Source organism: Melopsittacus undulatus, chromosome 3 (genome assembly GCF_012275295.1).
Source record: "Melopsittacus undulatus isolate bMelUnd1 chromosome 3, bMelUnd1.mat.Z, whole genome shotgun sequence".
Lineage (NCBI taxonomy): Eukaryota > Metazoa > Chordata > Aves > Psittaciformes > Psittaculidae > Melopsittacus > Melopsittacus undulatus.
Window position 1 is genome coordinate 91,202,114 of NC_047529.1, and position 125,178 is coordinate 91,327,291.

At 40.0% G+C, this 125,178-nt stretch overlaps 4 protein-coding genes across 8 annotated transcripts in view; 3 read left to right on the top strand and 1 right to left on the bottom strand.

The window, feature by feature from the left end:
- Positions 1 to 15,144: 15,144 nt before the first annotated feature.
- GPR137B (G protein-coupled receptor 137B) lies at positions 15,145 to 47,865 on the top strand. Of its 2 annotated transcripts, XM_005145995.3 has the most exons (9): positions 15,145 to 15,404; positions 20,286 to 20,378; positions 21,886 to 22,332; positions 32,153 to 32,202; positions 37,123 to 37,345; positions 40,644 to 40,793; positions 43,202 to 43,330; positions 46,090 to 46,214; positions 47,253 to 47,865. In XM_005145995.3, exons 3-9 carry the CDS (start codon positions 21,964 to 21,966, stop codon positions 47,362 to 47,364), a joined length of 1,158 nt encoding a protein of 385 aa, XP_005146052.1. In that variant the 5' UTR covers positions 15,145 to 15,404; positions 20,286 to 20,378; positions 21,886 to 21,963; the 3' UTR covers positions 47,365 to 47,865. The 2 variants fall into 2 exon arrangements, with proteins under 2 accessions (XP_005146052.1, XP_033916734.1); XM_034060843.1 differs by lacking the exons at positions 15,145 to 15,404; positions 20,286 to 20,378 and having other exon boundaries at positions 21,821 to 22,332.
- A 2,040-nt stretch (positions 47,866 to 49,905) lies between these two features.
- On the bottom strand, positions 49,906 to 81,844 carry ERO1B (endoplasmic reticulum oxidoreductase 1 beta). The gene is made up of 16 exons (XM_034060874.1): positions 81,506 to 81,844; positions 76,804 to 76,923; positions 72,939 to 73,022; positions 72,493 to 72,534; positions 68,117 to 68,199; positions 66,119 to 66,192; positions 62,489 to 62,609; positions 62,352 to 62,398; positions 61,207 to 61,218; positions 60,340 to 60,366; positions 58,844 to 58,936; positions 58,427 to 58,673; positions 57,568 to 57,637; positions 55,946 to 56,032; positions 54,370 to 54,503; positions 49,906 to 53,498 (listed from the first exon to the last, which is right to left on the bottom strand). Exons 1-16 carry the CDS (start codon positions 81,602 to 81,604, stop codon positions 53,438 to 53,440), a joined length of 1,401 nt encoding a protein of 466 aa, XP_033916765.1. The 5' UTR covers positions 81,605 to 81,844; the 3' UTR covers positions 49,906 to 53,437.
- A 6,149-nt stretch (positions 81,845 to 87,993) lies between these two features.
- EDARADD (EDAR associated via death domain) lies at positions 87,994 to 104,649 on the top strand. 2 transcript variants are annotated; one of them, XM_005145997.3, is made up of 6 exons: positions 87,994 to 88,095; positions 92,295 to 92,353; positions 93,064 to 93,103; positions 95,798 to 95,886; positions 98,623 to 98,668; positions 101,139 to 104,649. In XM_005145997.3, the coding sequence occupies exons 1-6, from the start codon at positions 88,065 to 88,067 to the stop codon at positions 101,513 to 101,515; spliced, it is 642 nt and encodes a 213-aa protein (XP_005146054.1). In that variant the 5' UTR covers positions 87,994 to 88,064; the 3' UTR covers positions 101,516 to 104,649. The 2 variants fall into 2 exon arrangements, with proteins under 2 accessions (XP_005146054.1, XP_030902112.1); XM_031046252.2 differs by having other exon boundaries at positions 88,002 to 88,095; positions 92,292 to 92,353.
- A 6,160-nt stretch (positions 104,650 to 110,809) lies between these two features.
- LGALS8 (galectin 8) overlaps positions 110,810 to 125,178 on the top strand; it is a 15,701-nt gene continuing 1,332 nt past the window's right edge. Inside the window, exons 1-8 of one of the 3 annotated variants that reach the window (XM_031046245.2) lie at positions 110,810 to 110,910; positions 112,919 to 113,039; positions 116,524 to 116,612; positions 118,218 to 118,428; positions 119,067 to 119,183; positions 120,841 to 120,867; positions 122,670 to 122,758; positions 124,605 to 124,770. In XM_031046245.2, coding sequence (XP_030902105.1) covers positions 113,004 to 113,039; positions 116,524 to 116,612; positions 118,218 to 118,428; positions 119,067 to 119,183; positions 120,841 to 120,867; positions 122,670 to 122,758; positions 124,605 to 124,770 — 735 coding nt within the window. In that variant the 5' untranslated portion in view covers positions 110,810 to 110,910; positions 112,919 to 113,003. Of the gene's footprint in view, positions 110,911 to 110,969; positions 111,108 to 112,902; positions 113,040 to 116,523; positions 116,613 to 118,217; positions 118,429 to 119,066; positions 119,184 to 120,840; positions 120,868 to 122,669; positions 122,759 to 124,604; positions 124,771 to 125,178 lie in introns of those variants that run through there. The other 2 variants (XM_031046246.2, XM_031046247.2) reach the window with 2 other exon arrangements.

Sequence of the window (125,178 nt, forward strand, 5' to 3'; positions counted from 1 at the left end):
CGGGGACGCTGGGTGGTGAGGCTCAGCCGCTATCGGGATCAGAGCGTGCCTCTTGAGGGGTGAGGAACTCAGGAAGCTAAGTGAGTGCGGGGACATAGGAGTTCGAGAGTTGCTTTCAAGGCTGTGGCTCTTCTCCCAGGACCGCTGCGGTTTCCAAGTTAGGGAAATACAGACTCCAAGTTAGTCCAGCAGCTGCAGGACCTTCCACCAATATGGCAACAGCTAACGCACAGAAACAAAGTACCAAAATCGATGTAGAACAAACGTATGAGCCCCTCTGTTGTATTCTGAAATCATTTTGATGCCAGCTGCTTATTACAGTGGGGGGAAATGAAGAAATATACTGAAATGTATTTCATAAATTAATATAATAAATGACAGACACACAGTTGTAAACAAAAAAACCCAATATCTGTAAATGAAAACTCACTGTTGATATGAGATACACAGAAAAGAAATATGAAATATATTCTTTCTGACTATGTCTTTTAGTTTATAGCTTAGTAAAACTCTGAAGCAACTGAAGAACTGGGTACATCTCATGTATCTTTTCTAAAGCTTCCAAGTGAAGACAGCAGTATTTAAGCCTTGACCAGCAAACTGTAAGCCCCAATATTTCCACAGAATGTTTTATAGCAGAAAATCACCGGAGGGAAAGCAGCTGAAATGCCACCCACATGCTTTGTACATGGCTTTTTTACAGTTATTTACAATTGACTTCCATATTTTGGTGTAACAGAAGCAAGCAGCATGGTGCTCTAGGAAGAAGGCAAGTCTCCCCTCCACACAATTTGGTTCTTGCTGTATTTGCACCTGAAACTTCCCTCCATAGTGTCAGAGCCTCTAAAACAGTAACTGGTGGATTCAGGGATAGCTGGCTAATCACTGCTACAAAAGCAAGTCTCTTGGCTGGATCACCACTCTATCTGAGTACAGTCACATTCACAAAGACATCTCAAGATACCCAGCTGAGGTATCTTTCTCCTCATTTGACAAATGGATATCTAAACTACAAGCAGTTAAACGAAATGTAACTTCTTACCCACATTAAATATATACAGTGGAATACTACTGCCTTCACCATTCATCCTCCCATTACAACCTTGCCTCTCCAGCATAAGCCCATTCCCAAACCTGCAGAACCTAAAGGCAAGGTGTGCTTGTAGCACACTGTGCAGTGTAGTGAAGAGGAAGCCTAAAACAAACCCCTTAACAGCTTCAGGATCCCGTATACACATTCGCACATTCACAACATAAAAATGTCATTCCTATTAGGCTTGAAGTTTTCCACAGCCATATTTCCCTTCAATACAAAAGTCAATGTGAACAAAAGGAAGATAAAAGCACAAGAAGAAAACTGAGAAGGTAACATTTTCCTGTCAGATCCACATGATTTCCTGTTATTATGTCCAGAATTCAGAGGATAAGGACAACTGGGAAGCCAGAAATTACTGTAATAAATTTTAAATTGATTTGAAAGCCAAAGAGTTAAATATCTTCATCTGCATGTTTAAAACAGAGTAACAGCAATGTCATGGTAAATCCTTTGTCCATTAGTCAGTATACTGGATTGTTTATTCTGTTTTTAAGAGGATTGCAGTGTTTCTGTTGTAGCCGAATAATTTGAGCTTGCAGCTGCCAGTGTTAGGAGTAATGAGAGTTCTAAAATGAAAAAAATATTTTCAGTTGTCCTTTCTAGCATCTTCAGTAATGACCTGAAAAAGGATGGAAAAGCATGTTTATATAATACGTTATTAACTGGGAGATACTAACTCCTAACACCAACCAGAATGGAGAATGTGAAAGACTTTAGCAAGATTTGAGAAGGAAGAATATATTCAAGTGCAAACTGCAATATCATCAGCTAACACACCACCAAGAAAAATCTTCCAAAGCATAGCTAGTGAATGCCAAGATGACCATCACATTTTCAATAGATCATAAATCAGATATGACAGCAGTTTACAAAGTAACAGCATTCCCAGAGCAGCTACTGAGCTCCTGTAGAACAAATGAGCAGGTTTTATTGTGTTACAAGTGACATTTTCTAAAGGGACAGAATGATGCTGTTTTTCCAGAGATTGCTTGTGAGATCAGTGGTGGCACAGAAAATTTACCACTAGAGAGACTTCAGAGTGGAACACTAAAAAAGATCAGAGGACCAGAGGGAGTGATGTAAAAAGAACCAAATTTATGTACTTGGCTAAATGATAATGGGGAGGACACTTGGTTAACATCTTCAACCAAAGCTACAGAGTGTCTTCAAATATCTGAAGAGTGCTACCAAACAGACAAATTACATGAGTAAGTTTGAGAAGTACAGATAACCAGGAGATCACAGTAACTAAAAGAAGCCATGGAAGTGTCAGAAAATGCTTCCTTACAATGGTCTGTTTTCAGAAAATTATAGATTATGCACAATAGAAGCAGAATGACAGAAAGCTCCAAGTGTCCAATGGTAGGTTTGGATGGGTTACTAAAGAATAAAACTTAAGAGAGAATTCTGTGTTTGAACATGAGAGAAGACAACTCAACTGATTGTGACCTGAGTTTCTATGTTCATACAGTACTAAAATAGCTCACAGGCATACACAAACACACATACACATATTTGAAAACTTCCACTGCCACATGTGAGGAGATTTGGAAAAGCAGATTGCAGATACTGTGACTCCCCTGACCCCCTCAAGACCCACCCACAGGTTCTATTAACAGAGAGAGGAGAGTTAGTGACCCCTTTGCTGGCATGACTGGAGGAAGGAAATGATGGCCCCTCATGATGATCTTCTGCTGTCCAAAGATGACAAAGCATTCTAGAGGATAGATCATCAAAGGAGAGAGTAACCATGTGGTAATAAATTGGAGAGAACTGAGCATCTGGGGTAATGACAGGAAAGAATAGGACTGAGGTCTGCTGAGAAGGAGCATTTTTTAGAGGGACAAGGTCATGGGAATCAGGGTCAAAGACAAGGCTTGCAGGAAGATCATGGAGTGAGCATCATAAATTTAAATCACTCTGTCTTGGAACTTAATGTTCATTAGAGTGGAAAACAATGAGATTCCATCTGTAACTCTACATGAACCATGTCACATCTCAAGATCAACTACAAAAAGAGTGTATTTTGCAGCAGAACTCCCTACAGAAAGAGACTGATTTTGAAACACTGTTAAATGCTCTTGAGAGGAGATGTACATGAAAGGCAATATTGCATCTCATCCTCTGCATTAATGTAGGGTACAGAAGATTGTAGAATCCCTTCTTTTTCTTGCATGCAGAGATCTTGCAGGGCAACAAAAGGACAAGCTCCTTGTGAGCTCATATCCAGTTCTAAAGAGCAGCTGGGCAAGAATAGGGAAGTATTAACACTTGGCCAATGACTTGGTCACTACAGAAGACATACCCTGCTGCAGTGTAATGGTCCATGGCAGTAATGGGTTAGTAACTGCCTGGAGCAGGGCAAGAAGCATGGGAGAAACAGTATCTTTCAGGCTCTTCCTAGGTCTGGTGCTAGGAGAGGCTGTTTACATTTCTAGGGTTACCTCCACCTCTTTCCATGTAACATTATTAGAACAGATAACTATATTAATAAGAGAATGAAAAAAAAATATCATGAAAGAATTTATGCAGTGAAGTTATGTTTATAAAGAATCATGAACACTGTTCTTCATCCCAGTTTGTAACTGAGGGAAAAGGAGATGGAAAACAGAACAGAAAAATATCAACATCACAGAAACTGGCTTACAATCCTCCCATCTGTCATGTAGCCACACAAAAAATATGATGCTTTTTATCTTTTTTATGTGTTTTATCAAAATATCCTTCTTATATCCTAATGCTTGTTGTCCTTCAAGAATGGAGTCTCTAATCCAGTAAGAATACTAGACCTCTCTAAGAGAGAACTGTAATTGTGCAAGAAGTTATTTAATCAGTCTTCTATTTCAATATTCAGCACAACACTAACTAGTACACCTACACCAAGTCAACTACTACTTCTACTACTAGTCCTACTGTTTTGTTATTATCTAAGATTTCTAGCTTTGTGCAACAGAAGACTCCAAAGAGACAATAACTACTGACTTTCAAAAAACACACAGAAGACAGGAAGACAAAATGTATGACCAGTTTCTCATATATGCAAAAAACAATCAGGAACATTGTTTTTTAAACAATGGGAATGACATGTGGAAAAGCAGTTAAATAGGACAGGAAGACAGACATGGAAAAGGGATCCTTTACCTCTTATCTACTCCGAGACTAGAAAAATAACTACTCTGATCCACTGGTATTTTATTGTGTCAGATTTCAGGACAGAGGTAATATATACAGGGAATATACATCTCCTTATATTCTGGTGATGAGATGATATTTAATGTATCTGAAGTTAAACCATCACTATGTTCACCTAGATCAAAAGCATTGCTAAATTTTGTATTCTGTTTTACTTGGAACCCAGACTTTGACTGCAATGACTGTGAATTTCAGTTGTACATGGAACACACAAAAACCATACTGTGTTAAGTCCCAGCTGCAAATCTTCTACAAGACAATCAGGAAGAAAAGAGACGTGAAGCACTGGTCTGATGCTAGTGGCAGCTAGAAATTCAGTAACAAATGATTACGAGAGAAGTTCAACCCCAACTTTTCTACATTTATAAGGGCAAATAAAGTTTGAAACATTGGCACAGTCTGTGACAGACAAGCTACTACCTCATGTCTGCTCCCTGTGCCTACAGAGCACCCAACCTCACAGCGCCTGGCCCTGCCTAGATTCTCTGCCTTCCCAAATACTACAACATGCAACAACTGTCATTTAGAAAAAGAATACATGATTTCTCAGGTGAGTCTGAAAAACCATGATCATATAGAGAAGACACTTAATTTTTCCCCCCCATCATGATCGGATGATCCTTTTTACAAGGAAAAAGACTATTTCTGAAACTAATTTTCTGAAGTGGAATCTGTTGCCTAAGCCTATGAAATTTACCCAGGAGAATATATCATCACCTTGAGCAGCTGCAAGCAAGACAGAGAAAATTAATTTGGTTCAGTGATGCTGTGGTACAGCAAAGGCCAATAATTTTAATTACTCTCTTTTTTTACAACAGGACTGTATAAAGGAAGAAATATTTAATAAATATAACATCTATTCCCATTAATTATATGGTCTCAAACTTAAGCTTTTGTTCATCTTTACCTGTAGATGTGTGAAAGCCCTCCACAGAGCGAGAACAAAGTTCCCTGTATCAGTCTATGCTTGGCCAGATTGAATGCCAGGTTCTAATATTTCCTTTAAGGAGGCTGCTTGAAAATATTTTCTTTTTGAACAAGGTTTAGTAAGAAAAAAAAATCCTCTACCCCAAAAAAAGATGTAAGTGCTTCCTGACCTCTCCTACCTTTGTGAATTCACTCAGCACACACCAAAGTTTCCTACAAGTTACTGAAATATATCCGTGAGCTTAAGACAATTTGCAGAGTGAGACTGATATAAGTGTGTGCTCAAAGACTAAAATGTTTCTTTGCAAAACCTTGCCTGAGGATGGCTGAATCATAACCTTAAGACCCCAAGAAAGTTGTGAAGAGGCAAAATTTTGGAGTGACAATTCTGCTGATCATTACACACAAACTACTAGTAAAAACTGCTGCATAGAAACTCAGTATGGGCACTGGGGCTCTTTAATTTCTTTTTCTTTTCTTCATGGCATTTCTACTACCTTGAGTTGAAATTTCAGCTGTGAGGTCCTGTTAATTTAATCATTAATTCTTAGCTTAGACATGTGTAAGTTCAAAAACCTACAGTACATTTTTAATCTGAAGGCTTAACTTGTGTGCTTAGAGATATGTTTAAAATGCTGGACATAACACATGTAGCTGGCTCTAACACACTAGACATCTACAGTGCTGAAAGATTTTCTCTCCTTTGTTTTTAAAAGCTGTGTAAAGACTGTGAACTTTCCCCTTGCCTGAAACAGTCCAGATCCAAAAAAACAGAAGTAACTCAGTGAATTACAGCTATTTATTCTTCCTGACTCAAGGGCTTATACTGCTGTCCACTTCACTTGGAATCTGCAGACTAACATAAACAGTGGCCCACTCATTTCTTCCCAAACACAGTTTAGTGTTTTAGCCTAGGATGTAAAACAGTAGTTTTGTCATGGAGCAACAATAAAACATGAGGATTTGCACTAAAGCAACTCTGTACAGAAACAATCACATTGCCCATTGGAAAAAAAGAGGCATTATTTGCAAATAGTAGGATTGATGCAATAACTTATTCATTGGAGAAGCGACGGGATTGGAGCAAGAAAAGCAGGAACTCTTTTTTCTCAAAAAGAGGCTGCTGAGAACAACCTCTGTGTGTAGTCTACATTCCCAATTAAGAGCAGGACAGGGAGTGATCCCTGAGGCCAAGTAGCAAGGACTGGATTGCATCCAAATTGCTAACCCCTAGATCTTACTGGCTGTCCCCACACCACATAGCATACAGCCCCTGATCTCTGCTGGATTACTGCAGCCCTAGAACACATTTTCTTTATTTTATTCCCTCCAGTTCACAGTGTCTGAAATAAAGTGAACTGTTAAAGAGTCCAGAAGTGGTTTAGTTACAGCACAAAATTAAGGGCATACATCACAGCCTGTGACATGAGGGTATGTGCAGGTATCTGAAGCTGCAAAGCCTTTGGACTAGCTTTGGATAATTAGATGGGGCCATGAATGAATTCTGGTCCTGGCTTGGGACTGCCTTTTGAGCACAGTCCTTAGAGCAAACTGTCCCCAGACCATGTCCTTGATTAGCCTTGGAAAAAGCCATTTGGAGCAGGCAGGAAATCATCTAATACTTAAGCAGTTTGTACATTCAGTCAGGGATCCAGCACACGAGAGAGATCCCTGCCCCTCTCATTTAGCAATACAGATGTATCTTTGTATCTGCAGTCAGAGACACATTTTTAAGATTTTCAAGGGGGAAAGACAAGAAGATTGTTGCAAATGAAAAATTTACACTTGCAAATGAAAAGTTACGTAAACCCTTTTCAGGTAATGCTTTATTCTTCCTCTGTAGTCACTATTGGACTTCCACCTACACACATGATTTTTCCTGTCATACCTTGAGCTCTCTGAATTCACCTTTAACATCCTCCTCCTTTACCTTTTCCCCGATAGGGCTTTTAACCCTGTACCGTTTATATTCACCCTGGTTTGCTCTCTTGTTTTTTTCCAGAGAGGCTTTTTATTAACCTTTTGGGATCTGACCCGCTTCATGGCTCATTGACCAGTTCTCATTCCTTGAGTTCTTTCTCAGAGAAACTCACGTCTGTTTTCCTTTAATTGCAAATCTTTTATGATTCTCTCGCACTTCCTGCATGAAAAATATTTGAATGTTTTCCAGCAGCACAGATCTTTCAAAGCACAATGCTGCCAGCATGGGCTATTCTTATTTACAAGTAAGGCCACTAAACTTTAGGAAATTACTTAAGAAAGAAAAAGTATTATCCAAAATAAGACTATCTAAATCTGATCCCTAGTTCTCTATTTGTTTTTTTTCCCTTGAAATATACTAATTCTTACTTATGCATTTTATTTAATGCATTTGTTCCTTAAAACAATTATCTGTTCCAGCAATCCCACCCATCTTTACAGCCCTTTAAATAGAATGTGAATTTGCCATTTAGAGGCCCCCTGTTCGCTGTGTGTACACAGCTTATGTAGTCTGAAAATAATTGTAGGTGCAATTATTGAAAACAAACAATGAAGGAAAATGTGCATTGAATTGGACCTAAGTTTTAACAACATGAATATTTTCTGTAGATGTACTGATATTTATATTTTTATCATCTAAAGAGGGAATCTCACTTCTGAAGATTGAGCCACAACAACTGAAAGAAGGCATTGTGTTCTTGCTGAGGGAAATTTACTGCCCTCTGCTTCTTCCATATTAGTCAACACAATTCTGTTATTTAAGCACTCAGAACAGGACTTTGCCCCATCCAAAATGTAATTATTTTCTACAGCATATTCCCTGCAGCAGTGCTAAAGTATAAAGCAGATTTTCATAGAGCAATCATGATAGTAATAGTCTCAACAGCGCTTTCCATTACTACTCTGTCAACTCTCAAAACCTTTCCTGGTGATTTAAGAAGCATTTATTGTTTTTCCACTTCACAAATAGAAAAACTAAGGCGCTGAAGAAATGCAGCTTGTCCACCTGGCAAACCAGAAAACACACAGGAAACTCAGTGGAGATTTCCTGACAATGAGAAGCAGCTTTCTGAAGTGGAGCAGATCATGTTTCTTCCTGAAACAAATGCCAGTTACAACTAATAACTCTCTCTGGGTACCCAGAGCATGGAGCTGTGTAGTTTTCCCTAATGCTCACAGGCCTCAGGAAAGCTCACAAACTTGAGATATTCAGGGGGCTACCACATGGCAGAAATTAATTTAAAAAAAATCACAAAGAAAAATTAAGAGTAATTTTTTTAAGGTGGATATGTGACAAATACTTATGTCGCTAGCTGCCAAATTCAGCCCAAAAGGGGGGCATATGACTGACAAATTATCATCCAGTAAGTAGAGAAAGATACAAAACTTCTGCAACAATTTCCATTCTGTGTGGCAGAGGAATTAAAAGGCTGGCTTTCAGTATCTGCAAGCTGTTTCTGATCTCCATAAATTGTGCTGTCACTTTGAAAACAGGATGCATGCTTGAGAGTAAAGTAAAACAAACAGATTGATTTAACACAACAGCAGCAGAAAATCACCTCTGACAGTGCAGTATTTTTCAAATAACCCCCTATCCAAAGACAGCAAAGTACAAAGAAATAGGGAGCAACTTATTTGGAATGATTCTTGCTTAACACTTTACCATTAAAGTTTCCATAACATTATGTGCATTTTATGTGGCAAACTATGATCAAAACTAGCTTAATTTTCTTGTTTGCTGATGCTCATCTGCACATATTCGTCAGCATACATCCATATATTTCATGTATTTAAGTGTTCTCCAAAATTGGCAACATTTCTGCCTGAGTATTTGCAACCTTAAGGCTTTTATGTAGTATCATATATATTATACATACAGAAGAATTTGTAAGTGCATTACCCTTACTATTTCACTGCCAATAACTCTAATAATTTTTCTAGTTTCTATGATTTCTGAACACTACCTACAGTGTACTATAGAATTCACACACTTTTTGGACTGACTTACAACAGAAATCCCCCCCCAGACTGCTCAGCCTTGCCAAAGGACAAGACCTCTGTCTTCTCCAGAGTCCGTATTCACCAAACATGCTTTATCTCTCTTGGTACCAAACATAAACATTTGCTGTATGTGTTGCTTCAGCAGAGTAACAATTCCGTTACTGTTCCATCTTCCAAACCAGCTGTTTTCAGCTGCTCCTAGCTGTAGCCTGACCCAGTACTGAGAAGAGGAAACCTGCTGGACTTCTAGTGGTCTCAGTAATCTCACTCTTATTTTGAGGATGTCTTTGTTTCAATTGAGGAGGAATAAACAGGGAGGGGAAAAACTGGATTTCAAAAAAAAGTCAGATGAGATAAAGATGGTGGGAGAGAGAAAGAGAAGCTGTGTCTTTTAAGACAGAAGATACAAATAAAGATGTTGGGAGAGACAAAGAGAAGCTGTGTCTTTTAAGACAAGATACAAATAAAGATGTTGGGAGAGACAAAGAGAAGCTGTGTCTTTTAAGCCAGAAGATACAAATACAACCTTTGACATTACCAGCATTTGTGCACGTGAGTTGTCTTGTTCACTTTAAGGGGGCTGATCACAAAGTAACAGCAACCAGAAGAGAACAATATGGACTATCCAGTCCTGCAGGCAAAGAACAAAGGGGTGGGCTACTACCTAACCATGAGCACACTCCCAGCCCTACCAAATGAAACCCTAGGTCTGCTGATTCTGCTGGTCTTGGCACTCCGCATGAAAGATCTCTTACCTTCAGTTCCTACTGTGTTTGAATAAAGGAGAAATGCTGCTACTTAATTAATAAGGAAGAATGCTTAGAGAAAGGAAAGAAATAGGCATTCCTGACTTGCTAGGCACAAGAAAAGAATGAGTAGTGGTCCAAAGAGCAAAAACTCGGTGAACTTATTGACAACCAAAAAGACAAGGAAGTACAAAGGAGGCACTGAGAAGCTTAAATTGTATATTTAGAAGTTATTTCTTGTTGAGTTTTACTTTTGCTTCTTGTGTCTAATAGTTCATTTCTGTCTTCAGACCCCATTCAATATTCTATTCTTGGCATTGCAGGCCTTTTCTTTAGGATATCTGTGAAACTGCCAATGTAAGGAAGCAGAAGCTGATGGCTCCAGTAAGTTTTTCCTTGTCTGAGGTCCCATACCTGTGAAGTCAACCAGCAAAGATCCAAGCATATGCTGTTCAACATGCATGGGCTACAGTAAATGATACTTTTAATACTGTGCAACCTCTAAAAGGTGACTCTTCAAAGTTGGTATCAGGATTGCTTTAAAACAGCCACGAAGCTACAGCATCAAAAGGGAAGCAAAAGCTCACCACAAAGGATATACCCATGTAGCCAAAGCTTATGCTAAAAGAGGTGAATATCTGTTGTGCAGCTCCACAGAGATACTTTGAAATAGAAACAGCTCAAATACCTAGTGTGACAGACAGGGTCCAGTAACTGTTAAGAACCTCTTGCCTTGCCAAGGTGTCAAGTCTTACACATTGAAAGTGAGACAAACAACCGACACCAACCACACAGTTTTTCACAGCACTCTGCTGCAGATTTCTTCACAAAGGGAAGCTGCTCCCTTCCTGCTCCCCCACCTCTGCCGGTCACACTGTAGTTAACACAACCTGTGTTTCAAACCGAGATGGTGCTTGTTCTCAACCATTATCAACCACTGCGTAGATCTTCGAGGCTGTGGGAGTTCGCACAGTTCATGCTGGCAGGGGAACAGCAAGACCCCACGCTGGCACACGCCACTTCTCCTAGCTTTCCTCCAGCGTGCCCTGCTACAGAACAGTAACAACAGTACCCTCCGCTGGCCACGGCCATGAACACACCTGCAGTAAAGGGACTGATAGGAGCCGCTGCTAGAGCTGTTATGCTAATATACCTTTTTACTAAACATACGAATAGGTCATGCTCTCTAGTAGTGCTCTCTAGCTGCCTCCAGTCACTACACCATGCATACCTGAAAAGCAGAGGCGGAGACTATAAAGCTTATGCACAGAAAGAACATTTAATGTTAATAACAAGATTCATAACCTGTGCTATACCATATACAAAAAGATGTATTTCCCAAGCACACTGATCCTAATTAGCACTTTAGTTACAGTACCAACCTCATCTGGGAGCTTGCAATGAAAAGTTAAATCAGCTATTATCATCATTGTATTTTTCCTCCAAGATTCCCAGCAATTGGGTATGTGCAAAATTCAACAACAAAAAAAAAATAGAAAAAAGAAAAAGGAAAATCTAAGCCACTACACTACGCATGATGAAGGCAGGGTGTCTGTGTGCATGAGAGTCTGGCAAAAATGTCTTTCATTTGATCCAGAAAAGGTAAATAGAGATTCTCTGTGATTAAACACATTCAGAATATTTGAACTTGTTTTGTTTTTTTTTTTTCCCTTTGAAGATCATTTGCATCCTAATGGCCTAAAAATCTTTATTTTGTATAGGTACAGAAACTCTTTAGCCATATCAAGGTATCCAAAAATAAACCCCTAAAACTGCATTCATAATGACCTACCTAAACGGCTTCATGAACTCATAACATATTTCTTTGGGGGAATATTATCTTTCTTTTTAGAACATGTGCATTCATGCAGGTTAATAGTTTATTCTTAGTTTAGTGGCTGCTCCTGCAGAATAGCAATGACTCCAAGGCCCAACTGATGTGTATATTTGATTCCGATTCCTCTTATTAATTATAAAACCAAAAATACCTAGACTGAAACAGGGAAAGGTCATTTAGAGACATTCTATTTGCTTACTGTAACTACATGTAATTTGAATATTTATGTGGAATTTAAATTGATAGACTGCATTTGAAATATGCTTTCCAAGATCATGTGAGTGGATAGACACAGCTTACATATGCAGTGACTAAATTAATTCTTGCCACAAATTCCTGGACACACCAGTGTAAGAATTCACATTGGATTGAATCTTCAGCCAGTATATTACACAAACTTGAGTGAAGTCAATATGTACAGTGACTTCAACTAAGAAAAAAATCATAATTTCCAAGACAGAAATATAGCCCTGAGTTGTGCAGTAAAACCAACATTAGCTGTCTCTGCCCAAAACCAGAAGTGATGGCACCATTAGTAAATTTACCCATTACAATTCTAGAGATGCTCAAGCTTTTTTCTAATAATCTGGCAGTGTGTAGGTTCTTACATAATTTTTAAATGCTTTTTATTTTTTATCAAAATGAACAAAAGAAATTCCTCATTAAATTGCTTAAATGTAAAAAATAGTGAAAAATGGTTGATGCTAATGAAAAGCAAATATATATAATGAAAGCTAACACAGTCAGACTGTTAAGTCTGTATCACTTGTATCTCTTCCTTATTAATCTCTGTATTTTACAGTGAATTAAAAAAGGCTGAGAGCTTTCCATGGTCTCTGTCAGCATTTACAAGAGAAAGAATCAAAGGAGAGGGAGTTGCTTTATTTTTTAAAGCAAAGACTTTTTTTTTTTTTTTTTCAAAATACACCTGATTTCTTTGTAACCTTAAATTCACTTTTTTAAACCACTATTATTCACTTTTGATACACCACTATAAGACTTTTATAAAGAGGATATACTGTGCAAATAATATCCCAACATATGGCAATCCCAACAAGCACTGGCTATTACTTAAAATCACTTTTGATTTTAGCTTTGTCATTGATGCCACTGACTGCTGTCTCTTTAGTACATCTCCCACATTTAAACTGACAAATTAAGTTATGCATATCTCAAAACATTTCATACTGATTAATCAAACTCAGCTGCTGTTTCTTTCCTTAGGGCAGTTTGAAATTCTGTATATTTTTCCTCCTAATTTACCAGGCAGCTTTACTCTTTGCCTAGCTGAGATTGAGACATTCATTACTCTTTTTAAAAGGTGCAATAAAATGTGAAAATAAAACAAAAGACAGCAGTTTCTGATGAAACGTTCTCTGCAGTTGCATGGTTCAGATGAAGCAAATACAGCTGCACGTAAGAACACACATCTTAAAACATTTTAATAGCAAAAATTATTGAAGTCCTTTTACTACAATGTTGTCTTTTCAATAAGAGGATTGGAAATCTGCCATTGCACTATATCAGATTTTGCTCCCAAATAAATTACAGCCAGCACAGCTGGAGGTGACAGAAGCATGTCCAGGATAAATGCCTACTCCCTGCACTCCATCCCAGCTGTTAAGTCATTCTGTCCCTTTTACTTTCACAGCATGTAGCACTGAACAGCTTCTACCCTCTCCTCTCTCAGATCCTCTCAGATCTCCTCATTGAGTAATTACAAACCCTGATATACACACTTAAGCAAACCCTTAGTTTACTAAACCCCAATTCACATATATTTTACACCCTACAACCAACCATATCACTTCCTAACTACTCTGATTCCTCCTAGAACACTTACTGCACTACCACTCTATCCTCTGAATGAAGCAGGGATCCTGAGGGAAAAACGATCACTAAAGGTAGCACCATAAAGCACTTGCAAAGATTTTAAAACAAAACATGCATTTGCAACCTTAATTCATAATTTTCCTAATCTTTAAATAATATCTTATTGCTTAATAATTACATAATCTATTGTCTAGTTATAACTTGTATTTATATTAATATATAATAATATTGCTACAGAATGTATTTCTTTTTATAACTGTAATTGTGTTGCAAATGTATTGTTAAATATGATTAAGGAATTAGAATTGCAGCTAAGATGGTTATTTAAAATAATAAACTTCCAGACACAGGTTTATGAAAAGAAATGGCAAAGCCAAAGTTGTTGCTAATCACATGATGACGCCAAACTACGTGCTGTGAGAATCTCACAGAACTCCCCACAGGTGAAGAGATCTGTATAGCGCTTACTTTCTCCAAGCAGAGTTTCTCTTCTGAGCAGCCCCTGCAGTAACACCTGCAGCTCTGCTTCGTCGAACTCTCTTCAGTTTGTTCACACTTTCACAGTTCTCTGCTCCACCACTGGGGGAATTTGTTCAGCTGTGCCCCTGAAGCCTAATGCATTTGATGTTGTCACAGTATGAAAAACCATAAATAGCTGGCTTCATTATTAAAATCTTGAAATTATCCTCTTCCATTTTACTGTGTTAGAAGCAAAAGTAGTTCCATATGCAAACATACAGTATATTGTCGGCACTTTTCCCCCAGTAATCCCAATTTCTGTTAAGCCAGCTACTATAATTTTTCACATAAAGGGATTTTAATGATGTTAAGGAGGAGATAAAACTCAGTTGATTTCTGCACTGAGCCACAGTTCATGAACACGTAAAACCCTGCAGAAGCAGTCAGAAGAAAGAGTGGGACAATCCTGGCTGCTGCTTTGCAACAGGGATAAATCCAGGAAAGCTGCTGTTTGGGACAGGAAACCAACCACCTGGCTAAACGCAGCTGGCTGAAGGACATTAACCTATTTAGCAACTTCTGTTTCTTTTCCAGGGGAGTTTTAAGAAGAAAACACCCCCTTTACAGGCAGGCTGTTCAAAAAAGCAGATGCCCTCAGGACACGCAGTCCTGGAGAGAACAGAAAACACGTCCTTCTCAGGATACCAGCAAGACCGGTCAAACACCAGCCTAGCTCCCTGGTTCCTGTAACTCTGAATACCGTACGTGGCAGCCATAACAAATGAGAAAACAGATGACCCACAGCACACAGGATAGACCCCTTGCAGCCTCCGGGGCGGGCGAACAGGAACCCCGACGGGCCTGCGCCGCCTGCGGCCGGTTCCAGCCGGCGTCTGGCAGCGCTGCAGACACTGCTCTGCGCCACTAGGGGGCGCGGTGGTGCTGGAGAGAGCGCAGGGCGGGCCTCCGTGAGAGGAGCGGCGCTGAGCTTCTGCCCGTGTAATTCGAGGGGAAGGGCCGCCATGAGCCTGTCTCACCGCACCCTCACACCCCTTTCCGTGCTTCTCGGGGCCCGCGGCTGCCGTCGAGCCTCTATCTCCCGACCCGTGGGGCGATAGGTGTAGGACCTTGGCCACTCCCACAGCGAGGTAGCTGGGGGAGGCTGTGAGTGCGTCTTCTCTACCCCTTGCTATTGGCAGAGGCGGACTGGTGCCTTGAAGTGAAGGATCCCAGACTGCCTTCATCTCTTTTTTGCTGATGGAGGAGCACCTCGAAGGGGGTGAGGACACAGCTCAGTCCAGGCAGCTGTAGTTACCATCTTCTGCCCCGCCAGGTAAGGTGCCAGCTGTCTCCCATTCTTCTAATTGAACCTGGAGGACCTACCAGAGCCCCTTGCCCTCAAGTATAGGCTAATGACTTGTACAAGTCATACAGCAGCAGGGAAGCAGCAGTGCAGATACACAGGTATGAACATAGTGTACAACATACAAGGGATACACATGTATGGGGCAAGGAAGGGTGCTGCTGGCTGAATACTGTGTGTTAAATTTTGCACACAAATTTGCTGTGAAGGTTTGTTTGCAATTTGATTTTTAGCCCAGGATTTACATTTGGCTCTTGGGTCTTTGCAGAGGTCTTAAGTACAGATTCATTAACAACCAAAGAAACCTCATCCTGTAGGAATTCATCCCTGACCTGTAGATTTGGCACTTAGATCAGGAATTCTTTATTCCTCTGCACAGCTACATCACCTTGCAGACCCACACATCATCCTTTGCTTCCAGCCACAGTGGCTACCACTTTCCACCCTGTGTTTATGTCCAAGAAAGGTCAGCTTGGAGTTCCTCACCAACAAAAATGTCTTAATCACTACTCCAAGTACAGCCCTACAGCTGGCAGGTTTCTACAGTAACCGCTCAGAGGGCAGCCTTGCCAAATGAAGTTTTGGAAAGTGAGGAAACATCAAGCTGCTAAGGCCATCTGTGAGCCCACTTTCTACCATCACACAGTCCTCTGAGCTAGTATGGATGTTAGTACCAACTGGAGTAGATTTAGGATGTTGGAGTTAAAAAGCCTCTCCAGACATTGCCCTTGAGAAGGATGCAGCAAGATTCATGGCTTTTTGCTTCCACAGCTGAATTCTTAGCTGCTTGAACAAGCAGATAATCAGGGCTGAAGCAGGTTATTTCTTATATGTGGGGCTTTATTAGCTGTGAGCCTGATGATACTTATTGTTTGAGTATCAGAAGCCAAGGGAAGAAAATTTTTTAACTCCCTTTGCTGGATGTGGCTAAAATCATCCCTATTTAAGTGGACTTCTATTCTTTACTTGTCAAGGTTGTTCCCTGCCAGGATATACCATAGATGACATGAAACACCAGACACTGGGCCAAGTGATCTTTAGCATTCAAATCCACTTCCTTCTGTTGTCAGTCCACATCTAATCCACCTCTCTTTTCCAGTCAGCTCATACCCAGCTGACTGATATGTCTAAGGGAATCCCCACTGAAGGGAAATACCTAACTGCTTTACTTCCTCTTTTACGGGTTTTTCCAGTGGGGGGTGGGAAGGAGTGAAAAGAAGGGGGTAAAGCACAAGTCAAAGCAGAGAAGGCTACCAAAGGAGATAATATATGCTACTTGGGCTAACATGGATTTAAGAATCCTTCTTGGTTATGGGGGCATCTGGGAAACTGAAGGCCACAAAGAACAACTGAAAGAGTGAAAAGCAACAAATCCTTTTCAGTGCTCTTTAATCTTAGCTCTAAAGATGGCTCAGTCTTGTTTTATACCCCAAGGAACATGTGGCATGGACAGAAATTTAATGGTGTTCAAGACTTTCTTACCGGTCTGGAATGCAGATTGCATCTCTGAGCTTGAGTCTGCTCCTGTTGCATGTTGTGCAATTGGAAAGTCTGCAGGAGATCATGCTATCTATGTATAACCACCCTAATAGAAACAGAACTCCAAAATGAAAAAAAGAAACACTGACGTTCTGATGCTTCTGTTTCACTGAATCTGTCTCTTTCCATCTTCTATTCACTGGATAACATATTTAATTATTCTAGAAAATTTTCTTCTGGTCAAGTATTGACTGAATTATGAAACCACAGTCTTCTTGCTTTAAAGCTACTTGCATTAGTCTGATTAGTTTGTGCGGTGAGTTCCTGCCCTTGATGCGTAGGCATTACTTTATTTGAAGCCAATGGAAGCTTTGGCTGCCTTAAGGATTATGGGTTAAGGCCCTACATTTGTACTGTTGTATGCCAGTGTATGACCTAAATGAGATTAGAATAATAAATCCTGATTTATTATGAGGGCTTTATTTAGACATGTTTTGAGTATGAGGTCTGTGTCAGGATTAATAGTGAAATCCAACATGCCCAGGCACAGAGAAAGCCCAACAATGAAAGGACATTTTTCCCTTGAGAAAACTGGTTCCCAGCCCTCTGTTTGGCTTTTGTCAGGATTGCTAAACGTTGAATGGCATAGAGACACTGGATCCCAAAGGTGGTTACGTAGTCCATGACTTGGAGATGAGCCCACACCAAATGAAGGACAGAAGTATCCCATCAGCAGTATTTTCCAAAGATAATTACTCATGCTGTGCAATGCAGTAGCATTCAAAAAGCTTCAAATGTAAGGTTTTCAGAATCCAAAGACAAAAAAAGGAATTACAGTTTCAGGATTTACTGGCTTAATTCATACATCTTGTAGAGCAGGCAGGCTCTAGTTTAGGTGCTAGCCCTGTAGTTAAATCAGGTTCCTGAGCATCTTCCATTGTTTTCACCATTCTGGCCACCATCTCTAATCAGTAAATATGACAACATGTCATGTAATACACCAAATTGCAATGGCCTAAGAATTAGATACTCAATGTGTGTGCTTACAACAAATAGTTAATTTTCTGTATTCTAGTGGCAGCATTACTAAGGGCTTCAGAGGAATTTGCCTTTCCAAAACCCAAAAATATTTAAATTGGAATGAGTGGACCATGCAGATGTGAACTGATATATCTGCAGGACACAAAATGAAGAAAGAGGAGGTGTATATATTGTGACAAATTTGGGTGAATTAAATCATCATGAATTCCACAGTACCACCGCCTTTTGTCTAATTCAGAGAGTCTTAATACTCCCACTCTCCACCAGCTATCTTGCCACTATCTTGTTCAACATCAGATTTTGTCCCACTTGCTTTTTGAGTAGAAATAGCTTAAATTATGTCCTTCAAAATATTATTGTCTAGTTTTGTAATCATATGCTTCATGGAGTGAGGAGCAAAAGAAAGGCCTGCCTATCTGAAAGCCTCTTCTGATATGTCTCAGTTGGGGTGGAACTGGATGCAACAGTCCCTCACAATTTTTCAGATAACCTGAGGGAAAAGCAGCTTTTGAAGAAGGACAAACTTTAAGGTCCGGCTACAATACTTTACTCAGTACTTGAGGTTTAAACTATAAGAGCCCAGTGTTTGTAAGAAACACAATTCTAGAAATCATGAGACCTCAAAAGAATGAGAAACCTGCCAGTGTAACTGACGAAAAACTCTCTGGACTACCACAGTATAAAATCAAAGATGTAGGTCATTCAGTATCTCACAAAATCTTAAGTTACTTTATTTTCTTTACTTCTTAGAAATGCCCTTTTTTGCAAAACTCTTTCTAAAAGGTTTTTTGAGCCACTGAGAGTCATTAGGTGCAGAGCACTTAAGCAAACAGTGATTTACTAGCAATCTTGCCAGCAAATTTATTAACTGCCAGTGACATCAAAGATGAGCACTCTAGACCTCTCTGCTCAGGACCAGGGCAGCAGTTCAAGTTGCAAAATCCAGATACTTTATGTTATCTACTTTTTTCATTTCAAGTCAAATAGCAGTGGGACAGCATAGCTAAGCAAATTTTTAAACCCTTGAGTTCCCCTCAAGTTTATTCTCTTGGACAATGACCCTTAGAGAGAAAACAGTAACACGAACAGATCACCTGGAATTGCTCAACATCCCTGGACAGCAGCAGGAATGTACTGAAGACCAAGCAGTGGCTGGACTTCTTAAGCACTGGAAAACTTAATGGGAAGTTTGGTCTATCAAGAAGTTTCTTGTAATACTGCAATGCACTATTTCCCAACCAACCTTTGCTCACCTACTGGCAAAGACACATCTGAGATGCAGACCACTGCTGGGTCACTGTGTGACCACTGCTCTTTGCTGTCGCTTGGCAACACCTGACCCAAGAGAGAAGCACCTTTCTTTGGCTGTTTACAACATGCTGCCCATGAAGCATGAGTTGGCAATCACATTCACAAAGGCAGTAAGGTAAACCGGCAGCTTGTTGAGTAGAAATGGATTCCCACTTCTCTTTTTCATATATGTTTTATAGTATGCTTCAGGCATGTGACAGTCTCAAAATCCTGGTGTTTTTGCTGCTGGTATGCTGCGGAAGCCTTTACCCTCATTGAGCAGGTTAAAGTATTACAGCACAAGCTGTGAAGAGTTATTATAGGTCACTGATAAAAAGCAATAGAGTACTTATGGCCACCATGGGTTAATGTTAGCCACAAGCATAATCAGAAAGTTTATGCTGAAAGTAGAGAGGTGGTGTGTAACCCACTGAATTTATTATCACTGTACTCTGGCCTCTAGATAGTGCACATGTGCACTGGGGTTGTGGAGACCAAGGGATGTATAAGGCAGGCCTATTAGTGGAACTGGAAAAGGTTAGGAAGAGGTTTTCCTGGTCTGACAGAAGGAAGTATGTATCAGTCTAGGGGAGATGTTTTCCTGATCTGGGAGACGGAGCCTTCTGTAGTATGTATAGAAATATATATTGTTGTATCTATTCTATTTGTTATATACATATATATATTGTCTAAGGTCCTGTCCAGGCCCTTTATCTTCTCAATTTTTGCACAGTGAACGTGATGGCCTGAAGACAGACAGCTTCTCTGACAAACTGGCTTCAGTAATTGCTTAGTTTTCCATGTTCTATCCTGGTTTTGAATAAATTTGACTTTTTTTTTTCCCCAGGAAATACACAAGGTGTAAGAGCAGGTGCCAATTTTAAATTAAGTCCAAGTTTATTTATGTTGAATTTATAAAATTCTCTTTCTGTGCAAAGCTATAATGTATTTCTGTACATGTACATGGTTTTTAGTGATCAGTGTTTCTTATCCTCTCTCCTCTTTCCCATCATTCATTTTGTGTTTTGTATATTTCTATAGGTAGTCAAATCAACACAGCCACTTGGTGGGTGCTGTGTATCACCCTGCCTTTGTAAGCTGTTTATCCAGGATTTTCAAAGCTGACTGCTCCTGGTAAGGATCTTAAAATCATATCTAGACACCATAATAGAAGTGACCTGATTTACAGAAGCACTTGGAACTCACAGATCCCCTTCTAGTCAATGGGAGCTGTGTTTGCTTAGTACCTTTAAAATCAAACGTTTTTTTTCAGTACCTAAACACGGATTTTGGAACATAGCTTTAAGTGTTCAGTGTGGGTATTTTTAGAGCAGAATGGATTTTACTTAGAGATCTTTTCCAGGGACTATGCAAACTTATATATACTGTGTTTCTATAAATAAGCACAGTTATAAAATTCATCTTTTTCAACAAAACAGTAGTTCTGAACTCCTGGTGGGATGAGGCATTAATAATAAAAATCATAGTTTTAATTAGTACTCAGTATCAGTATCTGTGTTCCCTGGACACTGTGTTAGTTCATTTCATGAACTCTTTCACTAAAAGGATCTTTTTTCACTGCTCACCAGACATGTGGGGTCCTCCCTGGGGATCATTCCAGGTAACAAGGACTTCTTGTAATCATTTTACTGTAAATGACAGAACAAAACATGGCAGTAATCCAGCCAACGCATGTCTGAAAAACCTTGTTGTCTGATGGTATATGGTGCTATACACGACCTAGAGATAATGAAGTGTTTCCACCACACTACAAATGTCTAAACCACTCAGTTTCAGTTCTCACTTCTCACCCCCATGAGTCAAACCCAACAGCCTGCCATAGCACCTATTAATTTATAGATTTAATCCCAAGGGCACATCTGCACTCTTGTGAGAAGGTATGTCTGGTCAGCTGTTGCCACAGTGATGGCACAAATAGGCAACAACCAGGAAGAAAAGAACCTGTAGCTGCATGCATGCTTTGGTGAATTTGAGTATTTAGGGGGGTTTATTTGTTCCTTTATACACTATGTTTGAAAGCCCTCATGTGCCTTTTCTTCCATTCTAATGAAATGTTTTATGTTAGAAGAAAAAAGAAGTTACAAATGTGTTAAATTTGCTGTAAATTGTGTATTTCCTTATAAACACAAAGGTTTCTGCAATGCAGAGCTGAACTGTTACAGCTTATTACAATGGTTTCAATTTTATTAGTACTTTAAGGTGCTTAAAAATATTCCTAACAAAATGCATATAAATAAAGTGCTTGCTAAACAGGAAAAAAGACCAAAAAATCTGACAAAGATACGATGTGGCTGCCACAGGGAAGATGTCAGGTACTTGGTTCTTGTAGAAAATAAAACATTACTTAACTAATTGAAAATCCAGATAATTTTTCTTAGGAAAAAAAATCAGCAGTAAACCGTTCAGGGGCTGGTGGATTTCTTTGTTTCTTGCGGATGGTAAAGATTTGTGCACAGACATCAGCAAAGGGCAGCTTTCTGAGCTGTTCCCTGCCAATTGCTGACAAAGGCAGTCCTAATGAATCATTCTGAATAGTGATCATGTGCTACCAGCCCACAGTGAGCTGCCAAAGAGGAAGTGCAGCTTGTTTTCTTTCATTTTCTTGATTCCTATGCTGTAGGAAGATGAAAGGAGAAGGAGGAGGAGGCAACAGCGGCAGCCAAACTTAATAAATAATTCTGACGATTCCTGATATCAAATGGAGGCCCCTGAGTGGGACCCACTGAAAAATGACACCCTTCCGCCGACCCTGACGCCAGCTGTCCCTCCGTATGTGAAGTTGGGCCTGACCATTGTATATACTGTTTTTTATTCACTGCTTTTTGTGTTCATCTACATCCAGCTCTGGCTGGTCCTTCACTACAGGCACAAGAGGTTCAGTTACCAGACTGTCTTTCTGTTTCTGTGCTTGTTTTGGGCCTCTCTCAGGACTGTGCTCTTTTCATTTTACTTCAAAGACTTTGTGACAGCAAATTCTCTCAGCCCCTTCATCTTCTGGCTTCTCTATTGCTTCCCAGTCTGCCTCCAGTTTTTCACCCTCACCCTGATGAATCTTTACTTCACTCAGGTAAGCAACAGATATTTGGTTGATTAAATCTTGCAGAATGGTAAAGCGTTATTTTATAAGAATCATATGAAAGATGTAAAATGTAATTTACAAATGTACCTTGGTAATGCAAAAAGAAAATTTCAGGTTTTCAGTTGGGAATTTTAACTTTTGATATATATGCAGGAGATCAGTGTTACAATGAAACTGGAACCTGAAGTTATCATAATAGCAAATAATATATATAATACACTGTCTATCTAACGGGTGTCATTTAATTTAAAGGTTAGAGAAAGAATGTACAGGGGAGCTTGAAAGCTGGACATCCACAATGCTGTTCTATTATTATTATGTTATTGTTATTAGACTTCATAAACCTCCTGGTTTAGCATTCCTGATCTCTGTCAGTCAGAATTGCAATATCTAATTTTGCTGTAATATCTAATTTTGTTGAAACTGTTTTTCACACGTTGGCTTATCTGTTTCTGAGTGAGATTTCTGTTCTGTGGGTCACATTCAAAACTGTTGATCAAGTCCTGCTGCAGACCCAAATTCCTATCACCATACATTACAAATAGCAGTGACTCTGGACCCTGGTAAGTGCTAAGTACTGTACAAAGAGACACCCTCTTTTTTCAAGGACACGGTGATCTAGAGGTAAATTAGCTGTATAATGAGTTAAAGGAAATTGTATCTCTATTTCAGAAGCAGGTCTTGAGAGTGTACTTGTGCTGCCGACAGCTAAGCCAGATGAGTTAGTCTGCACAGCTCTCCAGGTTGCTGCTGTTAGACTTGCTTGGAAGTGTTTATGGTGAACGTGGGTATCTTGGCACTGGGCTCAGGATGGGATATTGGCATGCTGAGGCAAAGAAAGTCTGCCAGGCTTACCTAAGATCACACAGGGAGCTTGCAGGATGGCAGGGAGTGGATTCCCTATCTCCTCAATCCCACTAAGGCGCCTGGAGTAAGAAGGCATGCCTGCACTCAGATGACCCTTGTCAAAGTCCCTTTTCCCAGTGTAGGGGTAGTTGGCCAGAAGAGCACCCCCAGAAGTGCTTAGGATGCTTGGGGTGTTGCTGTGTGCCCCATTTGTTTGGTTCTGGGTCTGGGTACTTCTGTAGTACCTAGATTATTTAACAGTGCTCTGTAGTGATTACAGGTATGTCAATCCTGAGCAGCCTGGCTGGAGAGATCAGGCCATTTGTGAGAGCTGCCATCTCAGAACTGAAAAAGCAGCAGTGGTAAGCATGGCAGCTTTAAGAAGATCACTTGAATTGTAGAGGGTATTAAATACTTAGAACCTGATACACAGTTTGTGCTTAGGTTTACTTTTCTGGATTCAGTGTCTGAAACACCTGCTAACTCAACCTGCTTTGCTCCCTGTGACTTGAGATATATTAAGGGATTACAGGAGCCTTTCATCTACATGCTACTCAAATTCAGCTCAGGCGTGTGGTGACATATGCTTTATCCCATAGCTATTGTGAGAATTATTTGATAATGGTGCAGTTCCACAGGGGCAAATGTCCATCATCGCACAGCCCATCCCCATCACTGGAACTAAGTCATAGCCCTAGGTCAAATTCTTCCCTCTGACACACACGTAGGCCTGCCATGGAAGTCTGGAGGCAGAATGCAGAATCCTGGCTCATTCTGACTCTTCACCAAGAGAAGCTGAGCCTGGCATGAGCACAGAGGGGCACAGCAGCCTACACTCCGTGCATTAGAGTGTCAGCAGTCAGGGGCTCATTGTTGACAATAACTGATTCCTTTCACCTAAGGAAGATCTAGAAAGAGAGCATACAGAATGCACACATATGTCCTTTTAAATTATTTTTGGCGTTGCTGTCTGATCTCATTCAGGAAGTACAAGTCAGTGGTGGGAAACAGAAAAAAAATGCTAAGACTATTGGTTCTACCTTTGAGACAATTTCTGCTTTGTCATCATGAGTCCTCAAGATCTTCCTCTGAGCCCCTCTGTAAAGGAGTGTAATAGTTACCTGCCTTGAAGAGGTGTTGTGAGGCTTTTGAAAATATATTTGCAAAGGACTTGCAGAGTTCGTGATGTGCGTCATCATCTTTAGAGATTGTGGGCCACTGTAGACAGGCGTATTATTAGAATTGCTGTTTGCTTTAAAGCTGGTTGCTCCCAGTGAAATCTCATCTCAAATATCTCCCCAGCCAAAACAAAGCCTTAAGAAATACAAGCACAGCCATTGTACAATATATAACATAAGACAGAATAAATGATCATATTTTTAATTCACTGTTATTAATTCTTTACTTCTAACCATGAAAAGGTGGTTTGGCTTGAAATTCAGCATCTTCTTGAGACTGTATATTTAATGTGCATCTAGCTTTCCACAGCAGGCAAGCAAGAACTAGCGCAAAAGGGGTGGGGATAGAGAATTTTGTTTTCAGTAATGGCTTATAACTTCACAGACCTGTTCAGAAGCAACTTTTATCCTTTTTTCTCTAGAAGGCAGACAGGAAGGGTCTGCAGCTGTGTCTCACTGCATGAAAACCATGCTACTTAACTGGTTCTTAGCCAGAGGGAAAGAAGGGATCTATGTATAGTACAGGGACAGAGGGCTGGAAGAGACTTTACAGATCTCTGGAATTTGCAGGTGTTTATCATCTGCTGTACAGCACCCACCATTCCTAAATGTGGCACTGCCAGGAAAACTTCTAGACACAGATGTGAGAAATAAAAATGATTCAAACTATGTTGCAAATCCTTCTGGCCAAACAAGAAACTTCATTTGGCAAGTGCCTGAGGGCATTTTTCAGAATAATAAGCACCTTCAAACTTGACAGAAAGTTAGCCACAACTATTCCCATTTTAATTGGTATCCCAAAGCAATGGGGACACAAATTTCAACTGTATTTTGTGTGTAGCATGACAAATAACCCACAATGACGTCAGCACAGCAGGGGTTGTTCCTAGACTTGAGCATCAGCAGATAAAGCAGGAGCCGTAGTATATTGGGGCAGGTTGCTAAAGAAGGAGACCCATGGATGAAAGGGAAGTTACAATCAAAATAGTTTTGACTCAGAACAAGGGATCTTTGGGTTAAGAACCAAATTCAGGGTCCTTTGCTGTGGTCTTGTTCCCCTACTTAGGGTAGAATAGAAAGGGTGCTGCAGATAAGGCCTATTAATATTAGCTCCTCTCAGAAATCCCCTACAGGAGAAAATATGTGATTTCTAGTGAGAGCACTACATTTATTAACTTATTAGTCCTTTGTGTGTATTCATTCTCTCATAAATAATAAAAAAAAGAAACAATGTGACCTACCCTCTCAGGATAAGCCTCTGTCTGCTTAGAAATCATTGAACTAAATCTCAAGTGAAGATCAGATCCAGTGGCACTTTTGTAAAACAATAGAAAAAGACTGGCAAATAACTGCATTGTACCAAGCCAGAGCAGCTCCCTGATCTTAATCCATCAGATAGGGAGCTGAAGTGTGTGTTTCCACCTACAGAGACCAAAAAGCCCGTAGATATTTTTGGCTCACACCTGCAGCTCCCACAGGTTTATTCTGCTGCTTGATAAAGCAAAGACTGCAAATCAGCAAATAAGGTAGTTTCCACTTTCAGTGACTCCAGGCAGTGAGGATGCCAGGACTTGGGCATTTTTTTCCTGATGTCCTGCTTAGCCAAATCTTTCCTGCCCCTGACAAGGGGAGACTGAGATGAGTCCTCAGGCTTTATAGTCAGTACAGTGCACAAAAGTGTAAAGAGGCTCTGTGAAATCAAATAAGAAGTTGCCTTTTCTGGTGTGTGTTGAGGGGAGGGCAGAGAAGGGCTTGCTTCATTTTGTCCTGTTTGCTCAGACTTTACATTTCCCAGGGGAACAGGATACAAATGGAGCAAGAGGGGAGTTTGGATGCAGGGTTACAGACTCAAGAAACAAGGTCAGGGCCAAAGACCGTGAGCCACAGAGGATGCTGGAAGTCCCAGGCCTCCCGCATGGCAAGGCATAGCAAATCATTTGGTGGTTGGTAGGTTTATCTTCAGGTTGGGAACTTCTCCAGAAACTTAGGAACGTGGTGCTGAGCTAAAGAACTCTGAGGTCGTATGGGTGGAGAGAGGCTGGTAGGCAGATTTACTTCTTCCTCCCCTTTAACCAGTTTCCCTTTCTCCAGATTGAGAAGCTTACCCTGCCTCCCAGGGAGGGCTGATAAAATCAGGGACTTTCAAATGAAGAGAAATTGCACAGAGGAAGACAGTGTAGAGGGGAGCTGCCATGCTGGAGGTGTCTGGCAGGGTGGGGAAAAAACAGCACAAGGCTTTTAGGGAGATTACATGTATTTCAGTGGAACTGGGGTACGTGTTAGCTCTGGGAGGAAAATTCAGAGAACTTCTTATCCTCTAATCACTGGGCATAGCATTTCAAAAATAATACCCAGTGAGAGGACAGACCAGGATTTTTATTCAGGAGAAATATTTATTTTTTAGTAGGAATGAATATACCATATATTACAAAGCCTATTATTAATTTAAAGCATATTTTAGTTGTACATAGAACTACACAGGAGCCTAACTATGGGTAGTAAAGCATCAGCAAATATGTGGAGTGTCAGACATTGCCCTCGGTATTGGATCTATAGGATACAAATCGCAACTGCAGGCTGACAGCATCTGACATGAAGGATGACATTGTTTGACTTAGAAAATAATCTGATAGGAAAGCTACACATGCAAGTTTACTGTGGCTGGCTGCCCATGATGGTCTCTGTGCTTTCAGAGCTTTTGTTACCAACTGACACAAAGCTGAGTAAGGTAGTGAGTCACCTTGCCCATGTCTGTAGGCTTACAATCAATGTAGAGTTTAGAGAATAGAGGGAAGATTGCATGTTTTGGGGAATTTGATCCAAATGAGAGAATGAACAAAGGAGAAAGAAAGGGGAAGATGGGTCTGGGACAGGAAGATACACAGCAAGGTTTGCTAGGAAGTTGTATGTGCTAATGGTGAGGGGCTATGGGCCTGCATGAAGTTGTGGCATATTTTCAGTGTGCAAAGAGAAGCTTGCATGTAGTATGACAGAGGAAGAGAGGGGCCGTGGTGAAAGGAACTGGGAAGGAAAAGTACATGCTATGTTCCTTATGGAGCTTTTGAAATGAGAACTGGTAAATAAAGCTGAACTTCATTCCTGTGCAAAGGGCCAGCTTGAGACATATGTAAGCACTTAACATACCTGAGGCTTTTTGGTAAGCTAAGCTGTGGCTGCTGTAAAAGTGAATTGACCAGGTATCACAAGAGATACAGTGAGATTTGTACCAGCTATCATGTCAGTTTAGCTAAATCAGAGCTGAAACTCTGAAAATCAAGTTTCAGCTGAAACTGAAAATTACTCCAGTGAGATTCTCTTTCTCTTTTGCTCTGGGAATATGTGACTTCGCTTTGACAGCTGTTTCATTGATACTTATAGGACCAGAGTGGCTGTTGATTTAACTTTCATAACAGTACCTGGAACCCCCTTAAGCTACAGCAGCCTGGCCCTGTCTGCCTACTGCGCTGCCCAGCAGTTCTGCAGAGCTGTCTGCAGCTGAGCTGCTGATGGGCTCCCATGCCATCCACACTGCTCCTCTGCTGGGGCCTGGTAAAAAGCCTTTAAGGTCAGCTGTTTACATCAGTTCCTGCAACAGAAATTTTCCCTGGCTCTATGAAGGGCTTCTTGGAGTCTTTTTGTACTGTTGCAATTTTGGATGCCAGACATATACCTCAGGGGAGTGGAGGAGGGAGTGTGAGAATCTAATTTGAGGTTTTCAGTCCTTCGGCAAAAATAAGGAGGCAAAACAGGATATTTCTCCTTTAAAGCACAAGCGAAAGGGGAAATACCTTTAAGAAGAAAAAGTAACCCTGTAGACATTAGAAAATTAGCAAGGACTTTCACTGAGTTTTCTGTGTTGTTCAATTTGGGGCTCTCTGTTTAAAAGTCTGCCTTCTGCTTGCTGTTTAGTCTATTCTTAGGAATAGCCTGGTTTGCTCTGGCTTGCTGGGAGACTTGCTTAGATGACTCAGATATTGACTGGAAGCTTTCTCAACACTGTTGCAGGGAGGGGCCATTGAACAACCAGTCTCTTGAGCTGTGACAAGCAAAAGGCTGCACCCACACATATAAGGTATATTGAGATCAGCTTCTGACATCCTTACTCCCACTGAACAGCTGTTTGTTCTGTGTCAGTCGTGTTGTTTCCAGCAAGGCTACTCCTGAGCTAAGGCCCCATCAGTGTTCAAGCAAAGGTGGCAGAACTTGGCTGCCTGTGTTTCTGTCTAGCAATGATTTAGTGTGTCCATGCTTTATACTGTAGCTTTCATTCTATATAGCATCCACTGGCTGTACCATGTTCATTTTCTTTCTTAACAGTCATTTTGCTCTGATAAAGTTCAGAAGCATTTGTCATCTGGGACAGGTCCGCCACATGTAGAATCACAGTAACAGCTGTTCTAGTGATCTTGCATCCGGAGATCCTGCTGGATCTGCAGCTGGAACACCATGTTTGGTTTTAGCTGTTACACAAAGAGCTTTTGCTGGGTAGGGCAGCTTGGACTGGTTTATGTGATGGTTCTGCTCTATGACATTATAGGGATGAGTGGATCATTTTTGGGAAACCACAGGAGATTGTATTCAGGGTCTTGTGCATTTCTAGGTTTTGTGGACCAGCATAACTCGTTGCCCACTACAAACTGCTTGTCTTGTGCAGTTGTGTGCACAGGCTCTGAACACTCTGCAATTCCTGAAAGATGTCAAAATTAACGGTACAGTATGTGTGAGTGCTACTCAGAACAGGTGGGGATTGTGGAATGGCCCTAGAGACAAGTTTTACTTGTTTAGTTTCACCGAGGTCAGGAATTCATTCCTCCTGCTTACCCACAGTCTTTTCAAGAATAAGCAGGGTAGGCAATAAATCTTGTACAGAAAAGTGTATGGGATGAATTTGGAGCCCCATCTTTTCTCTAAAACATGACACTGCAGAAATGCAGAATATTCACAAGTCTCTTATACCTCTCTTTTCAGTAGCAAGTGAGTGAAACACAAAACTCCTTCCTGAACTCCTGTGAGAACTCATGATCAGGAATTTGGAGAATGAATCACAGAAATATTCTGTAAGGGCTGCGGCCAGAGATATTAACTATTCAAAAGCAGCATCAAGCAGGATATTTTTAGAGACCTTTTTCCCCAACCTTTCAATGTTATTCTCAGTAACATTTTTGGGACCAGCTGAAAAGCTCAGTGCTCTCTGCTGGTTCAGCTGGTCCTGAGCAGACTGGTACATCACAAAAATTATTCCCATGTCAAGGCAGCTGTTTGTGGTGAATAGGAGTTAAATGACAAGTTGTTCCAGGAGCACTGGAACAAGCGGAGCCTGATTTTTTCTCCAGATCTATGTCTCATGCTTGACTCTGAGCTGTTTGCATCACTGGGGCGTTTCTTACGATACATTGCTATCCAGACTCTCACATACTGGGTGATGTGTAGGATCATTATGCAGGGTTCTCCTCATGGAAGTCATATATCAGATGTATTTATAGGGTTTCTCACTTCTTTTGAGTCATTACCTTTTAGAAGAGTGATAAAGGCTCATTTGTTGGTACTTCAAGTGTTTTTCCATCAGTTCTCTGACTGGAGTATTTTAAGATCAGTGGGGTGACAGATTAACAGGTTGACAGGCAGGCACATGCCTACACATACATAGTGATCATGTAAGTCCTGTTTCCTTGGGAAAGCATGATAATGATAGGAAATATTATGCAAGCTATACTAAAGAGCATGCAAAACCAAGTTAAATGGATAAGGCAGAATAACTTGAGGAGAAAATAATTAGGAAAGAACCCAGAATAAGTAATGGGTTTTTTTTTGCAATACGAGCAATCAGTGTGCTTCAGTTCTGGTTTAAATAAACATTTGTAAACTAACTGTGTTTGGAAACCATGTTAGCTTATGAAAAAGCAGTGATGCTTTTCTGTCACTTTTTTTTTAGTAACTAAGATATAAAATATGTTCATATATTTTTGTATAATTTCTGGTGATGGTTAAACACCTGTAACTGATACCTGGTAACTGTAGCTGTGCTGCAGAAAACATCCAGGTTTTGTCTTTTCTCTTACAGCAAGGTAATTACTGGGCCTGAGCTCTCTCTCTGTAAAAATACATATTGTTTGGTGAAAAGACAGAAAGCAGAAACCAAATAATAACTCAGACTAAAATAATGAGTTTGGTTCTTTATGGCATCTTTTTTGGCTATGTAACATGGGTGCAAACATACATAGAATCACAGAATAGTTAGGGTTGGCAAGGACCTTAAGATCATCCAGTTCCAACCCCCCTGCCATAGGCAGGGACACCTCACACTAAACCGTATCACCCAAGGCTTCATCCAACCTGGCCTTGAACACTGCCAGGGATGGAGCATTCACATCCTCCCTGGGCAACCCATTCCTGTACCTCACCACCCTAACAGTAAAGAATTTCTTCCTTATATCCAATCTAAACTGTTCAAGTTTTAACTCTTTACCCCTTGTCCTATCACTTCAGTCCCTAATGAATAGTCCCTCCCCAGCATCCCTGTAGGCCCCCTTCAGATACTGGAAGGCTGCAATGAGGTCTCCACGCAGCCTTCTCTTCTCCAGGCTGAACAGCCCCAACTTTCTCAGCCTGTCTTCATACAGGAGGTGCTCCAGTCCCCTGATCATTCTCGTGGCCTCCTCTGGACTTGTTCCAATAGTTCCATGTCCTTTTTATGTTGAGGACACCAGAACTGCACACAATACTCCAAGTGAGGTCTCACAAGAGCAGAGTAGAGGGGCAGGATCACCTCCTTTGATCCACCTGCTGGTCACGCTCCTTTTGATGCAGCCCAGGATACGGTTGGCTTTCTGGGCTGCAAGCACACACTGAAGCCAGCTCATGCTCAGTTTCTCATCAACCAACACCCCCAAGTCCTTCTCTGCAGGGCTGCACTGAATCTCTTCTTTGCCCAACCTGTAGCTGTGCCTGGGATTGCTCCCACCCAGGTGTAGGACCTTGCACTTGTCATGGTTAAACTTCATGAGGTTGGCATCAGCCCACCTCACAGGTGTGTCAAGGTCCCTCTGGATGGCATTCCTTCCCTCCACACAGCTTGGTGTCATCGGCAAACTTGCTGAGGGCGCACTCAATCCCACTGTCCATGTCACCAACAAAGATGTTGAATGAGACCGGTCCCAACACAGATCCCTGAGGGTCACCACTCGTTACTGATCTCCAGCTGGACTTTGAACCATTGACCACAACTCTTTGCATGCAGCCATCCAGCCAGTTCTTTATTCACTGAGTGGTCCACCTATCAAATTTGAAATATCTCTCCAATTTAGGGACAAGGATATCATGTGGGACAGTGTCAAATGCTTATAGATCCAACTGCATGCCAGGGTACTATGATGGGCTCTTCATGGGAACAGGGCGTCTGATGCAATATGCTGGTATAAGCTCATCTGGATGAGACACATATCCTGCTAGGTCATATAAGAGCCTAAAAATTACTTGCCTCTATGATTATACTGGTACTGGTCTTCTAATGAACCCTGGTATCTAGGATCTTAGTCCCAAGGCAGAGTAAGTAAAAATAATGGAGTAGACAATTTGTGTACAAGCACATCATGATCGCCTGCTGAGTGATTTTAATACTTTGCTTAGAGCTTGCCTGCCATGGATAAGCAATAAATGCAAATCTCATGTAATGAAACCTATCATTGCCTTTCGTGTGACCTGTGAGACAGGATTCCTGCAGATCACAGTGTCTTTCCTTACTTATATGTATCCTGTATTTGATACAATATTTTTCTGGTTTGCAGGTGATTTTCAAAGCTAAGTCAAAATATTCCCCAGAGCTACTGAAATACAGGTAAGAACCATGCAAACATTTAATGTGCTAGAGAAGAGTAGACATGCTTTTTGAGAAACACTGTATCTTTTATAATTTGTGGCACTGATATCTCAGCTATTCATGTTTATGTATCAGTGTTTTATGATGATGGTTCTGAGGCCAGCTTCTTCCTATGGCATTTAGAAGTTTGTGTCATTTCTCAACAGGAGCACCATTTTTAGATACTTATTTCAAAGGTAGATATTTCAAATGCAAGCAGAAGACACAGACCCTGGTGACTAGTTTACTGGTTCTTAACATAAGTATTGCTAGGTGAATTCAGATCCAGTAGCAGAGTGATATATTTATTTTGACAGGAATGAGCAGGACTGGGTCTGTGAGGTCAGTGGTAATAAAAGACTCAAAAGTTTTGGGAAGGTGAGAGAAGACTTTTGAAGGGAAAGAGCGAGAAGGAATGAAGTCAACTTGATGCTGTGTTTGGGAGCTCACAGATAATCTCCCCTGACTCCATCGGATTGAGGTTATCATAACTTTGCATTTAGGTGGAGATATTTATTTGAAATCTTGTTGAGCAGGAGAAATTGTCAGCAACTACTTGACAGATCCCCATAGGGCAGTAATATCCAGAAAGCTGAGGAGGAGCTCAGTGCATTAATGTTTATTGTGGCAATGCCTAAAAGCCTCAGTTGGGCAATGTTGTTTAGACTGGGGAGAAGAGAGAGAGGTTGTCTCCATTCTAAAGAAAGAATTTACTATCTGAATTCAGGATAGGAAAACAGAGTAATTTGAAACTGAAATCTAACCTGTTACTTGCTTACTGTTAGGAGAACATACTACTGTTACCAACAAGTCAAATATCAGCATTGTCCTTGCCCTGGAAAGTTTGTTATCCAGGTGGGTTTTGATACAGCTGGAGAGGTGATCCCCTGGAGCAGGTGCTTCAGAAACCATGTTCAGTAGAAAGGCAGAACAGTGAGAGTAGGCTTGGGGTGGGCTGTGCTTGGTGAGGGTGTGGGACACACAGGGGCTGATAGCTGACTGAGGGATGTGGGCTCCATGCTGAACAGCAGCTGATGCAGAAATTATCAGGATGGGAACAGAGAGGCTTCATCTATTTTGGTGGCCTCAAGAATGCTTTCAAGTTAGTGGGTCTGTGTGTGTACCTTGGCCACATCCCAAACCACAAGGGGCAAGAGATGGATGCTCTCTGGTAAACACCGTGGTATACGAATACATTCACCCCACCCTTTGCACTCTGCTTTCTGTGGGAAGGAAATCCAGGAGTATGGCTGCCGGAAAAGCACAGCATATACCAGCCAGGTCCCCAGCCAGCCTCCAGTGCAAGGGTGCCTGCCCCTGGTGGTACACATAGGCAACGGGAACAAAGAGGATGGCTTTGCACAAATCGTGGGCTGCAGGTCAGGGTGGTATAGGGCAGGTCTGTGAACATGTTCCTGGCTGGCTTTAGAGATGAGAGATAGAAGCTTTGGATCCCATCTGTTACTGATGTTTGTGGCAAGGCTTTATTCCTGAAAAATGCTTGAAAATGTCTTTATTCCAGCAAAGGGAGTTTGTGATATTTAGTCAATGCCTATAAAGTGACTACATTAGCACCCATCATGAAGTTCTTGGAGCATTTCCGTTCCCAGATACTTACGTACTGTGACTGGGATTACTCATACACAGATTCCTCTCCTCACGACACCTCCATGTCCGCCCTAACTCTTGCCTACTGCATTTCTAGCACGGATCACTCTTGTATCTGATCTAGCCTTTTCTTTCTTATTTAGGTCTGTTGGTAAAGGATTTCAGTAGTATTTTGTTTTAATGTCTAGATCTCTCAGCATGAAGGAGTTTAGCCTGTGTGAAAGAGCTGTGTAAATAAAGCTGACCTCGTTTCCTATCTTACACAGAGCCATTGAAGTGGTGTAATACATGCACATCCACAGCTGAAGTCCTGAATCTTAATTATAACAGGCTAGTGAATGATCACAGACTCAGAGTTGTTTGGGTTGGAAGGGACCTTTAAAGATCACCCAGTCCAACTCCCCATCCCATGGGCAGGGACATCTTTCATGTTGCTCAGATCCTGATGGAGAGATGGATGATAGAAAGATAGCATACAGACGGGCTGGAGTGTGCACTTACTGAATCTGATCTTTCTTCGTAGCTGAATATTCACTTTTGTTTTTTTTCCCCATTTCCTTTTAAAAGTGTCAGACCTTGTTGCCTGGTATTGGCATTTCTGCAATAGATAATGGCAACATAACAGGACAACAGAGGGGTAGGACTGCTGTATATATTGGCAGAAATCAGAGTAATTTCAGCCTCCATGATGTTAGTCACTGTGGCAAAAGACCTCAAAGCAAAGCCTGTGACTGTCCAACTTTATATTTAAACAGCCCTTATGCACATCTCGCTGAGCTTGGGGACTTCTCACAGTCACTGGGTCTGGATGGGATTTGCTGTGCTGTGTGTGCGTGCTTTGTTACACACAAGCCTCAGACCCTGTATGGGTTTGAGGAAACCACATATAAAATGCAGTAGTTTCAAACAGATTTTCCTGTTAAACAAGGCAGTGCTCACTGCATTGATCTGAAGTTTGATTTTAAGCTCAGATTAAAATGTAAGGGTGCAACCAGCCCAACGCAGAAAGAATAAAACCCCCTGGCACATGTGTTCCCTGGCCAAGCTGGATTACACACAGCTCCTTTTAAGAGACTAGCCCTGAAGTGGGGTTTAGGCACAATGAGCTTTTGAACAGTCACTGGTGCAATCTGGAAGCAGCTTTCCTGCCCTGCTTTTCTATTTTCTAAAAGTTCCCATATGCTTATTCATGCCTTATAGGTGCCCTTGTAGCTGAGATTCTGCTTTTAAGTTAGGAATACTTTCTGCAGCTGCAGAGACCCTAAAACTGCCCTGAGACACAGCCTGCATCTCTATCAGTGCTTGTTCAGAAGTTCAGCAACAACACTCCTATTGTCAAAACAGGCAGCGATTTCCCCAGCCACATCACATTAATAATGGGGATGGAAGATCATTATGTGAAGAGCTGCACCACTGACTGCCCATGACAGCTCACTCTGGCACGTACGGAGTGTGTGGGCATGAAAGTGTGACAATGACTTTTGTTTCTGCTAAACTCCATGAGGGAGCTTGGCCTGCTGGTTAGGGAAGCCTCTAAGCTTTGCTGATGGCAAGCCAGTATCAAGGACAGACAGGCTGCACTGAAGCAGAAGGTCCTTCTGACTAAGATGGGCAAAAAAAGAGCTTGTACTTATTGTCCAGCAAGTAGGCACAGTGTGAGAGCATACCTTTTCTTGTAAGCCTAAAGCCCACAAGAATGTTTTACCTGCACTATAATAGTGGAGCAGAGATGAGACTATTAAACAGACTTTGGGAGGGGAAGAGAGGGAAGACACATGACCACCACTTTTGAGATATTAATAAAAGCTGTAAAGGTACAGCCACTGCAACTGGGAACTGCATTCTCCAGAGGAAGCTGTGTGAGAGGAGCTTCAGGACTGCAGTGCTTCCAGTATTACACTGTGAGGTTTAAAGGAACTATCTCTAGCTGCTAATCCTAAAGACAGAGCCCTGCACTGGAAGGTTAAGAGTGAGCATAATCTTCTGCCTGAGAGGGAATTTCCATGACTGTCAAGGAAAAGACAGCATCCTCATTCACTGCCAGATACAGCTGGAAAGGGCACCGATTCACAAGCAGGGACTTTTGGGCTTTCAGTTCTCCCTGTTCGTTACACATTTAAAAGGTCTCAAAGATACACCCCTTCCTTTCTGTCCCTCTGGAAAGAAACCAGCTGTGCTTCAGCTTTATGGCTTCATTGGTGCTATCCCAAAAGGATACAAATGTGTGAAAGAAAAAGGCCACAATTAGGTAAAGTATTCTTAAGTAACCAGAGCTGGATTTCTCAGAGACAATCTGGGTGTTTGTTGTCAGCCAAATCCAAAGTTTCCAGCAGGCACTAAAGCTGTGGCCAAAACCTCTTGTTCTGTGTCTGCCAATTATGACTCTTATTAGTAATTGCGATGACAATGAAGTAAGCAAACACTTGAACTGGAGACATGCCCCTTTTTTTAGTGGAAAGCTTCACAGCTGTGTGTAGGAGTACAAAGGAATTAGAAGCAGCTTTCCTTGAGTATGTGGTATGCTTATATTGCAGGTATCAGGGCTGAGTAGGTGAAAAAAAACAGATGGAGAAAACCAGTCCAGCTCTTGGGTGTCTGTCACATTTCTGTTCCAGCTCTGCTCCTGTGGTTGTGCAAATATACCTTCTGCCTGGCACAGATGGCAACATGCCAGCCCAGAATCAATATGCATACTTAACTTCCTTGATGTTTCTTTCAAGAAGTTGCCTATGACCAGGTTATTTAGGAAAAGGGATGAAGATGCTGGGGAACCATTAACTCAGACATTTTCCCTACTGCTAGACACTTCCCTAATTTAATATGAAATCTCATGGCGAACATCAACAGTCAGTGATGATTCTCACAGCAGTGTTGGTGTAGCAAACCCAGGATCAAGCCCAGTCCTTTCCAGGCAGCTCAGCCTTTTGCAAGGTTTCTCCTGTCAGTGAACAGTAGTTAGAGTGTTTTGCTGTGTATGAAGTGCATGCTCTAAGAAAGTACATGTGTATTTTAAGTAGTTTTTAAGAGTGGTGCTGTTGTATTTCTGCTGCAAACAGTCTTACATGTTTTGCTGCTTGATATTAGTTTTTTTACTTACAGCTTGTTGTGTAACTGTAAAAACAGGTTTGACATGAGCTAAGTTAATCTCTCCAGCAATCTGGAGCACTTTGATTTGGATATATGCTGATGGTCACTCTGCCAGCTGTGGCAACCCAACAGGCGCAACTTCCATCTCATTACATACACTTGCTGAACAATGTTGCTAAAACTGTTTTCTCCTCACTCTCCCAGGTTACCCCTCTACCTGGCTTCTCTTTTCATAAGTCTCCTCTTCCTCTTGGTGAATTTAACATGTGCAGTATTGGTGAGGACACAGAATTCAGAGAGAAAAATCATTGTCTCTGTCCGGGTGGCAATTAATGACACGTTGTTTGTGCTGTGCGCTGTTTCACTCTCCATCTGCCTGTATAAGATTTCCAAGATGTCTTTAGCCAACATTTACTTGGAGTCCAAGGTAAGGTACATTTTCAGTTCTTTTCAAGTACCTTCTCAGAGACAAGGGCAGTGCAAGACAAAGCCATGCAGTTCTTCAGATCCCTGAGAGCTGGAGGCCTTAAACTTACAGCTTGCACTTGGCTCACAATGTAGGTCAATATATGAATTAAATACTAAGTGGCAGGAAGGGTGCTTTTGGCCAACACCAGTGGCCCCCAAATAGGCAGCCTTTACAGATCTTACTGGCTGGAGTTTTTCACAACTGCTTTCAAGTGGATACCGCTTTCTCCAGGTCCCTGTTTGGAGACCACTCCATTTCAGTACTGCCACACAGAAGTGGTCTATACTTCAGGATCCTTCAGCTTGTCAAATTATTGACTGATTAAGTTAATTGTTTAAAGTACCAGCATGCTGAAGATAAACCAGACAGAGGAATCTCCCTGTATACATTTGCCTAATGTCCTATAGATAAGGAGAATGTGTTTTAAAAGACCGAATATAGTATAATTTAGCCAAGTGGGGAGAAGGGGGAAAAAATTTATCCTATTATCCTACATAATGTTCTTTAACGAAATTGTGTTAGGTTTACAGCTTTACACACATTCAGTGGTCAAGGTGCTGGGTGGCATCACATAAGCACGCAGTGTTTATTATGAAATCAGTGATTTATATTTATAAATAATGAAACAGGGTTTTTGAAATGCATAATTATAATTATGAATTATTTATATGTGAAATAAATAATGATATTAAAGATATTAATTACATGAAATATATGAAATAATTATACATATGAATAAATTTCATATGGATTATATTCATATGAAAATAAGAATAATTATAAATACTGAAACAGGGGTTTTGAAATGAAAAAGGGCCCTGCATTTGCAGTAGATATTTGAATCTTAAATTATTAGTTTAATCAATAGCACATTACTATTACCACAACAAACCCTTAAAAATCATAAGTTTCAGCTGCTATTTAGAAAATCATATAATAACATTCCTCTCTCTATTTACTTAATCAGATGAAAAGAGTACTTTTCTTGTTTAATAAATCTGGCCATACTGCACAACAACTGAAAGTTCAGGGCTGAATAGAAGATTTAAGAACACAGCTTAGTTTGTTGATTTTGTTTTCAAGCCTCTCATTTGCTGACCAAAGGGCATGCATGGGCAATGGATTATTTTTACTAGTAAGGAAAGTTTTTCTACTTCTGCAAATCACTGGTGTGTAAATCTCTGTAACAAAGCAGTGTTAACCTGAGGGAGGCTTTGGGAGATTGCTTTGTTCCGTTTCCTCCTGCTGCAGGAAACCTGTTCGTCTTCAAGTTATTTCACAAAACCCAAACAAACTCTGACATTGTTGCAGACAGGAAAGGTCAGAATGCTCAGCTGATGAAAGTTTGAATGTGGAAATGAGAATTAAAGAGTGCTTTGCTCCTTCTTGCTGACCTGAAATGAAAGTTTCTCTGGGGACTTCCAGTAGGATTTGACTGCTCATACCTTAGGGACACAGATGGCTGGAGCTGGCAGTGAAAAAAACACATCCTGGTTTACTCTGCTACTGTTGTGCTAAAAAAAAATCCAGCTGAAGAAGAAGAATCCATCCTCTGCAGTGATATAATAGAAGCAGCATTGGAGATAATGTGTGCTCTGCAGTGTATGTAGATAGACATTGATACTGGCAGCCTTTTATTTGCATCTCTGATCTGCTGGCACGTACCTTCTGACCACATGTAGAAACACATTCACCTCCATGACCTGGCATGGAGATCTGGCCTGGATCTCTGCACCACAGCTACAACAGCAATAAGGGAGTGCCCTTTGGTCCCTACTTGGGCCAGTTCTGGGCTGGCTGGAAACATCATGTAGTGGGACATGCTACCAGCTTGGGGCAACCTGTCTTTTCTGTAGGGTTGTGAATTACAAAGGATTCCTCTGGCTTTATTTTTGCTGCTGCACTCTCCCTTCTCCAAGCCACTAAGCTGATTTGACTGGCAGCAAAACCAGGATGCTTCTGACCCTGGTTTTGTATTTGCTGGGGTTGAAGTTTGTTAAATCTCTATCATAATTAACTATTAACTGTTAAAGAATGACAGCTATGTTGGGAAACCTCAATAGGGAAATACCAATCCCATTCTGCTCTTCACTTCTGCGATCACCAGTCTGTGAATGCCACTGAGCTGTGATATGGTATGTGCCAGTCAGCACCTTCTCTCTGCTCCCTCACCTCCAGTTTCCATGACAGCGTCACTGGCTTGCTAATACCAAAGGAGAACAGAGAAGTGCCTAGCAAACAGTTCCTCTTTGTGCCACTTCCTACTTGCTGGTCTTGCCACAGCTTTCTCCACTGCTTACTATGGATCTGGCTCCAATTCCCATATAGCAGCAGGCTCTTGGCTCACTTCCGACATGGCTGCTGGATATAGTCTGGTGAAGAGTGGTAGTTCCAGTGGGTTGTAAGCAGGAATTCAGTCAGGGAAGTTGACTGTACTGGGCATTTTGTAATGCTCCTAAGCCTGTCTGTTCCCTGAACCAACATTATTTTGCCGAGAAAACAGGCAAGCTGCTTTTCTGCAGGCTTTTCTGACTACTCCTGAGCTCCTTCTTACTGACACCAGGAAACGCAGGCTGAGGAACTGGGCTGGCAGAGCTGCAGGGTCCTCTGTCCACTTTTCTCTCAGGACTTAAGAACCCTTGTGGTTTCACACTTTGTAGTCTCATTCTTCTTCTTGTGCGCAACCTCCCACTCACAGGCTGCCCTGCCATGGTCACTCTGCCCATAATCCGTGCTTCCACTTTGTCTCCTCTGTGTTGACATTAGGCAAGGCAGGATGTTCTGTTCCTGCCTGTGTTGTGTTTAACTGCTGACTTTTGCCATCTGCTTGATACTTGGGAAATAGGTGCATAGCAAGCACTTGTAAGAAGATGCAAGGTTGCATCATGCTAACAAGCCAACATGCGATACAGGATGCTCTACAGCTAATGGAGAGCTGAGGGCTGAATTGTCTTGCTCCATCTGATACCAAGTGTATTTCTTATGTGTTTTCATTGCTCTGAAAACATTACATGGACAGAAAGTTGTAGGAATTAATCACACCCCATCTTGGTAAGGGCTGGAACTGCTGCCATTGCCTGGAAAACATTGTACTGATAAAATATAGGAAAATACATAGTGTAGGATGTGCTGATCAAAGAAGGAAAAGTCAGTTGAATTAGATAGACAGTTCCCTGACAATCCCTGAGGTCCATGCAAAATAATGTTCTTCTCAACTTCCTTTCTGAATAATAACCTGTGCTTAAATCTCTTCCAGGGCTCATCTGTCTGTCAGGTGACAAGTATAGGAGTGACTGTTATACTACTTTATACCTCACGAGCTTGTTACAACTTGTTCATCTTATCGTTCTCCCAAACCAAGAAAGTCAATTCTTTTGATTATGATTGGTACAACGTGTCAGATCAGGCAAGTATGAAAATATTTGATAATGAAAAAAATCATTCTGTAAGTGATGAATTTCCTAAATGCTATCAAAAGAGGAATTAATATATATTAGAAACTTTTTTTTCTTTTACTCAATGCACTAAGATTGTTTTGCTCCAGAAATACAAATTGTTGGAAATTCAGCTTAAGGAGGAAAAAACCCCTCACCGTCAGTGCTAAAAGAAAGAAGTGCCCACTAGACAAATAATAATTAAAAAAAACCCAATATTTTATCTATCTTGACTTTATGGTTAAAAAAAAGGTGCCTTTTATTAAACCAGGCAGTTACTTTGTCCATTAGAAAGGTTGTTCTGTACTTGCAGAAGCAGAAAACCAGCACCTGATTCCTCTGAAATGCTCAGTTCTGAAGTCAGCATCAAATCTCCCATTGGTATCCAGGGCTGTGGAGTTACTTACTTTAATTCTGTCATTAGTGTGACAACTTGTGTAGTCTGAGGATAAGACTAAGATTCTTCCCAAAATTTAGTTGCAAATGGCAATTCAACCTGTAACCTAACAGTGATAAAAGCACCAAAGGATATAGCAGGGCAGCCTTACAGTATTTGAAGGGGGCCTACAGGGATGCTGGGGAGGGACTATTCATTAGGGACTGTAGTGATAGCACAAGGGGTAAAGAGTTAAAACTTGAACAGTTTAGATTGGATATAAGGAAGAAGTTCTTTACTGTTAGGGTGGTGAGGTACTGGAATGGGTTGCCCAGGGAGGCTGTAAGTTCTCCATCCCTGTCAGTGTTCAAGGCCAGGTTGGATGAAGCCTTGGGTGCTATGGTTTAGTGTGAGTTGTCCCTGCCTATGGCAGGGGGGTTGGAACTAGATGATCTTAAGGTCCTTTCCAACCCTAACTATTCTATGATTCTATGATTCTTCATTGAATTTTATGAAACTTGGGCATCCAGCTCCGTTCTCTGCTTGGAAGCATGTGGTTAGATCCCAGTAGTTTTCCAGCTATGTCAAAGCTAGGCACAATGGCAGGCCTGGGTCTGGACTATGAATATATTCTTTTTGGCCTCAAGTTCCCAGACTCTTGATGTCTCAGCAAGCCCCTGCATTCCAAAAGCAGTGTTCCCAGCCTTCACAAGGGCATTGTGTTGCCAGGGTGGCAAAGCAAACCTGGAACCATTAACAGTTCCCTGTTGAACAGTAGATAAAACTGTAGATGAGAAGCAATGTAAATGGTGGGGTAGGATTGCCCAGAGGACTTCATTATGAGTTAGTTGAGCAGGGTCTGTCAAGGGGCCAGGAATCAACCCTGCTGTGGTGCAGAGAAGGGAAGTGCACTGAGGTGTTCTCAGGCAGTGTCACTAGAACACACAGGTTTAGGCAGAAGGGCACTAGATTGGGACTTACCTCCTGAACCAAACATTTACTCTCTTGTTGTTGGGGCTTGGAGTGTTGCTGCTGCTCCTGCTGAGCCCCTGTAGGGGCCATTTCTTGTGCTGACCCTATAGTCTGGAATAACAGGGGCTGGTACTTTATGGTCAGAATATTTGGTCACATTTCCCCATGGAAGCAGAGGTTGTTTTTAGGGAGCTCACTGGAGTGCTTTAGGCCTTAGGGCACTGCTACTGATTTTTGAACATCTGGTCTGACTTGTTGCCTGGATTTTGGGGTGAATTATTTGAACCATATGTAAAAGGCCTGAAACAAAGGAGCAGGTATTCAGTTTGGTCCCAGAATAAAAAGTCACTTTTAAAAGTATAGCCCAATGTTTGGTACTGCCTCAGGTCACTATCAGAAACATTACCCTTTTTCCTTCCGTACACAACACAGAAAAAGAAAGGACAGGATTTTCCCTCTGTAACCATAGTGAATGGTGGAGGGGAAACCTAGAGAGAAGTTCAAAGCTAATGCCAGAGTAACAACATGGTTATTCAAGCTAACAGTGTGCACCAATTTGAAGGGATACAAGCCTTCATTTTTTAAAGCAAGATTACCAGCAATGCCTTTGAAGACCTGGGCATGGATTGTTTCTTTATGTATTATTCCCAGCTGGAAAAGACTGGAAAACTAACTTCTGATTACCTGGATTTGATAGCTCGATCAAATGATTGCTTGCCAGGCTCTTAGACTGGGAAGACCCCTGCAGTAAACTTTGATTTTGCTCAAGCAAAGATAGCAGGGGGAGGAGGAGGGACAAAGGAAGGTAGAAGGAAAGGGATGTACCCAATGAGACAGTGTATTGATTTTTTTAATATGCCTTTAATCATTAGCCAAGTTAATCTGGCTTTACCAAATGGAATTTCTGGCCATGTTGTCCAGCATTTCAGCCACTTAAATACAAATCTTCATAAGAAGACAGGTTGCTCCTGCACCTTTAAATAAGCTGCTGTCTTTATTTTTTAAACACTTTTCTCTCTGACTTTTCAACAGGCAGATCTGAAATGTCAGCTGGGAGATGCAGGTTACATAGTGTTTGGAGTGATCCTTTTCATCTGGGAGCTCTTGCCTACTTCTTTGGTTGTGTATTTCTTCCGTGTTCGAAACCCTACAAAAGATCTGGTAGGTGGAATTTGTTAGTGTATTTGGTAGTGTGGTGTCCAGGCAGGGCTGGAGGCTCAGCTGCTGAAGGAGCTTCTGCTTCTGTACATTTTTTACTTCTTTTTTTCAATGTGTCCTTGGCAGAATAAAAGCAACTCAAATGTCCCACTTCCTTATACTAACTCCCCATGAAAGAAACTCATAGTATCTACCCAGAAGGAAGACAAGGTGGTTGGTTCTCAGGCAGTTTACCTTAAAAATCAGAAACCATCTTAAATGTAGGGACATCTTCCCCTTGAATTAATACAGTACTTTACTGGAGTCAGTAGAAAAAGAGTTAGTTTGTTACCCAAACTTGGGATCTTCCACCACATAGCAGTGAAAATGGGTGTGTGCTCACTGCTCAAATGCATGTATGAAATAAAAGATTGAATTCTTTCAGCCCTGCATCTGTTTCCATGTTAAAGACCAACGTAGTAATAAACACTTGGTGTCTGCTATTTCAGCTAAGCAGAGATTAAGGTGTGAATTGGAAGGATAATTCCCTTTTAAGTATCCTTAATATTTAGGTAGTTAATGGATGGACAAGCGTGCTTTTATAGCTGTAGGCAATGTCTCCAGGTTAGCACAGGATATGTTGGTTGAGAGGCACATAGAGAATATCGGCCCTGTGCTAGGATTACCAAGATAGTATCTCTGTTTCCATAGGCCAAACCAAAGATAGTATTCCCCAAGAAGGATGTGAATGGTAAATTCACAAGTAAGAGAAGCAATTAATACAATAACCTTTAGAGAAGGGGATGTTTTTATTTTCACATGCAGATTTCAGAAACAGTAGAGATGTAATACCTGACAGCACAGTTAAAGGAACCCCATGGGCCCCAGTGTCCATCACAGAAAACCATCTCAGCCCCACTCCTGCTGAGGAGTTAGCCAGGACAACTGCAAAGAGATGTTTTAAAGGACAGTCCAGTGTTGCTGCTCTCCTAAAAACTGACCCCAGAGAGATGTCATTTTATTTAAAGTCAGTTTAGTAAGGCTGGACCTGATGGCCAAGTTTGGACACTGTGGGAGAGACTGCCAAGAGGATGAAAATAAGGGAAGCAGCCTAAGCTCTCCCTTCCAAAAGCTGCTCACATAAAGACTTAGAATCTAGTCAGATGAGAGCTGACAGAGTCAAACAGGCCATAATCTCTCACAAGTCAGACAGCACTGCAGTAACAGCTGTAACATTATATTTTTGCACTGTGATTTGCAGAAAGCCTTAAATCTCCAGCTTCACAATGGTACAGTTCAGAAGAACCAATCAGTGATATCACTTCTTTTATGGGTACATTTTTTAGGGTATGACATTGTCTGTCATAGTGGGTAGGTCACAGATGGATTTTTTTCTACACAGTAAAAATATTTCTGTTAAACAGCAACATGGTAAGAGGAAAACTGGGAACAGTGTTAGAAAGAAGCAAAAAATGGACTCCAGCAAGGCAAAAGTGAACTTCAGTGCAAGTGTGCCACAACAGGGAAGCCAAGGCTCACAGGCCCCTCGGTTCAGTAGGCTGCTCCAGCGGGCTGTTACTAAAGTTAAATATCAAATTGGCCCAGTGGCTGAAAACACTTTACCAGAAAACATGGGCTTAGAATTAAAACAAACCTTTTTTAGTTAAAAATCCTAACTCCCACTTAGTGAAAATGGAACAGTCCCAAGAAACAGTTATTCTTTGGTGTTAAATTTCTCTCTTCAGAAACAGAAAGTTTGAGACATCCTGTGTTCAGCCTGGAAGGAGCTGCCTGCTTTGGTGCTGACACAGGGTCACTGCAGTGTGTAGTCCTTTGCCTTGCCATACTTTTAGCCAGCCAAAGTTTGGAGCTGGGGAGATAGCAGAGGTGCACCTATTTTTATTTCATCTTTGTCAGCTCTTTAACATCAGTAACACAGGGGGAGATTAAACTGCTCTGCTGCTTAAGGCCAAGGAGAAGATGTTGTCCTGGCTTATCTGCAGGTGCTGGGAACCCTGCTCCCTGGGGATGGAAGCCGTGAATCAGTGGAAGAGGTTCAGGGGCGTCCTGTGTGTCCCTGTGTACTGTTTCCAGAATCAGACTGACCTTTTGAATTTTTTTTCTTTTTCTTTTTTTTTTTGTTTTGTTTTGATTCATAGGGAAATAAAAGCAAAATTCTTTGTAAATGAAGGAGTTACATGTATATCCTATTCCCTGTTTTATCAAAGGGACTTTCCTTGGGATTTGACCCTCATAGCACTGTAGGGTAAATACTGAAATTGCTCAGAGAGGTCCTAAGGGGCTTTCCAACTGTGGCTTCATAAGGCAGGTGTCAAGGTTCAGCATGAGCAGCTCCTGAGGCAAGGGAGGTAATGCACCAGGAGGGAGGGTTACAAATGCAGGCAGTAAACCCCAGTCTCTTTAGGCATTTCATATCTCGCAGCTCCTCAGCTGTGTCCCTGCTGCTCACTCCCAAGTTGAAAGTGCAAAGTGTCCAGGATGGATAGGAATTCAGCAGCCAAGTGAAATGCAGGGTAGAGGGTGGTGTCAGGAATAGGTTGTATCTGTTGGCCAGAAGGAAAAGGAAAAGCCGTTAGTATCTGTAGACTATGACTGTGCTTGTAGAGAAAAACAGAGAATGCAAAAAGCCTACAGGAAATACAAACCTGCCAGTTTTACTTTGGAAACCAGGAGGTCAGTCTGTAGTGACGTCTTTCAGAAGTCAGGCCCCAAGCCGTTGATCTATCTGTTGCAAATACTGACTGAGGTTTCCCTTCCCCCAGGCCAACGCGGGAATGGTCCCAAGCCATGGCTTCAGTCCCAGATCTTACTTCTTTGACAACCCCCGCAGATACGACAGTGATGACGACCTAGCATGGAATATTGCACCACAGGGGGCGCAGGGCAGGTGAGGTACATGAGGGAACTGCTTGCTTCCCATAACAGAAACTGGAGGAGGAAGAACCCTTACACACTGCAGCCAACTAATGTAAACTGTCTAGCTCCAATTGTGGAATGAATTCCAGGGATGAGTGGAAGCAAAGGGGGAAGCTGAAGTTGAAAGCACTGAGTGACTGTAGGGAGCCAAGAGCTCCACAAAGAATGCAAGGAACAAGAATGAAAACGTACTTTAAGAATTGTAACAGCACTGCCACCTTTTGAAAAACTCAGGTCAGACCTTTGGGCTGCACGCTTCACCCTCTGTTTCTTCCAAAAGGGGCCTAAGAAGTGCCATTCACTATTTTCAGTGTGTGAGCAAGGCAACCTACTAAAAATGCTGTCCCCCTGCTCAGGGTGAGTGGAGAAAAGCTTGACAGCATGGGCAGCAGCTTGTGATGGTGGTGAGAAGCCTCTGAACTTTGGTTGCCCTGTAACATGGCTAAATGTCTTGGGGTTCACCTGAAATGAAGAGGGCATTTGCTTTCCAGCTTGCTGAAAGCTTATTTGAAGCCACCAAACTGCCAAAATCCCACACAACCCAGAACTGGGGTAAAAAGTCAATTTTCTCTGTGTAGCCATGAGCTTTAGGTAAGAATTCCCTTCCAGGAAGGAGCAGTTCCCAGCAAGCATGGTAGCACACAGTCCAGAGAAGAAAAAGCACTGCCAGGACACTCTCCTGCCCAAAAAGGAGATTCAGTCATATTACTCATTCACTGTTCCTGTATCTACACTATGGTAGTAGTAGATTAATCAGTCATAGCTAACATACCTGGATGTAGTTCTTGTCACTCATTTACCTAAGATTGTGTAGTCACTGCCTCTGAGCCCAAACTATGATTCAGTACAGTTGGACACTCACTATTTGCAGTTATTGATCATCCTACCCCCTATTTCTGCACTTCAGTGTGAGAACTACCTCTATGTGGTTGCATGTTCCCCACATTGTCTAACAGGGTATCTACAGAACCAACATGTCAGTCACTAACTCTGCTGTTTTCTTTTCCAGTTTCTCTCCAGACTACTATGACTGGGGCCATCAGAACAATAGCTTCATGGCTTACATCGGATCCCTTCAACATGATCCAGCCCTGGACACAGACCGGCCAAGCCCTATATAACTTCAACCAACTACAGCGTCCCAGGACATTCCAATATTAAAACAAGTGTACTGCAAAACAAAGCTTAGCAATTTTTCTTCACCTTTTGGTTTTTAGAAGTGTTCCTCAGCACAGATAAATGAAGAACTTGTCTTTGCCACAAGCTTTACATAGCTAAAGGAAAAGTATAAGCTAATGATTTAAACTTTGAAGACTGTTCTAATTAATACCTTGTTCTAAGCCACAGTATTTTTGGCTGTGAATAGAGTTGTTAGAGCACATAATTTAATCATTTTATGCTCATTTTAAAAGAGCAGATTTCATGAAGTGAAATGGCATAATTATTTTCTAAGTATTTTTATTTTTACACTGTATATTAGGTTAGAAATACATAATTATGGTAAATATAATGTAAGCAGCTGAATTGGTTGTTCAGACACATGACAGCAGCGATTCTTACATGCACATGAAAGCCTGTACAGGAAAAGTATCAACCCAATTAAAGACTGTCTTTTCAACTTACTGCTACATTCTCAGAGCACAATTTACTCTTTGGATCATCACTGCTCTCCATGTGGCCATCTGGTTGGAGGCTAAACGCTATCTACACTCTAGTTACCATCCCAAAACACATGACATTTGTTTAAGACAACTGTTACCTTCTCAGCAGCTGTAGGGCCAGTTTCAGAGCAAAGGGATGGGCATCTGCTTTGCTGGGGCCTTATGAACTGCAAAGCAGGATGAAAATTCATATGTTTGAAAAGTTAGTTACATGATAATCTCTGTCAATCGGCTCTAGGTATATTATGTAGAAGAGTAAGACAAATACCTAGCCAGAATACATATAACAGCACTTAGTTATGTATGAAAGACCTAGGAAGCACAGTCTGGGAACGGGGCAAGTGCCAGAATACATAAAGCAGAAAAAGCCTCAGGTGGACCTAGAGGATAAATTCTGCATAACTAGCAAAAGGTCAGCCAAGCCCTACTTCAGCCTTGTACATTCAGGGATAAGTGTGGTGGTTTGGGGTGGAAATGGTAGATAAATACCATACTAGTGTGTGACATTTGCACATAGATTTAGTGCATAGCATTAATTATTTTTAGGCTTGCTGAGTGGGAACCCCTACTCCAGGTCTTTTTACTGTGCCCAGCATGGACTGGTACCCTCTACTGTGAAGTGCTCCACGCCCACAGCATCAACTCCTCCTTCCCCATGTGAAACAAATACTGTTAATCAATTCAGATTTCCCTAGGAGAAAATCCAATTTCTTCTAGTAATCTTTACTTCTATAAACATGTAGTTAATTTTGAGGTGAACTACAGCATCCCCAAATGGTGGAACAGGCTGGATGTTTTCCTCATATTCAACTTCAGAAAGTACTAGAAGTAGAGAATTCTGGTACACATTTCACAGAATTAAAAAAAAAAGAGATGGGACTAGATCTGATCAGGCCTGTTTGGAAGCTGGAAGCACAGCAGGGCCACATTAACACAACTCTTCCACAGCGTCTTTGATTTCTGTGGTAAACCCAAAGTACAAGCCTCTGGCAGAAGCAGAGCACATCCAGCAAACCCTCCAAAGCTCCAATTAGTTTCTACACTTCCTACCAAATGTTCACTAAAGGAAACAAGCCAATTAAATGATCAGCCAGAGACTGAAAAAGGTGCCACAGCACTGGGAGAACAATGGTTTTATGAAAGCCTTTGGAGTTCTACGATCATGTTTGTACAAAACTGCCTGACAACTTCATGCAAGACATGTCTGCAGGAACTGCATTTCCTCCATGGCAGATAGAGCTGCACAGCAAAAAAAAAAAAAATCAATTATGAGAAGTCTGTGCTTAAAACAAGTGTGATCTTTGTGGCCCAGTATGCAAAAATGTGGAATGGGAAGAGACTATAACCAAGCACACCAATGAATTAAATACTCTCAAACCACAGGAGATTTAAACAACAATGTGAAAGGTAGGATCTTAAATTAAATCACTATAATTATTACCACCTGTGTAACAGGTACTTACCCACCTAAACTGGGGATGAAATGTGTCTATCACATTTATTAGAGACAATTTGTTACAAATGCGTATGTGGAATGGAACAGAGCACTGCAGAAACCCTGTAAGGGAAATAATTTCACACGAAGAGCACCACTGGGTGAACCAACTGGAACAAATATTAACAAAATTGATGTCATAGGCAATGCTGAGAAAAGGACAGAACAGACCCAGATTCATTTCAACACAAGCCCTTCTGCCTCTTAGAACAGTTGAACTTAAATAGAGCTGAACTGGGTCATGCTCATGCAGAAGCATACTTCTGGGACATGAATTTCTGATGTGCTGACACACAATGCACAGTAAACAGCAACAGACACACAGGTTACATTCACTTTCTGGATGGCATTAAAGTGAGAACAAAAGCCTGCTCATCATCTTAAGCTTAAATAGTTGACATGTAAATAATTCACTTGATTTCTACCACATGTAGTTGAAAGGTAAATGAAAAGGTAAAAAATAAACCCCATTTCAAATGAAAATCAAAAAATTACATTCACAAAAAGAGGATGTAGCAGAAAATACTTTAATTTGCATTTGATCGATTCAAACATAGCAAAGATTGGGAAGTGTTTAGATCTCAGTAAGCAGTTCCAACACTGATTCTGGTTTTAATAAATATTACATTTTCCTAGGCTAGCCATATGCAGGAATTGTCGAGTGATGAATTGCCGATTGCTCCTTTGTAAACAAGCATCTAGGTCATTCACAACATATTACAGCTCATTTCCCAGAAAAGCACAAAGCAAGGTCACATAATGGCAACCCAACTGTCCAAACGCAACTCCAGAAAGTGTGGCACAGTGTATTTCATATACATACAATGACATACAGCACAAGTCTCCAGCTGAAGTAGGGAACCACTCCTCCTAGCCCAGCTTGCACAAGTCTGTTTCACTGGTTTGCATCTCTACTCTCACCTTCCTCCTCAGGCACCGAAGAGGAAGTTGCTCAGCAACAGTGCCCTACATTCTACCTATGCGGTTTCCACCAAGTCTTTTTTATCATTTCACATAAGCCGTCATGACTTGGAAGAAGGAAATGTGCTGTGTCTTTGTCTTCTCACTACCTCCGGGATTACAATCATTGGGTCATTTGTTTAAGGAAATGTACTTTAAAATGAACAACAGACTGTGTTGACAAGTTGATCTCCAATAGGGAGCTGGAATCTGAAATAGTTTACAAGTGATGGGCAGTGTAACTAACCTTGTTCCTTAGTATAAAAACGGGTCTGTAAGTTGCTAAAATTTAACATATAAAGAACTAAGCCATCCAATTTGCATGGCAGAACTTCATAGGCAGCAGAGTCACGGAATATACATCAAATACAGTAAAAAAGATGGTGACAGGAAAACTGTTTCAACTAGATTTGTAACGGGAAAAGTTTTTGTCCTATTCCTACAATGACAGTGAAATGAAATGCCTTCCTTATTTGACCACCAAGCCAGATGTACCTTCAAATGCAAGAGAACTTAACATACACACAGAATTTGCTGGTCAGTTGCACCCTGTGTTTCCATGAGACAAAGGAAAAGAAGAAAAGCTTCCCATCTCTATGTCCTTACCCAAGAGCATTAACTGTTACCATTAACTGCCTGCAGTGTGCCAGTGAGAGCTGCAAGGAGCAGGTATCCAGGACCATTCCCATCCCATGAGCAAGTGCATGATGGTAGTACGTGGTGCTGCTTCAGTGCCTGTAGATTTTAGCCAGGCACAGGTGGAAAAAAAAAAAAAAAAGAGCAAACTGCACCCCCCAAATAAGGTTGGAAGGAATTCACTTTCCCCACAAAGCAAAGGGGAAAAGGAAAGAAACAATTCTGAAACTCATGTCCTTCCTGGGGCAGCACAGACCACACTTGCTTTTCAACCAGAAGATCCCGCCTCAAGCTTTAGGCACTATAATACACAACAACACAGATAAATCCCAACTCTACAGCATTCTTCTCACAAGTGAGCCTACAGGTTCTAACCTTTGCAGGTCAATCCAAAAGGCAAAGAATTAATGGCCATCTGAAAACTACACTATGTCAGTATATACAATTACTCAGAAGAGTTGGACACTTGGGGTGTAACTCCTTTACCAAACACAGCTATTCATATCTGAGCTAGTTACCCAGATTCCTACTTCAATTTAATGGAGAAAAAATGAACTCTAGGGTGCAAATGCAGAGTTCAGAATAAGCCAGATGAAACCACCTAGAAATCACCCACTCTTCTCCACTAACTAGGAAGAGGAAGCCTGTGGTGATGTGCTCAGACACAGATGGGTGCCCAAAGGCAAGAGAAGCTGCTAGGTAAGACTGGCATCAGCTTTCTCTAACACCACATTAACTACTGGCTTAAATAGAAACTTCCCACTGGTTCATTGCCAAATTGTGAAACTACCACCAAAACTTGGGGGGTGTCTGGTGGTTTGTTTTGTTTTTTTTTTTCCTTTATTTTTTTCTTATCCCAGTTTGACTCAGGAGGGTTGACTTCCTTGAAAAACAATATTCTTTCTAGTAGCAAGTGCCAGCAGGATAATCTGTCTTGTTTCCAGTCATGTAGAAATTTGAGGCTAGTCTGGAAACAAAGGACATGGAGCGTATTCCAGCTTTCAGACAACCTCAGCCGTAAAAGACCACATTATTGAAGCCAACACAGTTACAATCAATTATATGAACAGGGCACTAAGTATCTGGTAGGGTGAAAAATGTTTAAGAGCACTTTATTTTGTGAAGACTTGTTTTAAAAACAAAAGATGTATCTACACTGTACCAGCACTTCCCACATTCGTAACTTTGAAACATGCTGGTTTAAAACCATTTATTACTTCATTTCAAATTAGATCAACATTTGGTTGCTACTAATCAGTTTCTGGATTCTGGTTTGAACAATGGTAAGTTACCACTGACATCTGTGGACAATGATACATGAGTAATTTCTTATTTTATGAATGTTATGTTATTAACATACCCGTTTTTTTACACTGAATATCCTTTTAAAGAAGACAGTTAGGGATTGCATAGATAGAGTATGCAGTGGTAAATGTCAGTGTGAATGAATTTTAAAAAGGATCTTTTTTTAAAAGTGACTACAAAAACACAAGTTGTTACTTTTTGCACTGACCTTATAAGCACAGCACTAAAATATAACCCATAAAGAACAGATCTATTTCCACAGCTCAAAGATTGAGATGTGCTATTTTAACATTTCAGACTTCAAAAAGACCATTTCTGGAAATTGAACCTGTGATTACAAACTAGAAAATAAAATATGGTGGATGTGAATTTGATTGACTGAGGCTTTCCAGCCAGCAGTGCTCCACTAACCACCTCCGCTCCCGACCACTGTGCCCCCAAGCAAATGCAGGTAGCCAGGGGGCTGCACAAATGTCACTTTGAGCTGTGCTGAACCAGAGACAAGGCAGGTGTTTTAAAGGAAAAAGGAAATTGTCAAAAGCAGCATGAAAGGAAAAAAAACGTTGCTATCAGCACAATGTAATAGAGCTCAGTATGAAATGCAATCTCTGCTTAGTCAATTTCCATTAAATAACTTTCCTCTTACAGTGAGAAGGCAGAACTCAACAGGAGCCCCACTTATTTTAGTTTTATTTTTTCTCCTCTCTTTTCTTCTTTCAGACAGCCAGAATCAGCATAACCACATCCTCAGAATATACTGAAGCTCAGTACTGGGGAGAGGCGAACACCCTCTCTCAGAACCGGCCAAATCAGGGGAGAGGTACATATGTTTTCATATAAAACAACTGTCTCAGAAAGGCAAGGAAATAAGAACATTGATGAAGTTTCAGTATAACAGACTGTGAGCAGAGAACTTAAAAATAAACAGATCAGCATAATTTACACATTTAAAAACTATAATATTTCATTCATAAATATCTTCTCTAATTAATAACCATTCGTAGCTTAAACATAAATATTCAAGTTGGTATTTGATTTTACTTTTTTCAGTTCATGTGAGTCCTGTAAGGATCAGTTCCTTCTGCTCAATGCAGTCATGTAAATGGTCTTCACTAATGAGTTGTGCAAAGGCCTTCATTACCTCGTTTGTTGTAATAAAACTTTAAAATTCTGCAGCTCTTTTATACTTGTGGAAAGCCTGTAAAACAAAAACCCTTCAGTGTTAGTAAGTCAGCTGTGAAAGAGAAGTGCAAACCATCACCTTCCATCCTTCCGCAGGGGCTTTTTGTTTGGTTTTTAACAAACACAATTTTGTTCCAAAAGATGAACACACTTAAGATACTACTTTCCCTTGAAAGATCTGGCTCACCATCATATTTATGTATTATACTGTAGGGATTAAACTATATATGTACACACTTAATGGTCTTGACTTCATTAAACGTGTAAAAAACTCTAAGCAGAGGTAATAATGTTTATTACATTCCTTTAAACAGGAACTGATTGTTAAATTCAAGATGTGAGGAACTAGCATGATGAACGAAGCAAGTTCTATACATCTTTTAAAGCTGTTAATTTATTTCATCACTTGAATAGGATAAAGTTTTAACAATAATTACATCATACACAAATATCCAATAGACTAAGGGCTAAAATTACAGTGTTAAAAAAGGTTTCCCAAGTACTTTTCTTTCTTTTCACTACATTTTCACATGCACACATTTAAAGCAAATACAAAATGTAGAATAGCTGTAATCCATGGTCAAAAAGGAGAACTATACTCAAAGTCTAATGCTTACGGATGTTTACAAAACTTAAATCCATCTCGCACAAGATGGACTTTATGAGATTAAAGATAGAAAGACAAATAAGATCCAAACACAGAATGATGACCCAGGCTAATATATCAACACTCCACATACTCCGTTTGATGGCATTAAGTTTATCAGTATCACTAATTCAGCCTTTAAAAAGCTAAAGCTACCTGTACAGTGCCAACTCTCCATAGAATATGAGTGCTGACACTGAAGTTGTATGGTTTTTCTACAACACAAATGGTAAGAACTTACCTTCCAAAGGCATTTACAAGAGCAACTATTTCTTGACGTGTGAGCTGAAAGCCTTTTGATGGGCTATTCTCAGGAAGGCTCTGTATTTCCTTCTCAGAAAACAAGATTTTCAGAGCAGTTCCTAAGCCTTGAGTCTACAAAGAAAAAGGTGCAGTGGTTTTTGGTTTTTTTTGCAGTAAGATCACTCCTCCAAACACTCAGGAAACCATAAAAAAGGTGAAAAATTACTAATCCAGGCAATTCTTCTATACTGACACTCCCTTTACCTAAAGAACTATGCACCAACAAGGACACTAATGCAAATGCTTGCCATGGACTATGTACCAGGTTCACTCACTTATTTTAGACCATTTGTTTCCTCAGGTATATTTGCTCTTCATTCTCATGTATTTGGATCTCTTCTTTTCCAACCTCTTTTATTTTCAGGCATAGCAGATGCATATGAAAACATGCCTGTTACATGACTTCCAGTCCCTCCTGCCCCTTGCTTTACAGATGTTCTGCTGCGGCAGGAGCTGTTGGATCAGATCACCCCTTATCCTCTTCCCTCCCCCCTTCAAAGTCAAACTAGATTTTATTACGAGGTATCACAACACTTCTGCTTTTTCCACCTCCAATCCTAGGGGCAGACACTGCAGTTTCAGTTTCAATTCCTATTTTCTATACAGAAATAGAACAGCAGAAGCTATTCTTATTTCCTCTTTTAATTGGGCAACAAAAAAAACCCACTGGGTTTTGACAAAAAGTGGTTAAGGCTGGCTGCAAGAGAATTTTATAGGTCAGGGAACCTGGTCCTATTCCATTTTGTGTGAGAAGGGAAAAACAACAGATGAGAAGTGTTCACTAGGACAGAGTAAGCAAAACTCCAGAAATTCAGCTGAGACCACCAAATTTTTGACGTTACAGATTTCTTTGAAAGCTGAACTCTCATAAGCTTAATGCTACAGAGGAATATATGGTACAGTACAAGCCTCACAGTGACAACTATTCTCTCAGCCTGGACTTAACATTATTCTTGAGGTTTAAGATCTTGTTATTAATAAAATGAAAAGAGTAAGTGTCCAGAAACTGATAGTGGTTTGCAACTTCAGCTTTACTATGCACCTCTGCATTCATTTGCTGCCTTCTGCATAAATTGTGAATTGCTTCTTTTTCTTATGCCTCAGTTTGTAGAGTTAAGTCCCACACTGAATTTTCTAACAAGTAAGCAAGTGCTGTATTTCCAGGAAGGCTTCCCACAGGTGATTCTACAGATACAAATACGATACTGACTGCGAGTAAAACTTTGCCATGAAGCATCTAGTTTAAATACTTTTTGGTTTTGGGTTTGTTTTGTTTTTTGAGAATACAAACTATAGCTTTTAGTAAACTAAACAGCTGTTGGCTAAACATAATGACCCTTTTTTTGAACTCTGTTTTTAACAATGAATTAAAGATATGTTCTTTTTTAATATACAGGTAAGGATATCAAATATCAACCATGTACAGAAAGTCTGAATGCTATGGTAAGGGGCATCCTGGCAGACTGAAACTAATGCTTACCTTCTAACCTCCCCCTCCACACAATAAACTGTACCTGTAGTTTGCCCCACAGCCTGCATTTGTCACATCCAACACAATCCATTATGCGGGATATGTTCTTGAAATGCAATCTGAATTCTTCCTATCCGTTAAAAAACAAAAGAAAACAAAGAAAAAGGTTAGCTTAAAGTATCTCTTAGCTTCACAAAAACACAAGGCTAACTAATCTAGTACCACTACAGCATCAGTTCTCTAGTACTAAAACTAAAAAAAAAAACAAAACCCACTACTTTAGTGGTCAGGCCATAACCAAGGCCCATGTAAACCCAGAACCTAGTTTACAAGACACTGCTAACAGTTAATTCCATAAAAAAAACTTAACCCCCAAAAAAACCCAAACAACCCCCAAAATACAGAACATTCAGGGTAATACACTCACGTTCTACCACCTATCTCAAAATGTTCTGAGCTGTAAGTACTGTATCTGTGTCCCTACCCAATTTTTCTTCTATTACTCAAATCCCTTTCGAACCAACTCACCTTTCTGATGAGCAGGAAAACAAGTTACAATTCACAAAAAACATTTCCTGCCCAAAGCTATGGGTAGCTTGTTGCTTTGCAGCTTCAGTCAGAGCAAAAGCAAGTACAGCACAGAACTAATTAAGTTGATTTTAATTAAATATTTAAGGTCAGAAAAACAATAGCTGAGCTGATGATGGCACCCTTCTAATAGCGTTCTCTCTAATGCTGATGAAATTCCATACTACTGAGATAAGTATTAAAAGTGTTAACAAGTATTAAACTAAACTTTTTTTACTGAGCCACACTCTAACTGTGGAATTGTAGTGCATACCAATCTGAACTCCCGCATGGTAACACTGGAAGTTGCTAGGTAGTAACAGCATTCACACTGGGTACCCATGTGCAGGAACTATGCTTTTCTGATATTAAGTGTATATTGCATTATATTATACTATATAGGGCATCTATTCTTTAAGCAGACATCACTGTGGCTGTGTGGAGACCTCATAGCAGCCTTCCAATATCGGAAAGGGACTTACAAGGATGCTGAAGAGGGACTCTTCATCAGAGACTGCAGCAACAGGACAACGGACAATGGGTTTAAACAGGGGAAGTTCAGGATGGGTATAAGGAAGAAGTTCTTTACTGTGAGCATGGTGAGGCACTGGAATGGGTTGCCAAGGAAGTTGTGAATGCTCCATCCCTAGCAGTGTTCAAGGCCAGGCTGCACAGAGCCTTAGGTGACATGGTTTAGTGTGAGGTGTCCGTGCCCATGGCAGGGAGTTGGAACTGGATGATCCTAAGGTACTTTCCAACCCTAACTATTCTATGATTCTATATTGATGTGAAACAGATAATATTTAAAAACACCACCATTGCGTCTACTGGTAATCCAGTTCAACTCATTTGCCTCACCACAGTCCTAATGGCAGACCCAAGGCACTAAACCAGAGACTTCAGTCTGCTTGGTTCAGGACAACACTTCATTTATTATCATGTAAATTAAATAAGAGGCCTCAGATATGATTCTAAGTTTTTACTCCAGCCTTTTCCCCTCTCAGCAGTACATTTCTCATTGGTAGAGAGGTTTTCTAAAACAACACAGCTTAATACCAAAATGGGTATTTTGGATGTGATTCAGAAAACAAACTTTACCTTTAATGACTTGGCTCCTTTTTTATCTCCAGCAAACATGGACTTTTCATCAAAGTGCATATGGAAGGACCTAATAAAGACAAAATGCAAAAAAAAAACAACCAATGCTGACATACTGTGTTCCATCAAGCTTGGTGAGCAGCTGTTGCCATCAGTGTGCAATACTTTTCAGAGTTCCTAGTTTTTACAAAGTAGCTCTTAAGAATTTACTGAATGGTATCAGTTCTACTGCTCAATCACTGTAACCTAAAATATGTTATTTACAGTTTTGTTGAGAATTTTCTTCACTCCATTTCCACTGATCAAGATTTCTTTCTAATATACACTGCAACTGTCTTAAATGTTCACCTTTCAGTTGATTGTTCTCTGACCACATCTCAAATACCTACCAAGATTATTAGCAGGGACAGCAACAAAACCACACAGAATGTTACAAATCACTAAAATTAGCAAGAAGGAACTGGACTAAAAAAAGTTTACAGACTAAACAGAAGAAAGACGGGATGGCTAAAACCCCAGAAGTTAAGTCTGTGATAAAAGCTGGATTATTCACTGCGTTCTTCTTATACTGAAGAATCAGAGAAAGCAACAAATAGAGAGTAATAGGGAGCTGTGTGGGGCTTGGGGGAAGAGGGGAATTTTGTTAAATATTTTGTTTTTTAAAGATTGGTATATTCAAACCAAAAATATTCACTCTTCCTGTCACATGTACACATTCCTCTTGTTCTCCCATTACTTAATGTTATTTCTTCATTCCACTCTCCTCCTTGTCCTATCCTGTCAAGGACTCATCTGTTCTCACTTGTGAATATAAATGAGAATTTCAAAGAATTCATTAAAAAAAAATCCTATGCCTTACTTGGTGTCCCTGAAGATATCCAGTAAGAGAGCTTTAGATTCAGCATCCTCCTGGCCATTTCCAGTGTAAAGGTCAACAACTGAACGCTCAAAGTATGGTGCAACCTTTGACAAAGCACGCAGCTCTATCAAATACAGGAAATACAAATTTTTGAGCCTCCTTGGTCCTTCTCCTTTTGTTTCAACAGGGTCAAAGCGGCGAGTAAACTCCTTCACATTTGGTCCCCAGCAAGGCTTCCCCCATGTTTCTATACAGAGGGAAAAAAAACCCCAAACCAAGGAGGGGGGAAGTAGAAGATACATATTTAGAATGAAAAAACCAACTAACTACACATAAAAAAAATAATCAGAAAATAACAAATACAAAATACAGATATTGTAGAATTCCACCTAGTAATTTTAAATAAATTTAAGTTACCTTCAAGAAGATAATTTGCACACAGATGCAAGTTGATGCTAGCATGAAGTCCAGAAATGAGCTTATAAAACACTCTTTTCTCAAGGCAAAGACCTATCCAGGAGAAAAGGCAAACAGACTCCAAATTAAATACTGGAAATAAAGTATTAAAACGAATATACCTTGATATTTCAGTAATGCAAGTCCACATTGTTTACATTTCAAGAGTTACAATTACAACACTTAAGCATTGTTAATAATTCCTTATAACCACCATAGGAAAAATTTACCTTTTATTTTTTTATACAAAGCAGTACTAAGAATGAAGTTTGACACTTCTTACTTGGTATTTTAGTGTTCTAACACAGTCAAATAAGCATGTGGTTAACTAATACAGATAAATTGCCACACAAAAATATGATGCTTACAAGGTTTGAGCAATAAATTTCAAGCAGCCTTGAATTTTAACATTCCAGAGGCCACAACTATACTGTGGCACATCCTAATTAGAATTAAACCTACCACTGAATTAGCAGCCTTACAGAAAAACATCAAACGCCTCAGAAAACCTTCTGGCATTGGAAAACAGCAAAATCTTCCCAGCTCTACTGTAAATTCACGGAAAATACACACAGCAAAACCATGCAAAATATGACTTTGATAGGTACTGACTTCTACAGTGGAAACAGAAATGCAGTGGCATTGGGTGGCCAAAATAGAATTTAAATGCAGAAATTACAATACCATTTAGATCCAGGGGCAGAGATTACACTTGGAATTAAGGAGTTTATTCCTTTCTCAAAGGTATGTTTGGGTGACATCCCTGCCACTCCAATCTCCACAAATGGAAGAAGGAACAGCTGATGGTGAAGCCTATCTGTGAAGCTGAGATATGACCTCATTTACAAACATTACTTATTAAATAGCAAATAAATTTGTATGCTTTCCTATAACAGCACCGGTTGGAGATTTCCAACTACACAAGTAAAAGGCTTATGAGAGGCAGAATGAAGTTTAAAATTAAATACATTTAACTCATTTACTTTTCCACATACCTCCAAAATGTGATTTTGACTGCTACCACTGTAATAATGTTTTCCATTTAAATATGAATAAAAACCAAATTGCTTTGCCTTATGAACACACATTATACTCAGTTTATATACTGGGAACAGAACCATGAAAAACTTAGATTTTTTTTAACTGTTTTAAATAAAAGGTTTTAGTAATGTTATTAATAATAATGTCCCCACTTAAATGCCCAAAATGAGCAGAAAATTTGAAGTAGCTGGTACTGGAGTTAACTCCCTCTTTATGAAAGGTGAAACACTGAAGGGTTTAAAGGAGGAGGCCATCTGAATGACTGGGGTTTCCAAAGACCCTCAAGAAAAAGGTGCACAATTTATTAAGGATCCCACACTATGGAGAAAATATTTGGGGAGATAAAAAAAAAAACCCTACTACAATGGTTCTTCCAGTGAATTTAACATTATATTAACCCATCCAAGAGGTTTTACCTTCTAGCCATGTGTAGAAAGATTCTCCTGCAAATACAAGGTATATAGTTAAATGAAGAGTATTAATTTTTCAACATCACAGTAGCTTTGAATTACTATGCATACTAAGGTTAGCTGCCATCTGCACATAAAGCTAAATAATTCAGCTATTAATGTGAGAAGAGGCACTGAAGTGGCTTAACATTGAGGTTATTTTAAATCTGTGGGGGTCAGAATAGGAGAAATACAAGAATGGGCACAACTAAGCTGCTGGTCAGGCATTCAGAATTGCATAGATGCACAAGCCTGATTAGATGTGCTTGTGGTGAAAGACATGATGGAAAAGTGTAATTATACCTGATAGCTTTTATTTTGACTGTATTCTGAAGATTTCCTGTAGACTTACGTCTTTTGTCTGAGAGCTTTCAGTTGACTGAAAAATCTTAGTCTGTCTCACTGCAGACAGACCAAATTTTCTCCCCATTCTCTCTCGACCTTTCCAAAATCAAGGACATTTAAGAAAGTACACAGAAAACTGTCCCTCTTCTTTTAAGTAATCTGACATCAGTATCAATCAGGCTCAGCAGGAGACCCAAGAATCCTTTAATCTATGCATCTCCAGTTACCTTGCTAGTAACACTATCACAACACATATTCTGTTACAAGGATAAGAATCAACAACAGAACTGTATTCTGGTCTTATCCACTTGTTCCCCTACTCCAAATGAAAGAATTATCTCAATAAAAACATTTTCTGATCAATCATCTGCCTAAAATCTTAGCTTTCCTGCCCCTTAATGCAGCATCAATAAAGCAAATAAATCAGATATCCAAAACTCTTTCATGTTTACTTCATCTCTGCAAGTCAGGCAAAACAAGGTGACTTACCATCATCTCCTCCTGAGGGGGGAAAACAAGAAACAAAACAGAACAAAATTTAAAAATCCATAAGCATTAAAAAGATTATTTCCACAGCAAAGCAGTAATGAAACACAGACTTTACTACAAACACTGAGAAAACAATAAACACAAGAAACCTTATTTAATCTACAAAAAGTAGGCTACTTTCCATCTTCTTCCTCCTCAACACCCCCTGAGATTAAACAAATAATAGTAATGAAAGTCACTGAGAATTTGCAACCTTAGTAGCAGCTTATTTGCATATTCTTGAAAGCTACGTTTTACCTTCAGAAAGATGATTAGGAAGCCATCTTCATATTATTCAGCAATATTACCAATGTACCTTTCTGAAATTCTGACCCCTGAACTTTTTATTTGTGTACACCAGCAATATATGACCTTGATAGTTATCATTACTAAAAGCTATCTTGATTTTCTAATGTGTGGTGATGTTTTCTAACTCAATCTATTGGCTGATAGTTAATTTTTAAGGGAAATGGGACCCAGTGGAGAAAATGGATTCATTTGCAAGACCAGGTTATAGTTTTCCATTTAAATTTAAGCACTTAAACCCCAAGTCACGTACTTTTTTTACCCATTCTTGCAGATAACGGAGCCTTCCTAAGTACCCACTCTTTCTTCAAATAATGGAATTATTTGTACATTTGTAATGCACTAAATATTATGGATGAAAAAGGTAAAGCTACATTATACCACAATGACTATGAGCTAAAGTGATAATGCTCTAGAAAAAGCCCTAACCAAGCAACAACCCCCAATCAACCAAGGGAAGAATTCAGAGTGCTGATTTTTTGATTGAATTTTAACTCCTTCCCATTCACACTGGAAAATTACTGTGACACTTACTAAACAGTTTGACATGTACTTTAGCTTTCACGTTAGCTCCCCTGACATCAATATGCCTATTCCTATGCAATAATATTAAGCATGTATGTCATCAAGTCTCACAAATCTTTGCCTAAGTATTTGAAAACGAACAGCTACTGCTACAGAGGAAATTCAAAAAGCAGAAAGCACATCTACAGACTGAACATTACTATTTGTATCACTTTTATTGTGAAAGTCACTATATTAAAAGAAATGCATTAGAAAATAAAATGGGCAAGACCTACCCCTACTAGGTGCCAGTGGATTTAAAGGACGGTAAACAGATCGAGGCCTAAAAAATTAGACAGAAAACACAAAAATCAGTTTTAAGCTAAACTGAAGTGTAAATATAAAAGATTGGCTTCCCCTCCTTCCCAATTACTTGAAGCAGTTTTCTTCATAGATGCTGTTCCACACTCTCCAAGCAGAGGGCCCCTTGTATCCAGTGTAACGTTCTGGATTCAGAAGTAAATCCACATACTGTGCATCCGGAGATCTCTCATCTAAACAGGAAACCTTTTGTTACATATTGTAACTCATCAGTTAAAATGGACTTTATCTTAAAAAACAGTCATGGACTTTAATATAAATAAGAGGTCTTATATAATACTATTCTGTCTTCTGGCTGGATTATAGATGCATTGTACATAAAAACACAGCAATATCCACAACAAACAAAGCTCTAAAGTATAGAATTTATTCCAAAGTCTCTTGTGTGGCCATAATTTTTACAGTTTCTGAACACCCACATAGCTTCTTCAACTCCACCATACACACTCATCATACACACGTCTCTCATCCTATGCAAAGATATAAACAGTGTTTTGTTTTTAATGGGCTTCAAATTCAGGGGTTATTTGCCTGGCAGTATTTCATTGGAAGGGTTGCTTTTTTGAAGTGGGTATACTGCTAAAAGGGCTTCTTAATAAAGACAAGGGTGAAGAAGTGCATCTTGTAGTTTGTATGTATTGTGTATTTATTAGCTAAATCCCTTTTCCCCCCACCACAAGCCCTTGTATACTGGCAGAGAATCTGGATCATATTGTTTAAATGAAGAAACTTTCAGCATATTGCAGAATGCTCTATTGGTTATGGTAAGAAACACGTTATTTCAGTTCATTTAACCTCTGAAGTTCACTACAAATTCAAGCAAGATATCCAAAGGAAACTGTGAAATACTACTCTCTCTGCTTAAAACCTCTATATGAATAGAAACTTAAGTTTTGAGCTACAGCTAGTAAAAAGCAGGAAGACTCCCTCCTCTTTGAAATCCTAGGTCAAGAGCAACTCATGATTGAAAAAACCCCACATACAATACAAGTCAGTATTCCAGAGACTTATTCATAGGAATAGGCCAATCACTGCCACTGAATATTTCCTCAGATGTCAAAAAACACCACAGAGTGGAAACTGCTCTAAAAAGATGATTCTGCATGAGCAGTTAAGCCTTGCTTCAGCAATAACAGCAAGAACAAAGAAAAGAGACAGACACAAAAGACACAAAAGACAGTGAGTGCCAGCTGAGAAAATGTCAAATTACAGCTTTATTTATTTCTTTGACAGCATGCCTGACTTAAGTAGTTCCTACACTTCCTGTGCACCTCAGGTCTCCACATTTTCTTCTCATTACCCATATAAAAGAGAGTCTTGTGGGGCAGTGCAACACAAAGATGGAAAGCTGACCTGAGCTATGATGTTTTTTTCAGCTAGATCAATTCCCTTATCCAGTTTATCATTAAGCCCAACAAAAAGCTTAAAGTAAAAAGTAAAACTGATTCCACAGTCTTGTGCTACAGTTAAGTGAATTAAGAGCTCTCCCACCATCAGAAAGAGACCGAGGAAAAGGGTTTCTATCTCCTCCTGTCACTCCCAGTAGTTATCCTCCCTCATGTCTCCCTGTTCCAGCTCACAAACTGACCTGATAAGTCAGTTGATCACAAGAATCCAGGAGATGCAAGCGAGAGGGCAACTTACTTTCCTGTTATTCAAATAAACTGAATCAGCTTAAAATGTGAAAAAATGCACGGGAAAAACACAGCTGAAGGCAGTACATCCCCCTTTAGCAGGGCACAGCGTAAGGAGAAATGGAGTTATAATCAGCAGCCACTTAAGTTAGTATTACTTCTAAAAGAAATGCTCCTAAACTATACCTTTCTCACCTGAGTTCTCTTGAAAATGTAAGCAGGCAGCCTGAAGACAGTGGAGAGAACTGCAGCTTACTGCATGTAATAGTTCAGGTCCACAGTGACGCTCACTGACTGTTTATTACAGACACAGCTTATACAGAAAACTTTCACAGATCAGACACAGAAGTGCTAAAAGAGAACTTCAGTTGGAAAGTCTACCACAGCTGTTACTTTCTCAGGTGACTCCAAACATTAGCCTAAAGGTAGATTAAAACACCTTCTATTATGCTCTAAGTCTTCCTAGCATAGTAATGTTTTTAAGGTATTTATTAGAAAGGCCTTTAGCAATCGTTTCTGAACCTGGCAATTCTCATATTTTTCTGAAAAATATTCCTTTGAGCTTTGACCATTACAAGCAAATAAAAAGATTTGCATATGTGGAGCAGAGGGAAGGCACGATCTAGTATCCTAGTATTTTAACAATAAGGAAGTCCTTTCAGATAACAGGTGAATTTAGTGCAGATATCATTTGGAAACATAGCAAGGCTGGAGGAGGAACAAACTCAATCTAAGCATAGGCAGCAGAGCAACAAAAATAATACAGTAGCAAGAAACAACCAGCTGCAAGAAATTTGTGCTGGATTTGTGCCAGATGTAATTTCTTTTGTGAGATTTTTAAGAATTAGATGCTAACCCCTCCCATTTATCTTCTGGTGGACCACTCAGTGGATAAAAGAAGTGGCTGGATGGCCACACGCAAAGAGTTGTGGTCAATGGCTCAATGTCCAGCTGGAGATCAGTAACGAGTGGTGTCCCTCAGGGATCGGTGTTGAGACCGGTCTTGTTTAACATCTTTGTCAGGGACATGGACAGCGGGATTGGTGTACCCTCAGCAAGTCTGCCGATGACACCAAGCTGTGTGGTTCAGAGCAGCCCTGTGGAGAAGGACTTGGGGGTGTTGGTCAATGAGAAAATGAACATGAGCTGGCTTCAGTGTGCGCTTTACAGCCCAGAAAGCCAACCGTATTCTGGGCTGCATCAAAAGAAGCGTGACCAGGAGGTTGAAGGAGGTGATCCTACCCCTCTACTCTGCTCTTGTCAGACCTCACTTGGAGTATTGTGTGCAGTTCTGGTGTCCTCAACATAAAAAGGACATGGAACTGTTAGAACAAGTCCAGAGGAGGACCATGAGGATGATCAGGGGACTGGAGCACCTCCCGTATGAAGACACGCTGAGAAAGTAGGGGCTGTTCAGCATGGAGAAGAGAAGGTTGCATGGAGACCTCATAGCAGCCTTCCAGTATCTGAAGTGGGCCTATAGGGATGCTGGGGAGGGACTCTTCATTAGGGACTGTAGTGACAGGACAAGGGGTAATGGGTTAAAACTTAAACAGCAGAGGTTTAGACTGGATATAAGGAAGAAATTCTTTACTGTTAGGGTGGTGAGGTACTGGAATGGGTTGCCCAGGGAGGCTGTGAATGCTCCATCCCTGGCAGTGTTCAAGGCCAGGTTGGATGAAGCCTTGGGTGATATGGTTTAGTGTGAGGTGTCCCTGCCCATGGCAGGGGGGTTGGAACTAGATGATCTTAAGGTCCTTTCCAACGCTAACTATTCTATGATTCTATGATTCTTTTTTATTTCCATCAGTCTCCTGTTCACTATACCAAGAAGAGGTAACAGTGAATGTGCACTGTGTAGACCACCAAATGCTCCTTATAAAATATTGCATTCTTTGCATGTAAGAGGATATGAACTGCCACATTTCCATTTAGCACAAAATTAAAACTTTTTAAAAACAGTTATTTGCAGAGAAACTGTAATGTTTTGTGTTTTTTAAGAGACAGCAAATAAAACAAGCACTGTGAAAAAGCTTAAACGTTTTTACCATCAAGTTCACAAAAATGATCCTGTGAATCATCGTATCTTGCCCAGTCAATGAAAGCCTCCTTACTTTGGTTACTGAGGGGGAAAAAATATTTGATTTTAGATTTTTAAATAAACAACATCAAGAAGAGCTACTGAAAGAAACACAATCCACATACAGTAGTTAACTTGAAATTGCATTCTGAATTACTGTATCTGAGACGCAAGAATACAGAGTTACTGCTTGTCAGTTGCAGAGAGATTCAAGCAGGCATCAACTGCAATACTTCAAAAAGTCATCTTCATGTTAAGACAGCAAGAAAGATTTTACCATCATTATCTGAACAAGCTGTGCTGCAGCAGTGACTTCCTTCAGTAGGAGCTTGGTAAAATACTTTCATAGCATACATTTTTAACGCTTCAAAATACTCCTTTAGCAGCTGTCACTTAGGGCAGCAGAGAGGAGGAATAATCATATTTTCATAACCTGTACTTTCAATGAGATCTATAATAGTTAGCCTTGCTTTTTAGTGGGAGACTGGATGTCTAAAAGCCCCTTATAAGCTAAATAATGCTATGAATATGATTTATCTTAAGCCTTTTAAATAAAAATGGTATTCCATTTTCAAAGGTGTACTGTACCAGAGATCAGTACTTTGAAGTTCCCATGCTATGAAATACAAACAGTGCAAAAGCTGAATGCTTTCTTCTTTGTGGCACAGAACTACTGATGCCACACTACTGACAGCAAAATGTAAGCGAAGCTAAGATTGGGAATTTTGCTCCAGGGCGCAGTGAAGCACTTCGAAATAATGAAAACAGCCTATCCCGTTTGATCAAATTAGTACTAGCCAAGTTCTACAAACACAGGCAATTCTATAACACAATACTTTTCCAACCTTCTGCCAAATCACAACAGGACACTCATACTTGGCATTAAGTGAGGAACTTCTCCAGTCATTACTAGCAGGCATGATTTGATAATCACAAGTAATACAGCTGACAAAAAAAAATAATCCAAAACCATGAGGATGATGCACTGCTAGGCAGAGAACATGGAGGTTTCCCTAGAACGCACAAATTCTTCCCGCACTTGTAGGATCCTCTCCCAGCTTTAACTGTCTATCCTACTCTCGCAAAAAACATTCTCTTTAGCTCTTCATATGTGTATTTAATCTCATATTCTTTTGCCATACAGGAGTGGAGGAAATTTAACAGCTTCTTACTTCAAAAAAAAACTTGGGTAAGGGCTCTGCCCAGTTTGGTCTGTAACACCGCAAACCAGGTAGAAGCAGTCACTCTTTCATAGCAGTCTCATTTTGTCAGATGACAGAGGAAAGAGTGTCAACATTTCTGTCAGGTAGAACTGCTGAAATCTGTGGCCTAAAGCACTACGCCTCTTCATCAACAGTGAAGGATTGATTCTTCTATTTCTGCTTTTGAAAGGTGGGGAATCTAGTAGAATGCAAGTTTTCCTAAGTGCTGTTCCACGCACCTTCCTACTCAGGGGCAACACCATCCTCACACCCAACCTTTACATTGCCGTGCAACAAGTAAGATCAGGAAACTGATCCAAGCTAAAAATAACTCTGCCAACAAGACAAGTAACTCAACAAGCTCCCTGACCTGGTTCACTGAATAATCATGAACAAGGCGCATCAGTGTAACAGAGGGACAGAGCAGGACAGAACCCCTTAATCCAGCACAGTCATCAAGAACGAAGACTGATACTGGTAAAAAGTAGAAAAAAAAGGTAGGGTTATTTGCAAGTTTCCTCTGAGTCTTGATGCTGTAAGATACCTTTTTCACCTTTTGCAAATAGTATCAAAGTGTACTTAAAAGAAGTCTGCTTACCACATAACACCTTCAAATGTTCTTGCATCACTTTACATTTACTTTCTAATTAGAGAGTTATGGAAAGAATGAAGAACAAAAACTAGCACATTGCAGAAACAAGACAGACAAAACAAAATGCTCTTTTGTTACAATTTTTGTACTGTTGTTGTTAATCACAGCATACCTTAAGGTACTGTTAACTGCTCCCAGTTTGTTAGCTTGCTCACAGTCTTCCAATTCTTTGGAATTATTTGCCTCTTTTGAATACTGGAAGAAAGTTCATATTTAATATGTAAATGAATTACATACAATTCTCTGAGAATAGGTGACATGAAAGGTATTTCTAGGTTTAGCAGTGAACTGGCAAATATTAGGGAAGATTCTCAGATTCTTGATGCAGTAAATTATTCTGGAATATTTATTATTTCTTTTTCTTCACTTAATTTTATCACACCCATTTCACTTTGTGGATTTAACTACCACAGAAAATTCAGCTAAACATGTAAAAATTTTGTTTCTTTTGCTTTTTCTTTCTGTTTGCTTAAAATAAATGGAGTTCTGAAGTGTTTCTGATACTTATTTACAGTCTTAAAAAAAGATCTTGAAGACAAGCAGTGTCATACCTATAAACATACCTTGTATTTTGCAAGCATAATCATACCTCAAGTTGCATTGGTCATTTCAGTACGTCTGGCCATTTTCCCCTCATGTTTAACTTAATCCTATTCATTGGAATGCTTTAGACATGCACAGGTCTGAAGACAGACTTTTAAAGCTGAACTCAAATTTTGGTTATTTGAAAGCCAGAATAGAAGTATTTAAGCTGAATCCTGATTCTACAGTTTTTTTTAAAAAGTAATTCACTAAAATAGACTTACTACTAGAATAACTCTAAGGAAAGCATTTGAAGAATTAAAGATTTGATTCCACTATTCTATAATAGCATAGTTATGTCAGCAGGGGATTTGTCCAGTGTGTCAGCTTAAAGCTCAAAAAAACCTTTTAACAGTTTTGGAATATAAAAGGTAGCATCAGTGCTCTCTGAAAAGATAAAGAAACCAAACTTCCTCTTTTGGGGGGACTTTGGAGTTGGGAATTTTCAGGGTTGGTTGGCTGGTTGTGGGGTTTTTTGTGTGTTTTCTTTTTCAGACTGAACCTTAGGTTTACATGGTTTTCTACGTTACTGCAGTCCTTAAGAAATAAAGAAAATTATTTAATGATAAGTAACTGATAGCTTCCATAAAGCTAAACTGCTAGCTTCCCTTCACTTCAAGGCACATACATGCTGACATGAAGGATTATTATCCAAAACTAGCTGAAAATAAAAACAGAAGCTAAAGGCCTTGGTCAACCCTTTGGAAAACAACAATAATAATTTGATACATTTAAAAGAAAAAGGAATAGTTTGTATCTGAAGACAGACTTGTGGTCAAGATGCCAGAGGCAAAGCACCAGTACAATACATGTCACAATACTTGTCAATAAAAATAAAGGATTTAATTAAAACCATTTAGATGAGTAGGCAAGATGACTTCCCTTAAAATGCATTTGCCAGAACCAGTACAAGGAAAAATAGCAGAACTAACTGAAGACCAAGAAATGAAGGTGATTAAAACCCCCAAGTATTTTAAAGCTAAAAAACCCAAGTAGTTTAAATCTTATTAGTGGCCTTGCCCATAATAAATATTTACTCTAGAAGGAGCTTCTCACTCAATTTTCTTGGATTTGCCAGGTGTGGGGGCTCATTCTTTAGCATCATATGGATGTCAAATGGAAAAATATGAACAAAGAACAGATCTGACCTAGAATGAAACAGATATTGCTGATGAAATAACATACTGAGATGCTGAGGTAAATATTCTGCATGTCTAGAGTTGCAAACCAAACCCTACCCTGAAGTAAAAAAAAATTACTGCCAAGAATATAATCCTAAATTGAGGATTTCAAACAGAATGAACATTGAAGTCTCAAAACATGCATCCAGTCCTCACTATTCTCCAGTGTTCAACAGCAATAGCTATCAGATCAGTGCTCTTTGACCACTGACTAGACCTAGACAAAGAATCTGCTCCTGCCAAGGCTGGATCTTGTAAGAGCAGTGTCTGGAAGAAAACAGAAAATAGTTGGGCAGGAAGTAAAGTATTAAGTTAAATGTTGTAACTTGAGTTACTGCATCCCAGTCCCTGCTTCCAAGATTACTATAGCTGCTGTCATGACAGCTACTGTAATGTCTATTCTCCCAAAACATGTTCACCAGTCAAACAGAACAGGACTACTGAAAGGGAAGCTACTTTGTGCCTCTCCAGTACCATTTCAAAAAGCTTATCTTGGTTACAAGAATTAAACAGATCCTGTATCCTAGCTGAACTTTTGTAGGGAGGCTCTGCAAGTGTAATCCTGGTCCTTATGGCTTGATGAGCTTTCAAAAGAACTATTATCTCTATTGTTCAGCAAACAAACAAAAATATCTCTCAATAGCCTAAATAAAGCTAGAAGTTTACAGACTTACCAAAGCAATGGGAAACTGAACAGAAGGCAAGCACTTAAGACCACAGACAGCTTCTCCACAGGATTCTACCTGAGTATATCTACTCAAGAGATTATATCTCTCATTATTAAGAAGATGCCTTTGACATTTTGACCTTTCCAAGGCAGACACTGTTAGGACCAAAGAGACCAACTGGACATGTATCTACCCAGAAGAAAACACACCTTTTATTTCTTTTTTTTTTTTCCCTCCTAAACTAATACTTAAAGGATAATCCACAAGACGCAGGACACTCCCAAATGGACCAAGCACAGGCTAATAGCACAGTACTTGCATACCCATTGAAACAAAAAATTCATAGTAAGATGAGTTTGATGTTTCCTTAAAAGGGATATTAAATGGCTCCAAGAAAGACCTTGAACTGAATCATAAGAAGTAAGAAAACGGTGTAGCTAAGATTTAAATCAGCCCTGATGACAACTTTCCTGCAGAAATATTTAATTTTCTTACAGAAAAGCAACAGATATTAGTGTCTTTGTTCTGCTATAGATTAAAGGTATGGAACTGCCAAATTTTTATTCCTGTAGGTGGTTGCAACACCTAGAAGGCAATTCAAAAGAAATGACTGTAGTAAATATACCAGCAAATGATAGATTCCCAAATAAGCTATCCCAGTTCCTTTACTGTGGTGAAGACAAAAGGTGGCTGATTTTTAACTTCCAAAGTTGAATTTGATATGCCCATGTGAAGTGTCTGAAGAATGGCATACCCTACAGCTATTAAAAACAAAACAAAACAAAAACTAAAACCTCAAAAACTCAAGATCTTCTGCCCAGAGATAGTGCCAAAGATGTTCCAGAACAAGTATTGCTCCTTGTGCTGAAACAGTGAATGACTGATATTTAAACCACGTTAATGAGAATGATGTTTCTTCTCCAATCAGCATAAACCTTTACAGAAAGAGTTAGAGTTTCCTTCTGAGTGAGCTTAACAATGTATACATAAACAGTAGATGAGTCTTCGTCTTCAACTAAAGCTTGACCAGACTTGCCTGCACTCTTTTATGACAACAGAACACAGAAGTCATCAAATCACAATAAAGTATTCCTCTCATCTATTTTTGGTAATCCTTCTTGGCATAAAGTCTAAACCTGATGCTAATGGTCATTTACGATACAGTGAACCACACTCAGGTAAGCAAGTGCCAACTATGCCTGTCCAGCAGAAAGTACTGGGCAGGGTGGAGATATGATAGTTAAGCAAGAGTAAGTACAAATCTGCAACACAGCCAAGGCACTCAACAGGAAGATCTGTCATATGGGCACTATTATCCCATTAACTGCTAAAATCCTTACTCTTGGGTACCATGTTTAGGATTTGGGGGTGGAGAAGGGTTGTTGGTCTTTCTGCTCTGATCTCTTTTCTAGGCGTATATACATACCCTCTTTACTTCCTTGGGTTTGTTAATAGCACTTGGTGAGCTAGAAAGGATCACATGGAGAGAAGCAATCAAATGCCAGCAGCACAAACTGACTAGTTAAGCTTGCGCTGATCACTTGAACATGTATTGTCTTTAGACTAATTAGACTAATGACCTGCTCAAGATTAAATATGGCAAAACTACATGTAATCCTTCAGGTTCTTTCAATATTAGAGGTTGTGGTTGTACATGATGCTTACGAAAGACTGCACTGCTATCCCTTTTGTGCATCTTAGCCTGTGGCTTTATAGAAGGTGGACTGTATTGAAAATGAAAAAAGAATTTTGTATCAGGCATTCTGTGGCCATGCACTGATGTCCCTTGTCTTTTCATTCATTGATTGAGAGGCTGTCATAGCTTGATTCAGAATGATATGAGAGTACCAGCTATGTCAGAAACACTATTATACATAGAAGTAAAAACATAAAGCCATATACAGGAACTGATAAGTTATGTTAACATTTTCATCACTATGCCAACACTGAAGGTTTGTAATAAAAAGTTATACAGCTACTGTAATGTTAAGTTTAAAAGAATTAAAAAAACCAAAAAAAAGTATCAGTAAGAACTTAGCAAATAAATGATTACTTACCTTATTAGAGCTCCCGGCCTTAATTCCAACAGGTATTTTGCTCTGAAAAGAAAAAAATAATAAAAAAAAAACCCAGTTTTTAGACTGTTAACAGAAATCATCATGCCTGATTAAAATCCACAAATTACGTACTATTCCTATGTAGAGATTGGAGTAAACTTGTTTTTAAATAATTAACTTGCTCCTTTACCTTTTCAACTTGTTATACCCAAAATAGTGCTAGAGCTTAGAATTGACTTATTCTTCAAGTTATTTGTTTTATTGGTAAAATGACTAAGACTTTAAAATACTTTGGTTGTATTTCTGCTTTTGAAATGGAAAACAATTTTATTGTCACTTACTTAAATTTAAGTTCTTATTAGTAAATATAGTTAAAACAGACACTGAAAATTTGCAAAATTTTTAAACAAATAACCTTTTTCTATTTTATATTATTTGATCCATACCTCAGGACAAGGCTCTACATGACAATCTTTGATAGAACAATGGCCGTCATCAGCCCAAAATGGGCATGGTCTCTTCAGGTTGACCTAAACATACAAAAAAAAAAGTTTAAAATTGACACTTACATAAGACAATTTTTTCTTTGGGGAGGGGAAAAAAAAAAGGAGCTCTCGGTATCAATAAATTCTTTAAAATTAAAGGAGAGGATACAATGAAAAAGCGTTATATTCAAGTTTGAGGGTTCTATGGGAGTCTGGTCGGTTGATTGAACTACTTTCCTTCTGAGTATATAAGATGAAGCTTGCTGCAGGAGAATGGTTAGTGATAATGGTCTCCAATGGAGACAAATACATAGTATATTAAAGCACAAATTAAATCTCTCACCACTAACTTCAAAGCAGTATATAAACCACTAAAATGAAGGCAAATCAGTCATATGTTATTCTAAAATGATTGTAGTTACAATCAGTTGTACTATGCAGATCAAGAAAATACATTTGATGTAGAGCAGACTAGTGCACAAATTTCCTAATTCAAACAAGTGCTTGGGTGATTTCAGATTTCAAGAAATAAAACCAGGCAATCATTATGTCATAGCTAGTCAAGGAAGAATGAGTATCATAATGTTCTCAAATTAGGGATCTGATTTTGTATTTGTACAAATACAAATAATGAAGAGAAACCACTTCAGAAACATTACCAGCAAACCCTGTGATGATTAGTGCTCCTATTCTTCATGACACGGCACAATCAAGGCAAGAAACACCACATATATTAGCACATACTACACTGTGAGAGATTAAAACACTTTACTACGTTTGGACTGTCAATGTGAAAATCAGTGAAGGAAATAAAAAACAAACCAAAAAAGCCAGCCTCCATTTACATTAGCCTTACACAAAGAAACATCACTGGTAAAACCCACTCTAAGTGGTCTGGTTTAGGGGGGAATACAGTAATAGAAGCTCTACAGCTCCAATCACTGAATTATCAAACCTGATACTCAGCAATAAAAAAGCCTGAATTTAATTTTTTTTCTTTTTTTTTTCTGCCCAGCATTATACATTGCATACTAAACATAAGGGAAACTAGATCAATATGCCTCTGATACAGAACTGGCACAGTATGAAGAATCTGAGTTGAATTATAGCTATATTTTACTCTCCCTAAGTCTATTCTATTTATTATTTTATTAATAAATGGAAATAATATAAATAAAAAGCAAAACTATGGACCTGAAACAAAGACACAACTTCTGCTCCTTGAAGGACAAATTGTTCTGGGGTACTACATACCCAAATTAAGGTAAAACAAAAATAATTCCCTCTTCAAGTGTTCTGTCAATACCACAAGAGATCCCCAAAGAGTAAAACGTGATGCTTGACTTGCTCATCTCCCCTTTATTATACTAAATTCCTCTACCAAACTTTTCAGCAAGTAAGTTCTCTATTTTCAACACGCACATACAAAGTTAATTGCCATAGAGTATGTGAAGAAAAGACTGTTTTCCAGGTTTCCATTTTGATATACTTATTCAGCATGACTGGGAATTGTAAATTCAGCTTTAAAATGTTAAAGAGATTCCTCAGTCAAAAAAAACTCTAACAAGACATTCAACAGATGGTATGACTTCTTACAAGTCATGACAACTATCTTCTGGTTACAGTTCAAGCCATGCTAGCACAGATACATTAAAAGCAGAGATTTTAGGTTGCTTCACCCCCCCTTGTCACTCTACAAACACCATCCCTAGAAATAAAAAAAAGTGTAAAATTCTAGAACTTTTTGTACCTGTTCACTCATCATCTCTTAAATAAAGCACGAAGTGTTACATTTTACATCACTTTCACAATAAGACCTAATACATAAAACATGCCCTTCCCACCAATTTCTGACAGAAAAAGACCAGCTGACATACTTAGACTACAACCTCGTCCAAAGTAAACTCTAACAATAAAAATGCTAACAACTTAGGAAGATGCAAGCAACTCATGCAGTAACTTCTTACACAGAGAAAACTGTAAATAAAAGAATACTGCTGTCTAAAGTGCAGGTTAATTCAGAAAGAACTACCTGCTAGTCCTAGATCTGAGACAAACTGAAGTTGTACAGTGCTTGTACTTTAATCAGTACCTATCATTCGCTGACTATATCAAACTTCTGCATTTTTTCAGGGTGTGAAGTATTCATTTCATTATTATCATCTAGATTATTATTCAATACTTGTCACAGATTAAAAGTCAAACTTGTTATCATGAGGCTTCCATAGTCTGCATGCTTTGATGTATATAACTATACAGAAACAAAATTTTTTATTCCTTTCTTTCATTGAGAAGTCTTCAGCTATCTAGAAATCACTCAGCACAATCCCAGCAAGAGTTTAAAAACAGTTTTCTTTATCCTTTAAATAAAAATTAGCTAGTCCATTCAGTATTATATATTATATGACTGTTGAACTACAACACTGTGGAAACACTATGGATGGTAATTAGAAATGTTCATGATCCAAATTCCGTTACAAACTAAATTACTTCACTGTAGGAGTGTTTTCACACCCAGAACAAGTATACTTCCCCTATGCTTACTCAGTATTTACTTACACTGTAGTCGACCTAGATGATCATTGCCTACCCTCACAATTTCCGCATGCATCTATGTGCTTAACAGCAATTTCATGATTCTTTTCAGGAACTTAAAAAAACCCCTCTGTTGCTTATTCAGAAGGGAAAGGGTGAAAAAAGATGACTTACTCAGTTTCCTTGTTCAACACAAATTCTTCCCTGTCACATGGAAGTACTAAGTAACGTATGGTGATGGGTGGACTGCACACTGGCCCTTATAATTGTCCATTCATTAGGAAGATGGGGTAGACTTGTAACACATCACTGAAGTATGGTCTGCAGAACCACTGTTGAAATCAAGATTAGCTCTAAATTTATAGGATGAAGTTGCTGTTGTATGAAACCCATCTACCTCTTGCTCATCCTCTTCAAATACTTTGTATCTTTCTGGTGCTTCTGGAGAATCTAATTACTGCCACTATGTGATGTATTATCACTGAAGTTGCACATATGCTGTTTTCCTGAAAAGTGAAGTTAGGACTGTACCACGGAGAAAGAGTTGATTCAGGGTGGTTACACACTACTGCTTGCTCAAACTAGAAAAGGAAGACTTTAGCAGTTGTTTCTCCTTCCTCACATTCATAACCCTATCTTGCATGAGTTTAACGCTTGTCTGGTACCAAATCAGCTCAATAGCTTGCTAGGTTCTGAGAGGGAAGAAGGAAAACTAAAAACCAGCAACTTTCAAGCTAAACATATCTGAAAAGAGAAGTATCAGGCTTCAAAGTCTTCTTTTTCAGATTAGTCTAATACAGAGACAAATAGTATTTAAAGTCATCACGAAGTGTTATTACATACTACTTGAAAATAGAGTACTTTTACCAGTTTATCAAAGGAATAACAATTCTCTCAATTGCAAATACTGAAATTAGAACTAAGACAGCAACCTATAAAAAAATGAAATTGCTGCAATATCTCAGCTCCAAGTTACGCAGGTTTCTTAGAAAACAAGTACTGCATGCTGTCAGAAAGTTGCTAATATATGATCCTTTCCAGATGCAGCAGTACAAAGATACTGCCTTTAGTAGTAGTCATGATTTACTGTCACTGATTCCAGGATTAACACAGCAAACACAACTTATTACCAACATAACTGTCAGGGCCTGAAAACCTGCTACGATCAAATTAAAGAGCTGTTGGCTTCTGAAAGACAATTTAATACAGACAAGTTGATTTAACGTGTAATCCTCCCTATATTTTCTGGATTTTATTTAAATTATTCAGGAAAATACCATTCTAATTGTACCTTGTAATATCTGAAGTAATCACGTTCTTGCAGTTTCTGTATTTTGGGGAAGATCTTGAAAGTATTGAAGTCATCGATGCTTTCTATGTCACACAAACAATCATCTAGGACTCCTGTGAGCTATTAAAAAATACATAAAAATTTATTTTAAATCAAGAAATGCAATATTAACTACAGAAAAATCGCCTAAAGAGAAATAGATGGCAATCAAAAGAAATACTAGTGAAACACAAATACTTTATTTTTCATCATTAAAATACTCAACAACATATCTTACACACTCAGACACAGAAAATAACAGACCTTAGCACTTCTTTTGAGCTTAACTCCACCTCTACATACAGTGCGAGCCAGACTAACACTCTATTTCCTGACAGATTCAGCATATAGAACTTTCTGCAGAATGAATAGCAAGATTTTCCAAACTACAAACACAAGGTACACTAGCCCATTGGCGTTCCATACCAAGTACTCTCCTAGCAAATGCTCATTAACTGAGTTGCCTAAAAAAGACCCCACAATCACACACTGCCATCTTATTTTTATTATTTTTGTGAAAGCATAATAATGCTTTAGCTGGTTTCTTTAGAGGCACTGGATAAAGGGGAATAGGTACTTACCCACCCAAAAAGTTACTAGCTGTGCAGTTAAATTCTGCAAATAAATACTAGGAAAACCAGGTGCAGGCACCTGTACTGTAAGACCGTAAATCTATTGTGAAATTAAGCGTGAATTTTGCTGGTCCCATCCTATTTCTTCTGCCAGGCCAGCAAACTGGTTCAAGGTACTGCACTAGCTTAAGACTACGAAGAGGAGTGTACACAAGAGCAGAAGCGCTACTGCCAGCACAGCAGAGGAAGGCAGGACTGTGGCAAGCAGCAGATGGGAAAGGGCAAACTAACTCAATGGACTGAGCTATAGCAACACTTTCATCAAGATCATGACAGTGTCTTAGCAAAAGGTGTAAACAGTGAAAGCACTTTTCTATGAACATTTGTAGGATAAATTTAATTAAATCCAAACTAACTACTCCTAATCATAGCATCTTAAAAAAATAAAAACATGTGTGAAAGGCCTTTCAAACATGAGGTTAAATGCTTAAGATCATATGTTAGGGAATGGAACCAAACACTCCTGTTAACTACTACTGTTCTTCAGTCAGACAACAAATTAATTGACACACATGATTGCCTAGAGAGCATATAAAATAGGAAAGCCTATCTTGCATGGCCTTGGAAGAGCTTGTAACTATTCAAGGGTTATGTGCAAAAGGAGACGAAGAATATTTTGTGGCACTTTTTTTTTCCACAAATTTCACACAGATGAGATTAAGAAATCACCTAATCTATTTTATGCATGATAGATCACTAGAGAACAGATAACCTTATATAACCAAGCTTGATGCAAAGAAGTCACCAGAAACCAAATTGTAGGCTTCTGTTCTTTTATGAAGCATAAAAGAGGCCTGGAAAATTAATTTCCCCCAGCCCTCTGTGAGAATAAAGGGGTGAAGGTTTGACAATAAAGCATTTAAGTAGAAAATTCAACTTATGTAGATCATACATTTCCAGAGGCACTAAACAGGCTGTCACAACTCTGCAGAGCAGATATGGACGGCGATGAAGTAAAACTCATTTAAGGGAAGTTACTTTAACCAAAGTCTTCTGTGCTGTTATGCTCACCTTGTTAATGTTATCTAGCATCAAACCAGAGCAAACAGCAATTACAGGCTTTTCACAAAGCCAAGAAAGCTCTCAGCCCACATGACTGCCAACTTCAAAGTCAGAAGACAAAACATGTTATTAGTGCTTACAGAAATACTCCCCCCTCATGCATTTTAATCTATAATTATTTCATTCAAATTTTAGAATTTTCTTATCTGTCACACATAGGCAGAAATGAATTTTGCAGTCTTTACAGGTAACACCATACCACAAAACAAACAACAGTACATTCCACTGGAATATAAAAAGGCAAAAAAGATAACTTCCAATATTTTGCTCAAATATTTAAGTCCATAAACAGTGAAGAACAATTATTAAGCTGAAAGCAGTACAAAAGATCCAAGATATTTTCTTTGGACTCAGGAGATAAAGAGTAGGAAACAATTTTGATGACCACCTCATGGAGCTATCCACTGCTTACAAAAATATTTTTACCATCTATGCAAAACCAAAGAATCTTTTCCAGGGAAAAAATGCTCCAAATAAATATGCAGTAATTACACTCAGCATCAAATCCCCATGGAAAAATAAAAGTTGCAGTTGTCCTATTCAACTGAGAAGGCAAACTACTGGAGGTCACCCCTTTGCCAACTGTGTCCGATAAAAATCTCAATTCTACAAATGGCTTTCAAAATGCAGTACAGTTTACTTAGAACACTATGAAGAGAAAAAAATAATTTGAGTAACAAGAGCAAGAAAACTAAATTCTCCATTTCTTTCTCATAACTTTTTCAAAATTGGAACAGTTAGCTCTCTGTACACATAGAACAGCAAAATCAACGTTTCCTTGGAAGGCATGCTCTAAAATTAAACTATGCTATAGCTGCACCAAACCACAATTTCTAAAATGGTTTGACAGCACGCATGAAACACCAATACTGCACATCAGTGAAGTCAGTTAACAGCACTAATAAAACTGCGACACTGGCTTATAGTATTCCAGTTGGAGTTCTTTTATTAGTCCAGGTGTAGTCTTCAGTGCTCTCACATAACAATGTAACACTCTACAAACATGCAGAAAATTGTTTCACTTCTGCCAACATCGGGATCTTCCAGTGAATACTTTTTTAAACTGGAGACACAAAACTAAGAACAGTGTATTATCCAGTTAAAATTACATATCATAAGGCTTACTTTGCTATTCATACCATTATTTTTTGCCTTTTTTGTAACGAACTATACTAGTGAACTTAGTCCACATATATAGTCAACTGTAGTGTAAGTTATCACAGATTTTATTACAGTGGCCAAATATCATCTGATAATTATTTCCAACTGTATGAGAAACTCTAAAAGCATGAGCCTACTATAAGCTGTGTTCAAAAACTCATCTGACAATTGAATAGCTGCTAATTCTTCTCTATTTTCAATATGCTTATCAAAGTATTTCCAGGTATTGTCCAACCTAGCTTAGTTCTTGTACAGGTATGAGAGCTGTACTGGAGATGTTGAACTTCTAACTCATCTTCTCCAAGATAAATCAAACTTTCAGATTAAAAGGTCAATGTCCAACCTGCATCAACTTCTCCTTATGAAATCTGTAAAGAGAAATGTATTCAGTACTTTAACATTAAGAAAAAACTGACAAATGCATGCACTGACAAGCAGTCTATTCATACAAACAACCTTATTAGTGTTATCAGGCTGTTGTACTTAAATTGCTCCAACAGTTAGAAGACCACAGGGACACCTTGTTTTGTTCCTTAATGTTTTACTTTCCCATAGCTGCAGAACAAGAGAAAAGCTACAGGTAACATGACTCCAAGAACTACTAGCTAGCTTATCTTTTCCCTGTATAAGTCAAATTCTAGGTATTTAAACTCTAAATACAATATGCCAACAATTTGCTAGAACAGCACTCTGCCAAGTGTCATAATAGAACCATGCCAGTTAATGGCTTCCTTGAGAATTCAAATTCAATTAGCATTTAGGTACACTAAACCAGCTTTTAAAATAATGGATTTTTAGACCTGGTAAAATCTTGACTTACAACAAAAAAACCCACCCTGCAATTAAAGCTATATGCTAGACTAGACATTACTATGCATGGTCACAATACAGCATGTTACACAAAGCAGAAATTAAAAAAATATGTAAAAAATAATGTTAGCATACAGAAGCCAAATTTTGCTCCACACGGACATTGTGACTTTTCATATAAACTCACTCTAATGTCTTTGACCCAGCTAAAATCCTTTCCTACTTGACATGAACTATTGTTTCAGGAACAGTCACACTGCTGATGAATAGCAAACTCTCAACTTGAGACACCTGCCCTTCTGAAACTGTAAAGGCAATTTACAGAAAGAGTCAGCATTCTTACCCTTCTCTGCAATGTAGGCAAACAGACATAGACCTAAACACAAGCCAAGCCGGGCCACTGCTATTTCCATTCTACTATATGGCTTCTTACCAACTTCATGAGTACACTAAAGCTTCTGCCCATAGTCAAGGGTATGATCCAAGCCAGAACTCTTCAACACAGTATCCCACAGACAACAAGCAGAGTTACTTGCATGAAACAACTCCTCTGTACGTCTTGACCGTTATATACGTGTACTAGCAGCGTAATTCCCCCATCAACCAACTTCTCCCCTGACCGCAGCAGCGGGGCCCCACAGACCGGAGGCACCCAATAGAGCGGTCCCACGTTGGACCCCAGGAAGGAGGAACCGTAGGCTATAGAATAGCAAGGACGTGGGCTGCAGACTTCAGCGGGAGATCCCCCGACTTCTCCGCCGGGGAGGCTGCACAAGGCACGGCCCCGAAGCTGCCCTTTCCCCTACGACCCTCCGAAGCTCTCTCACCACCTTCTCCAGTCCGCGACAAGGAGGACCTCTGCTCTCCCTTCCCTCGGGCACGGGTCCCCAGCCCTGCCCACGGCCGCTGGGGCATCCCTGCCCGGCCACGCTTCTCTTCCCCCTTTCCTCCCCCGCCATGAGGGGGCTCCGCCGCATCGTTCCACCGCTGGTTCCTACCTGGGCCTTAGCTGTCACGACGCAGCCGAGCACCGCCAACAGCCGCGCTGCCACCCGTGCCCTCACCGCTGTGCTCCGGCCAGCACCGCTGTCGCTCATGCTGCTGCTGCCGCCGCTCCGCCCGCCGCGGCTGACGGGGGAGGGCGGCCCTCGCCCCGCCGCGCAGCAGCCGCTGCCGCCGCCACAGGAAAGAGACGAATGAGTCGAGAGGCAGCGGCGGAGGCAGCCCCTGCTCCCGGCGCGGCCGCTCCTGTCTGCGGCGGGACCCGTCGGGCGGGGGCGCCGCTCTCACCTCAACCTGCCCGCGCGCTGCCGCTACCACCGCCGCCGCCACAGCACCGACGCGCGCGCACACACACACACAGACACACGCTCCTCGCGCGCAGCCGCCGCCCGCACGAGCCGCCGCTCCCCCCGGCGGCCGCGCGGCACCCCGGGAGCCGTAGTCCGCGCGCGCAGCCCCTGGCGGCGGCGGGGCCGGGGCGGGGCCTGACGCGGCTCCCAATCGGGGAGGACCACGCGCACCTCCAAAACAAGCGGCGAGGGGAGGGGCCGCTGGGCGCGCGCGCGCGGTGGAGGAGGCCGCGGGCTCTGCGCGGTGTGAGCGTGAGGGCAGGCACGAAGTGTGCGGTGAGCGGTGGCGGCCGAGTCCTGCCTCAGCCGCGTGTCTGACCGGGACGAAAGTACTGCGAGAGACTGCACGTGTGTTCTGCAGCTGCGGGTGCTGAGTCGTGTGCAGTGTTTAGAAGGGGCTTTTTTCTTTCGGGTCACACTGCTTTTTGGGCTTCTTTTGTGAGAAGCGAGGATGGGCGCACCTCATTGTTTTTGCCTTGTTTGATTCTTTTGCTTGTACCCTTTGAGAGTAAGGCTGAAAGTTAATGGAAAAACTATAGGCTCCCCATTCGTTGGCCTTTTTTTAATTATTGTTATTCTTTTTAGTTGCAACACCCATCTCCTCCCCCCAGTTTTTGTTTTTTTTTCTTCAGGGGAGGCACAGCTACTGTGAAGGTACAAGACGTTATGAAGATGATTTCAGATGTGGTTTTACATTACAGCTAAGATAATGAAAAACTGAGTTGTGTGGAAAAGAGCCAGTACTGATTTTCCATCCATCTCTCCCTCCTCCCAGTTCCTCATCCCCTGTATCTGAGCTAGCAGGCCCGAAACTGCATGTTAATTCAGCTGCTTGAGTGATTTGTATGTTCTTTATCCTAGGGATAATTTTCTGCTGGAATAGCCAGCTGAATTGACTCCATATCAGCTTCATCACTCTACCTGACCCAGAGAAGAGGTGGGGGTGCATACGTATCTTGGTAGGAAGAAGAAAGGGCTCCTTGAGGTGGCTGCTTGTTGTTAGATAAGTTTAGCTACACCTAATTTTTTTACTACGACCCCTTAGGGAGACTGGTTGGCACGGCTGGTTATGGGATGACATCAGTTGAACCTGTCTAGCTGTGCTTTGCCAGTAGCTATTGGAACTGGTCTAAGACTTTTACTGTTGCTTTTTTTCAAAAAATCAAGAAACCCAAAAACCAAATGCAAACACCCCAAGATTTCCCACAGCTAACCACCACCAACCCTAAGCAGCTCAGACACAATCTTTTGCTTCCAACAGTTAAATGAGTATCTGTAATTCACTTCCAGAACTGCAAAGTGAATTTCCTGCAAGAAGATGAGGGTTGCACTGATTTCATGTGCAGGGTTGCTAGAATTAGGATTTTATTTTCAGTCCATTTGCTACCCTTGTTCAGTTAGAGGAGAATGCACCTTTACCAGAGTATGGAACCAAACTTTAAGTTAGGGTAACTCTCAGCTTAAAAGTTTTCAGATTTGCCGTTATGATTTTCTTACACATTAATTCAAATTAGTTTCCCATTATATTTGGCCTTCAGGATCAGTATGTCACAGATTCTGCATTGCTGAAAATGTCTTGAAAAGCTTAAGGATAGATAGCTATACAGAGAGCATGAAATGGAGTAGGCTGTAGTTTTACAGTTTGGTCTCAGAGAGATGATGTAATGGCTCCTTCCTTTCCTCTCTGAAGTACAGATAGTACACCTATCATTTGGGAATGATTAAATGAGAATTTATTTCTACTTTCAGCTGAATCAGTGCTTTTTAGTCAGCTCTTACTTGCCAGAATTGAGCTTATACACTATGGGTGTACACAGAAATAATGATCTGTGTTCATCACCAGTGTAAAAATGTGCCTCAGAAATAACTGCAGACTAATTTAAGTGAACAATCAAGCAAACAGGCTGGTTTCATGTTTTATGTTAGGAGAAGTTTGGTAAATCCCAGCAAGTTTTCCAAGTTCATGAACTAGATTTCAGTAATGTGACGTGGATTTTGGAAACTTTTTGCCCTTGAAGCTTTTGCCTTTATTTATTTTTCCAAAGTAACATTTGAGTGAGACCTTTCTAAACTTAGGAGAGCAAACCAGAGGGATCAATACATCACAAACTTCTGATTAAGTCTGGCAAACAGGAGTGGTGGGAGTGTGGTGCCTGTTGAGCAATGGAATATCTTGTAGCAGCCTAGTTATGAAGATTGGCAAAGGCAAAGCTGTGGGAGAGAACTGTTAGTAAACCACCCAATGTGACTACAGACAAATAAAAAGCAGGCAAGTAGTGCGGCATGTGAATGCTGTGGTCTGTCAGGCCTGCTACAACTGAAGAACTCGTACACCCAAACCCCTGTTTTATCCAGCTGTAGTTAGGCCCAATATACTATTTCTGTCAAATGTTAAAATTGTGACATCCTTGTACAACTGTAAAACAGCAGACCAATATCATTATTGGGAAAGAAAGTAGATTTAACTTTTTAGGTCCTGGTTAATTATTCCTACCCCAAAACAGTCTCAGCATTTTAAAGAACTGGCCTAGTAACACACTGAAGCTACTGACAATTGGAAATCGATAATTTTCAACTGATCAATTGAAAATTATCAATTTTCAACTGATAATTGAAAGTTATTGATAGGATATCCAGGAAAGAAAATGCAGGAAGGTATTTCCTAACTGTACTGCAATACATTAGAGTTGAAGAGCTTATGTTGAAACAGAAGTATTTTACTCAATACAGAGGTCCTTGGATAAAAATATTTGAGATTTATAAATCAAAGAAATGAGAAAGAAAAAACAAGATCGCCACAGGCCCACAGTTACCATCCCTAGTAGCAATCCTTGTCAGGGGGAAGGTTATACTGTTCCTCTGTGTTAGTGGTATTGTAATCAGGAACAGAAGTTCTTTATTTCCATGAGGAAAAGCCATAGATGATGAGTTAGGAAAAAAAAAAAGTTTTATCTTTTTTTTTTTAATTTTTTTAGGTGTGGGGAGAGGGGTGTGTTGGGGAAATAGCAATCATATTCTGCCGGAGAGGAATATATTGTCCATGGGATGAAAAAGGCTTCATCTGCAGCCTTGTACTCAGAAGGCAGGAAACCCCTTGAGACTGTGGGTTAATTGCTATTTCAAGCAATAAATTAACTGGCAATGTATTACTGGATAGTTTGCAGATTTTAGGGAACAGTCTCTGTGCTCATCAAATATAGCAGCTTTTTGATGGGGCCAGGAAAGGAGTGAGAAGAGGCATCTGTAGACTTGATCTGTAAAAACTGTTTGAAAATATTAATTCTGTATTTAAGTGGAAGTTTACAAAATGCTGAACTCTTCACATCGTTAGTTACACTGAATTTAGCACTTTGCAGGGTTACAGCAAGACAACCTTTAGATTTTACTTCAATACAGAAATTTGATGAGAAAGATAATGTTTTAGAGAATACTGTTACTTAAAGTTATCTTTTCCTGGATTTAGTTTTTATGATACAGTTATATTTAGTTTTGCTAAAATAATTGCTGACTTTCTGGACTGGTCAGTTAAGTAACAAACAAAGATTTCTGTATCACTCATTAAACAATGATACAAGAACAGGCATGCAACAGCCAAATTAAGGTGTACTGTTGACAGTGCTCTAGAGATACTTCTGTGTAATTGCAGACTCTTCCTTCAGTACTAGGAAAAAAATTGCTAAATTATGATGACTAACCTAAGCTTTGAGGCAGTAATGTTATCTAGACTATTCACTTCTATTATTAAATTTAATTATTTTAAAGAATTCTTAATGAATAATTTGTTTTAAAAATCTGTTTCATATTGAAAAGCTGGTGTGATTTACAGATACACTTTTAAAAATACACAGTTTTTAACAACATTAACCAGTTTTGGTTGCTGACGTGTTGTTCAGCTAAACTTATTTTGTGATTGTTTACTGAAGTAATTTTCTAATTCTGATGTGGGAAGATTTAATGTTGCAAGTTATCAGAAGAGTAAATGCCATGTTGATGGTAAAACCTGGTGCAGACCACAGTACCAATGCTGTGTATGTTTCTGCAGTTTACAGCCACTTGTGTAACAATAATACTTTAGGGATATCTGAATTACATTAATGGATACATCTCTATATAATTATACATACATTTCTCCAAAGCTTCTTTAGTCACTGACTATATCTACTTCTGGGGTTAAAGCCTTCAAAAGGCACACAGAGGCAATACATATATGCAAGTCCTGAGGGCAGATAACAGCATTCATTTTACTGAGGTAAAATTTGGCAGGTTTAAAATCCAGAAAATTCTTAGCTCTACTGTGGCTTTGTCATTCATTACAGTTATAGAAGAGGCTCTAGTTACTAGTCTGGCATTTATTCAGACCTGTGTTGGTAAGAATACACTTTGTTGGTCCTCTTAATTCTCAGGCTGATTATCCATCACTAAAAGCATTGTGCCTCTGAGGAAATCTAAGCAAGCATACAGAAACAGCAATTTTATTTCTAATTAGACTTGATGTTACTCTTTGAAACTAAGAAATGCCTGTGTTCTTTCAGAATGATTTTCAGTATTAATGTGGAAACTATCAGAGTCAACCTATATCTTGGACAGCCAGACTCCAGTAATATGCCTAAGAAAGAATACTTCTTCGGTTTTTATACACCATAAATTACAGAAATGTTGGTGATCTCTTAGCTCTACCTTGGAGATTAAAATATATAGAGATATACGTGTGTGCATGTATAACCCAATGGCAAAACCTCCATTTGTCTCAGGCAAAATAAGGGTGATGCTCTGAATCTTGCAGATAACCATGTCAGTATTCCCACTGGTAGGATAACACAAAGACTTGCTCTTCTACAAGAATTCACAAATTCAGTACCAGAATCATTGAAGAACCTTAATATTATTGATGTTAATGAAAAGCCAAATAGCAGGATAAGCCACTATAGTCTATCTAAATTCTGAAATTAATTTAATCTTTATAAGTTTGATTTTTGGGTTTTGGTGGGGTTTTTCTGTCTTTAGGGTTTTTTTGTTTGTTTCTTTGATATTTTTTGTTACTGTTGTGGGGTGGGTTTTTTGTTTGTTTTTTGAGGGGTTTTTGGTTGGTGGGTTTTTGGTTTTGTTTTTTTTTTTTTTCTTTGGTTATTAGATTCGTAACATGCCTGAGAAATTAAAATAATATGTGGGAAAGCACTCAGTTTTTAATGCTTTATACAGACCAAAGGCTACTTTTAGTATTCCAGTGCAAGCCAGTTGACTGAATTGGAACTCTACCAGTGTAACAGAGTAGAATGTGGCCATAAAGTTACCTTGTTAATAGATGAGTAGGGTGGCTAACATGCAAATGTGGCTGGTTTCTTCTGTTTGTATTGTACAATAAATAGTAATATGTGATATTTCTTATTTAGAAAGTGTTTTCATGCATAGACCCCATTTAAGATATCTGTGTTCCTTTCAGTATATTAAGTAAGACAATTTGCCAGAGAGGACAATGGGGACCCAAAGCAATTATATACAAAGATTTTACATCATCATGGTATTTGGAGTCCTGTAGCATAAAAAGACGATTTTTTGATACTTGTGAAAAAACAGTGCAGTTTGATTGTTGCTCTACAAAACTTAACTGTGCCCATGCACTACAAGACATCTGCAGGTCAAGACCACATTTCTATGTCTGCAGGTGGTTATTGGATCATGTAAATATCTGTAAGGCCAGGACAGCGAGCGCTTGATTTTATATTGCTGAAATAACTTCCCTCAGGTTCAAACTAGTATTACTCGACAAGCCACAGTATGCACCATTTGTTTGGGGCTGTAACTGAACAATTTTCACACTGTCGAGCACCTTCCGCTCGAAGGAATTGGATCATAGAGACACAGAATGGTTTGGGTTAGAAAGGACCTTAAAGACAATCTAGTTCCAACCCCCTGCCATGGATAGGTACACCCTCTACTAGACCAAGTTGCTCAAAGCCTCATGCAGAATTAACTCGACGTATCTGTGGGACAGTGGTGTTTCCCCTTGAGAAGGGCAGGTCCCAGGGCGGCAGCCGCACTCGGCCCCAGCGGGAGTACGCTCGGGCAGAAACCTCCCTCCCGCGGCGGGCCCTACCTGCGGCGGGGCGGTGGCAGGAAGGGGGCGGTGCAGCGGAGCGGCGGTTCCGGGCACGTCGGCGGCCGCCGCTCGTTCCTCGCACTGGGACCCGCCGCCCCTGTCCGCCTCATGGCCGCTCCGCAGGACCCGTTGCCCTCAGGTGAGGAGGACGCCGCCGGCGGCAGGGCGAGACGGGCTGGCGGGGCCCGCCCCGGGGCGGTGGGAGGGGTGGTGTCTGCGTCTTATGTGAGCGCCCTCCCCCATCGCCTCCGGGAGTCCGGGGTGTGCGGTGAGGCCCACTGCGCCCCGCTTCCATCCCGGCCGGAGGTAACCTGCGGCCGTGGCTCACAGGAGCCGGGCGAGGAGCCTGGCCCCGGGGGAGGTTGAAAGGGTTTGTTAGTTGCGCCCTTCCCCCTCCGCGCACGCTAATTAAGCATGGTAATAATTTATCATGTGCTCTGCTGATGTGATTTAGTGCAACTTGTCTTGTCAAGTCTGCGCCGGTGTTTAGTGTGTAGGTTACCTCGTGCTTGCTAACACCATATTGAAAAGACATTTTCATAAAATCCTACACTCCGGGTGTCCAAACTCTTTAACATATGTGGCTAATGGTGTGAATGGCTTGAGTACCTCATCTTAGATGTGCCAGCATTGCAGCTTCTCCGTATGGATCTGCTCAGTCAGTGACAAGGTTTTGAGTAATTAACAGGAGACAAAAATGCTCAAGTGATGATGGACTTGGATTTTTCAGGTAACCGGATATTGTAATATAATTTGCTGTATTTCCTCCTCTTATTCAAATCTGAAATGTATTTGCTTCTGATCAAAGCACCAGTTGATTTGGGTTTAATCAAAGGGTGCATTTCTGTGAATGATATTAGTACTATGGTGATCACTTTGTTTGAGTTGTAGTGAGTTGTACTTTTAATGTATATGCCCAGCGTTGGTGTGAAAGAGGTCTTGCTATGTGTATGTTTGAATACATAACTGCAGTAGACCTTATGTGCTTCACTTGCTACTGGTGGTGTCAATGCTATGTTGCAAAAAAAGACCTGTAATGGGGGGAACACCATCTCTGCTACATGTTGCTTTGTGAACCTCCTCCTGCTTAATGGTCAAAATGCTGTGATCTCCAGAACTGACCTTCAGAATTCTTTCCAATAAAAGGTGCAAGAGCAGATGTAGGATTAGAAGTTTGAATGTGTCTATACATAGACATATATATACATCTGTGTATATATAAAATTGACAGATTGTTCAAACTGTTAAGTGCATAGCACCCCTGTTAACAGTGTCAGTATTGAACAAACAGTAGTGATGCATGCAAGTCCGCTGTTCTGGTTGCAGACTGGTTATGCCGCATGGTCTCAGGCAGCAGAGCTGTGGCAGCCACTGACAGCATGCAGGTGGTGTGCAGCAGAAGGGAACCTTGGCAGCAGCCATTGAACCTGACTTATGTTTGTCCAAGTGAATTTGCATGTGCTGATTTATGTACATCTGAGTCAACTCACGTGTGGTTCCTGGCAGAAGTGTGGGGAAGTGAATACAGACCTGCAGGAAATGTGGCTGTATGCTGTCAGTGGGCAGTACAGTGATAGTGACTTTTATAAGGGATCCCAGATAATGTTGTTATCAGGCTGCCAAAGTGACTATGAAATCAGACAGTCTGCACTGAGTAGTCAGTCAGATGATACCTGGATTTCCTCTTGGCCTTTCAACATGCAAAACTGTGGATGTTTTACATTTGAGATAAACAGCGAACTTTCCAGCCTGCTGTTTTGTGCACCTGCATCCAGCTGTATGACATGAGCTGCAGAATGCTGTAGGAAAGAGAAAGGGGACATGGTACTTTAATTGTCTTGTTCAGAACTAAATATTAAGTCTGTGGTTTTCAAATTACCTGCCTGTTATCACTGGTCCACAAGACCGTGGTAAATCACCTGCAGCTCAGTATGTGGAGGCTTTATTCTTAGGTACAAATATTCATAGGCATATGTACCATGTTGGGACTTGGTAGTACTCTACAACCTAAAAACCATGGAAATTACTGTTCTTCGTAGAGAACTAGAAAAACAAAAGGGAACAAATTGAGGTATAGGAAAATAAATCTGTTTTAAAATATTTTTCAGGAGGGATACTCAGTAAGGAAGATACAAAGTGTCACAAAGATACAGATTCACAGTGACTGTGTTTCTGTGCAAGACCTAGAAAGCAGGAGGCAATTAAAGGTGCCACCTTGTAGGGTGGTACACCCCAGCACCTCTTGTAGAGGCACCCTGGGGTCTGTCAAGTCCTTATTTCAAATGCCTGTATTCTTGGTGCTTCTCTCATTTTTCCAGTGCTTCCCTCTGGATTGTGAAAAGTAAATTACCAGTGTTGTAAAGTACGTTGGTCGTATCTTTGAGATATAACAGAAGGGGTAAAGCGCTTACCATAGCTGCAGTAGCCACCAGGGTTCACCAGGGCATGGACCTTTTGTGGGCTCTGCTCTCAGCTACCTCAAGGCTCCTTTTATATTACAAGAGCGAAGGAAGGTTTTTAATTTTTTTGTAATGCATCTAAGAGTTCGTAAGGAGGAGCTCTGAAACCTTCAGGATAAATTGATGATAAGCTGCATGCTTTGACATTGGGTTTGTTGTGTCTTAGCTGACAGCGAAGGAACAATGAGACTAGGGATGCCTGGACTGGTCTTCCATCCTGAAGCCTTTTGTTGGCTTTTTCAGCTTTCCTTCACAGGGTGGGCTTCTCTCTTTGCCCCAGCTCCCTTTCCAGTGCCTTTGCAGCTCTCCACTACAGTTCCCAGTTGCATCCACCATTTTTGCCCCTACTGTCATGCAGGGGCTTACAGCAGCTTATTGTATTTTCTCATATCTCAGTCTGACTCTCAATCTCTCTGCTTTTGAGTTGGGAAGCTTATGGCAGCTTGTGCTGCCCCTAGCTATCAGGGCAGGCTTTATCCAGAGCATTCAGTTAATACAATGTTTCTAGAGCAAGGTTATCATATTTATTGAAAAGGGCATGTGTGACAGGAATATGGGGTTTGGTTTGGGATTTTTACCTCTTCTACATATGTATTCCTAAACCTCGTACCATTGTATGAACATTCTCACCTGAAATTTCATAGATCTCTGAATTTTTCAAACATTCAGTGTGTCTGTGTGCAAAGGGTGTGCTCAAGCCTCGTAGATGTGCTCCCTCTGATGGAGCGCCTCCTGTGGGGGTATTTTCTGTGGGCACTAGCACTGAAAACCACTCTTCCTGGCATTGCAAAGAGGGACTGGGCACAGCACTGGGCACCCAGGAACTGCTGCAGCTGTGTCTCAGAAGCAGGAGGAGAACGGTGCTGTCCAAGAGCCTTGGGGCTGCTTCTCTATCACTGCTGGCACCTTTTTTATTTTCAGGCCTGTTTATTGTGCTATCTTGTGTTGTCAAATGCTTTAGCTTGTTGTTCAATTGTATTGAGTATATTTGTAGGACGTAGTCCCAAAATAAACAGTTCTGTGCTATGTTGGGACACTGTTTATAGATTCATTTCTGTAATTGATTTCTGGGCCTGTGTTCTAAATGCCCTGATTTTTATAATTGGGAGAAGGTAATCACCAAATACTGATTCAAATCACATCTTCCTTGAGGAAGTGGCAGGATGTTGTTGAATTACAGGAGTGGTTTGTGAATCCTGATTTCTGTATGAGATTTGTTTTGGATTCTTTGTGTGCTTTTGGTCAGTACACCACTAGTACTTGTCAATTTAGCCATGGATGTAGAGGGGTTGACAGTTCAACCTTGAATCATCTGTAAGTACTATGGAGATTTATTTTTCTATTCTTTTGATGTTAATGTAATTGAAGTTTATGATTCTATTGTATACAAATAATGTTTACCTCAAATATGTTTTTTACTAGGTTTTGTACTACAATCTGCTGTTTATTATAGTATTAATTTTTGTTGTAGGGGGTACGTTCACTATTTGAATTACTGTTTTGATGAAAAGACAGTGTTGTCGTTAGGAGAACAAAACAGCTTTTAGCATTTTTACTGGATTTTATTCTTTATTGCTGAATTATTCTGTGATTTTAAATTTGTTTCTTTTACTAAAAAGAATTTAGAATTTTATTTTAAGTCTATTTTTCCTTAGCTTAAAGTTGTGTTTCCTTGTTGTATGTAGTTTCTCATCTGTAAGCTAGTAGCTCTGTCATTTTCCAGTTTGTCACATTTTCGTGTGGAAATGTAATTTGACATAATGCTTGCAATGACTGCATTGTTGTGCTTATCTTAGTCAAACAAAAAAACAGAATATGAATTCACAGATAGAAATATTTTTAGGATTATGAAGTGATAAAGCTTTCTTATTTCCAGCAGATCATGCAGCAAAAGAGCCGGTGGAGGATACGGATCCAAGCACTCTTTCTTTAACAATGGTATGTGTTTTGAGTCTAATAGAGTTCAAATCATTATAGCTCTCTATAGTTAGCTATGTAATGCAGAACTGATGTAAAACATTCAAGAATGTTAAACTGTGAGTATATATGAAGTTTTGCTTATCTGTATGATTGCATTAAACAAATTTTAATTTACTAACCTTATGCAATTAAACTGTAAGTAAAAATACCAATAGGTACCAATAAGTTGAATTGGGTGATACCGACTGAGCAGGCTTTCACAGTATCGTGTTTCTTTTTAGTTGAAGATTGGTGACTGACATTCTTCTGTAGTATATGGATTGGAGGGATAAGAAAACCCACCTAGGGCTTAAAATTTCAATTGTACTAAGTGTTACTCCTTCCTGTACCTATTTTATCTGATGAGTTGAAGTCATGGAAACAGCGTAAGACAGCAGGCATGAGTGAACCTAGGGAGGGACCAAACAGCGCTCTCTTTCACTTGCTGGCAGAGCAACACGGTTTATGACAAGGTTTTGTGTTTTAGGATATTAAGTGTGCCAGTCTTATGCTAATACAGGAGTATATCAGATAACAGTAATATGAATGTTACTATATGTGATTGTAGATAGATCAACAAGTAGCAATTTAAGGGATGTAACTATGATGGTGCCTTGTCACATACTGTCACATACAGCACAGTTACATTCAAAAGTAACAAATACCTGTCTCTTGCCTTTTTATGATAGACTGAAAAATATCCTGTTCAAGACACAGGAGTTCCTAAAGGTAAGTATTGTGAGTTCTGTGTGTTCAGGTGTCATAAATATGTGTTGTTATGTGCAATAAAACAGTTGGTGTTACCCAACACATTGAAATATCTTTTTTTCTTAGATTCGTATGTTTTAAATGCAATGTTATCTTCTGTATTTTTGAGTCAGTTTATATATAACTTTTTCCTTCCAAAGCTTAATTTTGATGAAAAAGTCAGTTTAAAGCTATCATCAGATGATCTTGGTTCTCATTCTGGAAGGAAAATACAGTGGTGCCATTGAAAAACAGTGTTCAGAGGACAGATGGTAAAAACACAATAGTGTTAGAAGGTGGATTTGAGGAAATTACCGGTGCCTTCAGATTATCGGAAATATAATCCAGAAATACCTTTCAGCTTTCTTGCTTCTGAATTCATTCTCAGCTCCATAACAAATCAATTCTTCATGCCGTATTTTACCTTTGTCAGGTATTAATACTATCTGAATTCATTTTCACTGAAAATGAAGTGCAGGAGTGCAGGTTCTGTATTGGACCGAAGTCAAATACTTGGGTTACGCAGTGTGAATATCCCCTTTATGGTTTCCTTGACAGGTGGGGTGGTTTTTTTGTCATCCTAGGCTTCACCATTGGCTTTTGCCCGTGGAATATGCTGGAGAGGCTCGGTTGAGGAGCCCTCTGCAGGTAGTATGTTCTCCATCCTGTGTTGCACAGCAGGACTGCAGTAGGGACAGACACAGGAAACCATGCAGAAACTAGTCACAATGGAAACTTTTGCTGTGTAAGCAATGTACCACTGGGGTTAAAAGAAGGTTAGAGGCTATTCTGGGGGCTTGAGGGAGCCAGCCAGAGGAAACGAGCATCTTCTCAGAATTGCTGCTCAGTAGGGAAGGAGAATGTGGGATGAAGACGATTTGAAATCATAATTACTTTATTTGCAGGCAGGTTGTTTGTTCCTTCAAAATTGTTTATTAATACTAAATCAATTTCTCTGTAATATTCTTTGTCATGTCCTGTTTTTTATTTCACCTGTGACATTAGGTCCTCCTCAAAATAAATTAGATAAATTCCTAAATTTTGAGTTTGTGAAAGTTGTTTGAAATCAGAGATTGCATGTTTAAATGCATTTAATATAAAAAAGGTTGCTGAGAGGCGGTAGAAATATCAGCACTTTCTGTAGAAAGGAAATGAACTCAGTTTTATTTTCATGTGAATACTAATGTAGCTAAAATTTTACCTCTTAATATTCTGTTCATTTCTGTGGATTAAATTTTTTTATGAGAATGATTTTTTAAAACTATTTCTGTAAAAATGCAGACTTAGAAATACGAATTTGTGAGCTAAAGAGTGGTATCAATGTGCATGTCTGTTTCTCTATAACACAAAGTTATGTTTGCTTCAGATTTAATGTTTGAGTAGAGTAGGCTTAATGTTTACATCATGGTTTAATTATAATTCTACCTCCACTCAAATATGAAACATTCACACACTTTTTTGCACACAAAGGAAGTGGAATGTTGGTGCCCATGTTCTGCATTTTCAGCCAGACCTTTTTGTTTTTTATTATTATTTTTGTTGTTGTCTCTGGACCTACAGTTGTAAAGAATAAAGATGATCCTCATTAAACATTTATCCTGCTAGGGGTGGAATACAATTTGGCTTTAAGTTTCAACAGTGTTACAAGACCAGAAAAAGAGGAAATTTTTTTTTGTTTTTTTTTTTTTCTTCTTGCAAGTTTAAGGATAAATTCTTTGATTCAGCTCAGTTTCTTGAGTGAGATAAGGAACTATGCCATATTTCTGTTATCTGATGATTTATAAAGATAATAGCTGTTCTTTAATGAGATCTTACCATTAAACAAACAGCAAATGGAAACGTACAAGAACTACAAACATAGCCATCACAGAATCGGAAGGGTTGTAAGGGACCTCGAAAGATCATCTAGTCAACCCCTCTGCAAGAGCAGGGTAACCTAGAGTACATCACACAGGAACACTATGGCGAGTACTTGTTTGTAAAAACATGTAGAATATAATCTTTTCTAATATTGTGTTAATAGTTGGTCAGCACCTGACATGGGAATTTTGCAAATGGTTTGATATTAATCACGCATTCTGAAATTTGTCTGTTTGCACAAGGTTCACAAAGGGCTTATATATCCCTTGTACCATATTTTGAGGGCTGAAGAAAGGCTTGAAAGGGGAATATTGTGCTTTTCAGTGGGCTTCCAAGTTAGTCGATAAACACACTGAAATGGATTACTTCAGCACTTCAGAAAACTCCTGTGTAGTAGCGATAAGTAGTACGAGCTTAATTTACAAAGGGGTAGAATAAAAGGTAAATATTTGTGTAGTCCATATTTCAACAATTGTTGTTGTAAGTGTGACAAGAAAAGCAAAGCAAAAATTATAGTGACTTGGAACAGTCGCCTTCAGCCTACTTTCGTGTATTGGTTCAGTTTGGCTTTTTGAAAGAAGAGCATGACTCGTTTCCAAAATAGTGTGGTGTTTGTTTATTTTAATTCGCACATTGTGCTCTGCATGATTATTGCAGTCTCTGCCAAGTTAACATGGCTTTTAAACCAGCATTTCTCATTGACTGTGGTATGCAGCTAAAAGTTGTATGTTAGATACCTATAATTCACATTTGATAGTCTTACTTTTTAAATTTGTATTTGTGTGGAAGACCAGTGTTTCACAATCTTTGTCTTAGATGAGGAATACCTAACAGATCAAGTAACACTGGAAATTGCATCTGTGAACATCAAGACCCTCACGTCAGATTCTGGTCTAATCCAGCAGGTAAGAAAAATTATGCCTGAATGTAAACTAAGTTATTGCTGTTTCTTAAATAAGTATGTTAACAAATAAATCTGTCTTCAATCTGTATCAGGAGAGTGTGGAATTACTCAGTAAAACAGATCAGAAATAGGCTCTCTTTTTTGAGTTCAATGAAGTGAGCTGTTGTGGAGAACAGCAGAAGAAAGGTTATATAATAATATGTACTTCATAGTTTAAACAGGTTTTGATTAATGTATAGATGCTCCAAAGAAGAGCTGACAAAGAATTAAGGCTTTGTCATGCATGCTTTTCTTCTTTCCTGTTGAGAATAGAGCCAGAGCAGAGAATAAGTGAAGTAAGGAATCCTAGGTTTTGGAGTTTTGCCCCTCGGGAGGCATTTTACTCTTCTGCTTTGAATATGGGACACTGCTCCTGGTATAGTGGAAACACTGTCCAGTGTTTGTGAAACCTTACGCTGTGGTAGGGTGGGCAGTGCTGAGTGACCTCCATGCTCCATGGTTACCATCTTTCAACTGAATGTTTTTTGCTGAATTTTAAATAGATTCTCTTTGGGTTGAGCAGAAAACTTGAAGAAGAGAAATGAATGAGCATTTTCCAGCAAGACAATTAAAAGGAGTTCCGTATGCCAGAGTCCCAGCTGAGTTTCATCGGAAAAATCATGGGTTTGATATGCATTTCACAGATGGTGAAGCTAACAGTCTTATTCCCATCATTGAGATCATGTAGGGTTTTGATTAGACCTGTAGTGGTCACAGCTAAAGTGGGTAGAAAATATTCTTGCTTAATGACTTCATTTCATGGGCAGAAACACTACACTGTCCTATTGCAATTACATTACAAGAAAGTTATCTTGAACAAATCTGAGTGCATCTGACTTGATAAAAGTGGATTATAACTGATCAGTAAAAACAGAATTTTTTAAAACAGATGTGTGGCACAAGTAAGTATCTATGGTTTTCTTTGTACTTTTTGCAGTACTAGCCATTCTTATTATTTTTTACCACAAGACATGAGTATAATGACATCTCCTAATGGCATTTAGATACTAACTTTCACAATATGGTTTGAACTTTCATGAATTCAGAGAGTCTGGGAAATGTTACTGGAGCTCTGGAGCTCAGGAGGAACTTAGCTATTGCAAACTAAGTGAACAGTAGCCACGTTTTTTCCTCTCTTTTTTTTTCCTTTTTCTTCCTTTAGTTGTTATTTGCTTGTTTATTACTTTTCAAACAGATCTCTGGGGAGGCTGGATCTGTGATGGGCAGCTCCTCATTCTCCCAGTGATTTATCCTTCAGGGGATTAGTTCCTCAGGGCTCAGTAATAATGTTCTACTTTTTAAAGGGATTTGTGGGAATGGAGACAATTACTATAATCAGGATCTCCAGACTTAATTTTTTCTTAAACTTCTGGTGCTCATGTGGTGCCATGAAGGTCAAGCTCATGTTTAAAAAGCTCTGTCCAGAGAAAGCATATATGGTGCCGGTGGAAAAGTAAACTATTAGAAAATAATAACAAGGATTATTCTGTTGGAAGTGGCATGTGTAGTGGTAGATCTCTCAAGCAGAGAGCAGACATTCTGTGAGGGTGAATTGATGTTGCATGTGTGTTCTTGCAGTTTTCAGGGAATAAATGCTGAAAACAGCATGCAAATTTTTCCTTTCGTATCAAAGTCTTTAAATATTTTTCGAGATAGTTTATCTTCTGTATAATTGGACTGTGAATGGCATATTCACCACATCAACTGAAACTGCCTATATTCTATTTTTAGTGGATTTCTTAGTAAACAAGGTGTAGCAGGCAGCAATAGAGTATCTTATTACACTTCGTTGTTACCCAGTTGACTTGTGTTCGCATGCACTGCCTGCAAAATGTAAAGGAGCCTGCTGTGATAGTTCTGGAAGAGTGAAGTGATACAGAAAATCAACAGTGTTTGATAGCAGCTATCAAAGGGGAAAATCCCTGTCTGCTTTCATCTTGAAATCATCATCAGAAGAAAGCTATTTCACCTGGCTCTGCACCCGCAAAGTTAAAGTAAGGGCAGCTGCAGTTTCCTGCAGTCCTAGGAGCAAGGTACTGCTTTTCTAGGTTTTAGATGTTGCTCTCTAAATAGAATTGAAATGGTACAATGTGTGTTGCAGACTTCAGCTGCTAAGTAATTTCATGATATTTAATTAGCAGGCAAAAAGCCGCAGAAAGAATGTTTACTTTGAACAGGAGGAGGGTTAGACATCAGTCAGCAATGTTCAAGTCCACCTGTTGCCTAGAAAAGCTTCCTGTGTATGTAAAGAAGTTTGTGAAAAAGCTCCTCCACTTTTCCTAGATAAAGGAAACAATCCCTTACTGCTGCATATCACAGGAAATTCTTGATTTCTTTTCATTACAAAGCATTTTAAAATGTTTTTAATAAAACCATATGAATTGTTGAACAGCTGTTGAGAGTTTTATGCCATATTATTCAAAAGATGTAACCCTATAGCATATCATTAATAAGGATGACATTCTTGAGTGGATATAACCAATAGGGCAGTTCTGTGAGCCAAAACATGAGAATGCTGCCTGAAAAGACTGCAGGCTGTCAGTAATTCCTTGAAATTGGATATATTCTATGTCTGACTTTACAGATAGCTTGGGATTCTTCTAAGTAATCTCCTGCCACATGTAAATTAGCCAAATAGTTATTCTGGTGTTCAAATATATTGTTTTGTTTTGATTTATATTTGTTTTCTGCTTTGTAGCCAGAAGACAAAGACATGCAAAGCCATAATGATGACTCACTGGCAGGTAATATGTCAGCTTTACTGTTCTGTATATTTTATTCCTAGGTTATCTTTGAAAGTACTTTATTAAAAATTGCTGTTTGTCATAACCAAGAACTGCCTGGGTAACTAAGGCATTACCAGAGTCATTTACTCTTTGTTCTAAGGGGGTGGTGATTAATAATACAGACTGTACAAAATGTGTGAGTTGGGCTTTCCAAATAAATATAGTATATCTACCTTTGTAAGAATTCTGTAAACAGCTATTGAGTAAGCAGAAGTTGGCAGAAGGCTGTGGGGCCTTATCCCATAATTGTATGAGCTGTGCTGGGGATGGAGTGTGTGTAGATGATACACAGCCCTGTTAATCTAACAGTGAACAACTGAGGATTTCCTCTTAGTAAAGAAGCTTGTCCTATTATGTAGCATTAGGATCATGCAATTAGGTGGGTAGGTCATCATTTGCTTATCAGTATCTAGCACCAGGGCATCCTAGAAAAAGCAGGATTCTTTATAATGCTTTTGGTAGTCTGTACACAGTATAGCACAAGAAGCAGGTTGGTTTAGTTTTGTTTACTTATAACTGTGCCATGTGTTTTCCTTACACCTTCATCCCTGCTGCTATTGGAGGATAAAACTTACTTTGGCATCCTTGCAAAGCAAAGTAAGATGAAATTGAGATAGGTTGCTCTCCTGCCCTTTGAGCCAGAGGCTCAGCAAGGGCTTTCGTTGTATATTCATTTTGTCTTGTTTGTGTAACTAGATATTGGTACAAGTGAAGCAAACAAGTTTTTTCTCACTTCAACAAGAGTTTATGGTGCACAAGAAGAACAGAGTACTTAACATAGATATTTCCATACAGAACAGCTGCAAGGCCTGTGGAATACCTGTGAGCGAAGTTGTCACCAGAACATGTTTCCCCTTAGCAGGGAATCTGAGCATTTGTATGAAGTTACGTGTCTGCAGCAGTGTTGCTGCACGTCCTAACTTGTTGAAAAGTTCAGAAATTGTCTCTGGCCTGTTAAAAAAGCAAGCTGATGAGCAATGTTACAAAAATAACAACAGCCTGTTCTTTCCTTAAAAGCAAAACCTAAACACTGTGCAAAACTACATTCAGCTCACAATTTGATGGTCTTTCTGGATTTTTCACACAATCTGACAATAATTACTGCAAATAAAAAAAACCCAACAAAAACCACAATCCACCACCAAAATAGGACACCTCTCCCCCCAAAAGAAAACAAAAAGTCACAGCCTTAACAGATGCTGTTGTCTGTGTGAATAGGTGGCGTTAAGTACCAGATCTCTCCTTTGCCAGGGATACAGTTCAAGTCTCTTAGACTGGCACTGATCCAGCACTTGTATATTGTGTGCCACAGTTTTATATTGGTTTTAATCAATCTTTTGATTAATATAAGTCTTCTTATTGTAGTGTCCCTTTTTCAAAGAGTTTCATCCCAAGTAGGACCAGTTATTTCCCTAGTTCAAGCTATCCAATAAGGCTGAAGGGAAGAAGCTTTAGAAAGTGCTTGTAGGCTGCATTCATTATCTACCACTTTTGGAGATACCGAATTCTCCTTGCCTTCAAAAAGGAGCAGGGAGGGTTAAGGTCATATTTGCAGCTAAAATGCTCACACAGTGAGCTACACCACTGCAATGTTAAAGGTTTTGGTATTAGTTTTTAACCAGCAGTATGACTGGAACTGGTTTCTGCAAACTTTTACAGGTTATTAATATATAATATTGCCTGACAGCACCACACTGTTCACACTGCTGGGGAAATATTGACTGGTGTGTGTGGAAGACTTTGAAATGGCAATTTTTGGTATTTGATGCACATTTTGGAACATATCACCACCTACATCCAGCAGCTTGGTATTTTGGAGGAGTATGCACTTTTTCCTTTCCATAATGTACATTTAAAACAGGCTTGCTTGGTAGAACAGGGCATCTATTATTGTAAGAGCCCTACAAAGCAAAGGAACGTTTCCACTTACTCATTGTGTTAAAATACTAAATGTTGTGTTTGCAGCTGTCAGCAGAGATTCTCCTCGTGAAAATGTCTCGTGTATTTATGAAGGCAGCAGCTCGGAAGTGCAAAACCTTTTCCTTCTTCCTCCATCACATGTTTATGAGGTGCATATCATGTGCACATAATCCTGTTGGTGATGTAAGCAGGGATTCTGGCAGATATGAGGAAGTGACATAGTCCAACAGCAAAAAAGGGAATCAGAGGGATTGAATTGCATGCCTTTTCTATAAAATATAAATATGGTACTTTAAAAAATACTGCCTTTTGATTATAGCCACTGAGAGTAGTGGCTGTTTCATGAGTACTTCATAAGGAAAGGCATATATGTCACTATTCTGACTTTTTCTGAAATTATTCACAGGAACATAATACGTTACAGCTTTTTGTGCTTTTAACTTTGTGTTCCTGGTGAACCCACAGCAATAGATACTAACTTCTTCCCATGTAATGGTTTTCACTGCAGAGCTCAAAAAAACCTGCAAGGAAAACGGCACCTGCTCCTTGTGCTTATTCCGTGCACCGACCATCAGTGACATGCTCAATGATGAGGACTTGTTGTACACAGTGAGGATAAAGCTGGATCCCTGCCACCCAACAGTGAAAAACTGGAGGAATTTAGCAAGCAAGTGGGGGATGACATATGATGAACTGTGTTTCCTTGAACAGAAGCCCCAAAGTCCCACCTTGGAGTTCTTGCTACGGAATAGTGACCGAACTGTGGAGCAGCTGATTGATCTCTGTAAATTTTATAAGAGAATTGATGTAGTGAAAGTGCTGCTGAAATGGGTGGAGGAGGAATGGCCCAAAAGAGGGAACAGAACTTACCAGAATGACTTCTAAGGCAAAGAAAGTTGTTAGTCCATGCATGTTAAATGCTGGGACTAGCTGCTACTAATACATGGGAAGTTTCCCTTGCAAGAGAGAGAGAAAGCCTGTACTGACGGTTTGTATACTGTGTAAGCTCTATGTACTGTATACACATATATATGTTCTGTGCCCTCAGGGTTGCAAAGATAACCTTGCAAAAGTGGATGGAATAATGCAGGTTGGTTCTTGAGTCTACAGATGCCTTCAGTTCCTGTGCTGCTGTTTGTGGGCTTCCTAAGCAGAGGAGGTATGAAAAAGCCAGACCCTGGTTTCACAGCAGCAGTTGTGAACCATGTCAGTTGTGTGTTGTTGCTACTGGGAAAGGCACCACTAGAAGACAAGTCTTTTGGCCTTTCTGGCAGCCCTTCCACAGTTTTGTATGTTCTACCTGGTTGAAGATGAGGGGTTATTTTTTTTCTTTTTTTAATTTTCTTTTTAAGCTTTATGATACTGTTTTTGCCACAGGAACACCTCAGTGTTCCAAGCAGCAGTTTGGATTTGCATACTACAATTAGTCCAGTGTTTCAACATCACGTTCAGGCAAATTAAGCTTTACATCTTTTTTTAGACAAGAATAGATGTTAAAATAATTATTTGCATCATAGGGCATATATTTGCTATAGAAAAAATCATGCAATTCAGAGAGACTTTCCAGCCCATAACCAATAGGGACCAAAAAAAGTACTTTCCAAAGTTCTGAAGACAATACATACTCTTGAGTGCACTTATTTATCCTGAATGCCTCTTGCTTTGCAGTATGAGGTGACAGCTAATGTCTCACACACAGTATATCCTTACTATTGAGTAAAACTTCCCCTTTCACAAGCTGTGGCTTGACCTACTTTCTGTCTCATGCTGAAGTAGTTGCACACTTGCATGAAACTAGCACAAGTTTATATATTGATGAAAACCGCTTTAATGGGAAATTAATAGGTAAATTCATCTACAGTCCAGGTGGATGGTTATTAAAGCACTTACAGTGGTTTGGACTGATGTTTCTCAAAGAATTTTGATACTCTGAATTACAATTTACACTTTAAATATTTTAGAAATTGTTTTTTTCCTACCATTATTCTGTATTCTTATGTTTAGCTTCTGAAAAATCAGTTACACAATACAATGTGTGAAGTACTTAAGCTATAATGCCACACAAAAATGTAACTTTAAAATACTTCTAGTTGTTACCCATACCAAAAGCATCTCAGACAATACTAGTATGTACATAGGTGTATATACCAAAGCACTGGTGTATGTTAAAGATGTGGGACAAAACTAGAATGGGGTACAGGTTGATGCACTGTTTACTTTAGTAGAAATTACTAAGAACTAGTAGCAAAGCTGAGGGAAGTCTAATGCTGTATACTGAGCTTCTTACTCTACGAGAATGAAAAGGGACCTCTAGTAATACTATATTATAGATGCTGAGTGATACAGATACAGAGGAGGTGGAAGTAAAGACTAACATTTTCAATGTCAGGCACTAGTTCTGAGGTGACAATTTTATTTTAGGGACTTCAGGAAGCTGAAGGTACAGTTTCAAGGGGAAAAGACTGACCTAAATTTGAAGTTTGATTTTTTTTCCTAAAACTTGTGGAAGACTGGAATTTTTAATACCTTTTTTTTTAAACCATTCCTCAAAAAAGCTGCTACTCTTTAGAACAGTAAGTCTTCTAGCTATATATTAAAGAGGAAATTGTACTGCTGTATCTTGGGGCTAAAGTTTAAATGCTTTATGTTCCTCTTCTAGAAACAGGGGTTTTGTGTTTCTCTTCTAGAAACAGAGGTTTCCTGATAGATGGCTGTCAACTCTAATTTTTTTAAATAATTCTGTCTTTAGATAGGAGCTCTAGAATCATCTTTGAGGACTACTGCTGTGGCTGGGCTGCGTGCTAAGTTCAGTACCTACAGAGGCAGCCATGCAAATAGCTGATAACGCAGCTTGTACAACATAATTCCTATACCTTGGGCCTACTATATCCATGATTTAGGATCATGTGTCAGTGTGTAAGTTGTTTTTCTGAGTGATGAGTGCTGGCATATATGCCAACAACTTTTCTTTCCCATAACATACCACAGCTGTATGTGTGTGGTATTATAATATGCTCTGCTTTGGTAGATGGAGTCAAAGAAGGAGCTGGAGCCCTCACCAAAGAAGCACGAAGGCAGTATGAGATGATGCAGCAGCATTCCTGGATCAGGATGTTCAACTGGAATCTACCCCTTTTCCTATTTTATGGCAAAAACTTGTAAAATTTTGAAGAAACACTGTTGTCTTGTGGAAATGAGTTCTGATCCTTTGAAGATCTTGAAAAGTCAATGTCAGCTGCTAGGATTTATGTCTGATGGAAATAAAGCTGGTTTTGAGAGCTTATAGGTGGATTATGTATAAATCCAGCACTGAAGGTTGAAAATGTTAGCCTTATACTTCATCACACACTGGATTATTAATTAGTATACTTGAAATATTTTTCCTCTTTGTATGGATTGAGATGTACACACTTTTTTTAGTTTTATATCTGTACACTTTTTAGTTTTATATCTGTTTACAAGATGTGGGGTCTGAGTGTTCAGTTTATACTTGTATCTTCTGTTATAATGTATACTATTTTTAGAAGAAATATAGAATGTCAATGGTTGACTTTATTGTATTTGTTTTTATTACAGCTAGGAAAACAGCTGTTTTTCTCTCACCAGTCACCTTGGAACCACTGAACTATCAACTAGGTGTGCTCTGTAAAAATGCATTTTATCTACAAGACTTATGGTGTCCTAGAGCACCTATCTTTGCAACAGATAACAGCTGTTCAAGAAAGGAAGAACACTTTTTAATCTTTACAGTATGAAAAAGGAGTTAATTTTGGTAAGATGATGAACAAAGACATTTATCTAGAAACTTGCAGTGGAGTTACTAACTATAGAGAGGTATGAAACCTACACTGGTTGAATTCTTCCTGAATTAATAACTTGTCTGATAATGAAGGTTAGAGAATCACATGGAACAAAACTGATAGCCATTTAAATGTCTATTACAGCTTCTATTCTCATATGAGACCCTCTCTCTCTTCAGGGATTTCTGGGTTTTTTTGGCTGCCATCTCTGTGCCTGCAGAATAATCAGTGGCCCTTCCCATCCACTTTAGGTTCTATGAAGATATCCAAACCACTATATTCTTTCATTCCTACAGCTTTATCTAAGACATGGTGAGTCTAATAACTGTTCTTCAACAGCAAAATTGTGTGATCCAGGAGCCCCTAGTTTTGCTGTGAGGTCAAGTATGGGGCATCCCCAGCAGAATGGTAATTTTTGTCTTCATGCCTTTCTTTCTGCATGTGCTTTGATCTGTGCAGAGGAAGGCAAGATGAGTTTGGGCTGTGCTTTGGAAGCCCACTGTAAAGGATAAGGTAGTCAGTATAGCCCCAGGTCCTTGCTTGGAAATAAGTTGTACAGAAACTGTAAACCATGCTTCTTGATTCACTACTGAATAATGGAGATCTTGCAGCACTTTGTACAAGAGACTGCATATTTTCCGCTATCTCAAGCTGCCTCACTCCCACAGTTCCGAGTCAAGCTGTTAGCAAGTGGGAAAAAATGTGAATTCTGCCTTATGGTGGTTTAACTTAGGGTCACACTGTTGACTTGTGGCCAGATATATTTGGAAATTTTTTGTCAGCAGAATTGCTTAAATGATATCAAAGAAAGTACATGGAATTTATAATAATGTAAGGAGCAGCCTACTTCCGTAACTTTCACAGCATATGCTGTTATTCTGTCTATGAATGAAATGCAATGAGTGACTCTTATCTAATTTCAATGTATCTTGTAAGTCTTTAGTTTTGGGTCAGTTTTGGACAGTAGGGCAGAGTGCTTCTAAATGAGGACTTGGGCTTGTTGCCTGTTTTGACTGAAAAGTGCTTTTCCTAGTCCCTGAGCTCAGCTAGTCCTGATTGCATTACTAAGGTCAGTTGTTGGCCCTAGGTGCCTAGGGAGGATACGGATCTACTGGTCATACAGGCTGAATATAGCAGCCCTAAGAAGAATTTATTTGGAAAGGTGGAATCTGTAGTGTTTGTTTGCCTATACCTTGGCCAGGGACTGGGACTGACTCCATCTTACAAGAAACTGATAACAAAGCGGAGTTTACAGGCTTGGGGAAGGCTTACCTGTATCCTCCCTTGGGAGAAGAGGGGGAGCAGCTAAACAGCTGCTAGTTAACAGACTTACTAGTTATTTGGTCTGTGTATTTTATCTTTGCAAAATGGTGATTTCCAAGGCAGGTTGTTGGGGCAAATGTGTATTTGCTACTGTGGTAAATGTGAAGAAAATAAAGCAGTGCGTGTCCTGTTAGGATGGCATCACGAAGGTTGCTGTTGCCTTTTAAAATTCCAGCATAAAAGAGTATTGGTGTGTTTGGTTTATGCAGGCTTTGTTTACTGTCCTTCACAGTACTATAAAGATGAGAATTAAAATTTGAGAAGAGATGACAAAGAAGTAGCTTCTGTCAGAAATAACTGGTGAGAAGTAATGTGTGTCTATGGTGTTAATGTTCTCTTTCCTCTGACATATGTACAGAAATAGTTTCCTTGACTAAAATTTTTAGTTATTTACAACTGCATAATTTTTTATTATTTTTTCTTTTTAGAAAATTCCATAAACAAAGCTAAATGTGTTAGCAACTTGGATAATAAATGTTCTGTGTACATCATGAGATAGATATGCAACTTTATGTATCCACATGAAGGTGCCTTTTGTTTTTATTATGAGTTTGCTTCAAAATTACCCTGTATTTAGAATCATTGAATCCAAGAATGGTTTGGGTTTGAAGGGACCTTAAAAATCATTTATTTCCAGTGCTTTTTGTCTCTGAAAATAACCAAAGTTTCACGTTGTTGATGACATAAAACACATTCAGACAACTAAAAAGTTTCGTAACAGGAACAGCCAAGATATGAATCAGACGGGCACCCAAATTCTTACACTAGCAAGAATATCTTCAGTCTAAATTGAGGATTTTTTTTTTATGTTTGTGCCCAAGATATGTGAGCTTCCCCTACCATTCTCAGGCTTCAGTTCATTCACAATCCTATAAATAGTTTACTAGGGATTTTTCTTGTCCTAATTTACTCGTGTCTACTTTCTCTGAAGCTGCAGAGTTTACATGCACAAATGGCTATTAAAAGACTATTTCACTCTGACCATCAGGAAACACCTACCATGCTCAAAAGGCTATTAAAAGACTATTTCACTCTAACCATCAGGAAACACCTACCATCTCCTGGTAAGAGGTGATATTGCAGCCCTCTCATATCCCTCGAAAATGTGGAAAGGCGGAGGCTAAGTGAGCAGATCGGTAAGTGCAAAGACCCACTGGGGAAATCCAAAGACAGCTGCAGAGGATGATGGTGTAGCTAAGGGGGGAAGGTGTAGTCCTAGGGATCTTGAATTTGGCCACTATCTTTAGTTTAGAGAACATCACACAGTTTTGCATTTTTCACAGATGTGTGATGTTTCTTATCTCCCTAGGTAGATAGGGACTGAGGCACTATGTGTAGACTTTGGCACAAGCATCTTTACCGGGACAGACAGGGCAGGCATAGGCACAGGTTTGCACTAGTATCTAGTGGTGCATTGCCATATAAGCAGTACATACAGTGGGAAGAAGCTTCTAGTTCTGGTTAGGATTTTCCTTGTGGGTTAATCAGACAGTGTTTCATTAAAATATACTACTTGCTGCCATGGAGCATGTTGTTGAGGCCCCAAAGTGGTGTCATTGACCTAAAAATAAATTGAGAAATTCATGGTCTGTTTATTCTGTAAGATGATGCAATTGTAGCACCTCGCTCAGAAAGTCCTAAACAGCCAATGGTCAGAAGTTGAGGGTGTTGTACTGTGTGCTTGTCTTGGTTCTCCCTCTGCTTGTCCAGGCAGCTTGTTACAGCCACTGTCTGTAATGGTTGTGAGTATGAGACCCTTTGACTTGATGTGGTACAACCAGTTTTGTCTTTACCAGACCATAGGTGTTTTGTACCAACCTTGAAAGAACAGTATTTAAGAAGCTGTTATGGTACTGTAAGAATCAGAAAAAGGACAAATGTAGCCAGTGGGGCAGCCAACCCTACCCTCAGGCTAAAGTCAGCACAATTTGGGGCTTTGGTGCATAAGCTAGGAACAAAAGCAAATAAACATATCTGAACATGGGGGAATCACAAGTAATCTGTTACAGAAATTGCTGGATAGGCATAAAAAGGAAAAGCAGCTTCTTACATAAAGGGAAGAATGGTGTTTTGAATTGTGGAGAGAAGTGTTGAACAAAAAGGGACCCACAAAAGGTTTTGCAATGTTTGTGTCAAATCTAAGGACTTCTCTTTAAGTAGCTCACTGTTACTTGGTAGAAATTTTATAATTGGAACTGTGTATAAAATATTGGGCCAAGTAAGTGTGACTGTGTATGTTGTTAGCCTGATTTTGGGTCATAATTTGCTGCCCTGAGAGGTACCAGGTATAGAGGCTGGGAAGCAAGGATGGAAGTCTGCTTAAGTCTCATTTGAGAAAGTAGGATAGCATGTAATCATGTACTTTGTGGTGCTACTGAAAACTGGGAGGACTTTGAGGGCAGGAGCAGATAGCCAAATGGCAGCAGATTGCTAAGGCAGCTGGCAGAGCCAAATCACTGCTGGAGTGACTCCCGAAGGACAGAGCATCTTGTAATGCTTCTGGGTCTGATGCAGTTTGGATGCAGCCCTGCTGTCCAGCAGAGAAGACACCAATCTCTGCTTTGGAGAAATGCAGATGTAAGATGAGGTGTTTACTGCAGGATGAAAGAGGCAAACATAGCAGCTCCTTTATCAAGAAATTACAGGAGGGCTCAAAGTCATCTATGGCTGTACTCTTTCTATCCAATGAAGTGGTGTTTGTTAAGCTACTTCAGTGAATATGTGAGAAGCGGCTAAAAACAGTGCCTGGTCCTCAGCTCAGTTCAATTTTCTCAGATCTCTGAGTGATCTTTAATTGTTACTAGTATGGCCTGTGTTGCTGTCAGAAGCTCACAGTGAAACATGCTGCAATTATACAGGTGATTGTAACACACTGTATCAAATTCATTTTTGCTGACAGCAGACTCAGCAAGCACAATCTTTATCTAAACTAAAAATTCGTTGTCACTATTTGACTCTAACCTAATAATAGAGCTGCTTATCTCTTGGGGATTATATTCCTCTCACAGTTCTTGTAGTTGGGGAAGGAAAGGCAGGTACATTTCTTTGGTCTAAAAGCAAAAGCTGAAATTAGGATTTGGACTGTAGAAATAAGAGAAGGCTTTCTTATTTGCCATCATGACTGCCATTAGTAAATGGTGCTAAAAATAGCAATCATAAGAAATCAGCTGGGAAATTACAGTCTGAACAAACCAACTGCAGTGTAGCGCAAGGCTGCTTAAGCAGTAACCCAACTGACTCATTGTCAGGGGTCAATAGGGTTGGGGGCTGAAATAGGGTTTTTCCTACAGATTTCATAAACTGCCTTCAAAGATGTGATCAGCATGTTAATCAAACAGCTGTTCTGCTTCAGTAGAGAACTGGTGCATATCTTAAATCACCATATTTCTTTGATCATTTCTTCCCCAAACTAGAGGAGCTCTGAGCCAGAAATAGTAGTAAAGTAGAAAAACTTTATTCTCTGTGGTTCTCTGGGAAACACTTCCACTTAGTGCTTCTCTTTTCAGTACCACTACTTCTTTATTCCAGCTTGTCAGCATCTTTTCTGTCCTTGTCTGACTTCCACTTTCAGACCTTAAGGTTGCTTTCTGAGAAGTGAAGGCATTTCATGTCCTTCTGTCAGTTTAGTTTTATCAAAACATTCTACTCTTTAAACTACAATGCCTGGAACAATACTTCAAAGGAAAATGTAAGTGGTAGTTCAAGCTCTAGGACCTTTCCTTTATTCCATTTTAGAAGAGGGCTGTGGAATTTTGTAGAACAATTGAAAAGCATGCTTTTTGCTACCACCTGACTACAGACAATAGTTCTTGGTTCGCTCTCAAAACCATGCATGACTCTTAAGGTATCTTTCCCCAAGCAATCTGCTTTGCTGCTCTTTAATCCAAATAGCTGAAGTTCCTAAATATTACCATACCTTTCTGTGAAGGAATCCTTCAGGTCTCATAGACCTAAGCTACTGTATCCCTTAAGGCAGAACTGGTACAGCTAGTAGGAGTACTCTAGCAAGTAACTACATGTGATCTGGTATGTTGTTGGGGTTTTTTTGTGCTGGTTAATTGTAGAATAGAATATTTGTAGAATATAGTAGAATGTAGACTATAACTGTAGAATAGAAGATATCTAGCTAAGCTATTGACATGGTCTTTGTGACAAAAGTGGCTGAGTACCACTAACTTTGCTGTAGCCATGTGCTCTGCTTCCTGCAAGGCAAAGAAATACTGAATCCCTGTAGCTGAATAGGGTATGATGATTTAATTTTGTGGGCATTTTCTATTGCAACCTTTATTTTTGTACTAGTTTTTCCCCCATCCAGCTTATAAATGGAGCTTTAAGTAATGCTTCTCTGAGCAGCTCGTTGCTACACATCATGAGCTGCAAAGCTACTAGGGACTTCATTGCCTTATATGCTTACTCGACAGGAAAAGACAGAAGCACACTTTATGAGGCCTGTGAGGGAACAGGAGGATGAAAGCACAACTTTGGTGCGAGGGGTGTAAGATTTCCAGGTTTCAGAAACTTCATTGTACTGGAGCAATAAATGATCCAGTCGGCTTTGAAACTCGCATTTGGCTATGGTCACAGGCGATGGGGTCTTCCTGGGTGATCTATCTAGGAAGAGATGGGTTATGCTGTAACAAGGGACCTACAGAAGACACACGAAGCAGAGAGGAAGTGAAAGGTTTGCAAGGGAAGCTTGTGGTAGCGTTAAGGATTTGAATTAACTTTGTGACCAAGTTGTTACTTTAGCGCTTGTAAACCCGAGCCCAGGGGCCAGGGTCCTGTGGCACGGCGTGGCCTGAGCCCAACAGCCCTACATGGGCAGGGCCTGAGCCGCCCTCAGGAGCGGGTCGGTGCGGTCCCCGTGGCGCTTCAAACTCATTTGGGTACTGGGCGCTTCCCCGCTACCCCGGCCCTGTGCCGGGGCCAGGAGCCGCTGCGGTGACCGGCCACTGGCACGGCCGGTCCCGTGGAGCAACCCTGGCCGCCGCTGAGCCCCGAGCGGCGTGAGGGGCACGCCATGCCTTGCGCGGTGACGTCAGAGGCGGCCGGAAGCGTTTGGGAGGGGCTAGTGCGGGCACAGAGCCGGTGCCGGGGTGCAATGGTGTGGGCGGGAGGCGTCAGCCCGCGGGTCTGCAGGCGCTGCTAGGCACGGAGGTACGTTGTACGCGTACAGAGAGCGTCCCGTTGGGGAGAACCGGAGGGTAAAAGTAGTAACAACACTTCCCACCCTGCTGCCCTCCCCTGGGAGCGCCTGCCCGCCGGGGAGAGCAGAGCGGCTGCTCCCCGGTGAGGCTGAGGCGCGCCTGGCTCTCGGAGGAGGATCTGTGCGGCCGGGGCTCTCTCGGGGCGCGGTAAGGCAGAGGTTTCTGAGGTGTGCCGTTGGAATTAGCCCTTTGTCCTTACAGCGTGTTATCCGGTCGGGTTTATAGCTGGGAGGGGGGAGGGCACGGGACTGGTGTTTGGTACTTCAGTCGCTTGCACATACCCAGAAAGTGTCTCCCTTATTCTCTCTGCAGAAGTCTTGCGTGCCTTGGTGTAAAACCTTGGTTTGATTATAAAGCCTGATTTGTGTTGCCCTCATGGAAAACATTTTCAGCATGTCACACTGGGCAGTGTGATACCTGTTTTTTTTGTATCAGCTTTGTATCGTTTTCAGCTGCTTTGCAATGTGTGAAATAACAGGAAATCATATATGCCTTTTTCAGTTCTAAAAGCAGAGTCAGGAAACCTTAACTTAGAGTGTTGCATACTTAAGATTTAGTATTCCATGTTACAGAACCTCAACCCATTGCTTTGTCGTAGTGCCACCTGGTCTGCCAAGACCAACAGTCCAGGATCCTCCTTCAGCAGGATCCAGATTTCTGTTGCACACCCAGGGGAGTTCACTGAGCAGGATGTTAGACATGGGGTTGTAGGTTTCGGTTTCATTTTCTTGGGGTCTGCTATTGGACTTTCTGATGCTAAAGGCAGGGTTATAGTTTGCTTTGGTCTAGATTTCTTCCTTTCCAAAATTAAAACAATTAAATTTGTCTTTGCATATTCCTGTTGTGAATTGATGGTGTTATTTCACGAGAAGATCAAAGGTGCAAAACAGGGTACCTTATATTCTCCGAGTTGTATTCTAGACATTGGTTTTATGTATGAGAAATAATACCCTTCTGACCCAAATCTCCTGCAAGATAAGCTAAATGTTGCAATGGGCCACTCCATTGTTGAATCATTGCAAAAGGTTAACCCCGGGGCCCTGTGGAACATGTCACAGACCTGGGGTGTTTAATTTAGCTATTCCTCTTCTGTTTTTTTTTTTTTCTTCTGATATTGCTAACAATTGTCACCCAGTAATGATGCTAGAACTCTCACCTTTGGCTTTTCCCCTGTTTGCCTGTCACCACCACACAGTTTGCATGCTACCTTAAATTGGTGGCATTCTCCATAATGTGCAAGAAATTATTACTTAGTAGTCTCAAGTGGGCCCTGACTTTTGGTCACCTCATTAAAAGATTTGGTAAAGAAATTGCAGTGTAGCTGAATACACTCCCAGACTGTTGTTTCATTTCTTATTAATGCTGTGCATTTAATGAAAGTAGTTATTTGTGGAGTTCAGGTATTGTATGTGTTGGAGGAAGGAACATAAAGTACCCTTTGCTTCCCTCATATGTCTTTGCCTAGGATCTCTTAACTTTATGTAAGATAAAATCAAGTTCAGCTCCTAGGGCTTGTCTGCTTTGGGAAATTTGGGGATAGCACATAAAGTGTTAAAGGAAGCAGAAGTGGTTGGTTGCTCATCTTGAGAAAACTGCATTTGTACTGGGTTTCTTTTCCCTGTCTGCAGGCAGGAGTCAGCTGCAAATGAAGAGCTGAAGGACACTGAGGTGTCAGTGTTCCCCTGTACAATGATGATCTTTATGTGGGATTCTGTCTCAGTAGGCATAATCTCTGGAAGCTGTTGATGACATTGTATACCTGTATGCACTGTCCCTTGTTCGAGTGGTGCCTTATTTCTTTAAGCAAGTATTTAATTTTTGTTTTTCTAAACTCCAGCAAACTTACTGGAAAGATGTTTGCATAATTTCTTATGCTGTTTAGAGTTATACCTTGGAGGGTTTTACTCCATGTAGTGTCACTTTGTTTCTTTCTAATTAAAAGGTTTGTTTTCTCAAAGGGATCCATCCTTTGGTACTATCTGACCAGTCAGTCCTGTAAACGCACTCCAGCAGTGGTCACACATAACTGGAGGAGGGAAGATAATGGCCTTGAATGGACAGAAGACAATCAGTAACCCGGTAACTCCCCTGTCATGTTAACAGCTTTTCCCTTGGGAAATGGAATTTTGCTGTTTTAGGTCAATAGTTATTACTTACACTGTTTTGGACAGTGAGGGGTGTTACTGAGAACTACTTGCATCACTTGCTATTTGAGGGAGAATGTCACAGGTGATACTAGGAGCTGAGGTTTAGAAGTTGTGCTGTAAGTAAATGGATGCTTAATGCCCAGGACTTTTAAAACAGCAAGGAAGTTCTGTCCGCCTTGGAGGGTAATCCTTTTTCATACACAGCTTATGTGGATGTCTGGCATGTTTGCAGGACATGCTGTATTGAAAGTGAAAGTATGCTAAGCAGTGTTTTCAGTCCTAATACTCTGTAAATATGGGTGTTGCCTGGCAGCCCTTGGAAATGTTTGGGTTTGTTGTGTTTGTAACTTGAGTCTGAACAATTAAACTTGGAATCTTTCTCAGTAGTTGATATCTTACCTTAGAATAAATACTGTTTTTTAGGGAAGACTTGAGCTAACACAGTTCAACAATTGCAGAGAGCAGATTGGACAGAATGTTGTTTGCCTAGTTTAGAGAGTTTGGAAACTTTCTCTGAAAAGCTCTAGTATTCTTATGATCTCGAACAGTGGTCTGACACTGGCATATGGTTAAAAGGGTGGGCCGGAGCTGTGGTTTTTGTTGTATCTTTAAAAAGGTAGTTCCTTTGAGCCTGCAGGAAATGGTCTTTTTAATACTGTGTGCTAGAACTCTTGTAAAGTCTGTAGGGTGTCTAAGTGGAGTATAGAGTAGTGCAGATCAGCACAGTGCTTACTTACCAGTTACGGCTTTGCAATGACACACACCTGTGCACTCAGTGAATACAACTGTTCAGTCCCACTATATATTCACAGCCTGCAAAGTGGATAGAGCTAGGGATGATGAAGGAATAGCTTCAGCCTTCTTCATAGGAACCCAGCTGGGAGAGGAACTTAAGCTCTGTGGAGATCAGGTAAGAGGAGTGAATTGCAAAAGTAAAGTTGGTAGATGGAGATTTTGGTGGGAGAGGAGGTGTGAAGAGGAGGATCTGTGTAAAGGAGAGAATAAGAGTTCAGCAGAATTGGGTGGCTGCAAGGGTACTGATGAGTATGACAGGTAACAAGATCAGGCTGGAGAATAAGAAGGGGTAAATCTGGGTTTAGGGATCAAGAGCCTAAGGCAGCAAAAAGTGTGAGTATTTGGGATTGGAATGTGGAGGCAGAGTTGGGAAGGAGTGTGCTGATGACCTCAGGACAGCCTCCAGGCAAGGCCAGGAGCAACCTGCTCGATCTGACCTTGCTTTGATCAAGGCACTGGGCTAGAGACATCAGAGGTGTCTTCCAACCTCAGCCCTTCTGTGATTGTGTCTCGTGTGATACCATAAGATGAACTTACGAGGGATGAAGAAGGGCAGGCTATGAAGTTTTCACTGTTTCAGTCATTGTTCCATGAAAAGCAAAACTTACAAGCTTTATTACAGGTTTGAGTCTGAAACATATTTCTTTGCTACTGTACTGTTCTGAATCATTCAGAAAATCCTGCTTTCCTCTTCATGCCCTTTACTCCACCCATCTGGCAAGAAATGTTGTCATGTCCCAGCTGATGGGGCAGCTGTCTCTTACCCAGCAAGCTGGATGGATGTCATCACAGTTCTCTCCTCTGTAAGACCATAATCTGTCTTTGCTTTATGAAGACTGGCAAATATTAGAGAGAGCTTGATCTTTGAGACCTCTCAAACTCAGTTGATGTTGACCAGTTGGCCTCAGAGGTAGTTTTTGGAAGTCTGGAAGAGAGCTGGGATGCTGGTAGGTCATGTGATTTCACAAACATTAATCTTAATAAATAAGGAAAAATTAGTAGAGGAATGTCTTGAGATATGAGGAAATTACAGGCACATTCTATCATGACAAAACCTCATTAAGGCTGTAGTACTGCACTCAGGAAATGCTCTGTTATTGCCTTGCAGATTCCATAACTTAGCTTCTGAAGAGTTGGTGCTCCTGCTTAAGCCTGTAAAATACATGAGACTTAAAACAACTTGACCATCTCTGAGTTCATGCTTGAGGAGCAAGTTCTTTAAGTCCATTTTGCCTGATACAGGAGATGACTGCAAACTAGGTTTTGTGCAAAGCATGGGTAGCTGAGAAGTGGAGAGGGGGCAGAAAAGGGTATATATCTACTGCAGAAGTAATCAACATCCTGGATTTTTGCTGTCATTCCCACTCCCCTCCTCAGCAATTCACAAGAATAGGTGTCAGCAAACACATCCCCTTTTCATACCTTCCTCTTTCACATGAATTTACATATATTTAAAAAATAAAAATCTCACCTTGTCCTTATATAGTCCAGTATTCCATTAACAGTCATTTCCAATCTGTTCATTTTTTGTTGTTAAATTATTGGAACGCTTGTTGACATTGATGTTTCCTTTCAAAGATGTCCTAAAATCTTACACACTGTTCCATAGATAAAGAGATTTTTGGGTGGGAGAAAAACAAAACAAAAACCCCCAAACCCAACCCAGCCTTGGCAGAATTTTTTGTCTGTTAAGCAAAGCAAATACAGCATTTGCTACCATTTGCTTTTTCTTCAATCTGAAGCACAAGTGATGACATGCATACTTACAGCTTTGCTTTTAGATCAGTCACCAGCTGATGGTCAGGGTATGGGCTTCTGTCAGGATGTCTGAGCCTTTGCCAGAGAGCCTTGCTGGGTGTTCAGGGCTTTTGTTTTAACTGACATGTCCTCTTATATGGCTTAACAGCTGCTACTGTGTTGTCATTTAGTTTAGCATGAAGTATGTGTGTGTTACCTTCTCCAGATATCAATATGGAGGAAGAAATGGAATGGCTTTGAACCAGACTGCATACTGTAGATATCACAAAGACCAAGACCCCTGAACAGCACACTTTGTAATTTTTAGCTCATTAGGATGAGGTATTTTGTTGTATTTGTCATGTAGTTTTTGCTAAGAAGACACTCTGTGTCTTCTTTTCCCATTACTGTTTTCCGAAATGGAACAAGAGCAAACAAAAAGGCAGCTGCTATAGCCTGGGGTCATAAGGGTTGTGGAAGATGCTTCCTTCTATCAGCAAAGGGTTGATAATAGGCAGCCCTTGGCAATGACCTATTTTAAAGTGGATCCTTTTTATACTCTATTAATAAGGCAATAAAATATTACCACTCTTCATTTGAGAGATAGCAGTGGGGGCTGGAAATGTTAGTTTTAATTTTATCTGAGAAGCCTCATTTACATAGTTGAAAATCTGCTGAGTTTTTTCATCCTGTTGTGGTAGGTATTTAGTGCTTTTCTACTGTTTATTTTAAATAAAATGCTAGTTGTGTTTCTTTTAATGTGCTAGAGCACCACACAAATAAGTATTGTATTATTATTTTAAAATTTGTTGTGCTTTCTTCTGCTTCCATTACAAAATATTATTTAAATATTTTATTTTTCTTTTTTCCCCCCCTTCTTTGAGATCATTCCATATGTTGGGACAATATTTGGTGGCCTTGCTCCTGGACAGCTGATTAAGATCCATGGGACTGTTCCTGATGATGCGGACAGGTAGTGGCTACCCTATCACTTTTTGCAGTGTCACCACATGAACAGGAATGTAATGGATAAAATATTTACAGGGATTCTACTTAATATGGCACAAAAAGTATTGATCTAAATACTTGTGATAGTATCAGAGTGAATACAGGCTTAAGTGGTTAATTAATGGATGAACTGATTTTTTGCTCTATGTTGATTCTTTCTTTTTGATTTTTGCTTTGTCTGCTTTGGGATTATTTTCCCTGTCATATGTCTCCCTGTCTAATGGGATTATCTGAGACTAATAAAATTGATAAGTGAATGTGTTACATGAAGGAATTAACTTAAGCTGGGATAAACAGGTATGAACTGTTGTCTCTAAAGCAGAGTTATCCGGTGTGCAAAAGCCAATCAGCACACTCAGTTGAGATATTTGCCTTTATTGCAATTCTGCACAGAAGAGGGTACCAGGCAGCTAACACAGCCAGCATATTTTCTAGGGAAACAGGTAAAGCCTTTTATACAAAATGCTAGCAAGGGAGGAACTGTGGAGACAGTGTTCTCACAGGAGAATGAATATTTGGTACATGAGTTCTGGATAACTCTGAAAGTTACAGCAAGGCTATGAGAGGCCTGAGGAAGCTTAAGCAAGCAAGATAAGAAGAAGCTGGAATTCACTGAGTGATGAGAACTGTGGACTGTTGGCAAGCTTTCGAGGTCAAGTTCTAACACCTGTGCTTAACCAATTATATGTTAGTCACTAAGGGTCTTCAAGACAAGTATCCAATCATGATATGCCAAATTGCTGTAGGTGTGTGTAAGCAATAGTATATAAGGAGTTAATGCTTTGCAATAAATGGCTTTTTGTCTGATCATACTGATCTCTGACTGAGTCCGTTCCGCAGCAAGGAACCATGTCAAAATAAGTGACTAGTTACCTGCACTTTACATAATAAAATCTCAATCATGCATCCCTTGATTTTTACCCAGCTCATTATACCAAGGTGGTCCTATACTTACATATAAAATCTCCTGTTAGAGGTGTGTCTTGTAGTATTATAATTACCTAAGGTAACTAGAGATTATATCTTTGTCAGCTACCACTAAGTTCTTGCCTGGCCTTACATCCTGTTACGGTTCTCATTTGAACTATAGTTGGCCATAACGCAGGTATTCACAGCATTCCATTTTGAGGATCTTTCCACTCTTATGCTCCTGTTGTCATAGTCTCGAGACAGGTTGTTTATCTTACACACTTTTAACTCCTTTTGACATCAAACTAGAGCATGTGCCTGGTATGGGAGTTCTGTTCCCTGACTTTGGCCAAGGTTCATTAGGTTATTCTACTGAAGATGGTGGGAGAGAAGGTGGTGAACACAGTAAGTGAGGGGCTTATGTAATACAAATTATAACCATTATGTAAGCACTTAAATTCATTGCAAAAAAACATGGGGAGCTTTTCACAAATATGTAGAGGTTGGACAAATGTGGGTTTGTTGGTTTTTTTCCTTACCCAGCAACACTCATTGTGTCTGCCTGTTTTGAGGCTCCACAGTAAAACACAAGTGTATCAAACTTTTAGGTGATTTTTTGACAGACTGAGCTAAATATGATTTGTCTTATTTTTATGATTAGGTTCCAGGTGGATTTGCAGTGTGGCAGCAGTGTAACACCTCGAGCTGATGTGGCATTTCATTTCAACCCCCGCTTCAAAAGGTCTGGCTGCATTGTTTGCAACACGCTGGAGAGGGAAAGATGGGGCTGGGAGGAGATCACTTACGAGATGCCCTTTCAAAAAGGGAAATCATTTGAGATTATCATCATGGTTTTAAAGAATAAATTCCAGGTGAGTCTGTGTCAATTCTTTATCACTAGACAGTTGTTCAAGTCAATAGAAAAGAGGTATTTTGTATAATTACAATAAATAGTAGGAAGCCTTGGTTTCTCTCTTACCTAGGTATAGTCTAACTACAGTAAAGTTTGTAAGTTTTTCTTTAAAGAGCTGCTAAGTAAATCAGACCTTTAATTTGTGTTGCTTCCCTCCAGGTTGGATGGGTAGCCAAGTAACTTCCTGCCATAGCTAATGGCTACCCCTCCCTTCCCTTATATGCTGACCTTAGGATAAATGTTCTTTGTGACTAGTGTAGGACAGCCCTCTTGGAGTGAATATGTGAGGTGTATTTGTCATGCTGTGTTAGACTGCAGTAATAGATTCTGTTACATTGGTAATACCACATTGATAAATGATCAGGTGATAGAAACAAAAGGTGTGAAATACAAATTTTAGTGTAGGCAAATAAATCTCATAGTGATGGAAGAAGACTGTATCATAGATGAGCTGAACTTAGTTGCTCTGAAAATTTTAGGATACTCCCTGCTTTGGTACAAAACCAGTGTAAAACAGATACATGCATATAATCTGATACATGGCTGGTGTAATGTATGTGTAATATAATTTTCCTGTTTTGTTTCCTGTCTCTCTAGGTGACTGTAAACAAGAAGCACTTGCTCCTCTATAACCACAGAATTAGCCTTGAAAGAATTGATACTCTTGGAATATATGGCAAAGTGCAGATCAAAACTATAGATTTTGTTCCTGGTGTAAGTTATATTGACAGCTGACTTGTTCAGTTCCTTTTCTCTGTCTTGCTAAACTACAGAGTAGGATTTTATGGTGAAAAGGAGGTAAAGAAAAGCAGCTATGCAATCTAATGCTAGTAACTCCTTCCTCCCTTCCGCCTACATTTCAGCATATGAGTCTCATGTGAGGATCTCTGTGCCTCTGTTTTAGCCTTGAAGAAGGGCAAAAGAGTGACAAAGTTCACAGCTTACTAAGTTAATATGACAGATGGTATAAGAACTGATGGGATACTGGATCTAGGAGTGCATTCGACTTTTCAAATATTGCAGGAACTCCAGAATGAAGTCTCACAATTCAGTGCTTCTAAGTGACAAGTTTGGCCATGGCTGTAAATTGTTGCTTGGCTTCCAAATGCCAAATTCAGCCACAGCTGGCACTGCTTTTGCATGTAACCCCGTTTTTCCTGCTAAAGTGACTGAGTTGTTGAACAAAGTGGTAAGTAGGAGTGTATGTTTGTTTCTGGGAGGTGAGAAGAGGTGTCTTTTTTCAAAGACTTTGTGGCTTGACTTGCACTTGAACCAAACTTCGGTGCATCTGAAGTGAAGGCAGTGCTGAGCTTTCTCAGCTGCCAGCTCTAATAGAGAAAATAAACCAACAAGGAGGAGTTGAACAGTATTTTCAGAAGCAGAGATCCTTCTGCTCTGCAAGGGTGAGACTTTTAGAGCAGAAAAGAAAGGTGATACATTGCAGGGAGATACAGAAGTGAATGCCTTTTCTTTTTCTTCCTGCCGCTTCATTAAGGCAGCCTACGTAGTGCTGTGTAATATTCTTGGTATCTGCTGCCCCATCTTCACTACCCTGTGGGCAAAGCTTGAGTCTCTTACTGCCAAACATCAGGTCTAACTCAGGTCAACAGACTAGTAACTGGGTTGATAGACAGTGGAGATGTGGGCCTGAATGAAATGGGGTCTAAGCTTTAAATATATGTCTGTGCACTGAGCATTTGCAAAGCCTGTGTACAGATTTTAGTGGGCCCCATCACTTGGCCTTGGGCACGTTGCCAGAATGTTACTTGAAAGCTGTCTGAAGACTTAAATGAAAGGTCTTAAAGGATGTAACTCCCAGAAGAGCTCTGGGGGCAAGCAGGTTCTGCAGGTTCATTTCTGTCCCAAACACAAAATGAAACAGAGTTGCTTTAGTCTATGGTTGCCAATGCTGTACACTTTGGGGAAGAAAGGAAAATGGAGAAGGGTAATTGTTTCCTTTTTGTCTTTGCTTCTAATACACTCCTCTGAGGAGGAAGATGGAGGCTTGTATTGAAATAAACAAGCTGAAGACGATTTGGCTACAGCAATTGACCTTCAGGACTTTTTTCTTGGTTTGTAGGGCTTTGGTTAACTTTTTTTTTATCATAGCCCTAGTTTTCTGTGTTAACACTTCACGCTTTGAAACAGCATGGGTCCTCATATGGTTCTAAAACAACTTCATGTTAAAGTTCTATTTTGTTAGCAAGTGACATCTAAATATCTCTCTTTCTGCAGTCTTTACAAAGCACTCAGCCATCAGCTCTAGGAGTAACAAAGATAAACACAGAAAATGTATATATGTTTGTAAAAGGTTGAATGAATCTCCCCATTATGTGGTAAACTAGTTAATGTTGTTTGTTTTCTCATGCAGGGAGAAATGCCGGATGGTTCACAATTCGTAAGTAGACAATTCTTGTAGCAAATATGAAGAGTAAAAAAAAATTGAAATAAAAACATCTTAGTTATTCATGACAAAAGCATGCACGAAACAAGGGGATTGAGAATCTTCTGGGAGATGACCATCAGTGAGGTTTTGTAGAGAGTCATCCTCTTTTCTGCCGCTAGTAAAAGTGAGGCTATTTGTTAAATCATTTAGAAAACCAAAAAGATAAACACAGCATCCGCAGCCATAAACAGAAAAATAAAACGGTTTGCCTGAAGTTTTAAAGGAATAAATCACATTAAAAACTTTTCAAATAAGCATACTTAGCTTTCTCCTTGGGGACTACCTGCAAAACAAAAGTATTCTGCAGTCATCTTACACCAAATGGCCTTATGTTAATGTGCGTGTCTCAGAACCTGTCTGGCTACATCTTCCTCTATGCACTTCAGGTGGCTGGATGCCAGCACTGCACCTTAGGGTTGGAATTCACACCCATACAGCAGGGAGCATCGATGGAGTGAGGGCTCATCCTTTTGCAAAAAGCTGTAGAGGTGGACAGTATCCAGGCTGGAGTAGGGACCATGCTCAGACTGAAAAGGGGTTGGAAGCCAGGAATATATACAAATAGAATTTGTGGAGAAGCTAAAGTTGCAGTGAGCACCATGATTTTAGTTATCTCACTACTTGACAGTCAGCCTTCTTCAGTCTTCTTATCAAAACCAAATAACATGCAATACTGTCATTTGCCAGTGGTGGCCTTCAACCAAAAATTAAAAATAAGGCCAGGTATTTCCCCATTCACTCCTTTTCCCTGATTAAAATAACTTGTAACACAACAAAAGAAAAGGCAGATAAAATGCTTGCATTATCTATGTGCTGGTGCCAGTAGGACAGAATATTGTCGTGGTTTAAGCCCAGCCTTAAATCAGAATCACACAGGCTCTGTCTCACTCTGCCCTGTCCCCCCCTGCCCCCAGCTCCCAGAGGGATGGGGAGGAGAATTGAAAGAATGTAACTCCCACAGGTTGAGATAAGAACAGTCCAGTAACTAAGGTATAACATAAATCACTGCTGCTACCACCAATGATAATAATGATAAGGGAAATAACAAGGGAAGAGAATACAACCGCTCACCATCCGCTGACCGATACCCAGCTCACCAAGCAGTGATCTAGCCCTTCTGGGTAACTGCCCCCAGCTCTACATCCTGGGCATGATGTGCTGTGGTATGGAATACCTCTTCGGTTAGTCTGGCTCAGGTGTCCTGTCTCCTCTTCCTCTTGGCTTCCCCTCCTCACTGGCAGAGCAAGAGACTCAGAAAGTCCTTGGTCAGAGTAAACATGACTTAGCAACAACTAAAAACATCAGTGTTATCAGCGCTGTTCCCAGTCTGAAAGTAAAAACCACAGCACTGCACCAGCTACTAAGAAGGAGAAAAATGACTGCTACTGCTGAACCCAGGATGACACTCAGTGACCCCACTTCTAGTACTCAGGCAACTGTGGGACTGAATTTTTAAAGTATTAGTGAAGATTTCAGAGAGGAGAGATCAGGATGTCTGTATCTGAATAATTATATGATGCAAACTCAAATTAGTACAGGAAGATTTATGCTTCCTTTTTTCCCTTTTTTTTTACTTTTTCCCCTTCTTCCACCATTAGTGATGGCAGAGATATTTATTTTGCACTTAAATTGATACTCTAAAGACTCCAATATATTGACATGTTTATCTCAGCATAACTTGGTGCTGTAGTGAAGTTCAGTTTGTATATTTTAAAAAAGTGAATCCGTAAAAATTTTTACTGATGTACTTCCAGACCGTTCCGTATGTTAAGAAACTTGATACAGGACTTCATCCAGGATGCACAATTACCATTAAAGGAGAAGTGAATAAAAACCCAAAGAGGTAAGTGTTACTGATTTTCTTTTTTTCTTCTATTTAGCTGAGCTACTCTTGAGAATGAATAGGCTTTTTCATGCCTCAGTGTATCCTTACTCACTTACAACTTTGTATCTGGAAGCATCTGAAACTACAATGCAGTTTCTCAGGAACCTGCAGGATACTGCTTTAGAGAGGACTTTATGAAGAGCAGCTCCCTTGTGAAAAGTGAAGGTAAAACCCAAGTGTCTTACCTGCTTGATCTGCATCATTCACAAGATTGTGTGTCTGTTCAGGGTTTCCATTGTGTGAGGCATGTGAGCACACGTCATACAAGATAGCTTTTATTCTTAAGAGATCAAAGAGTAAGAGAACTGGTAGAAGTAAATGGAAAATGAGTGAGGTGAGATGCTAGTGTACTTAAATGCTGAATGTTCCACCAGTTCTCTGAGTATTTCTTGGTGGCCTCCTCTGGGACAGCTTAAGTATGAAGGTGCCTGACAACAAGTGAGTGATGGAAGCTGGTGGGGGAGTATGAGCTGTAATTTTGATAGCAAATTAGGAAAAAGAGGTTGCCAAGAAGAGATGATTTAAAGGAGGGTGGGGGAAAGGGAAGTGCAACTGTCAAAATGGAGCTGAGGAAGTGTGGGTGCTTCAGCATGCCCTTTGCTTGAAGGGTAATTTTGGCTCTGTGAAGCACACCTAAAAATGAAGCAAACAACGAGAAGCATGCTTTTTATGCTGTGTATATGCATTGCTCTCCTGCTTCCTCAGAGCACATAACCTCCCTGCAGCTGAACAGCACTCAGAATTCATATTTAGACAGGAATCCGAGGACTAGAAATGTCAGCAATGTGTGAATGACTTTAAATTGGACAGGATAATTAATACTTACATAGGAGCATTTGTTTTCAGATTTTTGTCTTGAAAAGCTCACTAGCTCATCTCAAATGCTGAACGTACTGCTTATAAGTGTGAAGAGGCTTTTGGGTGTTAAAACATTGCGGGTTGTTCTTTGTGTTTGTGCTTTAAAGTGTATAGAGTTTGTAAGTTATTGAATGTCTTTCATTCAGTTCATACACTTATAGATATTCCTTTTGCTTGGTGAAAAAGAGAGCTTCACAGCTTGCTGTTTTGTACTTGGACTAAGCAATTCTAGTCTTCTCAAAGGGCAATAACCTGGCAGCTGGAGCTAATCTGGGGGAAGAATATTTCTTCTTTAAATGCAGTAAGGTCTTTGCCACATGTTGAAGTATTCATTTGAATTTGGATGACTTTTCCCTCTGATCAGTCTCCTCCAGACTTCCCCTCTTAGGCACTCTGTGTTGTAGACATAGCTGAGATTAGAGAGTATTCATTCAGCCTGGGCACAATTTACTACAAAGTAACACTCTGTATGCATTGTGTCCCACAACTCTTAAATGTACAGAAAGAATCCTCAGACTTTTCTTTAGAGTCTAACTAGTTTGGTGGCAGAAAGACTATCTTTAGGCAAAACAAGGCTTCCCACTCCACTGCTGGAGTTAAGTAAGAGATGGTGGAAGAAGTAGCACCACATGGTTCTGTGAGAATGCTGCTTTCTCATGCTGTAGGGGAGCAGCAATTGGCTCTCTTGGCTCAACACCTCCTTACTGAGAAATGAACAGAAAGCTGTGAGTGATGAAGCAGATCTAGCAGGGTCATGTCCTGCATTTACTGCTTGTAGCCAAGTTTTCTCTCTGAAGGAGGCATGTTAACTGCCAGCTTGGTTCTTCAGGTGAATCACAGTCCTGGCTTCCACACTGTTCTGAATATTGGCTAAGGATTTGGTAAATAGCATGGAGCATTGTGTCTATAAACCCTTGGTATAGTAAACTTAAAAAATATCTTCCAGCTTTATGATAAATCTGAGATCAAGTGATTCCAAGGACATTGCATTACATCTGAATCCCCGAGTGAAAAATAAAGATTTTGTAAGGAATTCATACCTTCATGAAAGCTGGGGAGAAGAAGAAAAGGAAATTGCTAATTTCCCTTTCAGTCCTGGGATATACTTTGAGGTAAGGTTAACTGAAACACAGTATCAAGCTAATAATTTTATCAAAAGGATTAGCAGTGGTGCTTAAATATCTTGCCTCCAATACAGATTTAAATAAAACTGCCATTCCTGCATTTCAATGTCTTGAGGATTAAAAGGGAACTGTAGGGAGCAGAGATTTCACTTGGGTTTAATGACAGCTTTCTTTTTAAATAGTTGCAAGAACTCAGTCTGTGATCAGAACAAATTGTAACTGAAATGAGTCAGACTCATGGGTCCCTTCCAACTTGAGTTATTCCATGAGTCTATGGATTTTATTGAAGTTTTACTTATTTTAAAATGTCTTTTTTTGCATGAAACATTCCTTGTAGCAGAAGCAGGGCTTGCCCAGGTCTAGGCTAGATCATCAGGTTGGTTTTCCATGTCTTAT

Bases quoted from the DNA above. Each gene is read 5' to 3' on its own strand.
- GPR137B (XM_005145995.3), top strand. From the start codon at position 21,964: ATGGAGGCCCCTGAGTGGGACCCACTGAAAAATGACACCCTTCCGCCG. The intron at 22,333-32,152 runs GTAAGCAACAGA...TCTGGTTTGCAG, and splicing joins TGAATCTTTACTTCACTCAG to GTGATTTTCAAAGCTAAGTC. The intron at 43,331-46,089 runs GTAGGTGGAATT...CCCTTCCCCCAG, and splicing joins GAAACCCTACAAAAGATCTG to GCCAACGCGGGAATGGTCCC.
- ERO1B (XM_034060874.1), bottom strand. From the start codon at position 81,604: ATGAGCGACAGCGGTGCTGGCCGGAGCACAGCGGTGAGGGCACGGGTG. The intron at 58,674-58,843 runs GTAACTTAAATT...CCCTCTGTATAG, and splicing joins TGCAAATTATCTTCTTGAAG to AAACATGGGGGAAGCCTTGC. The intron at 56,033-57,567 runs GTAAAGTTTGTT...TTTAACGGATAG, and splicing joins AAGGAGCCAAGTCATTAAAG to GAAGAATTCAGATTGCATTT.
- EDARADD (XM_031046252.2), top strand. From the start codon at position 88,065: ATGGCCGCTCCGCAGGACCCGTTGCCCTCAG. The intron at 92,354-93,063 runs GTATGTGTTTTG...TTTTTATGATAG, and splicing joins GCACTCTTTCTTTAACAATG to ACTGAAAAATATCCTGTTCA. The intron at 95,887-98,622 runs GTAAGAAAAATT...TCTGCTTTGTAG, and splicing joins ATTCTGGTCTAATCCAGCAG to CCAGAAGACAAAGACATGCA.